General features: G+C 46.5%; 4 protein-coding genes, 2 long non-coding RNA genes and 3 other non-coding genes across 10 annotated transcripts; 6 read left to right on the forward strand and 3 right to left on the reverse strand.

The window, feature by feature from the left end:
- Window positions 1-15,841: 15,841 nt before the first annotated feature.
- LOC141999731 (uncharacterized) lies at window positions 15,842-24,478 on the reverse strand. Of its 2 annotated transcripts, none has more exons than XR_012642062.1 (4): window positions 24,424-24,478; window positions 22,807-22,962; window positions 16,961-17,026; window positions 15,842-16,030 (listed from the first exon to the last, which is right to left on the reverse strand). It is a non-coding gene; the product is annotated as an uncharacterized LOC141999731 (long non-coding RNA). The 2 variants fall into 2 exon arrangements; XR_012642063.1 differs by lacking the exon at window positions 24,424-24,478 and adding an exon at window positions 23,803-23,963.
- Window positions 24,479-25,659: 1,181 nt separating this feature from the next.
- Window positions 25,660-34,841, forward strand: PPP1R26 (protein phosphatase 1 regulatory subunit 26). The gene is made up of 2 exons (XM_074973454.1): window positions 25,660-25,797; window positions 28,756-34,841. Exon 2 carries the CDS (start codon window positions 28,796-28,798, stop codon window positions 32,606-32,608), a length of 3,813 nt encoding a protein of 1,270 aa, XP_074829555.1. The 5' UTR covers window positions 25,660-25,797; window positions 28,756-28,795; the 3' UTR covers window positions 32,609-34,841.
- Window positions 34,842-42,106: 7,265 nt separating this feature from the next.
- On the reverse strand, window positions 42,107-45,913 carry PIERCE1 (piercer of microtubule wall 1). The gene is made up of 3 exons (XM_074973486.1): window positions 45,616-45,913; window positions 44,928-45,006; window positions 42,107-43,389 (listed from the first exon to the last, which is right to left on the reverse strand). Exons 1-3 carry the CDS (start codon window positions 45,759-45,761, stop codon window positions 43,201-43,203), a joined length of 414 nt encoding a protein of 137 aa, XP_074829587.1. The 5' UTR covers window positions 45,762-45,913; the 3' UTR covers window positions 42,107-43,200.
- Window positions 45,914-46,845: 932 nt separating this feature from the next.
- MRPS2 (mitochondrial ribosomal protein S2) lies at window positions 46,846-50,751 on the forward strand. The gene is made up of 4 exons (XM_074974204.1): window positions 46,846-47,000; window positions 48,008-48,130; window positions 48,739-48,868; window positions 49,573-50,751. Exons 1-4 carry the CDS (start codon window positions 46,973-46,975, stop codon window positions 50,114-50,116), a joined length of 825 nt encoding a protein of 274 aa, XP_074830305.1. The 5' UTR covers window positions 46,846-46,972; the 3' UTR covers window positions 50,117-50,751.
- Window positions 50,752-54,247: 3,496 nt separating this feature from the next.
- LOC141999890 (uncharacterized) lies at window positions 54,248-64,581 on the forward strand. The gene is made up of 5 exons (XR_012642107.1): window positions 54,248-54,308; window positions 55,083-55,134; window positions 56,136-56,182; window positions 57,926-57,987; window positions 64,055-64,581. It is a non-coding gene; the product is annotated as an uncharacterized LOC141999890 (long non-coding RNA).
- LOC142000126 (small nucleolar RNA SNORA17) lies at window positions 55,163-55,295 on the forward strand. The gene has a single exon (XR_012642173.1). It is a non-coding gene; the product is annotated as a small nucleolar RNA SNORA17 (small nucleolar RNA).
- Window positions 56,884-57,018, forward strand: LOC142000127 (small nucleolar RNA SNORA17). Its single transcript, XR_012642174.1, has one exon. It is a non-coding gene; the product is annotated as a small nucleolar RNA SNORA17 (small nucleolar RNA).
- Window positions 58,961-59,091, forward strand: LOC142000128 (small nucleolar RNA SNORA17). Its single transcript, XR_012642175.1, has one exon. It is a non-coding gene; the product is annotated as a small nucleolar RNA SNORA17 (small nucleolar RNA).
- On the reverse strand, window positions 60,602-106,530 carry DIPK1B (divergent protein kinase domain 1B). Its single transcript, XM_074973740.1, has 5 exons — window positions 106,385-106,530; window positions 94,231-94,365; window positions 71,629-71,736; window positions 70,439-70,615; window positions 60,602-69,586 (listed from the first exon to the last, which is right to left on the reverse strand). The coding sequence occupies exons 1-5, from the start codon at window positions 106,445-106,447 to the stop codon at window positions 68,774-68,776; spliced, it is 1,296 nt and encodes a 431-aa protein (XP_074829841.1). The 5' UTR covers window positions 106,448-106,530; the 3' UTR covers window positions 60,602-68,773.
- Window positions 106,531-139,641: the final 33,111 nt, after the last annotated feature.

Here is a 139,641-nt window from a genome sequence, read left to right on the forward strand (position 1 = left end):
AAATCAAGTAAAAAAAATCAGTTGGAACAGACCCTTCCCTGCAGAAATTTTGGTTTCACTAGATCAGCATTTTCTGATAAAGAAAACATTGTTGCCAGATTCCCGACCAGCTGCTGTGATGAGGTTTTATTAATGAATATGTTGAATCCTGCATAACGGCCATCCTTATTGATTGAGCTTTTGTTTTAAGAGATCGTTCCTAAAAGCAGTAAGTACAGTTCTGCTCCATGATTATTAGATGACACCCTCTCTTTTAGTTTTGGTCAGTCCTGTGAATGGTTGCGTGGAGCAAGTTCTGCTCTAGCTACAGAGTCTTCGTGAAAGCTGCTGTCTACGTGAGTAGTATTTGTTGTCCAAGCTCATCCTTCTGCGGTGTCGCAAATTGCCTTCCCTCTTGTGGCACTGGGGAGCTTTCCATTATTCCACCAGATAGTCCAGTTTGGCTTCAGACCACCCTTTCCATATGACTCTGCTGGACTGAGTTACATTGGAAGTCAAATGAAACGCTCATCTACAATTATGAATTATTGGTATTACTGTAGTCAGGGCCTAGGAGTTCTGGTTATGGGCCAGGTCCCCATCATGCTAGGTCAGTGGTTCTCAAACTTTTGTCCTGGTGACCTCTTTCACATCGCAAGCCTCTGAGTGCGACCCCCCCTTATACATTAAAAACACTTTTTTATATATTTAACACCATTATAAATGCTGGAGGCAAAGTGGGGTTTGGGGTGGAGGCTGACAGCTTGCGACCCCCTCCCCATGTAATAACCTCCCAACCCCCAGTTTGAGAACCCCTGCGCTAGGTGCTGTACAAACTCAGAACACAAGGTTGGTGCCTTGCCCAGCTTACACTCTACATAAAAGATCATTGTGGTTCCTTCTTGCCTCAAAATCTAGGAAGATCTGCAGGGACTCCGTGCATTTCCTTGCCGGTGCCTGTTGCTGATTTTTGCAAACATGTGACTGTGAGCACTGTGACTCTGCCCTCGTTTGCTTGCGTTGAAAGCAGGTGCAAGATGTTTATTTGGTTGCATTGTCTTTATTAAGCCCAAGCAAAATAAAATGACTCTCACAAGAGAGGCCACCCTTGGTAGAGCCAAAGTCTTAACGCAAAGAAACCAGGGTGGGACAGCCATCTGCCTCTGGCTTCCAGGTGTGATCAGCAACGAGCAGCAGTAGATTGCCAAGGCAGATGTTATTTTTAAGATGCAGATTGGGATGTGGGGGGAGGGGAGGAATAAACTAACTCTGGAGATTCCCATCAAGGCATATTTGCATAATTAACACTAAAATTACTCCCCAGTCTGTCATAATAATTAGAATGGCTCATAAACTGAGCCTGATGACTCAGAATACTAAACTCTGAACTGAGCCCTGCTCTCAGCCCCGATAGCTGGTGGAGTGGGGCGGTGGGGAATAGTCCAGCCGTGCTCCTGTTTTTATCTTTCCTGGTTTCCTTTTGTTTTCCCAGTGAACCCAACAGCAGCAGATTGCGAGGGCTCAGATTCCCCTTTGGAAGGGCTGATGTCCTGCGTAAAGGGGGAAGGAAGGGGTCAGTCTGGAGATGAACAGACTTTATTAAGTATTGATCGAGACCAGAAGTGAAGAGGGACCCATAGCAGTGACATTTGTGCAGGTTAGGGGAACATTCCAACTCCACTCTTCCACTGGGGAGCCGCTGCCAGTCGGTCACAGACTGCCCCACATGTGTCATCCTTAAAGCAGGAACCAAGCTGGCTGCAATACAATTGACTGGAGAGGAAGAAAGGTCTAGGGGTGAGGGCGCTGGCCTGACACTTGGTTCAGCTCCCTTCTCTGCTACAGTCCTCTTGTGTGACCTTGGGTGAGTCACTTAGTCTCTCTGTGCCTGAGTCTGTACAATGGGGATAACATCACTGCCCTACCTCCCGCGAGTGTTGTGAGGATAAATACATAAAGGTTTGAGATGCTCAGAGGCTTCAGGGACCTGAGCCAGATAAGTATCTAAGTTAGACAGAGGCAAAGTGCTGGTTACTAATAAAGGCTGGATTGCTCTAGCACAGAGAAATTAGTGCCTTCCATGGATGAGGGGCTGAAATACTTGCATTCCCCAGACCCTAGCAGAAGCCCTTCTGTACCTCCTCTGTGAGGATGGGAAAAGGAGCATCTTCTGTCTCCCAAGTGAGTTAATGCAGACTCACTCTAATAAAGGCAAAGCCAAAAGCTGATATTCAGATAAGAAAGACCCAGACTGCAGATTCCTTTGTCTTAAGGAAAGGATTGATGGAGCCATGGCTTGGGGCTCTAGAAAGTCCAGGCTCCTTGCAATGTTAATATACATGCAGAATAAATAAATACATTACCAGAGCTGAAGAAGTGCTCTGTATATCTCGAAAGCTTGTCTGTTTCACCAACAGAAGTTGGTCCAATAAAAGATATTCCCTCCCCCACCTTGTCTCTCACATTAAAAGGGCATTGTTTAGGTTACAAAACCAAACATCAAAAGTTAGGAAATGCCTGTGCACCTGTAACTCTAGCCCTCTTCTCCCCGCAGCACCTATGCACTGAAAGAGGCAGAGGGTCTTTGGAAACTCTAGTAGGTGATCATGCAATTAAATACTGCAGGTAAAATTTTCAAAACACCTAAGTCACTAAGGACCCGAAGGCCCATTGACTTTCATTGGCCAAACTCCCAATGGAAGTCAATGGGACTGAGGCTACTTAGCCATTAAAAATGTTACCAGGTATCATAATGGCATACGCACAAGACAGCCTGCTTCAGGAATCTTGTGGGACCTAGTTAACACCTCTTTGTAGAGCATTTTAGTACTTTTCGACTGAAGAGCTCAAAGGACGGCAATTAGACTGTGAGGTTGTTTTTAGGGCCCAGAGTATTTTATTTTTTTTGTTCCGCATTTGTACAGCACCTTGCACAATGTGGTCATGGTCTCTGACCATGGCTTCTAGACGCTACCACAATACAACTAATAAATAATAATAAAAATAATATTAGTGTCTTTGAATTCATCTTTAAAATAGACTTAAATTCAAACCATGTCATAAAAGCACTGAAATCTGAGCAGCATTTGAACATAAAGTCATCATTTCTCTCCCAAAAAAACTCTGTGTTTTCTCATGTTGTTTTTTTTTTAAACTGTTCCTCCCACCCAGCAGCAACTGTGTTCAGAACAGCATCATTCTGTGGAGCAGCTAGTGTGCCAGAGCAAAAAAACAACACTCAAACCTGAGAAGATTAAACTCAGCGTCGGGATCCGGTGCACTTGGCAACACTTACTTTTTTTCCCCCACAACAAAATGTCAAAAATGTACTTAATGAGAACTTCTCCTCTTACAAATGAAGCAGTAATCTGTCAGAAGGGAAAATCTGCCTCACAGCTCATGCCTTGTCCCTTTGCCACCATGCATTAAAGTTCATTAGCTAGCTTCTCTTATCTCAGCTTCTCTGCAGGTTTTTACCATGAGGATGACAGTGGGGCAGGAGTGCCATCTATAGAGATCAGGTAGAATTAGTGAAGCGTGGTTATGCTCCAGAAAGTGTGTATACAGACAGGCACTTTCCCTTCCATCCTATTTGTTCCCTGTGCATCTTCGAGCCAGCTCTGCTGACTTTGTTGAGAAAGGGTGAGATTTTTCAAAAGGAAGGTCCTGGCTTGGAATTGGGCATCGAGAGCCCAGCCAAACATTGACTCCTGTTAGTTCTGCAGAACCAGTGCAGCTATGAGAGAGTGAATGATCTGGATTTTGTTCTGTTTCCTGCATCGTCATCCTCATTTTATTTGATTACGGCACCACCTTAAGGTACATCTATATTGCAGTAAAAGTTGGCCTGCATCGGCTGATTTGGGCTTGCAGGGCTCAGGCTGTGGGCCTATAAAATTGTATACATTCTGGCTCGGGCTGGAGCCTGGGCTCTGAGGCTCCATGAGCCAGAGACAGCTGACTCAGACTTTGAGATTCAGTGCAACGGGTTTTTTATTGCACGGGAGACATACCCTTAGAGGTCCCAACCAAGACTGGGGCTCCATATAGTAAGAGATATCACTGCCCTGACGACCTTACAGTCTAACTAGACACGACAAAGGGTGGGAAATATTGTCCTCTCCATTTTAGAGTTGGGGAAATGAGGCACAGAAAGACAGGCACACCAATCAATCTGCCAAGGCCCAACTGCACAACACAATAGATGACAAAGAGATATCATCGTCATCATAATCCCTAGCTCTTATAAAGCATTTTCCATCAGTAGATCTCAAAGCCCTTTACAAAGGAGGTCAGTGTCATTCTCCCCATTGTACAGATAGAAAAACTGAGGCCCAGAACAGGGATGGTGTCCCTCGCCTCTGTTTGCAGAAGCTGGGAACGGGCGATGGGATGGATCATTTGGTGATTACCTGTTCTGTTGATTCCCTCTGGAGCACCTGGCATTGGCCACTGTCAGAAGACAGGATACTGAGCTAGATGGACCTTTGCTCTGACCCAGTATGGCCGTTCTTATGATGAGATTTGCCAAGGTCACCCAACAAACCAATGCCAGAACCAGGAATTGGACCTAGGTCTCCTGAGTGTTCTCTATGAGGGATACGAATAAAATTATGCATGCAGGAAACTTTAACTACTGTTGGAGGGTTGATTCCTGTAGCGTAAATAACTTTCTATATCCTCCGTACAATGATTCTTTGTTTCTGATATAAATTTTGACCAGCTTTATGGAAGAGTCAGAAAGACTGGAAGTGTAGGTTCTATTCTATATTGATCCTTTGTAACACTGGGCAAATTACTTAGTCTCTCTGGCCCCATTTCCCCATCTGCACCATGGAGATAATTGCACTGCCCCACTTCCTGGGCTGTTGTGAGGATAAATATATTAAATATTGTGAGGGGCCCAGATATTATGGTAATTGGGGCCATATAAGTACCTAAGTTAGCTAGGAACACTGGAAGACTGACAGCTATAGCTTCATAAACTCTCATATTACAAGGGCTAAGATGACTAATTCTCTTCTCACTTACACCAGTGTGACTGTATTGACTTCAGTGGAGATCGCCTGATTTACACCAGAGAAGCAAGAGGTGCATCAGGCCTCTAATATCCAGAAAACTGCTGAACGAGTGCACATTAATAAGCTGCCCAACAAAAATGCTCTGACCCTTTAATAAGAATTCATTTGCATCTTGCAGTAAGCCAAACTTACAACAGAGACCTCGGCTTGAGTAAAAAATGAGAAGCAATCAACTCTTTGAGGCAGGGATGACGTCACTCACAGTGTATGTGTTAGTCCAGCAACTCGCACAATGGGGCTCTGATCTGGACTGAGGACTCTTGGGGCTAATACAATATAAGCAGCAATCAGTAAAAGAAAATCTACTCTGGATTCATTCTGCATCAGAACATGTGGTGCATTCTGAAATGTACCCATGACATTTATTGCAACTGCAAGTTCTAATATTTTCCAAGATATCGTAAAAGGAGGAAAAGCTTCCTTTTCACTGGAATTTCTCTGATTGTTCCACACAAATCATTACGCTTCTATATTGTTTTAATCTAAAAAAGAGGGACTGCAGTGAGAAAATTTCTTGGGAATTGGGTTTCGTCTTTTGTTTCCCCTCAATGGCTCCAGATCAAATTTGTTCAGTTCATGAGTCAATAAATGACTTTTCCTAACTGTCTGTGTGGCTCATTTTGCCTGGAATTGGAAAATCCAGCTGATTTCTTGCTACTCTTGATGGTGTCACCAGTAATAAAGTCTCTGCTAAGGAGGCATAAGGGACCGTGGAATCCAGGTCTCTGTCTCATAGCTGAACTGAATCTTCCAGGCTAACAGGATCAAGGACCCCTCTATTTTATACAGGTTCCTATACTGCCCTCATCACCATAGTATCTATGCACCTTGTACCCATCTCTCATGCTGCCTCCTGCCAATAAGCCACCATCCTACCCTGGAGGGACCAAATCTAGAATGGAAAGGGAAGCTCAGCCTCAGGCCTTCCGGCGAGGACGCCAGTTGATACCAGCGATGGCTGTATTTTGAATGATGTGGATGCTTATTCATTGGGAACTGGGCTGCGACTCACGTAACAAGCTTTCCCCCCTCCTTCCCACCCAAATTTGGCAGAGAGAAATCTCCTCTTAGGCCTGAGATGAGACGGTAGGTGGCAAGTGACTGGGGTTCCTCATGAAAAAGTGTGATAGAACCTTAACTCCTCCAACAACCCGTTTATACAACTGGCAAAGCAAAGCAGCCCCAAAGCTATTGGGCCAATCCTCAACTGGTGTCAACTTGTGTAGCTCCACTGACACCAGCTGAGGATCGGGCCCATTGACTGTTTCTTCAATTCAGTTCCATTTCTACTGCTAAACAGGTTGCCAGTGTCTCGCTTGGGCTCATACCGCCAGGACATGCTATGCTGAGGACAGATGTGCCAGAAATAGCATGAGAGACAGATTTTTGTCACATCAGTGCCACACAGTACAGTGCCTGCTGTTGGCTGAACATTGAGGATCTGTGGAGCAGAATCTTGAGCAACTGAGACAAGAGGGACTGTCTCATCCAGACAAGGCCGAAATGTGGTTATCTCCCTTTAAGAACTGATGCTAATGTAAGAACCTGTGAAGCTCTGAGCACTTCCCACAAGCTGGTGACCTTGTAGGACGTGCTCAATTTTGTACAGGATCAGGCCCATATTTAAAGGCATGGAAGGATGGTAAAGCACATGAGAAAACATCTGTTATAGACAAGTACAGTGTGATCCTCTGTATGTGAGGCACTTTCCAGGAAGAATGGGCTCTGTCCTAAGGAGCTCACGCTCCAAAGACAGGCAGCCAAGTAGACAGAGGTGAGGATGGGGAAAGGGCTATAAATAAGTCTATAAATAAGTCAATTTGATTTACTGTAAGCGACACACCAGAAGTGGGTCTTTATGAGGGACTGAGATGTGGACGGAGTTGGTCTTTTGTGGATGAGCCCAGAGAGGACGTGTCATGCGTAGGGGGCCAGGTGACAGAAGGCACAGAGGTGACGAACAGATGGACAAGGTTGAGAACATTGGAGAGGGGTAGGGCCATGCAAAGGCAAAGGAAGATAACTAGAGAAAGGCAGAATTAGGAGCTGTAGGATGCTGGCCTGTTCTCTCAGCCCAGGGCAGAATGACGCCTGGTTCAACCCTCTTCTCAGGGCTTCATCTTTGTTTCTTCAACATAAACCCAATGAAGCACATTGCTTGTCCCTTTCCCCTCAACTGAGGTTATCTATTCCTACAGGTTTCCACTCTACGGGCCACCTGCCTGACAGTCACACTCTGCTCCAGGGCCTGCCCCAGAAGCGAGCTTGCTTCCTGTAGCTCTCCGCTTAGGGAGCTCCTGGCAGCTCTCTCCCCAGCTGGGCTACTTGCTAGCTTTTATAGCCACCTGATTCCAAGCTGATCCGTCTCAGCTGGGGCAGGAGGAGAGGTAAGCTGATCCATCACAGGTGAGGCTAGGACAGGTGCACACTTACACACACACACACACACTTGTATACAAGCGCACATATGTGCACATACACACACACACACACACACACACACACACGGTCCTGCACACAGAGGCCACGACTGTGGGCAAGAGATTCCTTGCAAGTTTTGTTTTTATCTAAAAACTGTCAAAGCTGAACTAAACAAACGTGGAAAAATGAGAGCCTGCATAGTAATTTATTTTAGAAATGTAATGGCATGAGCTGTGTGTCCTGATGAAATCTCATTCATTACTGATATTCCTGCCTTCCAGAAGAGAAGTTAAATTAACTGAGAGTTCTGCTCCAGTCTTTTCAAATGAAGATGTTGCCTTTTTAACCAGCTTCTGAAGACTCCCTCAAAGCATCTGTTCTCCGGCATAAGGAGCAAGTTCCTGCTGGCTTCATTGTGGGGGAACCCGTGAGCTGTGTATCTGAGGGAAGGAATGGGCTCCTAAATAACGTTGGTTGTCCTGGCAACATCCTGAGGGACAAAAATCCCAAAACACACAAGAATGGACATAGACACAGACATATGAAGACGACATTCATGCAGTGATTTGTGGAGCTAAGTAATAAAGTGTATTTATCGTGCACCTTTGGCTGACTTGCCATGTGCTCGCTCAGGGTGAAATTCGCCCCAGTACAAAGAGCGAGGACGAGGCCTATGTGACACATAATTCCCCTTAAATCATATCTTGAGGACTAGCACCCCATAGCCTTGTGCTAACCCACTGCAAAGGAATGACATTCACCCTGACCCATCTTCCCCAGGCCTCATTCTATCATTCCAAAACTCTAAGAATGTTCCGGAGAGCTGCCACCCACAAAATATTTCCTTTTCTTCCTGTAAATGTGGAATTTTCTTCCCCGAAAATGTCACAGCCCCAGGCTTGGACCAGTGATAGGTTTGAGGTCAGAAACTTCATATCTTCTTAATGCCAGAAAGGAGAACTGTATACCAATGGAAAGAGTTGAGTCTCACATGGACACACACGGCTGGCTTCAAGTCTTGGCAGATCCAGAGGTATTAGCCTCTAAACTTATCTATATAGGTGTTTGTATGGACTCCATCACTACAGTATCTGAGTGCCTCACAATCGCTAAAAGACTCACGACACTGCTATGAGGTAGGGGATTCTTATTCCATTTTACACATGGGAAACTGAGGCACGATGTCGATTGGGTGACTTGCCCGAGGTCACACTGGAAGTCTGTGGCTGAGCTGTGAACCAAACCTAGGTCTCCTGAGTCCCATTCTCTGTCCCTTTCACTAGACTATCCTTCCTAGCCTAGGAACTCATGACATTTCTAGGAATAGAAAGGCTATTTTTGGCCATAGTTTGAGGCTTTTAGAAGACATTACTTATATGTATTTTTCCTTCCCTGTGACAACTTGGCTCCTGTGACCAAATTCTGTGCTAACTTACGCCTCTTGAGATACTTACAACTTCCCTGGGCTGTAAGCAAGTGCAGAATCTGGCCTATAGTAACTGAAGCACCTAGCTCTACAGGTGGCCAAGGAAGCAGGAATGGAATGTCTTTCATGAATATGCACCTGTCCAGTGTAGCCTTAGGCTAAAGTCCTGACTATTCTTTGTATGTCTGAGCAGCACAAACTCCACCCTGCTCTAAAGAATACGGTCAGGGGGAAAAGATGCATCTATTCTGCAGTGGAGCTGACCACACAGCCTCCTAAGCTTGAAATAAAACAGCCCTGAAAGCAATTTTATTACTCAGCTGGACTTGTATTACTTCTGTCTCTCAACAGCTGCGCCAATGACATTCCTATAAATTACCCTGGTGGAAATGTGAAGTGGTAATTAAAAAGAGACCTCCCTCCATCTAACAGCAGCCTCTCTTCTCTCCTCGTGCCCAGTGTCTCCTTCTGCAGGGCGATAAAGCCACTTCTGGAGCTTTAGGCACTGAACAAGTGTCAGGTTTCTGCTTCCTGCAAACTCTTCCCTGTCGCTGTAGCGAGGGGCGGCCAGGAACCAAACCAAACTGGCGCCACGTCGACAGGAAGGCAGAAAAAAAATAAGCGAAAAGACAGAAAGCAACACAAGGCCTGATCCACAGCTGGTATCAGTCAGCAAAGCACCTATATCTGCAACAAGCTACAACCCCACTCGCATCAACAAAACTGCACCAGATAGTGAATAAAGAAGGGTGCATCCGTTCCCCACCCATATGCTCCAGGGAGGGAGTAAGCTAGTCAGTAACTCTATTTACTCCTGTCTGTCTTGATGCAATGTCTAGGTGGTCGAGGCATGGGTGTAGAGGGCACTCTTACTCCCTTGAGCAGGCATGTAGTCAAGCAGAATCTAGCCCTCCTCATTATCTCTGCCACAAAGAAATGTTGGTGATACGCACAAAGCTAAAGCATCTCAGGTTTTAATTCTCCCTAGTTCGCTGCCACCCAGCTTCCTTCCTCTAGCTCCCCTGTGGTTTATCCAAGCTGCTCATGCCTTTCCTTCCCAAGCTCATCACAAGTTGCTCAGCTGACCTGAAGAAGAGTAACAGAAGGAACTGGGGCTGATTCCTCTCTTTGCCTTCCACACTGAGCTTATTCCTCTGCGGGTGATTCAAACTGCGTGATAACCAGGAAAGGAAAGGTGCCATTAAATATGGCCAAAGTTCTCAGCTGAATTTTCCTGTGGAACAGCTCTGCTCAGGGGGACCTTACAAAATGTGAAAGACACCAAGTAAATGGTAAGGAAACTTTTGTCTCTTTGATCCACATAGTCCAATCTGACCAATGCCACATAACTGAACAAAGCCGGGCCTTTTGTGACTAGCATTTAGAAGTGACTTTGTTATATGAACTAAATGTCATGCTTCCTCAGGCAAATAATTTCTGAAATGCATTGTCAATGGTAGACTGCTTAAACTGCCCACGTGGCTTAATAGACTGGCCTTTCATCTCCAGAAATCTGGCTTTTCTTACAAAGAGCACCAAACAATCATACTCTGCTCAGCTCAGCCACAGTCTCTGCCCAGGAGTGGAATAGGGAGGAACCACGAAGCTCAGAGATAAAATACATTGGCAGAGCTAGACTAGAGAAACTTCCATCATTCAGTGACTAGAACTAAATAAAACTATGGGCCTGACTCTCCCATGTCATGCTGGTGTAATTCCACTGAAGTCATGGAGTTAGATTGGTTAATGGAGTGGAGAATTAGGCCCATATATGTGACTCTGCCCCCAGAGTCCCTGTGTGACCTTAGGCAAGTCACGTAATCGCTTTCTGCCTCAGTTTCTCCATCTGTAAAGTGGGAATCATAATCTCCCACCTTTGTTCGTCTTTTCTATTTGAACTGTAGGCTCTTTGTGGGCAGGTATTGTCTCTCACTATGCCTTTGTACAGCACCTGGAGACACAACCTTGGTTGGGAGATTCTAGTTGCTACCGTTAATACAGTTAGTTAATAACAATAACCCCCACACACACCAAACTTCATTCAGCATTCACTCCTGTGACTGGTGCCTAGGCACCACAATGCAGGGGGCTATATAAATGCAGAAAATAGATGAGAGTAGATAATTAGCTAAAGGGTTTGTCTAGCAGTCAAGGAATCAAACCCTGAGTGGGGTGATAATTTCAGATGGGCTGAATGTTAAGCACCCAATGACCTCAGTTACAATGCCTGCCCAAAAGAAACATCTCTCTAAATATCAACTTGTTTTTCTTAATGTTTACAGGAAGGACAGGAATAGACTTGCTTTATGCTCCAGAAGGCTCCGATAAACCCTTCTCACATAACATATTTCTAGTGCCCTTTTACAATCAATATTTCTCCAGCCCTTGCCAGCTAATAAAAGGATGGGGTGATAAATCAGATATTGTCCTTGGTCAAAAATTGTCACCACTAGAGATACACCAGGGCCCTGACAGTAAAATGCAAGTGTATCCAAAATAAGGGATAAAAATAAAATTTCTCCTTCTAGAAGTTCAGCTGGGTACAGTAGCGTGCTCTTCTCTCTGAGTCAGCGCAGAATTGGTGCCCAGCATGGGGCTAGGAGATGCTGAGCCACTGCAGGGGCCATCTCTTAGATTAAATGAATTCTTGACTATTTGTGGTGGTTGTTGCAATTGGCTCTTTGTTTGTTAAATTAGGAATGTAAGCCTTTCAAGAAGACAAAGCTATGCCAGCATGGAATCGCTTGTAGCTGACACTAGATCTCACTGGAGCCGGAATGGTAACATTTCAGCCTGTCCCTGGGGGGGGGACCCTGGAGACCATTGGGCCTCCTGCAGTTGCAAGTTTGACAGTGTAGCTGGAACTGACTTTGAGTTGCCTTGGCGTAAAACTGAGATCAGAATCATGCCTGGCACTCTTTCGTATATCCTTTACCAACGCACCAACATTTTCAAATGCCCAACAAACTGTTGGTTCATAGTGGATATATTCAGCTATTAAAAGAAATTGTCACATGCATCAAGTTTTAACCCTTGGTTATCCAGGCATAATCTGGGATGTGGGGTCCTGTAGCAATTGCATATATTTGTCTATGGGTGGAACACCAATAAATGGAGTTTAATAACAGATCTCAGGAATGGTCAACTTTTTGTGGTGTGCTTCAGCTGTAAGCTTTGAAAATCTGCCAAGTAACCCTGTTATGAATTCAATGCAGAGAAGTCTCCGTTGTTTGCAGTCAAGAGAGTCTACGCATTCTAAAAATAGTAGAGTATCCCTGGAAGCTGTTCTGCAAAGCTTAAAAAATATAGAAAAATAACGATATTTTTTAAGAATACTAGTTCAAAATGCTAACTCAGGACCAGGTTCTGATCCAGTTTACACCCTGAATCAGGAGTAGCTCCAGGGAAATCCATGGCTTACACTTGTATAGAACCAGACATGAGATCAGAATTAAGCCCTCATTTATAGACCCTGCTTCTGGTGCCCTTGAAGTCACTGAATTCGATGAGAGCAAGAATGAGGTTTTACATACAAGTGGACTAAAGGGACCAGATCCTAAACTGGTGTAAATGGGCAGAGCTGCACAGCCCCGTTGACTTCCCCAGAGCGCTGCCCATTTACACTACTTGTGGATCTATCCCCAAAATGACAAATGACTATTTATTATTTGTATTGCAGTGGCACCGAAAGGCCACGATCGATGCCCAGTTGTGCAAGGTGCTGTGCACACATATAATAGTAGGGGAATCATTTCTCTCTGAGACAGCATTGAATCAATGTCCCAGTGGAGCAGTAAGGGTCAGCTCTCAGGTGAGATGTAAGATCAATGTGCTGACCCCAAGATGCTTTTCATAAGACACGGGGTATCTGTTAACAATGCATGTGCTGGCCAAATTCTCCCTCCCTGAAATTCTCTTGGAAGTTCAGTCTCCTTCTTCTCCTGCAGGGAGGCCCTGCACTGACATACAGCTGCTGAGTCCCATCTCATAGGTGGCTAGAGTGATTCTTGTGTCCATGAAGCATGTGGACAAGATAGGCACTCATAGATAGATAGATACTAAGGTCAGAAGGGACCATTATGATCATCTAGTCTGACCTCCTGCACAACGCAGGCCACGGAATTTCACCCACCCACTCCTGCGAAAAACCTCTCACCTATGTCTGAGCTATTGAAGTCCTCAAATCGTAGTTTAAAGACTTCAAGGAGCAGAGAATCCACTCAATATAGCTGAGACGTTATCATTGCAGCTAAAAAGCCGTTGGTCCAAAACTGTGTTGGGACTTGCCAGTAAAACAGTCAGAGAAACCGCAATGAGGAAAGGTTGGTAGTTTGAGGCTAGAATGCATTTTCTGTCCCCCCAGTTCCACTGAGACGCTTTCCGTGACCTAGTGAAAAGCCAAAGCAGAGCAATTGCCTTTTGAAACAAGTGGCACGAGGCAACAGCTCAGTTTCATTATGTTTTTCCTTCAGGTAGCGATAAAGGTGGATTTCCCACTGGGCTGCTTTGATCTCACCCTTTAAACAGTCCATTCTGAAGCACCCAGCCCTCTTATTAATCGACTTTCCCAACCATGGTTGTGGATCCTAATGCTCTGTGTTTATATTCCAGCTCGGGGCTGGCATCAAAGCATCACTGTGGGAAATTCTCCAGCAGGATGGGACGAATGATCCATAAAACAGATATGCTTTCAGAGGAGCATCACAGTCGTTCAACTGACACAACCCTGGCCTACAGTCTTTGGTGTTCTTTGTTTTGATTGGCTGGCCATTGTGAGTATTCAGCCTCTTCGATGAAAGTGGGGTGAGGGCCCAATAAAATTGTACAATACTGGAAAAGTCAGGACCCTACTATGTTGTTGTTTTGCATTTTTTTGTACAGCTGCCAGGCTGTGACAGGCGCTCTACAGAACCAATCAGAAGGCATGGTCCCTGCTTGACACGCTCATGTTAGAAGTGACACAACAAGTCAAAGTAAAAAACAAAAAGAGGGAGAGAAAGGACAGGGGTTGCAATAATAATTTCACACAGTTGCTTGGGTGCAGCATGCACCTGTCTTGATTCCATTCAAAGTAAAGCTTTTGTCTTTTTTACTGATCCTTTTTTTTACTAAATAACTTGCAGGTGGCGGATCACAGAGGCTACCAATGTATGATGAATGCAGCACTATAGTGCCGGCATTTCGCAGATCCAGCTCTCCAGCTATCCGAGTCATCCTTCCTGAAAGGGAGTTCCTCCTCCTTATGCCAGGTGTGTTTGGCCCAATGAGCTCAAAGTGCCGTGTCACCTGTACAGATGCCCAAAAATGTTTTCGATAACAAAACTCTGTAAATTGCCTTTTACAGATGATGTATTTTTGAAGAGGGATTTTTAAAGCTATGATCAGTGAGATGCGCCCTCTGAGCTAGCCGAGCTGTGTGCCGCACAGAAGAGAGAGTTGGAACAAAGGTGATTTGTGTCACTTTTGCAGCTTCCCAACCCTGGCGGGGCTGGTTGGGAGCCAGTTCGGACCCGAGAGTAACTCAGAGCAGTCTCTACAGTCTCACCCAGATCTCTAGGGCCCCAGCAGCCAGGAATGGCCAGAGTGCAATGGCACTGTGGCTATGCCCCCTTTACACCAGGCATAGAACTGATTCATCAGCTCTGCACAACCCAGAAATTCCCCTTACCCTGGAGAAATTCTCAGGATGCTAGTTAAGCTGCCTTTACAGTCCTTTTCTCCCTCCAAAGCAGTGCAAAGGTGCTGTAGTAAGCTTAAAGTTGTGGCCTGAGATGTAAAATATAAATGAATCATGTAAAGTACATGCAATAAAAGGGCAGAAATCTCTGCGCCACACTGCAGAGCCTCCACCTACTTCCCAATCTGTAAACCAAGGTCCCTGAAATGGAAGCTGTTCCAGGGCAGAGTCTGAGGTGGGCGTTAACAGGAGCAAATGGGGCCCATAAAGAAGGTGCCAGTGGCTGGCACAAGGTCATGGTCTGGTGGCTGATTAAGCACCATCACCTCTGGAGCTTCTTTTCAGCAGATGGAATCCAAATGTCCCGGTGTGGGGAAAAAATCCCTCTGTCCATTTAGAGTGTATCCTGTAATGTAGACATGTCATATTACTCTTGATATCCGCTCACATTGCTACTAATAGGACTGGAAGATGATCTCTTGAGATGACTTTTCATGCTGTCTGCGGCTCTATGGGAAATTTCAGAAACCAGATATTGTCTATGGTGATAAAAGTCTGACACCTAATGGTCACATCCGATAGTGTAACACGAATAGAAATTGGCCAGCTATTCAGTTATGGGGGGGGAAACATATAGCATTTATTAAGGATGAAACCAGGAGGAGTCCACCGAAATTTAGGAGATATCTGTGGAGATTACTCTTGTAATCTACAGAAAATTAGATACTTTCTATGTTTTTTAAACCTCCAACAGAATTTATAGCAGGATTATTTATATATGTGTGTATATGGAAGGAAAGAAAGAAAACCTTCTGATAGCTTTTTAACCTATTTATAGCATGTAATGGAGACTTATTCTCTTCTGATTTCTAGAGACAAGTCAAAATATAAGACTTATCTATAATGACAGAAACGGAAGAGGTTGCAACCAAATCTTTTGGCATTAAATTCTATTCCTAGGTTTTACTCTAATTCCAGGTGTGCAGGCTGCTAGCACCAATATAGGGAAGACTGAAAACAATACCTGATCCTGCCCCATACAAATTCTGGGCCCAATCTTGGGAGGTGTTGAATACTTTCAGCCCCCATTGGTGGTAATGAGAACAGAGGCTGTTCAGCACGTCATAGGATTGGATCCTGAAACACCAAAAGTAATAATTTTCCTTTGGATACACTTAGTAAGTACCATGTGCCTCTATTTTATTTTAAGTGGCATGTAAGGGCCATTTACATTGATTGATCCCTCTGTTGCAGTCGCAGTGAAGGTGCCAATGACGAACTGGGCCATGATGACTAAGAGTGGAAAGTCAGTGAAGCTATGCTGATTTCACCAGCTGAGGACCTGACCTCAATTCCCCTCCTCCCCCGACAGGTGGGCCTTCCAGGTCAGCAGTGAGGCACTCTGGGATAGAAGCTCACACTACCTCTGCTCCTGCTGTATCTCTCCTGCGAGTAAATGGAGATATTCAGTTTCCAAGGTTGTTCGCTGGCAGCTTTCACCAACGGTGAATTCACTCTTTAGAAAATTAGATCTGTCTCTTATAACCTCAAGGCCCCAGATGTGTCCCTTTAGCATTCATTAAATAACAACTTAACTTTACAATCAGTGATATTACTCCCTGACCTGATTGTTCTCCATCAGGCCTGCTGAGTATAACCGGGTGGAAGGGATTTAACAATGTTTCAAAATGAGAAGGTGCAAGTGGGCATTATTTGGGGGCCATTCCTTGTCATTCCAACCCACAAAATTACAGTGTTTATAACAATCCTGGAGAACTGATGCAGTTCTTTGTTTGTTGCCAGCTGATGTCCCCTGGTGTTCAGAGCAGTGGGCTGTGCTTCCCACATTAGTGGGAAGCAAGTTAGATCCACACACAAGTTTTGCAACAAAACCAGGGGGAACATCTCTTCTGGGTTTCGCCATAAAGCCAAAACGTGCACCAGTTTTACTGCAAAGTTTGCTGAGTCTCATGAACCTTGGTTGACAGCCATCCAAACCTATAGCCCCAAGTTCTGAGTAAACCCAGGGGTCAGTTATAGCTTCAACTTGGAACCATACAAAACCATATAATTTTATACCGTTTCCACCCCCAAACTCAATTACCTGGGCTGGATTTCACTTTTTAAAGGTTTGTTTGAACCTGAAATTCAAAGTGAAACTCTGCGAATGTAAACCTACCAGGAAAAATAGTTCACGCAAGCCCCACAGACTGAGATTGGCAAGTTTCACACTGCTCTCAACACAGCTATATGCTTGTGCATTGCACAGTATAGGAACCCTTAATGGTCTGAATGAAACAGGAGCCTGGTAGAAGTGTGTGGGTTTTAACAAGTGTCACTATGAGAAATATAATTGGACATGGAGCCACAGGTTACCTAACATCAGGAGAAACCGCCAGGTGATTCTTTTTTCATGTCTTTTCAGCCTTGTCCTTTTTCTGTCTGAAAAAAAGCCATTTTCAATGCTCCAGGCTCAACCCTGGATAATCCATATACAGAAGCAGCTTTAGTGTCTAATGCATCACCCCATATAAGCAGAGCCCCCTGCAATGAGCTGCAAATGAAATAGTCAGATCCTGTGGTCAGGAGAATGTTCCATTTTGAAAACACTGACATTTTCGTTCTAGTAATTTTAACAAGGGTGCCAATTAGTGCTAATCAGTTTTGTCATCTGTCCCTGAGGGAACTGGGCTGAGAGCACTGGCCTCATTTGCATATACATTATTGATCAGAAAGACAAATGACCCTTAAGGGGACCTCAGGAAGTGGCTTGGTTGATCTCTCAAGTCAAGGGATGTGCAATGTGGCAATTCACCCAGCAGAGTCGTAAAATCCTGCCACAGCTCTCTAGTGCTTGGTAACTGCAGAGTGCTGTCAGTCAACAAGCAATTTCTATGCAGCTCCCAGGGAAAGGTGTGTGTGCAAGAACAGTGCTGCAGTCATTTAGGTTTTTATCTTAAAAAGTGTATGTATGTGCAAATCGAACTGGCACATTTCCAACGGGGTGCACAAACATTGAGTCCTTCCTCCTTTCTCACATGGCTTTGGAGGGAAGGACGTGTCATGCAGAGAGCATACCTTAGGGCTTGGCTACACTTGTAAGTTAGAGTGCATTAAAGCAGCCCCAGGCACCATAACTCATGACCCATCCACACTAGCAGGGCACTTAGAGCGTCTGGACTCTGCAGCTGGAGCGCTCCTGGTAATCCACCTCCACGAGAAGCATAACGCTTGCTGTGCCTCGGCTGAAACGCCCCAGCGTCAGTGTGAGTGAGGTGTTGCATTACTGAGCTCTGATCGGCCTCCGGAAACATCCCATAATCCCCTTAAGTCAAGTGGTCACTCTTCTCACTGTTTTGGAATCGGCTGTAGGAATGCGGATATGCCCTTTCAAAGCTCTGTTTCTGACAGCCGGCTGCTTATCTGCTCTGGGACAGAGCAAACCATTACTGTGGAGTGTTGCTTGTTGTGAGTATGTGTGAGAGAGAGGTGGGGGGGGTGAGAGAGGTCTGCTGGTGTCTGAACTTACAAGACAGCATGCTGACATGCTCTCAGCCCCCCAAAAACCCACTCTCTCTCCCCCACATACACACAACACACTCCCTGTCACACTCCACCCCTGACCATTTGAAAAGCACGTTGCAGCCACTTGCATGCTGGGATAGCTACCACAATGCACTGCTCTCTGTGGCACTGCAAGAGCTGCTAATGTGGCCACGCCAGTGCGCTTGACTCTGACAGTGTGGTCACACTGCAGCGCTTTCCCTACTGCGCTCTCCGAGGGCTGGTTTAACTCACAGCACTCTACATCTGCAAATGTAGCCATGCCCTTAGTCACCACTGAGCTACAGGCTCGGCGGTTAGGGATGAGGGAAGCTTATTAGAAGCTTTGTCTGGGTGGGGTTTTGTAGAAGGTGCCTTTTAGAAAGCTTGTTCAGCCAAGCAATCTCTGAATTTAAAAACACATTATATATGCCAAAAGAAACACTGAACATTCAGTGAGTTTTATTTCCCCGGCTTCAGCTATCATAGGGTAGGAGGAAGTTAATATGGGAGGCTGTAACCATACATGCCAGCCTGAGTTGGCATCTCATCAGATTTTTCAAACAAATCAGGGTTGGGGCTGGTCATTAGTTAGATGGGAGACATCTAAAGAAACGTCAGGAAGTGGCATTAGTTTCCCAGGAAATGGCATGCTTCTCTCTGAAGTAATATTGAAATAATATCCCTGGTCTCTAGAAGTGCCCTCTTTTGGGTGAAATAGAGAACCAACATCTTGTCCACACAGGGGTTCCAGTTCTCATCTACCCACACCCAGTCCAGACATTTGCATGCTCCAAAGTGAGTGCAAAGGTGTGTGCTCATGCTACTAGATCACAACTGGAGCATGTCACACCAACATTTGCATGGTGCAAAGACTTAACAAGGTGCAGGGCAACAGCAAATTGGACGAGTGGTCATTAAAGTTCCAGTGGCACTTTTTGCAAGAGTAGGAATCTTCATCATTGGGGATTTTTAAAGAGCAGATTGGACAGACACCTGTCAGGGATGGTCTAGGCCTGCCTTGAGTGCAGGGGACTGGACTAGATGAACTCTCGAGGTCCCTTCCAGTTCTATGATTCTATGATACACAGTCCCACTCATCAACATACACGCATGACTCCCCCTGACTTTGTTCTCTCTCACACATTTTGTTTGCTTCCCTGCTCTCCCTCTCACTACATCACAGAGTGTCTTGCTCATTCTTGCCTTTGATGCCTGGGCTGCTCCACTGGCTCTTCACTCCCGGTGTCCCTCTCTAGCTGTTTGATAACGTTAGAATTGCAGACAAAGCCCTGAAGTTTCAGCTCTGTGCAGCTGCGCCAGCAAAGGCCCTTCAAAGCTTGTGGATTGGAGGGAGCAGAGCCGCACGCTTCCCTGGCATCTGGACGGCACAGAGGAGGGATTAGGACGGAAGAATCCAATGCACCGCTACAGACTAGGGACCGAATGGCTCGGCAGCAGTTCTGCAGAAAAGGACCTAGGGGTTACAGTGGATGAGAAGCTGGATATGAGTCAACAGTGTGCCCTTGTAGCCAAGAAGGCCAATGGCATTTTGGGATGTATAAGTAGGGGCATAGCGAGCAAATCGAGGGACGTGATCGTTCCCCTCTATTCGACATTGGTGAGGCCTCATCTGGAGTACTGTGTCCAGTTTTGGGCCCCACACTACAAGAAGGATGTGGAAAAATTGGAGAGAGTCCAGCGGAGGGCAACAAAAATGATTAGGGGACTGGAACACATGACTTACGAGGAGAAGCTGAGGGAACTGGGATTGTTTAGTCTACAGAAGAGAAGAATGAGGGGAGATTTGACAGCTGCTTTCAACTACCTGAAAGGGAGTTCCAAAGAGGATGGATCTAGACTATTCTCAGTGGTAGCGGATGACAGGACAAGGAGTGATGGTCTCAAGTTGCAGTGGGGGAGGTTTAGGTTGGATATTAGGAAAAACTTTTTCACTATGAGGGTGGTGAAGCACTGGAATGCGTTACCTAGGGAGCTGGTGGAATCTCCTTCCTTAGATATTTTTAAGGTCAGGCTTGACAAAGCCCTGGCTGGGATGATTTAATTGGGGATCGGTCCTGCTTTGAGGAGGGAGTTGGACTAGATGACCTCCTGAGGTCCCTTCCAACCCTGATATTCTATGATTCTATTCTATTCTATGAGGAGCCATAAGCCTTCATGTCCTGACCAAATTCTAGCTATCGTATTGTACCTAGCTAAACCTCCCCTCCAATTTCAGTTATACTTTCTATCCTAAACTCTATTGTGTCATTGCAATATGCTGTCAGGCAGCTGACAAGTTCCATCCAGAGGTGGCAGCATTTCAGTTGTGGTCATGCAATCTCTATCCAAAATGCACAGCATGCTTTGTAATCTTTGAATAAAAAAAGGTTAGAGAAAATGATTGTGTGATATGATTATTAAGAGGAGTAGGGTCTGATTCTGACCTCATTTACGTTAGTGTAAATCAACAGCAACTCTCCTGAAATTAATGGAGTAACACTGGTGTTAAAAAAGTGGAAGAGCGGAGAATCAGGGCCATTGTGTCAGGCTAGCATTGTGCAGCAGATTGATGGCACAGCCACTAGATGTCACTCCGTTTTAAGACTGTGATTGAAAATTTTAGATTTTTTCTCTTTTCTATTGACATGTATTTGAGGGGGGCTGAGGTATCTGTAAAATTTGCAGCATTTCCTGCATTCATGTTAGATCTTCACTGTGTGGTTTTGGTAACATGCATACCAAATACTGCATGTTTCATCAGATGAATTTGTAGTGAATGCTAATTGTTGTGAAGCATCATACAAATATTTATGCTCTGTGAAATTGAGTGTATTGGAAAATAAATCAAGGTGGCATGCTGGCCCTTTCATCTGTGGGAAACTAAAGAGAACTGACATACATTTGAAGATATTATTAACAGGAGTGTCATATGTGAGACACGGGAGATAACTGTCCTGCTCTACTCAACACTGGTGAGGCCTCAGCTGGACTATTGTGTCCAGTTTGGGAAAGATGTGGACAATTTAGAGAGAGTCCACTGGAGAGCAACCAAAATGATAAAATGTTTAGAAAACTTCACCTATGAGGAAAGGTTTAAAAAATGGGGCATGTTTAGTCTTGAGAAAAGAAGACTAAGGAGGAACCAGATAGTCCTCAAATATGTTAAGGAAGGTTATAAAGAGGATGGTGATCAATTGTTCTCCATGTCCACTGAACGTAGGACCAGAAGTAATGGGCTTAATCTGCAGCAAGGGAGATTTAGGTTAGATATAAGGCAATCTTTCTAACTGTAAGGATAATTAAGTACTGGAATAAGTCACCAAGGGAGGTTGTGGAACCCCAGTCCTGGGTGTCTTTAAGAACAAGTTAGGCAAACGCCCGTCAGTGATAGCCTAGGTATACTTGGTCCTGCCACTGCATTGAGCTCTCAAGGGGGAGCTCTCAAGTTCCCTTCCAACCTTACATTTCTATGATATACAAACTGAAGGCAACTTTAATATTCTTTACATGAACATTGAAATTGGCCCATCATAAAAGAGTTGCTGGGCTTTTTGATCATTAAGGCCCCAATGAAGCAAAGCTTTTAAGCATGTACATAACTTTAAGTACGTGAGTGGCTGCACTGAAGTCATGGGTTGAATCAGGGACTTAACGGAAGTTCTTGCTCTCTTCTGAAAGTGTTACATCAGCTGTTCCGTTGTACAGTATCTTAACAGCAACAAATGCTCTAGAATTGCCTGCTCATTAATCCTGATGATATGTCTCCCTGTTCCTTTGTTCATAGGTTTCTAGATGCAGTGATTAGAAACTGAAGCCAAATTCTTTGCTGAGCCAGCCCAGGGGGAAGCTTTAAGCCCCCTATGAACCCTCCAGATTCAAAGTTTCTCCAGTGGCAAAAACAGTTCCCAGAATACCTATGGCTTTCTCCTCCTCAGTGCTGCTTGTGGCACTAGTCAGAATCGCTGTAACGGTATGTGCTATGCCCGGTCTCCTCCTACTCCCTGGTTCCGCCCTCAATATACCCCCTAGACCAGGGCTTGCTGCAGACAGGAACAAGGGTAGGGAGCAGAATCTCTCTTTGAGTTTTGTGCTTGCTTGCTTGGGGGTTGTTTGGTTTTAAGGATTTTTTTCCCTTGGCCAAGGGGTTTATATTACACTCCCAAGGGTCCATTAGCGTGAATTATTTTTTATCTTTGTATGCGACATTTTTCCTGGTCTTGGTAATAGCATCCGTGTATAAATGCACTGCACTGTGTGGGCCCAATCTTGCAAATTTAACACAAGTGAGTAGTCCTGCTGAACTCAGTTGGACAACTCAGGTGAGTAAAATTATATATGTGCATCAATATTTGCAAGATTGGGACTTTAGGCCCTGATCTTGAGATGAGTTCCACATAGGTGATTCTAGGCCCCAATCATGTAAAGATTTATGTATGTGCTTATCTTTAAACATGGCAGTAGCCTGGGACTACTCACCTGTGTAAGTATTTGCAGGTAGGGGGAGTGTCTTTTTTTGTAATTTTATTGCAAAATATCCATTATATATAGTTTAAAGTATTTTTTGTTCTAAAGCATATTTTTTCTATCTCATTTTCATCTGGTGTTGAAAAACATTTTAGGTTTTAACTCTTTCCAGTCTTTAAAAATATTATGTACATTTACAAGGAAAACATTACCTATTTGTTCAAGGAATATTCCATTATTCCTCTCTCTCTCTCTCTCTCTCTCTCTCTGATGAAGAGTGCAAACTGTAGTTTAGCTTTTGTTGGTTCCTTTTACACCTCCAGCTCATATCTTCTTCAAGCTGATTGTCCCTCCGCCCTTTTTTAGGCCTGCATAACAATGCAGAACAGAAAATGAACAGAGTAAAAAAGACGATAAATATAATCCTGAAACAGCACTGTCACTGCAACAATAGGGTTCTTTCACGGCTAAGAAAAAGGAACCAATAGTCCTCTTTATGAGCTGTCTGTTACTAGAAGGAGTGGTATTTCTGTCAGGGTGTTTCAGTGAGTTAAATAGGAGATGGCAGATGGTGTGGAGAAGACCCAGAGATAGCCACAGAGCTAGATGAGAAGTATAGCTTGAGCTAAAGGTCTTTGTTAAGTGCAGGGAGAGATAGGATTGGCTGGGAAAAAGGAAGAACTTAGAACAAGCACCGTATGATGATTTGCCTACATAAAGACACTACTGGTGGGGTCACTTGCAAATTTTGAACATGCCATCTTTAGATCAAGTCTGAGTCTCTCACTGCTTGAGCTATACATATGTATGTAAAGACTGGTTTCAGAGTAACAGCCATGTTAGTCTGTATTCGCAAAAAGAAAAGGAGTACTTGTGGCACCTTAAGAGACTAACCAATTTATCTGAGCAAAGATTGACACTCATAAATTCACCAAGTCCCAATCTAATACCTATTGAAGTGTCAGTAGGAAGAGGCCTGCTGACTTCAATTGGGCTTTGGATCAGGCCCCAAATGCATTAACGAAGTTGACCTCATGTTAACTCTTAAAAAAAAGAAAAGTTTACTTTTCTGAGAGGCAACTTGTTTCTATGGACACGAGCAGCACGTAGGGGTCTGTGACTGTCCAGAGATTAACCCCACAACTGAGGTGCTGGTGTTAATACAGCAGGCTCAAAGGAGACCTGCTAACATCCCCCACATGGGACACCTGCAGTGATGGAGCCAGGTATCAGCAACGTGCAAGGAACCCCGGGGGGGGGCACTGCTCGGGGCCAGAAGCAGAGAATCCGGTTCGCCACAGACGAGACGCAAGAAGAGGACTTCTTGCAGCCCAGGGAGGTCTTCACTTCAGGCTCTTGGGCTCGGAGAGGGGATTTTTCAGAAGGGCTCACGCCACCCGCCGGAGGGGGGAGAGGCAGGTTTTCCAGCGGGCTCCCCTCCCGTCTCGGGACCCAAACGAAGGGGCCGGATTCTGGAAATCTTTGGGCAGCTAAACGGGAACTGAGCCTCTCTTGAAAATCGGCTCCCCGCAGCCCCGAACAAAGGATGCCGCAGTCGTTGCCGGGTTCAGGCACGGGGGGGGCTGGGAGGTTTAGGAACCGGTGACTAGGGAGGGGGGCAGAGATTAAAGAGACGGAGACTGTCCCCCCCCCCCCCCGACCCTTAGCCTCCTGTACCACAGGGACCCCCCAGCAATTCGCCATCTGCAACCCCGGCCCCAGCGCACCCTCGGCGGGGGCAGAGTGGGCAGGGCTGGGGCAATGCACCCGCCTGCCTGCGCCGCCCCCCGGCTGGGGGCCCGGGCCCGGGCCCCGGCCCCGGCCCCTACCCGCCGCTCCGGCCCGCCAGGCCGCCGCCTCCCCCGGCGGAGCCCTGCGGCGCATGCCCCCCGCTCCCCGGGGGCAGGGGAGGAAGCGCCGCCCGGCGCCCGCCCCTGCACCAGCTCGGCGGGCAGCGGCCGGAGCAGGCGGGAGCCGCGCCCCGCTCCCCCAGCGCCCCCAGCCCGGGGCCCCGCGGCAGGTGAGCGGCCAGCGCGGCGGGGAGGCGCCGCGGCAGCCGCCGAGGCCCCGGCCGGGCAGCGGAACAGCCAGGCCCCGGGCGGCGGGAGCCGCTGCCAGGCGGAGCCGAGGGGCCAGGCCCGGGGCCGGCGCGAGGCCAAGGGCGGTTGGGGGGCCGGGGTCTCGGGGACGGTTAAGGCCCGGGCTCCTGGGGGAGAGGCTGGGATCGCGGGCGCGGGGTCCTTGGGGGGGCTGGGATGCGGGGGGGGGCTCGCTGAGGGGGTGACAGGCTGCGACCCGGGGGGGGCTCTCTAGCGGTGACAAGGCGGGGTCCTGGGGTGTGCAGGGCTGGGATCCCGGGATCGGGGCCCTTGGGGGGGCTGGGATACGGGGGGGCCTCGCTAAGGGGGTGACAGGCTGCGACCCCGGGGGGGGGGCTCTCTAGCGGTGACAAGGCGGAGTCCTGGGGTGTGCAGGGCTGGGATCCCGGGATCGGGGTCCTTGGGGGTAGGGGGCTGGGATATGGGGGGACTGGGATACGGGGGGGGGCTCGCTAAGGGGGTGACAGGCTGCGACCCCGGAGGGGGGGCTCTCTAGCGGTGACAAGGAGGAGTCCTGGGATGTGCAGGGCTGGGATCCCGGGATCGGGGTCCTTGGGGGTAGGGGGCTGAGATATGGGGGTGCTGGGATCCGGGGGGCGAGCTCTCTGGCGGTGACATGCTAGGATCCCGGGGAGTGACAAGGCAGGGTCCCTGCGGTGTGCAGGGCTGGGGTCCTGGAGGTGGGATCCCTGGGGTGTGCAGGGCTGGGGTCGAGGGCTCTCTGGGGGTGATGGGCTGAGATCCCTGAGGCTGGGCCGGTGGGAGGGGTCCCTCGGGGTGGCAGCCTAGGGTGTCTCTGGAAAGGACTAGAGGTTGCGGCCCAGGAGGGTGGAGGTGGTGATGTTTGAGCAGAGAAGCCAAGGGCTGGTTTGGAGCGTTTCTGGGTTGGGGTCCCAGGGGGTGTGAAGGCAGAGGCCCGCGTGAGGTGGGGCTGAGGAAGACCAATGCTTTGATGTCTCCTGATAGGGGCATCTCCTTCAGGAAGGTGAAAGTCAATGTGCCTGGCCATTCTCGGGCACTGAAGGTACCGTGGCACTGTTCATGGGACATCTACTTTGCAGTGATCAGACTCTTCAGCTGCTGTTCTCAAATCCTTTTACCGAGGTGGGTTGCTATCACTGTGTCCATTTATAGCAAGTTGCTGAAGTTGCTTGTGTGGCAAGTCAGTGGCACAGCTCTGAAGAGAACTGTGTCCTCTTTAGGTCCACGCCCAACCAGCAAGAGTCAGGATGCTAACTTTAATGTCGTGGCTAAATTCCACTTGGATAACTTCATTCTACCTCCTAAAATCTCTGTGCTTGTATTTGGGTGCAGTCTTGCTGTCTTAAATTACTGTGGTACACTACTGTCTAGCGTTAAATAGCTGCTACGTACCTTTTTAGAAGTGGCTGCATTTCAAGAGTTAGTGAAGTGATAGCTGTGTATGTGCTCGGTAAAGTACTTTGGGATCCTTTGTCCATAAAGATGCTGAATGTGGTTATTATAGGTAGTCTATTGCTTTAATATAGTGGTGTGCAGTTAAGTTCCGTCAGCCTCTATTAAATGATTGGCAGTGGCCCACTGAAGTTATGGGTGGATAACATGACACAAAAGTTAAACCCAATCCCCTGTGGATAGCTGTGAATTTTCAGTACGCCAACAATCCCATGTTGTTCAGATAATGAAGACATCCACTATTCTGGAAAGAAAGAGGTTAATAGGGAAGAAATAGCAATGTGTACAGAGCCAAAAGCTTAAATGTATTGAATGCATTACTCAGGGGTAACTAGCCCAGTGTTCTGAGTCTCTCTCAATTGATTTCTCTCATAACATGATTGTTTAACTTACCACCAGTGCTTGAAAGCCTCTAGGTTTTTTATGAAGTATACTGTAAATTATATTACAGAAAACTTGGAAACTATTTAATCATCCACATTCTCTACCAGTGACCCTCACTGTAGTACACATTACAAGTAAAGTCTTCTAGGCTACTACTAAGTAATCACCACCTAGCTAGGTCACCAGTTTACCTGTGGTTCCTAATTGCTTGACACTTGAAAGGTCAAAGATACTTGTATTTTATTAGAACGTGCATACTAGGGGTAAATCCTTAACTTTTTTTTTTTTGCTTGACTATAGAAATAATTTATAATGGCATGTGTCAGATTGCTCTGGGCACCAACCAAATTGAAGAACATTCTTAATCAATACCCTTAAAAATTAAATTATACAACAAGAGCAATGCTCTAAAACTAATTATAAGAGGGGAAAAAATCAAGAATCAATATCTAGAGCCAAAGGCTTGCGTGAGAATGTTTTATGCCAGAACATTGTGGCAGGGAGCCAAAGGATGAAGGCGCAGCGAAGCATTAGCTCCGTTGGACTTTCCGGGATGGGAAATCACGTAAGGCAGATCAGGGGTGACTCTGCCTAGACTGGTTTTTGACCCAGGCTGCTTTTTAAATGGTGTTAAAGTTGACCCCTGCCTCTAGGTCAAAGAACAGGTTTGACAAAAATAACCATATGTAGCACATTTGTAATAAGAACAGGAGTACTTGTAATGCTTTTTTCATTCTTGGTGCTCCAAGTGCCTGATAAAAGTAAGCAAGCAAGCATCATTCCCCCCACATTTTTAATACCCACTTGTCTGTAACAAAACCATGAGAGAGGTAAGAAAAAGTTAATATGCTTTGTTTTAAAAATTCTAGAACTATAATAATTCTTAAAGAAAATATACTGCCACAAATTAAATTGTTGCAAAAAAAATCTTTCTGAATGCTCCGTCTAGAGAAAAGTTAGATTGGAAGGAATTCAAAGATAGAAGCTTGGTTTTATAGTTTCTATACAGTACAATGCCACGCAGTGGCTGAGACCCACCATGTTTGTGGGGGTGATTGCGTGTCAGAGTTGTGGAATGGCTCCCCTGCAGCAGTGTTTTGCCAGAACACGGGGGTTGATAGGAGTATGCGTTGAGCTAGCAAAATTCGGTCTTGATCCTGCAAACTGGTGCCTGCAGTCAGAATCCTGTGTCCTTGTGGAGTCCCATGGAAGATTGTAAGGTCTTTGGGGATGAAGTCTATTTTACACTGGGTGGCTGTACAATACTTACGAGAGTGGGCCCTACTGTAATATAAAGAATAATTCATAATCTTCTTTTCCTGGCTATTGAAGATTTGTATTTATAGAAGGGCCTTGATCCTGCAGTGAAGTCATATTGCTGAATGTGTAATGTTGCAGTCATTCAGTGGAAATATATTCATAAATGATTTTACCGCACAAACAAATAGTGAAATCTGGTTATGGATGGAGAAAATTACTTAAACACAATAATGATGACAAAGAAAATACAAACAGACGTTAGTAGAATATTTTGCAGTTTCCCCCCTAAGTCTGTTCCAATTTGAAAGTCCTTCTTAATTTTTTTTTTCTTTTTTGTCCCCAAACTCTTTATAGAATTAATAAAATGGTGGACCCCCATATAAACGCTCCTCTTTACTCATACCTAAAATGCAGCTACAGCCCACCTTGACAACTTTTTACAGCCCACAGCAATTAGAATTAGAGTAAAAGAATACTATGTTCAAAGTGCAGGAAGAGTTTTAGGTAGGCAGAGTATAATTACCTGGATTGGACTATAGCTAGAGCCAGAGTGCCAGGGGACCTTTAATGAGCTCAAATGGTCAGCAACTCAGTTTTATCTCCTCTTTAAATGGTACTAGTAATAGATTTCCCATTTAAATTATATTTAGGAGCAACTTCTGAGAATAGCTGATGTAACAAGACTACTGGACATTAGTAACGTATGAATTGTATCACATACAAATCTGTCTAAGTGGTATGTTTATATATTTTATTTTATGTACATTATATGAGTACTTGTGGCACCTTAGAGACTAACCAATTTATTTGAGCATAAGAGTATGCATCCGATGAAGTGAGCTGTAGCTCATGAAAGCTTATGCTCAAATAAATTGGTTAGTCTCTAAGGTGCCACAAGTACTCCTTTTCTTTTTGCGAATACAGACTAACACGGCTGTTACTCTGAAACCTGTCATTATATGAGTGTTCTTTCTTTTCCCTTAGGATGGACGAGAGACCAGCCTGAAAAACTGTTCTTTTGCGGATGTCTTCATTGCCTGCTAGAATGTTTCTTATGAATGCCTCTCCTTTGATAGCTCTGCAGACAAAATGGGAGTCCTTTGGACAGTCGAGGAGTTGTAGATACCCTGTTTGCTTCTCTGAATCTGAAGAGGATGTTACTAGAGCATCTGTAAGTGCAAAAGTTCAGATGATCATAAACAACCTGCAAAGTCAAGAGTCTTCCCTGGGTATGAACAATGATTATGATTGTATTACACAGAAAAAACGAAAGGGAGAAAAAAGGGGTAACAGACTTACATCTAGTACCCGGATGCTACAACAGCACACTAAATATTCCAAGCGTGGTTGCCCTGCTGATTCTGATGGCACAGAAGTGGAAGACAGTTCAGAGTTTGGGACCCTCCTGTTGGATTCTGATAGTGACGATTCTGTTGACCGAGACATAGAGGAAGCCATTCAAGAGTACTTGAAAAAGAAAAGCAAGAGTATCCAGCCATTGCCAAACAATGCAGAGTGTTCAGATAGAATAGATGGAGACAAGAGGGTCAAAAGGGAACTCTCACAGAATAAGGTGACTAATAACCTACTCCCTATGAAATTTAAAGCTGAAATGGTGACTGAAGGCTTCATTTCTGATCACTTGGGAATTTGTGAAAAGCTACGGTCTGCTTCACCTCTGAGCATCAGTAGTGATGACTCTTTTGAACAGAGCATACATGCTGAAATTGTACAGTTCTTGAATGAAAAGAAACAGCAAGAAACTAATAAGTGTGTAATTGTGGAGGATAAAAAACTAGAACAGGGAGAAACTCAAGTGAAATCTATGTTTAAATGTAACAAAGAATCAGCTAACAAAGCAAATCGCAGTACTTTAAAGCAAGGATCCAGAGCACTCCTCTTAAGGCACCAGCCCAAACTAAGGAGGACCAATGTACAATCTAAATGTTTGAAGTCTAAAATCAGTGAAGAGCCTAGTGATTTTAGTAAAACAAACCATGCACATTTTAAAATGACTGCTACTAGCCAACCCTGGGTTGTCGAGCACAGTAAAGAAGGTGAAGGCAAGAGAAATTTCTGCAAAACCAGAGGGGAACAAATAATTGAAAGCACACACTTCTCTGATTCAAGTAGCGATGATGGTATCGAAGAAGCCATTCAGCTTTATCAGCTGGAGAAAATCAAGAAAGAGGCGAATCCTACAACAGACTTGCAAAAAGGTGTGGCAGACATTTCTGCAAGCCTAACAATTAGTTCAACAAAATGTGCATTGACAGAAGACCCTAAAAAATCTTTAAGCCGCAAGAGGAGAGAGATTAGTACAAAATCTACACAATTAAAAGGCACTGGCAATGAATTTAACAAACTGTTTAAGCCATTGAAAAAAGGCAGAAGTTGTGCATCTCCAGTAAACAAAATTGCCAAATGCGAGCTCACGTTGCAGGCTTCTTGCAGGGCAGACACGTCCGCAGAACTGATGTGTGCGGAAGCCATCCTTGACATTTCCAAAACAATCATGCCACCCCAAATGGGAGGTGAGGACAAATCATTTGCAGCAAACCCTTTCTTCTATCCCCAAAGCATTCCTTCCTCCCACTGTGAAAGTGACAGCAGCCCTGTGGACAGCGATGATAGCATAGAGCAAGAAATCAGGGCTTTTTTGGCTCTCAAGGCACAGTCAGAAAGTCTTGTAACAAAACCTGATAATCTGTCCTACTCTGTCCAAAGGCCTTTGTCTTCTGAGCGTAACAGTGTAATTGGTGGCCTTGAACCTTCCCTCCCCAAAACTTTAAATCTATCGTTGAGTCGTAAAAGGAGACTTAAAGGAGAAAGCAAAGTAGCAAAACAGAGCATAGACAATAAAACAGAAGGGATGGAGATGGGGTGTACCCAAGCGGGTTATGGTAATAGCGCCAAAATGCCAGTTTTGCAAGATGGGAGTGGCCTGAGCAGTCATAGAAAAGCCTGTGAAGCTGGAAGGTCTGGTAACAAAGAAACAAGTCAGCAGCTGATCTCTACAGAATTAACTGGACTTATTGAGAAGCATGTAGCTTTAGACTTCGCAAACAGCTTGATGCAGGTTCAGAGTAACACAAGAGAACTGATAAAAAATACAGTCCAGGCTCAAGAGAGAGATGGTACAGATGACAAGAGCAGTTCTCTGGACAGCGATGAAGATCTTGATAGCGCTATCAAAGACCTCTTAAGGTCCAAGAGGAAACTAAAGAAAAAGTCCAAAGACCAAAAAATCCAATGCAAGAAGAAAGTCAGATTTGGTGACACAGAAACCCAGCTTTTGGATGAACTCAGTAGCCTCCAGCAAAAGGACTGGAAATGCAAAAGTCCTATTCTGCTAAAAAGCTGCCTCTCAAAATCACATAAAGATACTAAGGAAAATGCAGTTAGAAGCCCCCAGAACAATGTAAATGGCAGGCTGTCAAAGGGAAGATCAGAAAGTATAAAGGACTTACCGTTTGCATTGCAGTTTAAAAAAGAATGTAAACCTAAACCAGTTTGCAACCAGAATAACCTGGAGGCAGCTAAAAATAAAAGATGTTCTTTGACTGCTACTTCAGCAACAGATGACAGCAGCTCTGTGGATAGCGATGACAGCATCGAACAAGAAATTAGGAAATTTTTGGCAGAAAAGGCTAAAGACTCTGCAAGCAGTATGGAAATACGGAGGGTTAACTTAACTGCTGACTCATTGAGAGTTACCAAACCACGTGCAAATAAAGGAAAAGCAAAGCACCAGCTAATCAAAAATGAGACTAACATGTTATCAGGTCAGAGTAAAAAAACTAAAAAGGTATCTCAGCAAACAGATGAACTGAAAAGCTCTCTGAGAACTGTAGGAGAAAGTGCAATAATGCATGATAGTGGGGAAAGTGCATCCTACGCAGAGAATGTGTACCTCCATACTACTCTGGAGTTGAAGGCTGAGCAAGGGACAGTGTGGACTAAAGGTGTAGCTGCTGGTGCTTTATCTGTAAAAGGAAATTCATTAAGTAAAAAGGGTACTATAGAGCCTAAGCAGAAAAGCCTTCCATTGCCACACAGCAAAGGTGATGGGTGTAAATTGCAAAATTACTTTAATGCTAAGTCGAGTTCCAAAAGAAATAGCACCTTTCAGTTAAAAATTTCCAGCAAATTTATAGCTGGTCTAAAGTATGCTCGTGATAGAAAGAAATCTGTGCTTTTAAACAAAAGGCAAAATGTAGAACTTTCGCTTCCCCATAGCAGCACATTAAGGACTGAGATAACTCTCCCGAATGTTTGTGCACTTGAACAGAAAAGTGGAGCCTTGGTGCAAAATGGGAACCTTGGTGGAGAGGGAAAGACAGGAATAAAAGAAGCAAATTTTACTCAGAGCCTCATAGTAGAGGAGACAAGTCTCCATATAGCAGAAACCTGTGAAAAACTGGAGGCTGCTTCTTTGCATGTTAAAACTGAAGCAGATTACAGAAAGGATAACACTTTGGGAGACAAGCAGATGTATTGCAGCTCAGATTCAAATCCAGATCCCCCATTGCAGGAACCCATCATGGCAGCAGTAGATGAGGACCAAGTTAGTGTAGGAACATTTATTTTTGAGAGCCAAAACACGTACACTAAGGAAGAGGAAGGAGAGAGCCAGCAAGACAGCAGCAGGCAGGAAGAAATTAATGTACCCAACTCTACTTTGGAAGGGAAAATGTTAGCCCAGCAAAGTAGGGAAGCTGATTGTAAAGAGGACCATGTTCAGGAAGCTTTAGACAGAAGTTCTGCAGAATTTAGTGACATAGCTGTAGAGGAATGCACAAGTTCCCTGGTGAAAAGCGAGGTGTCAGATTTGTAAGTACTTTTTTTTTATAACAACGTTCAGTCTTTTTAGAAAATACCTATCATTGTAAATATCTTGATAAAACTTGAGAGTAAAAGAAAGAAGGTGGAAGATACTGATATATATCATGTGTACACTAATGTGAAAAATCCTATTTAACAGGTGTATCATGGATAAATGTTTAAATTTTTTTTGTAGAATTTTGTAAATTATTTAAAGTGCTTTAAGGAAATATTTTTATAATGATTTTTAGGGCATGCATTACTACAGGATGCTGTATTTGACATGTAATTGTCATAGATAAGAAGATAGCATGGCTAAATATGCTTTCAATTATATGGTGCATCGAAACATACATATATTGGAATTGAACCCATTTGTGTCCATAATGTATTGGCCAGTTGCTCAGAGATCTTAGAAAACAACAGCCGTTGATTAGGAATACTACAGATATTGAAGCACGTTCTCTGACATTTCATGGAATTGGAACTATTTTAGAACAGCCTCATATAGCCATTTTCCACTTGGGTCCCCATCTTGAAATTAGAACTGCTCTGCTGGACTACTATAACTAACACAGGCCCACTGAAGTCAGGAGTCTGTCCCTATAGATTCAGTTGCAAGTTCAGGAACATGGTGTGGAGCAGCCTTTTAAGGGCTTCCTGCTTCAACTCTGGGACTGCTGAGTCCTTTTTATCTTCTGAACGTCCTGGTAGCCTCCTGTAAGCAGGTGCTTCAAAGCACAATTGCAAAGCGGCTTTTTGCTTCTGTATGTTCATTCGAACAACATTTCTGCAGTGGATTGCTCTAGATCTACATGCTGCTGAAGTATCCGAGGCCAAAATAATTCCAGAGGCGTTCTTTAATCTCATTTTGATGCCCTACAATTACGTGATGCGTTTTGTTCTTCAAAATTAACTTTATGTTGCATTGGAGTGTCTTGTGTCTAGTATTTAACAATGGTTTCTATAAGATTCATCTCTGCAAAAATTTGATCCCTTTCTACTGTTTTGTGCAATAGAGCAAACTTAGGCTTGCTACAGTAAATACTTCCTTAAAATTTTTGGTGGGCAAATCTTTGTTTGAGTGAGATCCTAGGGTATTTTCAGTGTCTCTACTCCATTCACCCCTCCCACCCACATTCCATCCAGAGTAAAAATCAGGTTTTTTTTAAACGGGACACTGATGTTGGAATAAGAGCATCCCCATGCATAGACTTGCACTGAAATAACTAAAATATGTGAATTAAAACTAATTTAGTTATTTCAGTTTCAGTTTGTGTGTAGTGAACCCCTTCAAGTCAGTCTGTATCTTTTGTATCAGCAGTTTGATTTAGCATTTCTGTAATAATCTGGTCTTTTTAAACGGCTAACCTCTTCCATATATCTGTCTACCACCCATCTATTTCTTATTTCAACAGCCTGCCTGAGGCTGGCCTTAATTTCCCAGAATAGAGCAAAAGCAGTCAAGAATGCATCCAGTATTGCATTTCATCCCCCTATGTGCTCTGATCTTGCAGAGAATTGGCAGGCTGTAGCATAGAATAGTGTAGTACTAGTAATGTTGTTATAAAAAAGAAACAATGACCTTTATGTCTAGACATCTTTTGTGTGCTTTATACTGTTGTGCAGTTAAACTTAAAAATATTTCAGTCGTGGTCGTCTGGCATCTTATTGCCTGACCACATTTGATTTTTAGATTAAATATTTACATCAGGTCACTAAAAATTTTAATTTAGTAATAGTACACCTGGAAAAAAAGATTTATTCTAAGCCCCCAAACCTGCAATCAGTCTGCACAGGCATAAGGTTCTGCCTGCCTGAATCTGATTGCGGGCCTGGGGTCTTTAGTTTGAAATTGGGATGCAAGTTGGTATTTTAAAATAGCAGTTTTCCAAATATATTGCTTTAATAAGATTAAGCTGTAATTAATTTTAATGACAAAAGCACTATATACCCTCTCTATATTAACAAGGCTAAGTGTTTCCTTACTTAAAATTTCAGTAAACCAACGTTAAGATTTTAAAAGTGTCTCATGCCCCAATTGATGTGTGTGTGGTTGAAACCTTTCTTGATGTACTAATTCACTTTCAATTAAGATGCAGTTCCTTGTAACTTGTGCTTTATACTAATCTAATTTTTAAAGAGCACTTTTTTAAAAATTGAAGAACTTGATTTGTATATAAGAAATGGTGTGAATTCATAAGTTTATAACATTTAATAAATTGGGTTCTGATCATGAACCATGAAACCAGCAAGATTTCAAGTGGTTTGTATCAACATCCTGAGTAAAAAGACTGATTGAAAATGAAATCTTTCTTTCCCTGTCCATTTTTTAAATGCAAAGTTGTCAAGAACTGCTGCCAGCAGTTTTTGTGACTAGGTCAGCTGGATAAAAAAAAGACTTACTTCTGCTTCCCTTGAAGACCATGGCAAAACTCCCATTGACTTAACTGGGAGCAAGATCAGAGGCTCATCTACTCCTGCTGCTTATTGTCTCCTCCCACTTCTGTACACATCTTATCTGAAATCATAATTCTGTGGCTATGACAGAAGAAGGTTTCCAGTGGGAAGAAGCAGGAACAGATTTTAAAAGGTCTGGGTTTTATGCAGATATTCCTAGTAACAATAAAGAAAGCGAGAGGAGAACCTACAAAGCTTACAGGAGGAAGTGTGACAAGAATGTAGTTTGGAGAATTTCATGAGTGATGTGAAAAAAGGGGTCTGTAGATCTAGAAGTTCTAATATCTCCCAGTTGCACTCAGAGCTGGGTTGCCGGATGCTCCAGGGCTGCAAGAGAAGTAATAGTAGGCACCTTTCTTCCCCTAAGCTTGTGGACAAGGAGGGGGATCTTTCCTCAGCTTGCCGTAGCAGCTTCTGAAGACTGCTTTGCAGGAGCATTGTTTTTGCTCTCTTGGGAGGTAGGCAGAGGTCAGAAGGAGATAGTGGGATTGGAGGCAGAAAGCATTTGTAGAGACTTCACTGAGATACTTGGGCACCACCAACCCCTACCTTCCAGGATCAGCACTCACTCTTACCCAGCACCACTTCTCCAGTATCCAGGACCAGCGTACACTCCTTACAGCACCCAGGGCCAGTGCTGAGGATTGGAGGCAATGAGGGTGGTTGTCTGCCTGCACTGGGAGAGAAGGAAGTGAAAGTTTTCCTGCTTACACTGGGGTGTGGATGGCTGGGATTTGAGACTGTATTGGGAGGAGGGTGGTTGGGGATTAAAGATATTCTGCACTTCGCAGAAGCTTGTCTATTGTGGCCTGAGGTTGCATTTTGGTATGTGACTCAGCCAGTCTTCCCTGATGTTTCTGTCACAATGTGTGGCTTACGGATATCCCCCTAGATTGCTTTGATGCTTCTCCTGAATTTTTCAAACTTCTTCCCCTTAGAATTGCTCACTCGTCAGAGAAGCAAACTTTTCCACAGGGAACTTTATTCTAAACACTACACATCATCTTCAGTGTTGGCACCACAGCCATATGCAGGCTGTTGTCAGGCTTCTTCCTATGCTGTGTTTGCAACAGCATCATTCACTTAGTCAAGAAAATAAAACCTGAGTGCTTGGAACAATTAAAAAATCCATATTAAACTAACAGAATAAAGGCTGCCCAGTTAAGGAATAGTAGTTTTGCATTAACTGAGTCAGTGACTATATGAATTTATGTGGATTTAAGCTGCATCCAGAACCTGCTTTGGGATCACAAAGGAGATCAGCCTGACCCCTTTATACAAGGCAACGTCGTTTTAGGCACAATACCAAAATGGTTTAAGCTTCTGTTTTCTTTGTACTGAGGAATGCCTTATTGGCACTCATCAAAAAAGCCAATGATTGAAAAGGTATGGAGCTCGACTAACTCTCTTGACCCTACCTGTGACACCTCCCAGGTGATGGCTGAAGGTGCACTGGCATGCCCCTGCAGTGCCTGTCCTGTAGTTACAGTGACTCCAAACTTCCTCTAGAGGTTGGTGTTATCCTTTCACTGTTCCATATTTCCTCTGCAGTAGAGAAACTCAGATCTTGGCAGGTAGGTAAAGAAGAAAATGACTGACTTTAAAATCATCCACCGTCTTATTTTAAAATGTAGTTATTTGTGATTTTTAACTCTGTGCATAAATTCTGCTAATTTAGGTTTTAGGCAATTTAAAATATATATATTTTTCATGCCTAAAGCAGAAGTGATTATAATGCAGGTCTGTTTCACTTTGTCTACTGATGTATTTTGTTGTTGTTGTTGTTTTCCAGTTCTTTAAGAACCTCTATTGATCCTGGATTGACAATACAACCTTATATAACTTTATCTCCAACACAGCTATGTAAAAATCTTACTTTAAAAATCCCGAATGGAAGGAGAGAATTCCAGGTAGATTCTTAGCTGTGAAATTTCACCTTTTTCTTTGAGTGTTTCATTTTATCCAGTGTCCCAACGTTTAAAATGTTTAAACACATTGAGGGCCTATTCTTTGCAACGGATATTCTCTGGAGTTTACTAGATATACTTTATCTTATACATAGTTCTCCATATAAATTGATCCTATCAGGAATCATCTGTAGGGGCCTTTTTCTGGTTAGAATGGACCAGGGCCATGGTTGTAGAAAAGCCTCCTCTTTACCTTACTTAATGCACAACTTTAAGAGCAGACTACACTGAAGCATTTAGGCAGCATGCGGACGCAAGGAGAGATGACCATTGTTCATACACCTATCCTAAATGCACAGGTCCTGTGTTGGCCATGATATTCATTGTATGTGGACTGGATAATCTGGAGGATTTGTAATAAGGTAATGGAGGCTTTCACCTCTAGGTCAGCTGTGATTTTAAGTTGCTTGTATCTAACAACGGCCTGGTGACCTCTGTGCAATGAATTTGACAAGTCTCAGTCCCATTCCCAGTGTACAGATGTCCCCATTAATAAAGCCACCACTTCAAATGGCATTAATTAGCGCCTTTCTTGGCAGTCTCAGTAGAGAGGTCAAGAATTAGATGGGACCATAGAGGTTCCTCCAGGTCAGGAAGAAAGTACATGTGTATTCCTGCACTGTCTATTCTTTACCTGCTCTGCTACTAAACAGGGGATTACAGTCCCCAAAGCTGTCAATACAGCATTTTTCACCAGTACTCCATTCATCTAAAACTGGTAAAGGTTAAATGTTAGCTATATTTCAAACTCTGATACAACACTGATGGGCTCATGAAAAATAACTAGGCAGAGAGATTTGTAATATTTGTCTTGTGGGGGTGGAGAGGAAATGAAGGGTTGTCTTAAAATGTTTGGAACAAGTGTTTACAGAGACTGAAAAAATGTTATACTAGTAAATTCTGGATTAGTCACGCTTAGAGAAAATGTAAATTTACAACATCTGACGTCAACATTGTAGCTTAGTACTAAGCATATCAACAGCGTCCTTGTGATAAATACAGTGTAAAATTTTTAGACTAAAACCTGTGTAAATACCTAGGGAAAAAATCAGATGCCCTAACACTCTGTTTTCGTATGGGCAATTTTCTTCATAGCCCTACGAAAAGACTTTCCCCCCTAAATCATGTTGGTATGTTTAATCTAGGAATGGAAGGGGTTATTTGTTTTGTTTTATTTTTTGGTGCTTTCTGAAAGTATGCTGCATGTTTTTGAAGGCAAAAAAAACAAAGAAAGAAGACTGACTTGTTTCTCAGGGTTGAAAAGCAATGGAAATAACAAAATAACGTATGTATTGGACTTCACTATGACACCACCTGTAGTTTTAAAACCAGCTAGTAGGCTTTCTGCAGACAATTTTGTAGCTCATTTGCTGTTTAAAACAGCTAGTCAAGGCTTTTCCCACGATAGTTAGACATTTTACCAGGTAGCATGAATATTATCCAAATACCCTGGTCATGGTGATGTTTGATTCTAAAAATGAAGGGATAAGCACTTTGTTTCCTAAAAGGAGGGATGAGTTTAGTTGTGCAACTTGTATTATTTCATCTAAAAGGGGTGTCTGGGTGTGTTCCCGCTCTTTATAATGGTACACAACTACAATTCATTACTATATGATTTTATTTTGCATAGCATCTTTAATACAAACTGTATCCCCAAATGTGCTACAAAGTTAAATTATGCAAGGCAGCCTGTTGTGGAAGGTTATTACATATGGTTTATCTCACAAAGTGAAACATTCAGCTCAAATACCAAAACCAGGGAAGAGGCTTAGGCAAAAGAGAAAAGATTTTTTTTTTAGGTGAGATTTTAAAAATTGTGGAGAAAGTATGTGGTAGAGAGATATGGGCAGGTAAATGTGAGTAGTTTTTTAAAAAGAGGCAGTCCTCTCTGTAAACTAATCTCATCGGTAGAAAAAGTGGATGAAACAGTAAAAGTGTGTAAAATTGCCAGAACTGATTCTTATTTATTCTGCACTGTGTTGACTTTGTATTTCAGGCAAAAAATTGGAAACAATGGAGGCAATGAAGACATGCCCTGAAGTCCTAGAAGAGAAGTGGTAAATGAGAAAGCAGAGGGTTGATTTTTTTTTCTAAATTACTTCGGTTTTTCTTTGGAAGCCATGTGATAGATATTGAAAATATAAGTCCTTTGGGCGAATTTCAGCCCTTGCTTTATAATACTTGTTCAACTCCACTGACAGATTATAAATGAAGGCAGAATTTTGCCAGGTATTTCTGTATTTGAGATCACCAAATCTTGTGTGGTGTAATAGTGGAACTACACCATGGGCCTCCTCCAAAACTCTTTGAGGTGAATGGGAACTACAATAGGTTTTAGATCAGGCACCATATATTTGTATTTGTTTATTCTATGTTCATGCCTTTATTAGACTTACTATTCAGTTTCATATTTCAGGTGTTTCATTATTGATCTTGTTAACTAGTAACAAAGTAATCTTGCCTTGCTTGTATTTTTGAAAACTTAGCCCTGTCATGCTTGATTAATTTGGTTTTATAAGACAGTATAAAATGATCCAGAAAGTGGATCTTATCACTTAAGAAAGTGACGTTTTCTTAAGAAAATGTTATGAAAAATATAGGTTGCAGTATTACCTGTGCACATCTCATCTATTATACCAAATATTCTTTTTAGCCAGCTGCTGGAAATTTCTCCTAGCTTTTAGTTCTATATTACCAGTGTGTTGCACTGTTAAACTAGGATAGTGTCTCATCCACAAACAAAGTTCTTGAGAACTATAGGTAGAAATACATTGCGAAGTTAGCACTGCAATGGAGTGTGATTTATATATAAATGACGCAGTTTCATTGGTTGTATAACTGCATTTGTTGCAATAAAACTTTAGAAAATATTTCTCTAGGATTCATTCCCCTTGTTTGAATAATCCATCAAGAAATTATAGTCTTGAGACAGGAAGGAATAACAAATCAGTTAACAATACTATTTAAAGGGTTATTATCTTTGGGAAAACATGGATCTTGAGATATCCTGGTCAGATTCTAAACAATATAGAAACAAAGATTCAAAAATTCATTCATCCTTTAGTACCATGCAGTACATGAGCCAAGAGTTGAAAGGATCACTTGCGATTGAAGAAAAGGCTATTAAGCATATGTTTATCTTTGTTGTAAGCTATGTTAACTGAACTGCCACTTAATTATAAGTAACTATATGTTGACTAGAAGGGGTTCAGTAACCATTTCTACCTGAACACCCGAATATCATTTAACCATATTAAATGTGTGTTAATGGATGTCTTTTTTTCTAATAAAAGTTTATTCTTGAAATTCTATAGTGATTTTTTTCCAGTTCCATCGTGAAACATGTTTATGTTTCCTAGACAGAAGCTATTGAAACTGTTTACAATGAAATTTTTTTAAAATTTTTGTATCTCCAAACCTAAATTTGAGGGTTTAGCTCCTTGAGTCTCTCTCAAACAAATTTCCCCGATGATACCTTTTCTCAGGTTTATGAACACAATTCCACCTTAAACCTCTTAATTTTGTAGTTGCTTTGTCAAAACCTCATAGGAAATGTCCTGTTATCAAGCAAGGTAATTTTTTTTCCTTCAGTGGGAAAAACATAGTTTAACAGGACAAAATTTGACTTTTAAGGTTAATGTTGAAGCATTTTTGTTAATCTGGTACCTCTTACTGCACTGTAGGAATTATTTTATGGCCAATTTATGTACTTCTAAGCAGTATCAGCTCAAGTTATTGGTACCATTTAAACTACTCTGTTTCTTGCAGTAGACAAGTGTCCATGTCACAGAAGTCACCATTGTAACAGTTACGGATTGTGTTCAATAAACATGTCTGTTCCATATTTAGGAAAAAACAGATGATGAAATATTTCTACTCCAGCAGTAACTAAGTATGTTAAACAGCAGCTACTAAAGTTAGACATTTATAAATCAGTAGGTTCAGATGACTTGCATCCAAGAGTTTTGAAAGAGCTGGCCAAGGAGCACTGTGGCCCATTAATGTTGATTGTCAGTAAGTCTTGGAACACAGGGGAAGTTCCAGAAGAGTGGAAGAAAGCTAATGTTGTGCCTATATTTAAAAAGAATAAATGGTATCACCTAGTTAATTATAGGCCTGACATTGATCCCAGGAAACATAATAGAGGGGCTGATACAGGACTCGATTAATAATGACTTAAAGAAGGGAGTAATAAAAAATTAAAGTAGGGTAATATCAACGCCAATCAACCTGGATTTGTGGAAAATAGATCCTGACAAACTAATTTGATATTTGTTTTGTTGAGACTACAAGTTTTGTTGATAAAGGTAACAGTATTGATGTAATAAACCTAGATTTCTGTAAGGTGTTTGACTTGATAACGGATGGTATTTTGATTAAAAAAACAAGAATGATATAAAATTAACATGGAACACATTAAATGGATTAAAATCTGGCTAACAGATAAGTCTCAAAATGTAACTGTAAATGAGGAAATCATCACTGAACGGTGTGCATTTCTAGTAGGCCCTGGCAGGGATCAGTTCTTGCCCCATTGGGCTTAATATTTTTGCAGATGACCTGGAAAAAAAACATAAAACCATCACTCTCAAAGTTTGCAGATGATACAAAAATTGGGTGAGTGGTAAATAATGAAGAGGACAGGTCACTGATACAGAACGATCTGGATCACTTGGTAAACTGGGCACAAACAGAAGGCATCTGAATGCAGCTAAATGGAAATGTAGAGATCTGAGAACACAGGCCATATTTGGACGATGGGACACTCTATCCTCGAAAGTAGAGACTGAAAATGGTTGTGGTGATGGATAATCAGCTGAATGTGAACTTTCAGTGCAACACTGTGGCCAAAAGGGTTAATGTGATTCTTGGAGGCTTAAACAGGGGAACCTTGCGTGGGAGTAAAGAGGCAATTTTACCTCTGTATTAGGTATTGTTGCAACCACTGCTGAAGTACTGTGTCCAGTTCTGGTGTCCACAATTCAAGAAGGACGTTGATAAATTGGAGAGAGAAGAGCCATGAGAATGATTAAACAGTTAGAAAACACATATAGTGATAGACTGAAGAAGCTCAATTTATTTAGCTTAGCAGAGAGAGGATTACGGGGTGATGTGATCACAGTCTATAAGTACCTTCATGGGGAACAAATGTTTGATAATGGGCTCTTCAATATAGCAGAGAAAGATGGTTCACTGGAAGTTGAAACTAGATGAATTCAGACTGGAAATAAGGTGTAAATTTCTAACAGTGAAGGTAATTAACCATTGGAGCAATTTACCAAGGGCCTTGGTGGATTCAAATCAAGATTGGATGTTTTGCTAAAAGATCTGCTCTAGGAATTGTTTTGAGGAAGTTCTTTGGCCTGTGTTATACGGGAAGTCAGACTAATGATCACAACGGTCCCTTCTAACCCTGGAATCTATGAATAAGTGTAGCCTTACTTGGCAATCTTAGCAGAGAGCCAAGATAGGAATGGGCCATAGAACTTCTCTGACATACCCGACAGTGGGTTTGCTGGGCAATCCTGAGGCACACTGCCAGGGCAGCATGGCATGGGAAAGTGTGTGTGTGCTGGCTGCCTGTGCTGTAGTGTATAGTGGGGCCATCCATTTATGTTTAACCAGCATTAAATTCACTTATGTTCACAGGCATTTTAAGAAAACAACAAACACTTTTCCGGATTATTTTCTTTATTAACACACCTGCTCTAAAGCAACATTTTGCTCTTACTACTCTCTCAATGACAGAGCTTTCATCCTTGCTCATTTACCCATTTTATTCTGTTTTCATGACCTTTTCTACTACGTCATGCTAACATTGGATCTAGACTCTCCTTCAGCAGGGTAACCTGAAGTCAGACTTTAAAATAAAAGATTCCCATTGCAGCTTAATGATGCTTTAATGGCATGTAGCATTATTGTAACAGAAGCCTGTGTTTCTTGTGATGAATCATCCTGCAAGCTAATGTGGCAGACGGAAGTGTATTTAACATCACTCAGTGCAGGAGCATATTGTTTCCAGTCATGCTTTCAAAGTGAGTCTTAGGAGCTGATTTAGGAGAGAAGCAGAAATCCTAAGGAAATGTCAATGCTATTGTTTGCTTGTTGTTTTTTTTAACCAGGCAGTAGACAGTAAACTGAAGAACAGTGTCATACTGCAGACACCACAGCTGAAACATTATTCACAGTGGGATGGCCCACTGCCATTGTAACTGGGATGAAAGTTGAATCTGTCGTAGAAGGTGATAAAGTTATCTGTGCCAGTCACATCACTTTTGTCCATGTAGGTGTTGAGCCTGTTATTCCTATACATGCCACACTTTCCGAGATGTTTCGAAAATGCGTGTGAGGTAATGTTAAAGGAGGTCTGTGGGGGAGAAAAGCAAGAGGAAATATTTTAGATGCCCATATGAATAGCATCTCTGTGTTTTACAAGAGCTAGGGTATAATTATAAGGGCGCTGAATCTTCATGCTTCAGAGCATGAACCAAACACCAGCTATGGTCAGGAAAAAAAACCTACACATCCATCCGTTTGCGTATTTTTAATCAAGGGTCTTTGTACTCTTGGAAACTTGTCCTACATTTTGCTGCAAGGGTGCTGGTTTTTGCAGCACACCAATGGAGCAGACCAGAGATGTTGCACCAACTTCTGCTAAATTCAGAAACTGAAATTCTTACATAACGTATTAATTCCTCTATCATAGAAAGGTATACTATGTGTGAGTGGGGAGAAGAGCTCGGGCCACCGTCTGAAGCTTCAGGCACTGATCATCACACATTTCCCTGAGTGTGGTTTTGGTTATGGTTTATTTTTTCACTTTAGCAATCCCTGTGTTCCAACTTGGCTTTTCTGTTTGTTGTTGTTGTTGTTGTTTTACGTAGTAGTAGTGTAAGTGTTTGTGGGGGTGTTTGTGAATAAACACCCTTTTCTTTTGGCCTCGGACTTTAGCCACAAGTGGCCAGAGATTAACTCTCCTTGTTTATTTAGGAGGGGACTATATTGTGTCCAATTAAAAAAATCATTGATCTGCTCCAGTGTGTTTCCAAAGAGATTCTAGATCATTGTATCTGCCCCCTTTTAAACTACTGAGCCTTTTCTTTCTAACCTTCCTATGCTGTAAAATTCATGGCTTGGAGATACCGAAGCTTCTGGATGGGATTTTTCAAAAGCCCCTAAGTGACATAAGAGCACATGTCTCACGGAAAATAATTTAGAGGCTTCTGAAAATCCCACCTCCTGATTTCAAAGATCCCCTGAGACCTAGAATATTAAAATAGAACTATGGTCCCCCTCAGTTTTTCATGAATTATATTACTGTAATTTTCCTTCCTTTGTAAGTGGCTGGAGTGGCAACATGAAATGCAAATTTGAATAGCAATAGAAAAATTAGCCTCTTGGGACTTATACAGGAGACCTAAATTTGAACCACTGCTGGCCACCATCAAAAACCCTTAAATTTAACAAAAGGCATAAGGGTAAAATAAATTTTGAATATCAGAATTCCTCATGGCCAATTTCCCTTGACTATTTTTCAGTATTATTCTGTGCCTGTATTCTGGTTGGCTGTGCCACGCACCTACTGTTTCCCTACCCAGTTTGCTCATGCCAAGAGCAGGTGATATCTGGGCAGAGGAGGGTGAATCAACAGTGCCCGCAGGATAATATATGCATTTTAAAATACTGCAAGGGCTAGATACTCCTGTAAGGAAGGTAATGTATCATCGCAAAAAAGTGCATTGATCGTTTTTTAAAGGAAGGAACAAAGCAAAAAGCGTAGCTGAGTTTTTTTTAAAGTACTCCTACAGATAAAGCAAATAACTTATTCCTCAACAGGTACCTAGAGCTCACTTAAGAGGTAAGATTGATACACACTGTAATTAGCCTTGTGCTGCATATACTTACCGGCATTTCATGTACAGTAGGTGCTTTGCTTCCATAGATCTGGTTGGTGGTCCTGTACCTGGGATGGGGCTCATTCGTTCTACACAATAGAATGTAATTTTACTTGGTATGGTTTCTTTCATACAAACTGTATCCCACAGCACTGTACAGAGTTAAATAGTAGTTTATGGAGATAAATTACAGCAACAGATGGAGATTAAGAAGTGCAGACAAGGGAAAAGATGCTTTTGGGATGAGATAGGGAATGGATAAGGTGGGAAGAGATGAGAAGGCATTTCTAAGTGACATGGGCTGCTAAGCAGCTCACCAGCAGTGAGACTGATGGGGCAGAGAGGAAATGTCTGCTAAGGAAACAGCAAGACAAGGTTCCTGGAGGAATTTAAGAACAAGGACAATTCTGTGCATGCTTGGCTTTGGAGAGCTGGGGCTTGAATGAAGATGGAGCAAAGCATGCTTGGGACCTCTGGCCATGATGGCTAATCTGGCTGTAGGTAATGGGACACATCCCAGAGGTCCTTCAGGCCTTAAAATGGGTATCATTTTCACAACCATGCAGAGGTCATGATGACTTTACAGGATCTCAGGTCATTGTTGCAAAGTGTGGCAACCTTTGGGTGCATCGTGAACCCCTCCCTCTCTCTCAGCATGCTGCTTTTGCTCATCATGCAAGTTATATCAGCTTCCTCACCTGTAGCCCCGAAACCATCCTGGGTGGTTGAACCTGGCTGGCAAATTGTCATTAACTCTGTAGTAGTCACTGGTTCTCTGGGACCGACCCTCCTCTGCCTCTTTGTTGCAGGTGGTGAATGCTTCCGGCAGATGCCCCTGGGACATTTTGAGCTAAGACCTTTTTAGGACTCTGGTCCAGGCAGGACAAAGAGGCAGGAAATTGACCAAGCACACAAGAAACAGGGTGCTTAAGTAACAAACTGTATGTTGCTAGGAGACAGGCTGTAACTTGGCAACAAAGAGAGAGGCCCTTAAAGACACAGTACTGTTTCCTAGACAAGAGTCCAGCTTACAAACACTTTCCATGCACACCGCTGGGGGCTGTGAAAGTATTAGCTCCTCCTAAGCCCTGCAGTGGTTGCAGGATCAAGCCCTTAATTCTGTTACTTTCAGTCCCCCTAGTTCAGTAGTTTTCCCGAAAGTATTTTGCATGCCTCCTTTTTTATTTGTTCATGTAGGAGAGAGAGAACCCAGCTGAAGTGAAGCAATGAAGGTGCATTTGCTGACTTATATTGTCTCATTGTTTCCTTGCACTCCCCTGTTTGTCTGCACCTGTTGTTTTTTCTCCTCTGCATAGTTCCTGCTGCAAAGAATTAACATTCTATCTTTTCTGTGTTTGCACAGTGCCTTGCACAATGGGGTTCTTATCTGTCACTGGGGCTTTTAAGGGCTATCGCAGTCCAAATAATAAATACTGATAATTTCTAAAAAAAAAAAAGGGGGGGGGGGGCTTGATCTGAGGAACAGTCATTTGCTCACCCATAAACCCTGTTGTTTCCAGCAGTGCTGGAACCATTTTAACGGGGCGGGGGGGGGGGGGTGCTGAGAGCCATTGCACCAAACTGTAAACCCTGTACATAATGGAAAGTACTTCAAGCCAGGGGGTGCTGCAGCACCCCTAGTTCCAGCACCTGTGATTGTTTCTAGAGCTTCACACCTGTTCGGGTCCCTGTAGAAACGCAGTAGGTCCCGGCTGGGAATCCCAGCCAACACCTGCTCTGTGAGGGCAGGTTTTTGCAGGGTCTGCCTTTGCCCCGGGCGTTTGCAGACTCCCTGCGGGCGGGGGGTGTGATCAGAGCGGCCCCAGCACGGCAGAAGAGCCCGCGGCAGGGCGGGCAGCTCGGGCTCCCAGCTGGCGGCTGCCCCCGCCAGGCAGGGGCGGACCGGGGGCCTGTGCAGCTGCAGGCGGAGCTGCGCCGCGCCCGCCCCGGGGAAGGGGGCCCGGCTGTGGGTGGAGGAAGCGGAAAGGGCCGGTGCAGCAGCCTAAGCTGCCCTTCCGTGCCCGGGCCTGCTGCGGCTGCCGCTCCGCTCCGGAGATGGCCGCTGCCAGGCTGCTGCAGGCGGGTGAGGCAGGGAGACCGGGCTTGCTCTGCGTGCAAAGACTCCGGGTGCAGGGGGGCTGGAGTTGCGGGGAGCGGAGGGCAGGGGGTACAGGCGGGCGGGTCCGAGCCCAGGCGAGCTGGGCAAGGTGCCTCTCTCGGCCTTGGGCCTGGTGTGTCTCCGGCTGGGGGCTGGGGCAGTCCTGCCAAGATCAAGCATGTGAAAATCCCCAGTGGCTTAAAAATCCGGAGGTCTTTTTGTTTGTTTGTTTTTTTTAAAGCTCATTTTAAAAAATGGAGCCTGATCCTTTGCTCTCTGGTGTCTGAGCCTTGCGGGCGCACGTGGGTGACAGAAGCTAGACACTTGTCTTTCAGTGTGAGCTGAGCTTCTCCTGATTCCAGGAGCGGGGGCTTTAAGAAACCCCCCGGCGATCTGGAGACTTGCCTCTTGCGGGGTTATGCTGCTGGAGTCTAGCCCCCCAGGAAACAGCCCCCCCGGGTGTTACCGAAATCAAGCAACCAACTTCCCCAGCTTCTGGTTTTGTAGCAGCTTCCCCCTTCTTCTCCCCAGCAGAGCTTCTAAGCCTGAGCCCCCTGCTGCCTACCCCCTTCCATGGCAGGGTGTCTGCTCCTTGCTTTGCTAGAGGAAGGGGTGCTGCTTGACTTGTTATGAGGTCCCAGTATCCCTGATGCAGAGCCTGCCCCATGCTCCCTGCCATCTGGTGTGCACACTTCCTACTGCCCAAAGCCCAGCTGGAGGAGAGAAAGTTCTTAGATCTTTCTTAGGAAACTGGGCTCTTAACACTGAGAGGCCCAGAGCAAGCCACTTCTCCAGGCTGTGCCAGGTTTCTGCCTCTGGGAAGTGGGTCTAATATTAACCTATGTTTCAAGGACTTGGGAAGCCTTAGTGTTTGTGGAGTGCTTTGGGTTCTTCTGCAGATGGGTGTTGCAAAGTATTCTTATTGGTGTCTTTATTTTACTGCCCATCTGTTTAAGGCTTTCGTTTAATTTCTCTCTTCTCTCTGTTGTCAGTCGTACCAAGGTTCAGCTGCTTTCCGTCACTGGGGAAAGCTGCTCCCAGAACCTCACAGCTTAGCAGTCGACTTTATGGAACTCTTCTTGCCCCGGAAGCGAATCAGCAGGTGGACCCCAATGGTAAGAGTCCTTACCCCACCTACTTTAGGAGAGTGAAAGCAACCAGTTTATTTGGCTTATACTGTCCAAAGCAAGTTGAGTTAAGCCAACCATCCCTCTCTGATAGCCACCAGGTTTGCTTTAAGCCAGAAGATAATGTATTGCTAAGTTAATGAGCACCTCTTCTAAGCCCTGTTGGCTACTTTAGTTTTCAGATTGTCCTTTTCAGTACATTAGATTCCCCTCTAACCCATCTGAACACGCACCTAGGAGAGGAAGGAACACTTTGTGGCTAAGGTTTGGGATTGAGAGTCATGGCTCCTGGGTTTTATTTCTGGCTCTGCCACAGATTTCCAGACTCCCAGACCTTGGGCAAGTCACTTAACCTCTCTGTACCTCTGGTTCCCTGTATGTAATGAGAGAGAAATAATATGAGTCTTAAAGTGTAAAGCACTAAGATACTAGGCTGAAAGCAATTGTGTAAACACATTAACCACCATATACATGCCCAAATGTGGTGTTATTGGCAATCCAGGACTAAACAACGCTCTCCTTTTCACACCACAACCAAACCTTTGTGCTGCACAAACTGGGGGCAGAGCTCAAACTTCTTTTTGTCCTTCTTTCAGTTATTAATGACAAGCTTATAACCGAGCCCCTCAGACACCCGGACTTCTTCAACGTGAAAGAGCTCTTCTCCCTGAAAGATCTCTTTGATGCCAGAGTGCACTTGGGACATAAAAAAGGTTGTCGTCATAGGTAAGTTACACAACTTTGACGTGGAGCCTTGGGGTTGAGCCAATACCCATAGAGTCAATGGGTGTATTTCCCTCAGTTTGGGAATTTGGCCTTTAATAAAAAGAAGGGAAGGATTACTTTCCCTGTAAAGTGCTTGTAAGGTGGCTCCTTCCTAATGACTTTGACAATAAGTCTGTGTTTGACTGTCATAGCACAGGGAAGGTTATTTTATTTGGTGTCACACAGGCATGCAGCACTGGAAGCAAAAAGTTTTAGGCATCCAAAGATTTCTTCATATTGCATATATTCTGGGATTGCAGTGTAATGAGTTGAGTGGCCAGTCGGTTGGTTTAGAACCAAAATAAAACCAGATCCACCTGGTCAATCCCCTGTCTATCGGGGCATGGTGCAGGGATCTGATTGGTTGATCAGGGCCTTAACTGCCCTTTCCCTTAAATGGAACACAGGAATTTCCCGACAGGATCAAACCCAAGGTCCGTCTAGCCCAGTGGCCTGTCTCTGACAGTGGCTAGCAGCAGATCCTTCAGAAGAAGGCAATTATGGAATAACCTGCCCCCTGAGAAATTTTCTCCTTGACTCCCATTGTTTAGAAGCTGGCTGATGTCCTGATGTAGGAGAGTTTCTATGGGGCAGAGAGCGTTTGGAAATGTCAGTCAAAAAATAAAATTTTTCCGAGATCTTTATGTCTCATTCTCCTTCCCCAGGTTTATGGAGCCGTATATTTTCGGCTGCCGCCTTGATCAGGACATTATAGACTTGGATCAGACGATGAAACACCTCCAGCTGGCTCTCAACTTCACAGCCCACGTCGCCTACCGCCAAGGGATCATCCTCTTCGTCTGCCGCAACCGTCAGTTCGGCCACCTGGTGGAGGTCACGGCCAGGGACTGCGGGGAGTACGCCCACACCCGCTACTGGCAGGGTGGCCTGCTCACCAATGCCCACGTCCAGTACGGGACCGGGGTTCGCCTGCCCGACCTCCTCATCTTCATCAGTACCCTGAACAACGTCTTTGAGCCGCACGTGGCCGTTCGGGATGCCGCCAAGATGAACATCCCCACTGTGGGAGTGGTGGACACTAACTGCAACCCCTCCATCATCACGTACCCCATTCCTGGGAACGATGACAGCCCCCTGGCGGTGGAGCTCTATTGCAAGCTCTTTAAGATGACCATTACCCGGGCAAAGAACAAAAGGAAGCAGATGGAGGTTTTGTATGGACTGCAAAACAAAGCCGAAAGCAGTTAGATCAGCCTCGTGCTCCTACTAGCCCTAGTGCAAAATCTGCTAGCTCATCCGTACCACAATGGTGTTCAGCACTCAGCAGGTTACCTACCAGGCTTCTTTGACTTGCCAGCAACATGCATAGGGCTTGGGTGGGAGGGAGGAGGGGATGGGAATGCTCCCACCTTAGCTCTGTAAGGGTCTGATCCAGCTCCCATTGAAGGCAGTGGAAATATTAACATGAACTTCAATGAGAATTGGATTGGGTCCTAGGAGAGAGGTCCCTGGCCTACTCCTGAGGAGGAGATCCCATGGTGATGGCAGCCCCCGCTCTGCCGTTACACATCTGTGCTCATCTGTGATTCTTAACTTGCCGAACCAAAAAAAAAAGAGTGGATTTGTCAATCAATATCAGTCACCTGTGGGTGCCGCTTCCCCCCCTGCAAAAGGAACTTCATCCAGAGCACCTAAAACAATGCAAGGCTAAATAAGACAGGCATATCCAGTTTGGTTTGTTTGTATTTGCCTCTTCTTCGAGGAGGAATGTGTAAAGCATCTGTCTTGTGATTTCTCCCCCACACACAAAACTTACTGTGATCTGAATTTAACTGTGTTAAAGTTCCCATCCCCTCTCCTCCCACTTCTCTTCTCCCTATGAAAAAATAAAATATTCCTTTTTTTTTCACATGCAAGTGTGTTTTATTAAATGAAAGATGAGAAATCCCTTACAAAAATATAAACTGACTGAATGTCATTGGTTGGGGGAGAGAAAAGGTGTCTTATAGGCTAATCAGTGCCAAGTCTGAGTCAGGTGCTATGTCATAGGCTGAGTGTAAATTGTATAATATGATCCTAAAATATGGCTGGTAAAATCTCTACTCTTTAAAGTGTCCCTATCAGCTTGAAATCTGGTGAGTTTAAAAAATGAGTTAAATAGTTTTAGGTTCTACACCTGGCCCTGAGTGATCCAGGCCCATTTCTGTGGCTTGAAAATCATACGAACAGCCAGACGGGGTAAGACCAATGGTCCATCTAGCCCAGTATCCTGTTTCTGACAGTGGCCAGTGCCAGATGCTTCAGAGGGAGTGAACAGAACTGGGCAATTATTGAGTGATCCATCCTGTTGTTTAGTCCCAGCTTCTGGCAGTTGGAGGTTTAGGGACACACGGAGTCAGGGGTTACGGTCTTGACTATTTTGGCTAAGTGCCATTGATGAATCTATCTTCCATGAATTTATCTAATTCTTTTTTGAACCCACTTTTATTTTTGGCCTTCACAAAATCCCCTGGCAACGAGTTCCACAGGTCGACTGTGCGTTGTGTGAAGAAATACTTTGTTATGTTAGTTTTGAAGCTGCTGCCTATTAATTTCATTGGGTGACACCCCCCCCCCCCCCGGTTCTTGTGTTATGGGAAAGGATAAATACTTCCTTGTTCACTTTCTCCACACCATTCATGATTTTATAGACCTCTATCATTACCCTGCCCCCTACTCATATCACAGTCGTTTTGATCTCTCCTCACATGGAAGCTATTCCATTGCCCTAACAATTTTTGTTGCCCTTCTTTGCACTTTTTTCCAATTGTAATATAGAGTTTTTGAGATGAGGCGACCAGAACTGCAGGCAATATTCAAGGTATGGGCATACTATGCATTTATATAGTGGCATTATGATATTTACTATTCTATATTATCTATCCTTTTCCTAATCGTTCATAATGTTGTTAGCTTTACTGACTGCTGCTACACATTGAGCGATATTTTTAGGGAACTGTCCACAATGACTCTGAGATCTCTTTCTTGAGTGGTAACAGATCATTTAAACCCCATCACTTTGTATGTATAGTTGGGGTTATTTTTTCCATTTTGCATTACTTTGCACTTATCAACATTGAATTGTCATCTGCCATTTTATTGCCCAGTCACCCAGGTTACAGATATCATTTTACTCTTTGCAGTCAGGTTTGGACTTAACTTCTCTTGAGTAAAATGGTGTCCGTAGTCTCTGTTTGCCAGAAGCTGGAAATGAGTGACAGGGGATGGATCACTTGATGATTACCTGTTCATTCCCTATGGGGCACCTGGCACTGGCCACTGTTGGAAGACAGGAGACTGGGCTAGATGGACCCTTAGTCTGACCCAGTAGGGCCATTCTTATGTTCTTATGTAATTTTGTATTGACTGTAATTTTGCCACCTGTTCACCTATTTTTCCAGATCATTTATGAATATGTTGAATATCACAGATCCCAGTACAGATCCTTGGGGGACCCCACTATTTACCTCCCTCCATTGTAAAAAATTACCACTCGTTCCTACCGTTTCCTAATGTTTAGCCAGTTACTGATCCATGAGAGGACCTTCCCTCTTATCCTTGACTGCTTAGTTGTCAAAGGTTTTCTGAAAGTCCAAAAATACCATGTCAACTGGATCACCCATGTCCACATGCTCGTTGGCTCCCTCAGAGAATTCTAATAGATTGGTGAGGCCTGGTTTCAGCTTTGCAAAAACTGTATTGACTTTTCCCCATATCATGTTTATCTATGTCTGTTGCTGTCTGAACTTACAAGACAGCATGCTGACACGCTCTCAGTCCCCCCAAAACTCACTCTTTCTCCCCCCACATACACACAACACACTCCCTGTCACACTCCACCCCACCCCCTGCATTTGAAAAGCACATTGCAGCCACTTGCATGCTGGGATAGCTACCACAATGCACTGCTCTTTGTGGCGTTGCAAGAGCTGCTAATGTGGCCACGCCAGTGTGCTTCCAGCGGAGAGTGTAAACACTTGGCAGCGTTTTCCCTGCTGCGGTCTCCGAAGGCTGGTTTAACTCCCAGCGCTCTACAACTGCAAGTGTAGCCATGCCCTAAACTAACGGGAAATATTTTTTTCTCCAGTCTTTTCCCATCACAGTGATTGTAAGTGTTGCTTGTAACAACAATAACTAAAGCATTATTCAGACAACTGTGTGATATCTTTAAAGGTTAGAGCATTCTATTAGAAGTTATGATGTTTTATTTTTTATTTTATAACTCTATTGCTTTATGTGGAAGGAAAATATGGGTGCTGGAAGGCCCCAGTTCACCAAAGCTCTTAAGCTTGGGCTTAACTTTTTAGCTTACCGTTGATTTCCCATTGAAGGACTCACATGGTTAGGTGTTTTGTGAAGTGCAGCCTATATTATGAAAAGACTGGGTTCTCAGCTTAGCGTTTGAAACAATCCGTTTATTTTAACGCCAGTGGCAAGATCTGTGTTTGACTTGGACAAGCACAATTTGATCCGTGGTCTCTGTGTGCCATTGCTTTTTAAACCAGCCTCCCTGTTCATTTCAAGAGGAAGGAGTGTTTAGTAATCACTGTTACCTATATGGTCCTATGTATGCGCACACCTTGAATATGGAAACGATGCACAGGTCTTACTCAAGCTCACCAGACTAGCTTCCCGTTCGCTCTGAGTCTATTTGCCTCATTGCAGCGCTCTCCTCATATGCATGCACACTGAGATATTCCAGGGGTAAAATCACTTCCTGGACAGGAAGGGGTCTCTAATCCAGCCTTACCCCACTTCTCGTTCCTCCCCAAGGCTGATCTCCTCCCCATTACCCTTCCTTTCGTCCCCTGCCTTTACAGACCCCTTTCCAGTGTTGCCAGCTCTTGAGATATTTGGTGTTTCTCTTAAAGCTCCATCTTGTGGAGTCATGGGATTCATTGAGCCTCTCGCCATTGTAGTTATTTTTTTTAAAGGAAACCTGTGTGTCTAGCCTGCATGGCTGGGGAAGGAAGCTGGGAAATGTGAGCTGAATAGGCTCAGACACCAGAAGGAGCAATACAAACACACAGGCTATTTTGAATGTATTTAGCTGTTGAACAGAGCTAGGCTCATGCTTTTTGAATGCTGGAGGTTGACCATATTGGCCCCCTCTTTTCTTTTTGCCTTGCCTCCCTCCCCCTGCTAATTCTCCTCTTCTCTTCTCTGCTTCCTCCCCTCTTCCTCCTCCCATTCCCCTCCGCCCCCTCCCTGGGCCCCTGAAGCCGACTCGCTGCATTTCACACTCCTGTCCAGCAGGGGGAGTGTGTCTGCGGCCACGAGGCAGCTGCGGGCCAGAGAGGGCAGGGTTTTTGGTCCCTTTAGGGCTCCCGTCGAGCAGCTCTATATAAGCGGGAGGCGCGGGCCCGTTGGCCCCTTTTTCTCGGCGAGCCGCACGGGGGCGGTGAGTGAGGAGCGGCCGGGCCCTTCCCGCACCCCAGCGGGGCCGGGCCCTGCCTCGGACCCTCCCCTCTTGGAGACCCGGGGCCGTGCTCCGCTCAACGGTCACCCGCGGGGCTGGGCCTCCCCCCCCCCCCCGGGTCCGTGTTCGCGGCGCCTCCCTCCCCTTCCCGCCCCCCCCCCCGGTCCGTGTTCGCGGCGCCTATCCTCCCCGCCCCCCCCCCGGGTCCGTGTTCGCGGCGCCTCCCCCCCCTCCCCTCCCCTCCCCGCCCCCCGGGTCCGTGTTCGCGGCGCCTCCCCCCCTCCCCTCCCCTCCCCCCCCCCCCGGGTCCGTGTTCGCGGCGCCTCCCTCCCCTCCCCCCCCCCCCGGGTCCGTGTTCGCGGCGCCTCCCTCCCCTCCCCTCCCCGCCCCCTCCCCGGTCCGTGTTCGCGGCGCCTCCCTCCCCTCCCCGCCCTCCCCCCGGTCCGTGTTCGCGGCGCCTCCCTCCCCTCCCCGCCTCCCTCCCCTCCCCGGTCCGTGTTCGCGGCGCCTCCCTCCCCTCCCCGCCTCCCTCCCCTCCCCGGTCCGTGTTCGCGGCGCCCGCCCCCCCTCCCTCGGGCGACATGTTTTATTCTCATAAGAGAAACAAACGATTATATTCAGTTTGGCTGTAGTGTTTAGTCTTCCAAACTGCTCTCCGCCACACACTGATACCTAAATAGCGGGCCCCTGAAGCGCGTGTCCAAGTGAGTATAACAAATGCTCTATTTATTTTCTGTGTTTTTGCTGTTTTTACAGGGGGTGGAAATGTGAATACTGCACATGCAAGAGGTTTTCTCCTAGAGCTGAGGTGAGCATCATTTCATGCAGGTTCACTACATGCCCCTACAGGCGTTGCAGATATGGTTGCTGTGCCATGTTTGTGTCATCAGGTGGCAGAGAGGAAGAGGCTGTGTCTACGCTCAGCGCTCTGAAATCATGAGCGCTCAGAATGATTAGCAGCCTGACATTTTGTTTCTTTTCTTTACATTGTTCAATATAAATGTAGTAGTCAGTGAAAGGTGTTGGATTAAGAGCTGTGGAGATAGAAGTTCTCTATCAAGTGCAGGTATCACATGTCAGGAGCAGGGACAGTTTCTCTGCCCTGCCCCAATGTGTCCACCTCTGGGCAAGAAGGTAATTGGTCTCTCTACCCATTCCATTGGGGCAAATTGTGGTGATGCCTTTTGCAATGTGGACATTTGTCCTACGTTGGACTGACACCATCTAACCTATTGTGCATTACCAGCAGATAGCTGTTTAGTGGCGAACCAATTTTAGTTAAGTACTACCAGTTGTAGCTGAATTTGAATCAGCAGCCTAGAATTGATGAGTATTGTATTCCACCAGTATCAGTTCCCTTCGGTCATTTGGTATCCCCTGGTGATATTGGTTCTGAAGTAGTGTAAAGAGGATGAACAAGGTCTTTTGTGAAAATTCACTGTTTTGATCAGCAAGAGTGGGGAGCTCTAACTTTTGTTTAGGTACCATTGTGACCTGGTGTTTCCGTGAACTGCAATTTACTCAGTATTTGGCGATCTTTAAAATTATAGGAGGAGCTGCCCTGATATTTCACTCTGCAGACTGGGATTCTTTAATGGAAATAAACGCCCATCTAGCACATTATTCCCCTCCATTTTTTCAAGAACGTTATGTTTGCAGAGGTGAGCCTGAATCCAAACTCTGCTTCTCTGAAATAGCCTAGATCCAAACATCCCATCCTTTCCATCTCTCTTGAATTATAATTCCTTTTCATGTCAAATTTTAGAATGATTATAATTGCTGTACAGTGTGTTTTGTCTTTTTGGGCAGAACAATCAAGATACCATGGTCCAAGAAGTCTGCATCCTAGGAATGAGGTGAGCATGGAGACAGTGTACATTCTAAATAGTACTTCCATATACCAGAGACCATCAGCTAAACCCTTGTCTAGACTAGGAATTAGGATGTGTTTGTTAGCAATAAGAAAAGGAGTATTTGTGGCACCTTAGAGACTAACCAATTTATTTGAGCATAAGCTTTCGTGAGCTACAGCTCACAAAAGCTTATGCTCAAATAAATTGGTTAGTCTCTAAGGTGCCACAAGTACTCCTTTTCTTTTTGTGAATACAGACTAACACGGCTGCTACTCTGAAACTTTGCTAACAATGTTGACAGCCTGGAGTGTAGACAAGGCGGTGTGCCTTTAACACATGTTAAACTGACATGGGTTATACACACAGCCTTGTCTACACTAGCCTGTTAGTATGTGTTGTCTAGACCAGAATTTGGAAGTAGTTAGCGAAGTCCTTGATGTACAGCTCTACAATCAAATACAGATATAAGCTACAAAATGGCAGGTATTTGCATTGCTTTAGATTGCTGAGAGATGAGAGCTGTCTCAGAGGAGCTGCTTATGAAATTCTGCAGCTGTTTGTAAGTGGATAGGGGGTGATTATATATGTCCATTTCAGTATCGTGGTTGAGGTCCTACTTCGGATTTCTTTTTTGTTTGTTGCTGCTTTGCATTTATTGTGGAAGAATCGCTACTTCTCTTCAGCATCCTATATATTAATAGTCCCATGCCCCTAGAGGCATTACACTTGTGGCTGTCATGCCATGTGTGTGTCATTAGGTGGCAGAGAGGAAGAGGCTGCGTCTACGCTCAGTTGTTCTGAAACCTGTGAGCACTCAGAATGATTAGTAGCCTAACATTGTTTCCAAGTATACCTGCTTTCTCCAGAGAATTGGTGAAAGATGGCACAAATATCCTTTGAAAGGCAGTTAAAAGCACACTAATTTTAGCTGCGTCAGGAAAAGGCCCTACATCCTTGTATGCAAGGACAAGTAGAAGTGACTGTTCTATTCTCGGGAACGCCTCAGTCCCATGTTTGCCTTTGAAACTGTCTTCTGTGGCCTTGGGAAGATTGCTACTTGGTGTCTGTTCTGCTATCTGTAAATTGGGGTTAACATTTTAATACCCCTCCTGAGGTTTTTTGGGGGTTATACTTTTAAAGTACTTTAAAGACAAAAAACATCAAATAAATTCTAAGAATCTGGAATGAGAGAGTGACTTTCCGGTTTATCTAATGTCTCTTTGGCCGCAGTTTAAGCTATATGGAAAAGGACATTCTTATCCTGGAATAAGAATGCCACATGAGGCGTTCTCCCAGTATACCTATAGCAGTTTAATTATTCACCTATAGTTTTGCTGCTTAATTTCCCATGTAGACAAGCTGTAAGTAATGCTTCTATTCAAATGTTAATCCATTAGCTTCAGTTCTGGGTTTGTGAGACTTAGGCACACTTGTTAATGAAAGAGCAAAGAGATAAATTCTGGTTACTTATGAATTAAAGTAGAAATATTTGTGGCTACTTTGTTGGCATGCAGAGTGGTTGAATTATACAGGTTACAGAGTGTCCAATGAGAGGGGGGTAAGCAAATGATATATGAATTGTAGGAACATTACTGAGTTCATGTATTGCCTGCATGGAAATAAAAGAACAGTTCAGTGGGTTTTACATTTGAATGTATAATTTTAAAATAGGAAGAACTTCTGAGAAGTATTTTAAAATCACTGCCTTGCTTTACAAACGTTTGATATTCTGTCTCCTATTCACAGTTGCTTTGGAGGAGGACAGCACTAATTTCCTTTGAAATTGTGTAACATAAATGCTGTTGAAGGTACGTATTATGGCATCCTTAGCACCGGAATCTAATATTCCTGGCATGACATCAGTTACCACAACTGCTGGTGCCAGTGAGTTGGAGCATAAAAACTGATGTTTAAGGGACATCATGGTCAGGTTATTTAAAAAAAAAAAAATCATATTTATAAAAGAACATGTCCTTATCTATGTCACCAATAAACTGTTAGATTCTTGAAAAGGAAAGAAGGCTTAAAATGTAACTTACCTTCCACCATTTTTGCTGATTTCCCCCTCCCCTCTTTTACTGCCCCTAATTGATATTAGATTGGTAGTTTCACTTTTGTTGTAATCAGTTTCGCTTTCTGGTTCTCTGCAGCACTGTGCTCATGCATATGTTTAGGTTACTTAGTCTGAAGGGGATTTTTAAATTCAACTTTTAAACTATTTTCATGGATTTAAAAACTTTGAGTACATTTCTCTTTGTAGCTTATATTTCTACAACGTTCATTTTGGATCTAAGCTCCCAGACTATATACCGTTAATTTTGAGAAACACTCAGCAATTATTTTTTCCTACTTTGTGTCCATCTTTGCTTTTTAAGCCTTAAAGAAAAACCCAGTGATCGTGGAAGACAGTCCTATAATGCATTCATTATTTAATTTAGAACAATCATGGTTGTACATCATTGTCTACTGGGTTTGGGCTGGAACTTTTTTTCTGGCTAATGTAGGAAACTGATAGTCTGTTAGAGCTCTCATATTTTATGTTTTATATGTACATTATTTGTAAGCACTATAAAATTCATATGCACACAAGCAGAACTACATTACTTTCATCGTAATATTTCCTGATAACCCTCTGGCACAGGGCAGGTCCATCACTAGTGTGTCAGCATTGTGGAGACATATTAGCCTCTTAAGTTCAGATAGCTAAAGTAGATGTTTGCTACTTCAGTTGGCAAGGCTACGTTTTTAAATTTTCCGATTACCATTGCCTGCTAATGAGTTACTGCCCCGTGGAGACGTAAATACAACTGCAGTGTTGTCTTTATGCCAGAAGGAGGCAGACAGGAAGCATTGGCTGCTTTGAGTCTATATCCTTAAAGAATGGATGCAGACGTTTACCGCGGCTAAACAATTTATTAATTTGGGGAGGAAGAGTGAGGGGGCTGTCTGTTTTCTTTGCATCAGACTGTTCTGTAGAGATTGAATTTGTGTTAAGGTTTTTTAAATAACCATTTCAGCAAATGAAAATCACTTACATTTTAAAGTAATCAGCACATTTAAGGACTGTTGAGTTTCAAATTAAATTGGTCTTAATGCATTAATATAGCAATTAACTTGTAATACAAAGTTATTAAAGCACAGAATTTTTCTCAAATGTCTCAACAACAAAATTATGCTAAATCCAGTACACACATTTGCTAAAGAACTTCAACGCTGATTGTATGTTTCCACACGTCTGTTTGCAAAATCCTTTCAAACACTGCAAAAGCATTCATCATATGTCACAAGTACGTAATAAAACAAGTTAATTCAGACATGTTAAAGGAATAGATGAGATAAAAGAATACGCTTTCAATATCCAATCCAAACTCCATGCAGAAATTCAGTGAAGTCCTTTTATAAGAGAGGAATAAACTTTACAGTGCATCCAAAGGTGAAATGCTTTGATCTGATTAAAGAAAAGTTCTGTTATTTTTATTTTTTTTAAAGGTGCAACGTGGCTTGTAACTTTTCTACTGAGTTTTATATGTTAATGCATCTGCAAAGAAGCTTGACCTCCAAGCTAATGTTCTGTTAGGAAGCAAAGATATAAACGTGTTGTAATAATTGTCCAACCTATGCCATCTCTGGGAGTATAGTGCAGATAGTCTTCCACTGTATTGGTGGTGTAAGGTGACTGAAGAGGAATAGGCTATCGCCAGACTGAGTTTTCTAAAACTACTGAAGGCTTTGACTAATAGCCTGACAAAAACTGGAAGTGCTGAATGCTGGAAAATGTCCTCATTAAGTGGGCATTATAGGGGCCAAAGGTGCCATTAACCAAATGGGTAGCTGGTGGCTGCAAAAATGAGCCATTTAATTGGGAAAAGGCACTGCCCGATAGCAGTGGCTTCTTAAAAGAATGTCAATAAGGTTGTGGTGTATACGGCTGCAGTTCTGTGGAAAGATTCATGCATTAAGATGTGAATGTTTCATTTAAAATCCCTGATTTCTTTTATCCCCCTCAAATATATATTTGGTTTCTCATAAGTCTTTAATTAGATCAAGGGTTCCATCAGGGTAGTAAATGCTTAATGAGGCTATTTTAAAACTTCACCTTGTTAAGTATAACTTTTTTTTAAATCCTCAGAAAATGATGTTCAGTTGAATTATGCTGCTAGAAAATGTAAAAAATCTAAGACAAAAATTTGAGAAAATCAGAGAAAATAGAATTCTAGCATTTGATTAAAATACAAAGTGACTCAAGCAGATGCTTATCACTTTGGTTTGAACATGTCAATGAATCTGATGCCAAGTCTTAGGAGATGCAGTTACATTAGGTAAAACAAAAATGTCTCATTTAAAAATTGCCCAGTATTAAGATCACTTCTGTGCAGAAGGGTTACTCGCTCAGTGGATTTCCCAACATGTTAATAGTGCTAGTTAATAATTATCTTCCCAAAGCCGGACAGAAATCCTGATATGGACTATACCTTCCTGCGGGACTCATCTATGGTTCTGACTTTCAGCCAGTGAAAATACCAACATTTTAAAGTAAGACATGCTTTGAAAGAAAAACCTTTGGTCACACTGACTCATACCTCAGAATCTAGAGCCAGTCCATGCTGTGGCATAATCTCTAAAATAAGTCTTCACCACTGTATTGCATTTAAATCACAAATATCCAAGATGTAAATATTGTGAAAAAATAAAGTGCTTTTGAAACTTCCATCTGTCTAACTGTTCATACCCCACGTGAAGAGAGGTTGAGGGGGTGGGGTTATAGTATAGCACAGGGTGGGCAAACTTTTTGGGCCGAGGGCCACATCTGGGTGGGGGAATTGTATGCAGGGCAGGGGGTTGGGGTGCGGTGTGCAGGAGGGGGCTCAGGGCAGTGGGTTGGGGTGCAGGAGGGGTTCAGGCTCCGGCCTGGTGCCGCTTACCTAAAGCGGCTCAGGTCGCAGCAGTGCGCACCAGGGCAGGCTCCTTGCATGCATGCCCTGGCCCCACGCAGTGCCACTCCGGGAAGCAGCCGGAACCACGTCCCTGTGTGCGGGGGCCCAGGCTTCGTGGGCTGCCCTTGCCATGCCTCCAGGTACCTCCCCCAAAGCTCCCATTGGCCATGGTTCCCCATTCCTGGCCAATGGGAGCTGTGGGGGGCAGTGCCTGGAGGCAAGGGCAGTGCACAGAGCCCTCTTCCCCCAGGGCCCCAGGGATGTGGTGCCGACCGCTTCTGAGAGCGGTGCAGGGTCTGTGGCACCACAGGGGGCAATCCCGCGGGCCATAGTTTGCCCACCTCTGGTATAGCATATTGAAAGCTGTGCCAGAAAGAGGTCAGTAGTAAAATGATAGACAAATAAGAATCAAGATAATTAAGAGAGTGGGGGAAAAAAGAAATGATCTGCATAATTACAGTCCGAGATGTTGAGCAAAATTTAAGATAATGGTTTTTTGGACTAACTACACAATTAAGTAATGGTCTGATTTAAACCAAGGAATACAAAGAAATTAAGAAATTAGGCTAGTTTTCTAGTTACAGCTCACTGGCTAGATATTGCATATGATACCTTATGGAAGTCACTGTTCCAAGACCTGGGCACAGCTAAATGAGTTCAAGAGAAACTAAAAGCCTATGTTCCACTATGTGTTAATCCAGTGTGGAAAATACCAATCTTCCTAAGGATTAAACAGATGAGCATGGAAACCTCAGTTGAGTTTGTTACTTTACCAGGTGTTTATATGTAATTGGCATCTCTGAAAACATTTGAGACACTGCAAATAGAGGTAGTAGGTTGGGACTCCAACACATTTGATTTAAGCACTCCAGCAGTCTGACGGTTGCAGTTGTAAAATCGCAATAGCCATGTGGTGTCAGGCCTTTGAGGGTCTGAGTTTGAGAGAATGAAAGCTCCAGTCTTGACACACGTGTTAATATGGAACAAGCAATAATTTGTGGAACGGTCATATGATTTCATATTTCAAGTTTTGGTTTTTTTAATTCATGTACCCCACCAACATGTTGAACTCATGGAAATAGGAGTATGATGGAAAAGCTATAAGAGACAAACTTGGAGGATTTAAAAAAAAAACTTGGAAGAGTTGAAATATTACTGATATAGTGAGAAACTTAAACTGTCAAGAAGCACGTATCTTAAGAAAAGTTTAAAATGTGCATTGTTGCATATTATAAATTAAACATAAAACATGTCCTGAGACCCAGTTTAGCTTATGCTGCCTTTGCTTTTTCTTCTTGGGTTGTCTTAGAATTCATGCTTACTAAATATGGCAATAATCTCTTCATAAATATAGCTATAATTTGGTTTCTGCATCAGGTTTTCTTATCAGCTGCCATGGGCTTTTACCTGCAGCTTGTGCCAATGGTGTTATTATCTGAGATGAGTTCTTGTATCAAATCTTATTACTGAATATGCCCAGAAACTACTACAACTCGATCATATTAGTGAAATTAGTTGCCGAAAGGAGATGAAGCAATTTGCATAATATCAAAGTAATAAAACCTCAGTAAATAACTAAGGCTGGATCCAGTCTGTTGGAGTGCAGCTGAGAATGATAAATCCTTGATTGCAAATGGTTTTGGAAAAAATCCTCCCTTTGGTACAGCTCAGTGGCATCCTGGGTAATGCTCTCTGTTGCTATTGGAGACCCAGTTTGAATACCAAGAGCCAAAATCCAAGCTAGACTTCATAAGGGTGTCTAATAGCTGCATCTTCATACTGAGCAGCCATAGGAAGATGTAAGTTAAAGTAAGAGTTGGAGCAGGTGCAGGACTGCTTCATTTAGCCTCTGATGTCCTTCTGTTATTGATCCTCCCTGTATATCTCTCTTGCAGAATCTCATAGAAATTACACTAACATAGATTCTCAATCTCAAGCCTGCTTGCTGATGTAATCATACAATTTAGTTTTGGCTCTGATTGATACGGGCTTGGACCTGCTGTGAGGTTAGCACACACAACTTTTAGTTTTGAGGTGGGAGGCAGAGAGAGAACCTTGCATTGCTCACCAATAGCATCTACTCATTTTGAGATTTGCTGTTGATGCTTCGTTCCTCTTTGGTTGGAAGGAAGGTGGCTACAATTTGGCTTTACAGTGGTGATTAGGGGGGAAGGTGGGAACTGGCAGAGGACTCTGAGGGATGCGGAAGACCCTCATAAGCAAGAAAGGATTGGAAAAAAGACCCTATGGCTTGCTAAACTCTCAAATGATTAGATCTTTGACCTTTTTCTGGACTGACCCATATCCTGAAGCAACACTGAACCATCAGCCCAATAACCCTATGCAAAAATGGAATCCCTTGCTGTGGACAAGTCACGAGGTTGTGAATGGCTTCTTAACCCTGTATCCTCTTTGTTAAATGGGCCCTGAGTATTCTTTACTGGAACAAAATTCAGCTCAGTGGGTGCACAGAGCCGTATTCATGACTTAAATGCATTGTCAAAGGAATTAATTGGGGTTTACAGGTTGCATAAGGCCTCCTGCCAGGCCTTCAGTGCTGGGCTAAATTTTACCCACTGAATCCATATTGCTTTGTTTCTTAGTAATGTCCACCTACCACTGTTCCTGGGCACGGAATGGTTAAAATGTAAGCTCCTTTCGAATTCTTCATTTAGCCGTTGTAATGACTTTCCTGAAAACTCAGTTTCATTTTACAGAGCTGTTTTTCTTTGAGAAATGAAATTCTCTGAACAGTCCTTGAGTCATAACTGACTCGGTTCAACATCCTTGGTCCATTGGCTACAGGGACAAGATCATCTTGTTGCTAATCAGAACAGAGATGTATGTTCATGTTAAATGTGTAAGGTGCTCGGATGCTGTACCACAGTGATCAGCAAGGTCTTAAATGCAGGGACTGATCAGCTTCTCTCTTTCCCCTCAGAGCCACAATCAGAGGTGTCAAACCAGACGTGCTTGAGGAGCAGTATGATGTACCTTCCTGGGCTACAGAAGCAGGGCTGGCCTTACCATGAGGTGACCTGAGGTGGTGCCAGACTGTGGGGGGGGCACCACTAGAACCCAGAGCGGAGAAAATCGTGTCTGCTGCTGGTGCATATGTATTTTCTCTGATCTAGATGCACAGAGACGGTGGAGTTCTGTGCTAGAGGAAGGAGGGCACAAGAGACATAACAGGCAGGCAGGAGAAAAGGTGAGAGGGAATAACAGAAAGCAGCAGGAGCTGCAGGGAGAAGAGAGGAGGAGGAGCTTCTTATGTACCTCTCTGGCACCCCCCAGGAGCCTGGACTGATTAACACCAGCTTCTCAGGGAGATTCCTGTTTCTTGCTGCTTCCCTGAACCCACTTGAGGAGAACAGGCAGTCAACTGAAGTAGTAGGAGCCAGTTAGGCCCTTAAGACACTGATATCTTCCGTCACTCGCCCTGCTACCAGCCTGCTTATTTGTCCTCTTCAGCTGAGTGTTGAGAGCCACTATAGCTGGCACAGAACAGCAGTCATGAGTGAAAGAAGAAAAAGCCCCTCTGGGGCAGTATTCAGAAAAAGAAAGCAAAGGAAGCTTGTCTATCTAAGCAGGATGGAGCTCTCCTGAGATACACAGACACAAATGTTCACGGTGAGCCTTCTGGCCCCAGTGAGGATGTGAGTGGTGAGGAGATGCCTGATCTTCCAGTTAGTCAGAGTGCAGGTGACCTGGCAGCTACTGCAGCATCCATATCTCCATCTCAAATGGATGTAACCATGTACATTCCTGAAGAAAAGTGTAGGTCAGAGAAGAGTGTGGGAGAGGCACAAGAAACAGCTGCTGCTGAGTTTAGTTCCTTAAGTCTAGATGATCCAGGACTGTGGACCCACTTGAGCAGTAGCCTGAGGGGCTTCCTTGTACTGCATGAGCCACAGCAAGTGAAAAACTTCATGTTCCCCAAAGACAATGAAAATAGAAGTTTCCATCCAACACATAACTGGCGTGAAATCCCCAATGGTGACAAAGTGGAGAGGCCATGGCTTATGTACTCAAAAACCCAGAATGCTGCATACTGTGTTTGTTGCAAACTCTTTCAGTCTAATGTTCCAGCCACATTGGGTTCTACAGTAACAGAAGACTGGAAAAATCTGGCTAGAAATCTGGCATGCCATGAGAAGGCAGCAAATCACCAGACAGCATTCCATAGGTTGGAAAAAGCTTGAGATGAGACTAAGGTTAAAGGCCACCATAGATGATCAGCATCAAGTGAAGATTGCATCAGTCTCTTTATTGGCAAAATGTTCTGAAAAGGCACATTGCCATTGTGAGAATGCTTTGTACCCAAAATCTAGCACTGCATGGCACTTCAGATCAGCTGTATGTGCCAAACAGTGGAAACTTCCTTAAAATTGTGGAGCTGATGGCTGAGTTTGATGCTGTACTCCAGGAGCATCTAAGAAGAGTCACCACCCAAGAAATGGAGTACTAAGTGGCACCTTAGAGACTAACCAATTTATTTGAACATAAGCTTTTGTGAGCTACAGCATCTGATGAAGTGAGCTGTAGCTCACGAAAGCTTATGCTCAAATAAATTGGTTAGTCTCTAAGGTGCCACTAGTACTCCTTTTCTTTTTGTGAATACAGACGAACACGGCTGCTACTCTGACACCCAAGAAATGTACACACACCACTACTTGGAAAAACAATTCAAAATGAGATCATACAGTTACTGGCAACAAAAGTCAAACAGAAGATTGTGGCAGATCTGAAGTCAGCAAGATATTACTCTGTTATTCTGGACTGCACACCTGACATCAGCCATATGGAACAATTGACTTTAATGGTGCGTTTTGTAACAACAACAGAACCTAGTGAAAATGTCCCTGCAATGGTGACTGTCAGAGCATTTTCTAGTATTGACATTGATGATACTACAGGAGCTGGTATGACAAATGAGCTGCTTAAAAAGCTGGAAGATACGGGAATTGCGATAGCTGACATGAGAGGTTAGGGTTATTGGGGTAGGTAGCAGAGCAGTAACATGAGAGGAGTAGAACAGGAAGAAGGCAGAATGGAGACCTTTCAAAGGTTTGGCCCAAGTGAGGGGGAATGGGGGCGTCATTTGAGCTCCCCGCCTCAGGTGCCAAAATGTTGCGTGCCAGCCCTGTACTGAAGTATTGCAATGTCTAGCACTACATTTTGAGAAATGCATTTATTTAAAGTTCTTATTCTAATATGCTGGTGCACTTTGTTTGCAGATGATGCCTGTAGGTTTGTTTTCTAACAAACCTGACAGCAGAAAAAGAAACCATTTAGAATCTCTGCATTTGAAGTTTGCAAGATATAGCTTGATCCTCTGCCATGCACTTGCTCAAAGACGCTCCATGCACTACAGACCATGAATGTGAATATAATATATGGTGTGATGTTAATATATTTTTGCAACTGTAAGTGTTCTCTGTAACCTGTTTAGCCAAGGTGCAATAAAGAATAAAAAGCTATTCTGATCTTTACACTGCTTCTGTGTGTGTTCCTGATAAACTACATTAAATGCTATATTCATGTGTTTTCCAGGCATTTTCAGATTAGCAAATGGATTGTGAAACCATAAAGAGACTAAAGTTTAAACTGACTTTCTTCCTGGCTTGGGGTGTGAGCTTCATTTAAGTGTCAGTCTAAAGAGAAAAGGGGCCTACCCAATTAATCTAAAGTGAATTATATTGATGTATTCACAGTACCATAAGTAATATCCATTTGAACCATTCCAATTTTTTTTTATTTTATAAAAAATTGTTTAAATTCACTTCTGATTCAACTGGCAAAAAATGGGAAATCCGGCACTTAACTAGGCAGAATCCTTTAAAAACTCTTAAACCGAGTGCCCTTTTAATGCAATAGCATGCGTTAAGTTTGGATTGTTGGCCTTGCCTTTGCATTTCTAGGCTCCTTTTCTTTTCTTTTTTTCTACACACTTTAGTTTTATAGTATTTAAAAAGTCTGAGTAACTTTTATGGACATAACACTATGAATCTGAAACCCCAAACAACAAAAATACCCCCACAAAAGATGCTTAGTCTTCTGGTGTATGAATTACTGTAGTGCAAAGCTGGCCTGGCTCTGGGACAACAAGTTAAACTGGCTGCAAGCTAGATTTAAAGCATTGTTGCCACTAAAACATTTTCCCCATAAATAACAGTTGAGTGATAATGATGGTCTTATAGAACTAAAAGTAGGGACTGATATCTCCACTCCAAAGGGCTCATAACTTTACAGCTGTGACATTAAAGATTGCTTTCAGAGACCATATATCCTGTGGGACAGAATTTTTTTTTTCTAGTGATTGTACTTCAGATGTGTGCTTCACTTCACCAAGCTACCATCGGATCACCAGCATACAGTCTATCAGAATGGAAAAAATGGTGCAGGGACTGGAGAACCAACTAACAATAGTTTACATAAGCTAAACACCCCACTCCATCCATGTGTTCAGAGCACTTTTGAATGTTAAAGGATTATTATAAGTAAATACAAATGGAAACAAAGGGTCAGTACTTCAATAGCAGGTAGTGTTTAGACAGCCAAATGAGATTTGTTTTTGTTGTCTACTGAAAAATTGTTTGAAATTCCTTTCTTTTATTTTTATTTGGGGGCAGGGGAAGAGCAGTGGATTAATGCGGGATTAGTCTTTTACCTTTCCAATCAAATCCTGTCAATTTTAGAAGTGCCAATTAAACCAAGAGGCGGATTTGGACCTGAACTGGTGTTTGAGCACTGTTGTTCTCTTGATATGGGGAATACAGTATACTATATAGCATATATGCCACTCTTAATTTGGTTCGTGTCTTTGTCTGGGGACTTTCTGTATTTGTATAGGTCTGTTTTATCCTTATGTTATAGCCATCAGTGTTTTCCCTTAACTGTAATCATTTTAATACATTATTAAACAATGCAAATGGGTAATGGTGCGGTCAACCAGGCAATGCTCCTTCTCGCAAGCGTAGCAAAACCTAGAATTCCTAGAAAACCTAGAATTCGCCAGGACCTACCTACTATGTGGTCAGGCAGTTCAGGAAGGTGTGTAACAACCAGACTCAAAGCGTGTGTGGGTGAGCTTGTCTATCTGCTCCCAACACGGTGTCTGAATTTTACAGAATCAAATTCAGACGTTAAAATAAATTGTGCAGACTCCAGGGTGGGATAATCTACCCTTTTAAGAATCACCAGGATGCTGGTATTTAAAAGGCTGTTTGCCATTGACGTACCAGTGCTGCTCACATAAAAGCTATTTATTTACATCAGAAGTGTTCATCAAAATAAGATATGACAATTACAGCATGATGATTCATTCTCTTTCTGCACTTGTGATTGTTCCTTGATTAGCAGGAAAAAGGTGCAGCTCGACTCTGGTTCCTCTATCTTCTTCCCCCAAACCTATTCAGCCAGGCTGTTGGTATTTCTACTTTGCATCGTGTTCTTTACAGACCTAAAGCACGCTATTGATGATTTTGCTAAGTGGTACGGGTCACTGATGCTTTATTGGCGGGGGGTTTCATGAAGGAAAAAGGGCTGCAGCCATGTGAACTACCTGCTTCCGGTGCATTTCCTCTGGTGGAATGAGGAGGCATGACCTTCTATCCTTAACTGGATACCAACACTATATCCCACAGTCACGGCTGCCCTGTTAGGAATATTTGGTATTTGAAATCTTCTTCCAGAGCAAGGTCTTGAGATTGTTCAACACAAGTGAATGGTGCACTTCCATCTGGCTAGCCAGGCCGCTAAGGGTCATACAGGTTCGTAGCTGCTTCTGCAGCTCTTCTTTCAAATCAGATGGAGCTCCGTACAGCAAGTAATCCTGCAGCAGCCCACAGACTTTTGCCAGGTTGGGCTGGACCATGTCGCTCTTGCACTGCTTCATGAGTTTGTCACAAGTCGCCATGCAGTCCTTCCCGTAGGTGCAGTCCACGTTCTGCTCACAGTGACGTCCCTTGAGGAAACCTCTGATTGTCATCTCTGTTGCCACCTTCCTCAGGTTGACCATTTTGAAGTCATACCTGTCATTGTAGCCCACGTTCTTAAAGCTGGTTTCACAGATGTAGAAGTTCCCGTATGTCCCATGGAATATCTCCTCCACAAACTCCAAAAGGCCAATGGCGATTTTTGCTCTCCTGGGCCAGGCTGGGGCAAACCACTGGTGAATAATTCGGTGGATGGCTGAGGGCAGCAATGGCTGGAAGAAGTGAGGGACATTAGTACCATAGAGGGAGTTATGAGGGATCTTCTCCGTGACATACAGGTCCCCGCAGTGCCCCAGCAATTTGGAGGTGTGCTCTTTCTCGTGCAAGGAGAGCATGAGCAGGAATTCGTTCAGATGAAGTAGAGCCCAGATGGATTTGGCCTCTGCCAGAGACACTTTCCCATCTCTGTTCACATCTGCCATGGTGATGATTTGGTTCACCAAGGCTGCAAGTGATGTCTGATCTCCTAAGTTAGCCTGCAAACCAATAAGAAATTGCATCAGCTCTTTAAATTTTACCCATTGTGTACATTAATTCAGGGCAGAGTATTAGGGTGCTGCTCTCTGAGTGAGGTAAAAGTGCTAGAACAACCCTGAGACACGCACTCTGCTGCAGCCAGCTGCTTACAGCCCTTTAGTTTCTCAGAGTGATTTTGCTGCTGAAAGCTGCTCTAATGTGGGATAAGCCCTCAAGGGGATAGGCAGAGTGCAGCATTCTCTGGCTATGCTCTTGACGCACCTTTGTGCCTGTCCAACACCCTTGGAGTGTAGTGGTTCTAAACCAGTTGGAGCCAGCCTCAGGTTGCAGCCAATCTGGGATCAGAGCCACCAACTCCTTCGTAGGAAATCTATTACAGTCAAATCTATATTCTAATTACAAAAGAGTAAATACATCTCAAGTGAAAATAAGAAGATGTCCTCTTAAACACCCTGATTTAGGTTCAAACACTACTGCTAGACTGCACAGGAGTGGTAGAGACTCACACTAAAACAGAACAAAATGAGAATGAAATGTACCGTCGCACCTAACACAGTGATCTTGTTGGATGTATATCCTTATCTAGTGGTTCCTACAGTATTTGCTCTGGGGATTATCTTGAATATGACATATCACACGAAGCCTCACTCTACAACAAACAGTGGGGATCAGAGTCCTTCAGACAGGACTGGATCTTTTCAAAGATTACAGGGGATAGAAGAATGCATTTAGCTTAGGCTTCTCGCCACTGGCAAGCACTATTGCTGGTCCCAAGGACTTCCAAATGGAGGTGATAATACCCTGTCCAGAAAAACGCAATGCGAGAGCTTGGGAGCCTCAGCAACACTGACTTTTAGGAAGTTCAGGAGCATCTCTCTGAATTCGTCCATGGATGTCCCTCTTGTAGGCTTGTCAAAGAGAACCAGATCCCTCTTGGACACTGAATCGGGGTTGCTGTCAGCCTTTAAGGCATCTTCAATACCACATTTAATGATCACTTCTTTCTCCATCCAGCGGCCCCTGTAAACCTGGATCAAAGCAGAGGAAAGTGACCACGGGAAGATTGACTGGGTGAAAGCAAATGCAAATGATTAATTGGTGCGTTCTTCATGGGTTCCCAGGAGAGCCCAGTGGCTGTGGGGCCCATTGGATATCAGTAAGATTCATTCCACCAATTCCAGTGAGTTTTGTATTGGCAAACAGTAAGAGGGTGGGTTTGCAGCCATGCAGCCCTATATCTGCATAATAGGCACCGGATGGGCAGTGGTGGTGCAAGCTTTGCCTCCGCTGTGGAGCCAACATGGCCCAGGCAAGGAAGAGAAGGGTTCAGGGTGGCCCCCTTGGTCCTTGGCCTTTCCACTGAAGCAGCCATTGCGGAGGCACACGGGGATAACCACAGTGGAGGTGGTCTGGGGAGTGTGTTCACCCACCTATGAAGGGAGGGGTTGAAAAGAAGCTCCACAGAACTGCCATGGTAGCCCAGCATTGCACCAAGTCTTCTCCGTTTTATTTAACGGGGATCTTGGATGCCAACTCCAGAGAGTTCAGCTAAGCACTGCGTCCCCACTCTTCTAATGGCCCCCGTACAGCGATTATTTCTTGTCAATGCCACCAGAGGCTAGAAAAGCTGGTTGACCTGCCTCATCTCCAAGGGCCTGATCCAAAATCCATGGAAAGGCTCCCAGGAACTTTCATGGACTGTGGATCAGGCCCTAAATGTGTGTCCGTCCCCCCCCCCCCCCCCCCCGCTTTGACTGTAGGAGACTGGCCAGGGGATGGATGAGGTTACTTAGCAGCACAGGCTGCCTGCAGCTCCAGGAGAAGGAAGCAGCATCCACTGAGGTTTCTAAGGAGCTCAGCCTAGACCTCCCAAGCAAAAGACATTTGTGACAAAAATGGTGAAAACTAGGCTCTGAGGAGTAGGGGGTGTGCATGGCATACGTCTATCTTAAAGGGGCACCAGTAGCCTACCTCCCCCCTGCGGGAAGAGACTCATTTGTCCACCAAGCTAAGTTCCCAGAACTCAGACAGCCCCACCTACCTGCTGAGTGGGGGATGAGGAAAGACACTGCTGGAACACCAGGGTGTGCTCCTCACACAAGTCTTTGCATGTTGAGCCAGCAATGATCCCCTTCTTGTACTGATCGCACTGGGGAGAGGGAGAGAGATGTTAGCCAACTCATTTCCAGGTTCAGAGGCATAGTTTGACTTCTGTATGGGGGTGGGGGGGCAGCTCCTATCAGGCCAATGGGGCTGCATGGGGGGGCGGGGGGGCAAATTCTGTGCCTGCCCAAGGCTTCCAGTTTGGGGGGGGGCATTGCCCCATTCCCACACTCATGGGAGTTAATGTCCATGAGCAGGATCCATTTTCTGCTGCCACGGAGTTGTTCCCAAGCTGCAAGGAGTCATAGTTCATTTGAGCCCTGCTTCCAGAGCCTTGTGCCAATGAGTCTACGCACCACCTCCTGGGTCAGGGTCCCAGCACCCTGTCTGAATATGAGCATGGCAACACCTGGCTTCGGTATGACTGCCAAGGGCAATGAATGAAAGGAGGGTCGGACAGATTTAACCTTAATGCAGAATGTAAACAGCCAGTTCAAAGAAACTAATTGCCCCATCTGATTATGGCACTGTCTACTCGCTGTCCTGGTCCATGTAAATCTGTCCGCTGAGTCATGCAGGATGAAACCTGCAGCTGTCCAGCCTACCCACCACCATTTTCACAGGGTGTTAACTTCAGTGCTTGGTGCTAAGGCTTTTAAATACTGAGCTAGAACAGCCTGAGTTACTAAAAAAACCCAAACAAAAATTAATTATAAGAGGCAGCTAGGTTCAGTTCCGTTTCTGACTCTCTGACCCATGTGCAAATAAACACAGAAGAGCCTGTAGCAGCTCAATGCTTTAACTATACATTCTGAACTGCTGCCAGTCTTCTCTCTAGGTTAGCCTCTGTGATTGATGTAAAGTTCAGCCACTCTTGACTAAGAGCTCTGTGCTTCCCTCGGTGGGAGTTAAACACAGCCAGTCCAGGGACATTGAACTCTAAATGAATCAGCATGCTTAGAAAACCAACTGAATGATCAGCACAGTTTACTTCTTTCTGTATTCTAGCACCTCATTAGTTACGTTTTGAGATTTGCATTTTCCTCTGAGCACAGCTAGATGCTCTTCACGCATCTGGAATCCTATTTGCTCTCATAAAGAGTGCGTGGAACTTTAATGTTGTCCTCGGTATAGCTGTTGTAGCCTTTTAGCTTTCACAAGCCTGTTCCTATAGGGTAACCCCGGTAAAGGGCGAAGCCAAAGACCAAGAGCCCAAAGGGGGCAGCAGTGCCAAGTGCAAGGAGCACAGCACCACACGCTCATATTTTGAAAGCTGCACAGTCTCCTGGGAGCAGAGTGGCGGTTTGGTGTCTCCACGGCTGGAGCTTGCCCTTGGAAGAGTATCATGGCCTTTGTGGGGTGGAGAGGGGCTTTCTGTTTCCAGTTTTCCCCCCATGCCGCACTGGTAAACAAACATGTACTACTAATTTTAAAAAAATCATGGATTCAGGTGTAACTAGCTAACGGATATTGTACCTCATACATAGAACTGAAGTGATGTTAATTAACTACTGTTTTCTCCTGCTGATAATAGCTCATCTTAATAGCCTCTTACAGTTTGTATGGCAACTTCCACCTTCTCTGTATGTATGTGTATATATATATCTTCTTACTATATGTTCCATTCTATCCATCCGACAAAGGGGGCTGTAGCCCACGAAAGCTTATGCTCTAATAACTTTGTTAGTCTCTAAGGTGCCACAAGTACTCCTGTTCTTTTTGCGGATACAGACTAACATGGCTGCTACTCTGAAACCTACTATTTACTATAACCCTACAGTAAATGATTCAGGACTTAGACTAGCTAATGGTTCAGTAGCTATATGGACTAGTTTTATATTGTTAGATATGTTTTAAATATGTTTTATACCAGTGGTCCTCAAACTTTTGTACTGGTGACCCCTTTCACACAGCAAGCCTCTGAGTGTGACCCCCCCACACATTAAAAACACTTTTTTTTATATTTAACACTATTATAAATGCTGGAGGTGAAGTGGGGTTTGGGGTGGAGGCTGACAGCTCGTGACCCACCCCAAGTAATAACCTCACGACCGCCAGTTTGAGAACCCCTGTTTTGTACAGTCTGGTCATAGAATCATAGAATATCAGGGTTGGAAGGGACCTCAGGAGGTCATCTAGTCCAACCCCCTGCTCAAAGCAGGACCAATCCCCAATTATTGCCCCAGATCCCAAATGGCCCCCTCAAGGATTGAACTCACAACCCTAGGTTTAGCAGGCCAATGCTCAAACCACTGAGCTATCCCTCTCCCGTCAATTTTTTTTCTGTTGGTAGAAGTTGACCCGCTAAGATAACCATACATGCAGAGTAGAGAAAATATATATTTGCTCTGGTTTTCTGTCTGTTTACTTTGTGCATTCAACAGCATTTTGTTTATATTCAGTTTCATGGTTTCCTCTGCTCATGGGGGGTCTTTCAGCCAGTAACAGAGTCAGGAAAGAAAATCTTACAAACTAGGAAAGGGCGATGGTAAAAACACAAAACTTGTCAGGGGGATTCAGATACTTAGAGGTGCTCTGTGCCTCAGTTTCCCCACCTGTAACTTGGGGATAATGCAGTTGTTCAATATCATCTAGGTGGGTGAGGCTTAACTCATTCATGTTTGCAAAGAGCTGTGAAATCCCTGAAGAGCTACGTCAGTCAGAAGGGCCAACATTTTCAGACGTGGCTCGTGATTGTTGCATGCCCAAACTGAGCCAACTAGAAGGGCTGTGATTTTCAGAGGGCAAGTGCTCAGCCACTTTGAGGCTCAGGTTGGGTCCCCACAAATGGCGGTGCCCAAACTCACTAGACACTTCTAAAAATCTTGCCCAAGAATTTTTACCATAAACAGCTAAGGCCAAGGTAAAACTGGCTCCTGTCACTTCAACTGAGCTGGGCCTGAGTTTTCCACACTGGATCCATGTGCCAGCTACATTTGGCTTTATTGCAAAGCAGACCGTGCAGCTCAGCTGGAGCTGTTGCCTTTCCTGCCAGTTTGATCTGACCTGTTGCCTACAGCCCATGTCCAGCCCCGTGCTGGACACTATCAAACGGCCATCATCAGAAGCAGGACAACTGCTGCACCAGATAAGGGTGAGCCCAATGCTTGGGAATGTAGCAGATTCCCCTACCCAGCCAGGGACATGTGCTGCACAGCTGCCTACTCAAATGGCTGCATTAGTCACCCTAATTGCTCTCTGTTCTGAAAGTAACCCACCCCTTTAAGCCCAATCTATCCCTGGGCTCAGGCCTGCTGTAATGATCCAGCAGGCATCAATAAACAAATTAGTCCCCACAGGCAGGGAGTGGATCAATACTTGGTAATCACTCATTCTATCATGGTAGTCTCCATCTGACAGATGAGTGGTGCCTTAATTAGGATGGACTGGCAGGCAGCTCAGCACTAAATGACTTGCTGCTCTCACAGTGGGGAGATGGGCTGTGTCGTCATCGCATTGCTTCCCTCACTTGGGTTGTTTCACGCCACTCTGCCCAGCTCTTTCGATAAGCGCAAACAGGATGCTCTGGCTCAGTCTGGAGATGGTGCTTTCCAGCCAGGGCGCTACTCTCGAGATGGGGATTAGTTGCAAACTGGATCGGGATCCAAACTCTCCCAGCGTTCCAGGATGCTGGGATTCCCGTTTGGCCCGTTATGGCACTAAATACCAGCCACAAAGGCCAAGGAGCTCAGCTGTGCTGTGAAATGGTCAGGGCTAACTGGAGCTGGGGGGAGTTGTTCTGAGCCCCTCTCCAGGTGAAAGTGGTACTAAGGCATGTCCCAGCCTATGGTAATGGGAGCATCTGTCACTAGAGATTCCTCCCCTCTTTAGCACAGGATCACACACTTCCTCCAGTCAGCACCACTGCAACCTCAAGTCTCAGATACAATGTCAAGGGCTAGGGGAGGGGAAACAGGCCACCTTTGCTTTTAGTGAATTGCAATTTGAGATGGTCACATTGACCCTGCCCTAGGGCTTCATTCTGCCAGGGGTAGAGGGCCCTTTCATCCCACTGATGTCAGCAAGTTGAGGGCACTTGGCATCTCACAGGAGTGCTCAGCACCTTACAGGATTGAGCCACCATCATTCCGTTTATAAGAAAGGGGGTGCCTCTGCTTGCTATGGTGGTGATAGTCTGGGTCAAACAGAGGCAGCACAGGAGAACCAGATGGGGAAGAACCTCAACTCCCCACTCATGTAGCTAAACAGGGGTGGGGTGGGGAAAAGCACCCCACTTCCCAAGGAGACAGCCAGCTAGCTAGAGAGTTTGGGGGAAGGTGCCAGGCCCTGGAGCAGAGCTGAGATTCCCTGCCCTGCAAAACTAGGGAGGGTCAGTAAACAAGCAACACTATAAAGCCAAGCCTGGGAAGTGGTCACAAGCAGGGGCTTGTGAGTCTGAGGGGCTGTTTACATGTGGAGTTATTCCTGATTGACCTGCTAGGTTAAGCTAAACTGGAACAAGGCACCCTTATTCCAGAATCAGGGTGGCCACTCGTGGAGTAAATCAGGAACCGTTAATCAGACACAACTCTGTGTAGACAAGTTCTGAGTGGGAGATGGGCTACACCTGCCATCACTGAGGCTGGCTAATAGGGAGAGCTGATTGGAGAGCACAAAGGGAAGGTGTCCAAGCCTTTGAAAGGGCCTGTCTGAGGGCTGGGCTGCCCTTAGTTAGGTAGCAAGTCTCCTAGTTGCTGCAGTGCTAGGGCCCTTGTTGGGGGATTTCTTGATAGGCGGGAATTGTTTTTTAAAAAGTCTCCTTTACTCAAGCTGTTGTGTAGCTAGTAGTGGAGGGAGAGAGTCTAGGCAGGGAGGCCTGGGGGTGTGGTAATGCAAGCCATGCCAGGTTGCTGAGTTGATGATCCATCTTTGAGGTTTGATGGAGGGGGATAACTACTGGGGATAGGGGCTAACCTGAATCGGGGAGAAGAAGGGGTCTTGCAGCGTGTATTCGTTCTGTGTTTGCTAGGATGGCTGGTAAAGCTGCTGGATACAAATCAATGGTGACTAAGAGCCACATATAAACTGAAAAGGCATTTTATGGGCAGGGTGTCCTCCCTGGCCAAATGAACCACTGTCCCAAACTTGCAAGATAAGGCTGCCTTCCCTCCTAAATCCATTTGTCCTGTCCTCAAAGGACCCAGTTCCTGCCCCTCCCCAGCAGGGCTGTGCGCCTGCCCATGCAGCCTAGGTACCATCTGATCCACAAGCTGATTGATGCTTTCATACAAATGAGTAAATTCAAGGAGCTGCTCAGTTCTCCTCTCCTGAGGCAATTTAGACACTGCCTGACTGACCAAGCATCCCCTGTGATCTTGCCACTGAAGTCCATGCAGAGGCTGGATTCATAGCAGCTGTTGCCAGTTAAGAAGCTTGGGCCCTGCAGTGACTTGGACTTTGAGTTAGGAAAATAAACGGATTTTCCCAGTGTTCCCAGATGACATTGACTCTCCCTCCATCCCCAGCTCCACCAACAGCTCTTCCCCCATGGAGGGACCGTTCTGAGCTTGCACCTGTGCAGTCTGGCAGCAAGGGATTGTGCTGTGAAGGCTTGTGCAGTCTTCAGCACTGTGCTCGCCCTGGCTGTTTGGCCTTCCCCAGGGGCATGCAGCCGGATGCACCTGCAACTCCCATCAATTCCCACACTGAGCTCTCAGTGCCTTGGGGATTCAGGCCTGGGAATAAGCCTCTGAAAAAGGAAGTTAAGGGAAAGCAAAGAGCCAGGCGAGCTGCTGTCTCAGCCAGGCAGGGAGGATGCTCCCAGCAGCACATGGCCTGTGTACCCCAGTCCGACACTTCCCCAATGGGGCTGGCCCAGGCCCCACAGCTGACAAATGAACCCTCAACTCAGGAGGGTTGGGTGCCTGCAGCAGTGAGTTCAGCATGGCCAGATGGCAGACTCCTGCAACAGCTTACAAATCCTGTCTGCTCCCACCCACAATCTGCCCCAGCAGAATCTGTTAGAGCCAACAAGGAAACCCAAGGGAGCAGACAGAGCCTGGAGTCTGGGCTGCTCGTGAGATATAGATGGGGTCAAGTAGAGTCAGTAGAAACCCAGCCCAGCCATTGCCCGCTGCCAGCTCAGCACACGGCAGGGAAGGGCACTCTTACCAAGGCTGGCAGGCTGTGCTCAAGGGCACAATGAAAGCCTAGGGACTGCAATCCACCCACTTGCACCCTTCTCCCCCATAATCCTAACACATACACACACACATTTTAGTGGGAAATTTATGCCAGAGCAGCAATGAGGTTGGCCGGCCGTGCGGGTCGACTCTCAAATGGTGCCGGTGACAGGACAGCAGCAGACCCATGGAGCACCAACCATTTAATCACCCCGTAGCTATTCCATGTAATGATAAGTGCATTTCCGAGGCCAGCCCTATCTATCCTGGCAGCAATTTCCAGCAATACCGTCGTCATATGTTCTCTCATCAAGCGGGCTCGTTAGGAGCGGGGTTGATTCAGCGACGTCTCACCAAGTAGAATCAATTAATGTGTCAAAACAAGGCAGGCGCGGCAGTGCTGAAATCTGAAGTGAGCACAGTGTGCCTGCAAATGAAAAGGCTCCCTACCAAGGGAGCCGTTATTAGCGATGGAGCTGAGAGGGAAGAGATCTTAGCACAAATGGGGTGGGATCGCGGCTTTACCGACTGCTGCCACTTTGGGGGTGAGCAGAGGAGCTTGGCACGAGTACTGGTTCCTGGACGCAAGCTGCCTGCACAGACGAGTGCAAGGCATAGAGAACAGGTATCAGCATGTACCCCAGCAGCAACCTCTCTGACCTCTAAATGGGCATAGCATGCCCTTTCCGCCTGCCAGCCAATGAGAAAGGGCCTGTCTTCTCACGCTGGCACCCTAGAAAATCCTAGCAAAAAGGAAGTACTGGGAACAAACAGGAGAATTTACATGCCAAGAGGAAAAACCCATTAAAATAATGAATCTGCCAGGCACTTGGTCTGAGGGCTTCAGTCAGCTAAGCCTCACAGCAACAGGGAGGAATAAGTATTTTTAAATCCATTTATACTGAGCAACAGCAAGGCGAAGTGATGACTCAGTGGATGGGAACCCAGGAGTCCTGACTCTCAGTCAGCAGCCTTAAGTACAGGCCTGCAGTCTCCTTCCAAAGCTGAGAAAAGAACCCAGGAGTCCTGACTCTCAGCCAGCTGCTTTAACAACAGGCCAAAACTCCCTTCCAAAGCTAGGAACGGCATCCAGGAGTCTTGACTCCTGAGCCCAGGTTCTAACTTCTAGACAATGTTCTTTATGTTGGAAAAAAAAAATGACCCAAGTAGGAAGAGGCCATAAGAAAGGAACTGACTGTGAGTTAGGGACACCCGGAGCATGGGATTGCGTCCCTGACCATCCTGGCTAACAGCCATTGATGGACCTATCCTCTATGAACCTATCTAATTCTTGTTTGAACCCAGTTATACTTTTTGCCTTCACAACATCCCCTGGCAATGAGTTCCACAGGTTGGTGGTGCGTTATACAAAGAAATACTTCCTTGTGTTTGTTTTAAACCTGCGGCCTATTATTTTCACTGGGGGACCCCTGGTTCTTGTGTTATGGGAAGGGGTAAATGACACTTCCTTATTCACTTTCTCCACACCAGTCATGGTTTTATAGACCTCTATCATATCTCCCCTCAGGTGTCTCTTTTCTAAACTGAACAGCCCCAGTCTTTTTAATCACTCCTCGTATGGAAGCTGTTCCCTACCCCTGATCATTTTTGTTGCCCTTCTCTCTTGCACTTCTTAATAAGGGCCTGTGTATGCTTCCAGGTCCCTCTCACAGGCAATGTGTGCTTGGGGGACATAACAGGGACTCTTCCACGATAATGCATCCTTAATGGCCTAGTGCTTCTGACCTCCTGATCTTCCCTTCCCTTTATTACTGCAAGATTAGTGATCGAGCGCCCACTGCCTGACACAATTAACTCAGTAGTTACGCACTGAGGACGATCAAGAGCTGCTGTTAAAATCTCATTAAGGGCAGTTGTAGAGACAGCAAAGCTGTCTGCTAATGGCTAGGAATCTCCTTGCCAGAGAAGTGGAGCCATGACATAAAGGAGAAAGGGATAACCCAGTCTCTGGGAATGCTTCCTTGGAACCCAGGTCGGGGAGAAGGGAAATGCAGTCTGGTTGTGTGGATAGATAACTATAGTGTAACCAGGAGCTTCTTCGTTAACGCCTCAGCCCAGCCATGTTGGACTAGCCCCAGCAATGCACCCGACCCTCTTGCAGATGGGCCTGCAAGGCGTGCCCTTGCCAGAGATATGCTGATGTGCTCAGGATCTCCCCAGAGCAGCCACACAAGCTGCATTTGTTCCTCTGGAAGAGCAGATTGTGTGCTACAAAGCCTAGGCACAACCAGGTTGAGCTCCAGCTGGCAGCCTTTCTGGGGCACTTCATTGCTGCTCTCGACTCATCGATTTTAAGGCCAGCAAGGCCCTTTGTGATCCTGCAGCCTGACCCCCTGCCTAACACAGGCTACTCAGCAATTCAGGTCAATTAGGTAATGTTACATTAACACAACTTCTCTGTGTTTCACTGCTTTTGTTTGGGCCTCTGTACCGCTGTTCCAGAAGCCACGGCTTTCCGCACTCCTCTTCAATGTGCAGCTCACACTGAGAAGTCCTGGTTTCCAACAGCAGGCGTGGACTGAAATCATTTTGCTGCCATTCTGCTAGTGCACCGTGATCTCCCCTGACACAGGAATCGCTTTGTCATTGCCTTGACATTGTAACTTCATTTCCATGGCCTGACTTTGACATTAATTTGCCGCTGTCTGCCTGGCCTAGCCTCCTCTCTGCTGACACCTAATTAAATTGCTTTGCCATCCTCCAGCCAGGACAAGCTCAACTCGTGACCTCCCCCTGTGACAATGCCAAGTCCTAGGCTGTTAACACGGAGGGGAATTAGGAGTTACAAGGCGTTATTGGGGCCCAGCTTTCAAACCTGAATATTTTAATATCTCAGCTCCCCTTTGCCAGGATGCAAAACGTTTGCGATCAATTACGCAGCTGGTATGCTCAGACCACAGCCTATCATGCTGACCAGTACCGTCTTATTGATTCCTTGTGCTCCCCAGGGGATCTGCCTGTATCCATCTATTGCCTCTTGCCTCATACTTACAGAGTGTCAGCAATTTGGAGTAGGGATTGTCTTCTCATTCTGTGTTTGTACAGCCTCTACCACAATGAGGGCCTGGGCCGTGACTGGAACTCCTATGTGCTACTGCATTATTAACAATGAACAATATTAAATCAACCGATGTAACAAGCTAAGAGCCCAGGCTGTGAACTCCCTCCCCTCTCCGGGACAACGTACGTGTGTAGCTACTCACCAATGGGAGTAAGGGGTTCACAGTCTGGCCCTACATAGCTGAAATCCACATTTCAGGCTAGCTGGCTTGGGGAGTTGGACTCAAACTCAAGCATTATAAGATTGTGCATAGGAAAGCCTGAGAGAGTCATCTCTTTGTAAGGTGTTCAGATGCCACAGTGATGGAGGTGGCATTATAATTCTAGATGGGTGGATAGAGGGACTAGACAGGCAGATAAAAACACCAACGGACAAACTAGGTGCGAATGAAGCACCGCAGTAGCAGGGAGCTGATTTGTGTTAATCGAACAGCCCTGGTCCCATTTAGCCATGGCCCGAACCCAGAGGGTGAAGCTGGCTTCCCATTCTCCATCCTCGTTGGACGAGAACAGGGGGAGGTTTTATGGCACGCTCTTGGCGCTGAGCAAAGGGCTCCAACTGCCCCCTTTAGCACAGGCTCAATTCACTGCTGAGAGCTGCAAACCTCTTCAACATCCCTGCTCTTGAGATCTGCCTGCCACTGCTATAGCCTCCGGCAACCCTTTCCTCCCACCTCCCGCTAGCTGCTCGGTATCCGCCACGCATGTCACCGTGCATATAAACCCATCACTCTAATAGGCTTTGATGGTGCTACAATGCTCCCGGGACTACGGCTATGGTCTCCCTGCTCTGATCTTGCTGCTCGTGCTATTAATTTACATCTAAGATGGGGCAAGTCTCAAGCGAAAGCATTCCCTAGCTTCCGACTGCAGCATGACCCGGACCAGTACACAAGCCTTCGCCCCGGCTGTTGTGGATCGCCAGAGAAAACACCAGTGACAGCCTACAACTCGGGTGCTGTAATATTAATGCAGCTGTAATGAGACAGAGGGAGAAGCCAGGAGCAAGGGTATAGACACGTAGGCTTGCTGATGTGTCACAGAGAGATTACTAGAGCTGGCAGCTGGAGACAGGTAGGCAGAGCGCGAGGGGAGATGGAAAGATAAATTCAGGGAGCTGATCTGCTGCTTTTCCAGGCACCTGAGATGCTTTCCCAGAAGGAGCTGCCTCTTCACGTCTGCATCATGCCTCCCTCTGCTCGAAGCCTATTCTCTAGCGCCTTTCAGCAGAGGGTCTGCCGTCGGGTTCAGGCACTGGCCTGAGACTCCAGAGACCTGGGTTCAGTTCTCAGTACTGCCACAGATGCCGTGTGTGACCTAGGGCAAGCCACTTCCTTTCTCTAGGCTGCAGTTCCCCCTCTGTAACATGGGGGTAATAATCCTGCGTTGTCTGTTTAGGCTATAAGCTCTTCGGGGCAGGGACTCTCTCACTACATGTTCATGCAGCACCTAGCACAATGGGGTCCATTGGGCTCTCTCTATCAGAACAAGTTCTAATAATAATATGGCCCCATAGGCTGAGCGGAACACCATAATCCAGGGCCTTGCAGGGTTGTTCTGCCCGGGTGAGAAATGGTTGATATGAGTCGGGTATATTCTGGGTGCAGTCTTTTTATTCACAGAAATAGACACACGGTCATGTATCTCTGACCAGCAGTAGGGAGACACAGCACGCAGGCTTTTGCTGAGATCCCCAGCAGAGCTGGCTGGAGAACGACAATCCCATTTCATGCCAACTTTCGAGGTTCAATATTGGTTTTCGTTCTGCATTGGAACGAGACCAAAAACCTTCGGAACATTTTCACCAATTGCACTGTGCCAAAATGAGCATTTTGATCCCAAAATGTCTAGGTTTTTGATTCGGGTGTCTCTCACTCTCTCTCTGATCAGAGGTGACCATAGAGCCCTGGACCACAGAAACCATCACCAGGAAAACTTTGTCGAAATTGACACATCTCCACAAAACATTTCAGCTTTGTCCAAGCACCATACTGCGATGACATTTAATTTTGTTAAAAATGCTCCAGCCAGCTCTCCTCCCAAACCGGACATGCCAGCCCTGGTCCCAAGAAGCTGCTGTCTCTCAGCCTCTGTCACCTTCCTGGGTCACTCTACACCTCTGATTATTGCTCACTGCTGCTCCTCTGCACACAGTGCAGTAGAGCGCCCAGCCCTTCTGTTGGCTACTTGGAAAACCCTCTTTCCCCTCACTGGCTTGCTTTTCCAGGTGCCTTTGAGGCATTCACCGCACCCTTTGTCTGCAGCTGGTTTTACTGCAAGAGTCCCAATTGCTGCTCCTCTTAGACACAAAGGGGAAAGGTTAAGTGTACCCACTCACCTCAAGCTCTGTGATTGGTCTGCATCCAAGACCCCATTACCACCTTTCACCAAAACAATAGCATCCACGAGCACTTTGCAAACACGGATTCGTTAACCCTCATAACTCCGTTTCACAGATGGGAAACTGAGACACCGAGTGATATGAGTGACTCACTGGGGGATCTTGGGAGAGTGGCAGAGGTGCTGATGGACCCCAGGAAGCCTGACTCCCAGTCTCCTCCTCTGAACACTGGACCCAAGTGACCGGTGCTGGTGCCAGGAGAGCTGGGAGTTACTGAAATAAACCCTTTGTGTAACCCCCAGTGAGATTTGACTCCAGATCTGGGGTGTGGAGAGAGAAAGTGAGGTGAGCAAGTCCAGGGTGTGTGTGGCAGGCAGGGAGGGGGTGCAGACAGTGGGTTCACAGGAGTGCGTCACGACAAAACCCAGGCTGCACACAGGGAAATGCTCAGAAACCCATTAACTGGCAGCTGTCAGGGAGCACCGTCTGCTTTGTAATCCTCTGCCTGTCAGCAGTTCAGAGAGGGAGGCAGGGATCTCCTTGGAGACCAAGCCAGCCAGCATAAGACTAGGATCAAGGAGGAGGAAGTAGGGTCTGCCATGGCAGGGGAAGCAGGAAAGAAAACGGAGCTGAAGCTAGGGAAGCTGGCACATTGACCCATGTCCCTGCCACCAGATCTCAACAGCCAGCAGTGCCTGGGCAGAGCTAAGGGCAGAGGGAGTGAGGGCTCTGCTGTCCTTTCATAAAGCTCCCACTCCATAGACACACACACCCCCGCCCCTTACCTTGGTCACCGCCTGTCCAGTCAATAAGCTGTAATCACCAGTCCATAGTCTACAGCAAGATACCAGCCGTCGCACTGAAGTCACTCATCCCAGCCTCACAGTCTCTGGCTAATCAGTGGGTGTCTGGTTACATGTCCCCACCAGATACACCCAGCTTCTCAGGTGCCCTTGCCAAGTGTGTGCTGGGTTCAGAACCACCCTCGTGTAGCCACGGACATTGCACCTGCTGCTGTCTTATCAGCCCCCCGGCCCTTTCTGCCAGTGCCTGGGACACCTGCCTGGGGAGAGGAGCTGAAGCACCTATCGATCTGGGCATGTTTGCTCTTGAGAAAAGAAGACAGAGTGAGGACCTGAGAACAGTCTTCAAATATGTTATAAAGAGGAGAGCGATCGATTGTTCTCCGTGTCCACTGGAGAGGTAGGTAGGACAGGGAGGTAGGACAGGGAGCAATGGGCTTAATCTGCAGCAAGGGAGATTTAGGTTAGATATTTGGGAAAGCTTTGTAACAGCAAGGGCAGTTACGCTCGGGAACTGGCTTCCAAGGGAGGTTGTGGAATCCCCATCATAAGAGACTTTTAGGAACAGGTTGGACAAACCCTTGTCAGGGATGGTGACTTGGCCCTTCCTCAGCGCAGGGGACTGGACTCGATGACCTCTCAAGGTCCCTTCCAGCCCAGCATTTCTGTGATCCTATGACCTGAACCTGTGTCCCAAACTGGGCCCTGCCTTCACCGTTGGAAGCCATGTAGCTTTTCCCCACTTTGTCTCCCCCCGTAGCTCCCTCGGCACTGCTGCAGAGGAAACACCAAACATCTCCACAAGCAAGCCAGCACTCTCTGGATTCCCAGCCACCTGGCGGCCCAAACTCTGTCCTTGTGAGCCTTGCAGCCAAACCCTGCACACTCCACAGGAAGAGAAGGTTCAAAGAAGCATCAGGGTCCTAAGTCCTCATCCCAGGTGCTGATCACAGTCCCCAGCCGAGAACCCACTGTCCCTTCCTCACTGTGGACTGACTTATAAGCCTCTGTGCGACTAAACTGCCACTCATCACGTCTCGGCACCTCTCCTCGCCTCTATTCAGTGCTGCAATCGGTTACAGCCTCTTCTGAGACCATCAAATTGGTTCCAGTCTCTCCAGTTCACTGCACGGTTCTCGGCGCCATTGCCCAACGATCAGCAGTGTATGAAGGATTTTCAATTCATGAAAGTTTTAGAGATTTTTTACTTTTTGTCCCAATTTGAGACAGGAAAATTTTTTCAAAAATTCTCAAGGGACAAGAAAATCCACAAAGCTCTAAGAATCATCCAGCCTTCCTCCCACCCTGTCTATTTAGGGTCTAAGCTCTTTGGGGCAGGGACTGTCTCCCCCTTGGGCGTTTGCACGATGTTTGACACAATGGGCCACAATGGACGTTACCCTAATACAAACCATTAATACATCATAATAAAGAGACGTTCAGCTCCGATCACCCATCGCTCCACACCACCACCCCGCAGATCACCACTTTTTGGACTATGTCAGGACAGAAAAGCAAACAAGCCCTGGGCGCTCCTTGCTCTTGGTACCCTTGCCAATCTCTACATCCCCAGCCACCTGGCTGCTGCATGCTTTCCAGTGCCCTCCCTCCTCCTGTCACCCAGCCCCTCACTGTGCAATTACCCCCTTTGCTGCACACAGAGTAACTACTCAATCAGATGGAGGCAGATCACTCCTCGTTTAACAGCCATTAAATCGGGGCCTTAAGAACTCTTCAGTAGAGGCCGCTCCCATCCCCAGCTCTCGATGGTAAATTCTGGCCCCTGACGCGCTAAAAGCTTTGAATTTATCTATCTCCCTCTCACTCACTCCCATCCCCAATCCATTACCAAAACATAGCACGTCCTTTCAATAACCAGGGCTGATTAAAAAGCCTGTCTCAGTAAGTGGGGAGAGAGAGAGAGAGACTGCTCTCTCGAGACCTTCCTTCCATTTTGCAAGGGCCTTACCCATCCCCTGGCTGGATGAATTCCTGGCCAGGCGTGGAGAGTTGCCATGGAAGGCAGTGGAGGTATGTATGTATGCAGCATGGGCCAGCTGCGCACACAAGCTGGGGGGCAACATGCAGGTATCTGCAGCCCATGTTGAGCGGAGGCCCCACCCACCTACTCACTACCTGTTGTGTGAAGCCTTCAGCGTGAAACCAGCCTCCGTCACCCAGTGTGTGGATGACTCAGTCCCCTTGGTCAAGGCTTCCAGCTCAATGAGGGGTCATGGAGGGATTCACCTCTGGGCAGAGGGTCAGCACAAGGCCTGTGCACCAGTTAATAACAGTACAGAAGGAATGGTTCAGATTGTGACCTCAGTAACAACCCTATAAATCACGAGTAACTCCACTGAAATCATAAGGCCTAATGGGCAGAGCACTGGACTGGGACTCAGAGGAGACTTGGGTTCTAGTCCTGGCTCTGTCATGGGCCTGTTGGGTGACCCTAGGCAAATCACTGCCCCACCGTGTGCCTCAGTTTCCCCAGGTGTAAAATGGGGATGATGATACTTCTCTCCTTTTGTAAAGTGCTTTGAGACTGACTGATGAAAAGTGCTATATGAGGGCTAGATATAATTATTCATAAGGGATTACCCCATATAGAATGAAATCTGTTCCAAACCGATGCTATCATTGCCCCTTGTCTTTTATTAATTAGATCACAACACAGATTTCATTCATCAGGGCTGCTGTCAGATCTGACTCCAGCAGCATTGACAGTGAAACCTCTCCTCCCCACTTCATTCCAATTACAAGAATTAATCGCCGCTGAAGGCAGATCTGATGTGAACACTAGATTGGACAGTCAGCCGGGGTGACCCCTGGAATAAGTAACAATAGGCCAAAATGCTATCGAGCTCTTGTTCAGGCAAAACTCCCATTGACAAGAATGGAGGCTTTGTCTAAGTAAGGACTGAGTATTGGCCCAATACAAATATCTTGCATTTCATCTCAAAGTGAATAGGTAAACTATATGAGGAGTCACTTCATCCCCCACTGAAATGCGGCCACTTCTGGGTTGGAGTATGGCAGCTGTTTAGCAGCACACAACAGCACTACACCACAGTCTAGAAGGGATGCTGTTGCGGAATCTTATATCCAACTGAAAGCGCAGGGTGAAGACAGGCAGACGGGGAGTAGTTACCAAAACTGAACTCATCAACTCTGACAGAAAACAGGACCTGCTTTCCGGTCAGGTGGGGTCTTCTCACCTCCCCCCATGTGTCTATGGCCCCAACAGCTTTTGTTACAGGGCCCTAGTGTATAGTCACAGTACATGCTTGACTTGCCTGATATGCCTGCAAAGAAAATGGTAGGTAGCCAGGTTGATCCTGATGTTGTCTCCCAGAGTTATGGATTCACTGTATATTTAGAATAACTGATTCACAAGGCAAATCCTTGGCGTTAGTATGGATGGCACATGAACATACCTGTTTAGAAGTTCCACCTTATTCTGCATCAGAGAAATGTCCATGGAAATGAAGCTGCTGTTAACTCTAAACACCCCCCTTCACACACACAAACATACACAAAGGGCCAGATCCCCAGCTCGTGCGAATCAGTGGAGCAACTTTGACGTCAAAGGAGCTACACAAGTTTACACCAGCTGAGGAGCGTGAAAGTTAAGGAGAGTATTAATGATTGTCAGCAAACAAATATGCTGCAGCTAAGCTAAGAAAAAGAGAGAGGTTTGAAGTTGCCTGACCCCAAATCTGATCTACTTTCATCTTTTTCTCTCTGTTTTCAAAATCTGTGTAATTCTTTGTATAGTTCTTTCCCCACAGTAGAAGCTGAAATGTTCTTTTCTTCTGTAAGTGTGATCCACACTGGCCGCTATTTACAAGACACTGCAAAAACAAGTCAGTACATTCTCATGCTTCAGGGTATAGGCAGACCACTAATTGGTTGGGGTCAGGAAGAAACTGTCTCTATGGGAAATGTCCAGCACCTTCCTCTGAAGCATCCTCTCACTGGCCACTCTTCGAGTCATGATACCAGTCTAGGTGGACCAAGGGTCTGCTCTGGTCAGGCAATTCCTATGTTTCCAGGATACTCAGCTCCAGGACTCATGAGCCACCCAAAAAACAAACATACATGCTCAACCTAGGACCCATGCACAACCCTCCAATAACAAACTCATGTGAGCAACCCTACAATAACAAAGGGAACGTGCAGTCTGAAGAAGAAAGAGAGTTAAGGCCTAGGCAGAACTATGAAAGTTGCATCTCAGGTTTCCGAGACCAGCCAGGTGTGGGGCAGGGCACAGGTATCAGATGTGAGCGGGCAGCTGTGGGGTGTGCTTCCCGTGCCACTTCCCATGGCTGGTCCAGTGACAGCTGTTTCCCCTGCGTCCATCCACTTTAATGCCTGCTTGTCCCTGCAGAGCTGCCAAGCAGAGCGGAGCTGCTCACACACAATGTCAGGCCGTGTACCGCGCCACACTAACCTTTCATCCGAGCCAGGGAGGAGGGGCTCCCTGTGACCGCAGGGCTGGCAGCACGGAGCCAGCCCTGGCATGGGCCCGGAGGGGCAGGGAGCATACCTGGCACATGGGTGGGCTCACACAAGGGCCGATTCTCTCATTATGTTACAAGGGAGAGGTTTTGGGTTCAGGGAAAGGCGAACGAGTCCAAAGGAGCCGAGATGGGGCCGGATATCCAGCGAGCGATGATTGCCCTGAACAAAGGACCTCATGTGAGCACCCAGAGGACCTGGGTCAGTTCACAAGGCATCAAGTTTCCACAGACGTCCGTTACTATGCGCAGGGCTGTTCCTCGTGGATGCCCCCCCAGTCCCTCTCTCCCCTCTGAGTTCTACACAGGAGCTACCAGACACTTCCCCCTTCACCCGTTCCTAGCTGCAGGGTCAGGATCAACAGCAGGAGATTAAGACAGGCTCAAATGTGTCAACTGGAGCAGGCTTCAGCTGCCCACCTCCTCTCTGTGCTCCAAAGGAAACTCAGGCCTGGAAATGCACGAGTCTCTCCAGTCCCCAGTGGGACAGCAGTAGAGGGACAGACCTGGACACACATGCACCTGTTTATTGGCTACTGAGCCCCGTGTTTGCTTATCACTGCGGTACCTGAGTCCCAGACCCACAGATGGGGTGAACTGATCTGACTTCAGAGCTCTGACGATGATCTGGTGCCTCATTGTTCCAACCCCCTTCCAGATCAACGCCCTTCTCAGAGAAGCTCTGGTGATCGCTACATTTCCCGGCCCCAGCCCCATGGGCAGTTCTGAAGCTCTGGGGCAGAGATTCCTCCAGATGTGCCCCAGCCCTGGAATGCTCACGGCACCACTGAAGGTAGAAGAGATGCCTGCCTCCTCCTCCCCTGTGGGCCCATGTGGCTCATCTCTCTGTGGGTGACAGGACCAGGCTGGGGCCCTGGATCGTTCCCTTCATGGTCTGCAGTGGAAAAGACCCTTCATCGCTTTAAAATAAAAATTAAAAAAGGAGATGAACGTGCCGCTATTTCATTCTAATCTTGACAGCAGGATTTACATCCTTAACGAATAACTCGTTAGTAGCGATTTAGAACCCCAAAGGGAGATGACAGAGAGTTAACGATAAAATTGATGGACAGCGTTACATCGTTTACTCAATATTGTCTTTCTCATAGCTCCCCCGATCCACCATCCCTTTGGGTTTGAATAGCTTCCCAGCGCTGGCTGGCTCAATTAGACAGCTCAGCCTGCATGGCAAATAAAGCATTTTTCAATCCCACTAACATCCTCCCTCCCCCACCCCCCATCACTGCTTTCTTCCTTCCTACTATCCGATTAGAACGTAACAATGTTACCATGGCCATTTGCAGGAGTTGGTTAGTGGGAGTGGGGTTGGGGACTTGGGGGGAGATTTAATCTGTCTCAATGAAATCCACAGCTCCAGCCAGGAAATACATTTCTGGGAATTTAAATGGAGTAAACATACACACACACACACTCACATGTGCACAAGGCTGCACAGACACAACCATGCTCACGCAAACAGGCCTATGCACTCAAACGCGTGTGCGCAGATGTTCACAAGCATGCACATACACACACAAGCATGTGCACGCCTATATATGCAAGCATCCATGCCTGTTGACACACACTAGCTCTTTTTATTATTGTGCAAAATACCATTAATCTCGCAGCAAAGAGATCTGCCCTGCAGGGTCTGAGCCGGAGAGATACTGAGAGCATTGCATCGGGGGAGTTGAGGGTGCTCAGTGGATGCTCAGGATCAGGCCCAGAATGATTTTCTTTGCCAGACGAGGATTTGCATTGGGTGGGTATAACAGGAAGACACTGGACTCCATCCTATGATCCTGAACAATGGCTACCTGTCCATCTCTGCGTGCATTTTGCATTGGCACAGGACATCCCTGCATTTTGGGGGCATGACCCCCCCCCCCCAACAAATCCCTCTCCCACCCATTTGGTGTTCTAGTCCTCTTGTCAGTTCGGGAGGTTTGCATGGCAGCACAAACAACAGGCCGCAGTGGAACCCCCAGGATGTTTCTGTAAGACATCCCCATGGCTTCATGCAATCCAGCACTCAAAGCACGTGGATGTTGTGTCCCAGTGTCAACACGTGGCACAGGAGTCTCAAGGTAGGGTCACTTGCTCGGCCCCCCACAAATAGCCATCCAGGCAGCTGTGATCCTTGCTCGTCGGATGTGTATTCACCCCAAACCAAATCAGCATGAGGCTGGAAAATTCAGCTTCCCAAGCATACATGTTGGTATAATACACCGGCTCAAGGCATTCAGCAATGGCTCTCCCTCTAGTCTCTGCCCCCATCCTCTGTTAGCCTTCTACTTACTCCCAGATGAAAGACTTAGGACAGGATTTTCCAAAGCGACTCGTTATCTTGGTTGGTGCGGGCCCATCCTGAGTCACTTTGAAGCAGTCTGACCTGCAGAGGAGGGGTGTTCAGCTCCTCTGAATATTATGCCGCTTTGAGGCATCTGAGGTTGATTACTGAGGCACCCAAAGTCACCAGTTGCTTTTGCAAATCTTGGCCATATTCCTGCAGCTCAGTAGTAGATGCTTGTGCATTCTGTACCCAGATCCCACCCTCCAGACGATGGTACTGTCTGGACATGCTAGCACAGCTCTACATGCTGGCTGTCCCATCTACCCTGCTGGTTCTCCCGTGTCTGGCCATCTGCTCACGTCCTCTAGTGTCAGAGGGTTCTTCTCCCGCAAGAGAGGGGACAGTGTCCTAGCACAGAGAGGAGGGAAAATGTTGTAGAGGGGAGGAAGCTGCTACCTTCCCCGGGGTCAACAGCACCTCCACACCCTGGATGATGCTTCAACAGGTGGATCTCCAGGAAATAGATGGGCTGGAGATCAGGAGGCTGTCTTGGCGAGAGGCCACACTGGGTTTTAGGGAGGGGGCTTCGGAGGAGGGAGTCGGGGGAGAGAGCAACTGTGGAGTGATGCCACTTCTCAAGGCGGCAACATTTGCAACTTCCTTTCAATGCTTGAGGCCGTCGCCTTATCACATATTGTGCCTGCTCTTCCCCACATGCGAGGGGGCCAGGGTGCTGCTGCTCTTGTGGACACCCTTGCTGAATGCAGGGGAAATGGGGCTGCTTTTGTCTCGTTCCTGCTATACGAAGCCAGGGGCATGGTCTCAAGCCCCAATGACCAGCTTTGTGAGCTGGAGCAGGGTCAGGGCCTTGGGAATACCTATTCTGGCAACAGTACCATGAGAACGGGTAGACATTGACTCATTTTTTAAAGGAAATCTGAACTGAAGGGGCCCTGCCCAGTTCTGGGGCTCCGTGGGCCCCCACTAAAGCTCACTCTGGGGCCGGTGTTACTTCCATTGCGGAAGTTTGGGTGAGAGCAGAGGTGAGCTGAGACGAAGCAGAACCCAACAAGTGTTAATGGGGTTAGGAAGGCAGTAAGAAATGAGCCAGAGAAGCAGAAAATTCTCCGGCATCTACGCCTCATTACACTGCTGAAAACTCTTGTGTATGTTAACTGTGGCATATAAGATCTTTGATTCCCCACTAATTACAGCTATTGGGTGAATACTAAGTGGGCTTCTTTGCAGGTCGGACACTTGTGGCACTGGGAGGTCACAGAAGGGAAGCACTGGGTGAGTGTCTGGGACAACCAAAGGGGTGTTCGTTCTAATTAGACGTCTATTAATAAAGCCCAAGGAACCTCGTAAGAAGGCCCGTGATGGTCTGAAGCAGCTTTCCAGCCATCACCCTGTGGAGTCATGTAACAGCACTTTGCAGCGCTGCTTGCTCAGCACATCCGGAGGCTGCCGGGGCCGGGAAGGGCTGCCCAGGACGTGTTGAGGGCCCTGGGCGTATTGGCGCAAGGTGAGAAGGAGTGAGCAGGGGCGAGTGCACTGCAGAGCAAGGACCCTGCCTCATCAGTTCATGTTCTTAGTTATTTGTGTTACCAGTGAGCCCCCAATCGGAGCTCCATAAACACAGAGTTTGAGACAGTCCCCAAAAAGAGATTAACCCCATGTTAACGAGGGGGAACCGGCACCAAGACGAGGTGACAGGCCCAAGGTCTCACAGAGGGAGTCTGGGGAAAGCTGCGATTTGAACCCAGATGTCCTGCCTTGAGTGCAGGGGACTGGACAAGACGATTTACTGAGGTCCCTTCCAATCCTACGCGTCTGTGATTCTATGTCTTGAGTCCCAGCCCAGGGCATTCATTGCAAGGACATCTTTCCTCTCCAGGCTACTCCAGCTGAGTACCAGGAGCGAGGCCTGAGAGGGGAGACCCTGGCTACATGTCTGCTTAGCATGATGAGGCTGGCAGCCAAGCCCAGGTCAGCTCCTCAGACACATCCACTCCTGGCCCTACTTTACCCTGCCCCCGGGGGCATGCAAGGGGTTGAGACACCACACGCCCCGTGTGAGACTGAACTTATTCTGAGAACCCCTGCTGCACACATGGCCCTTGCCACACATTCACGCCATGCGTTTGTCAAGAAACGTTTTCCACATTGTTCGCCTCGCTCCATCTCTGCCCACACGGACGCGTTCCATTCTCAGATCTCCCTGCAGCCGGCTCATTCAGTAGAAGGTACTCAGATATTAAGGGATAAAGGCCATAGAGCTCCCTAGATATGTGACCAAGTACAGCAGATCATCTGCCCACGAAGGGAAGGAGCCACGTCCATGCCAAAAAGCCCTCCAGCATCATTTGGCTACAGTCATCCCCTCTCTTCCATCCGGGAGAAAACAGAAACCTCCCCCAACTCCTGGCCCCTTATAAGAACTCAAACCAAACCTCGTCTCATTCCTGAAATGCTAAGATCAGAGATAAGGCCAAGCTACAAAGCTTGGGTTGCAGTTGCGTCCACATTTCTCCAAAGCTTGGGGATGGTTGGGAATTTTTTGATGAAACTTTTTTTTTGCTGGAAAATGCCAATTTGTCAGAACTGAAACCTGTCACGGAAGCTGCTTGGGTTTGATGTTAATGTTTCTCAGACCGGGGGGTCAAGTCCCTGCTCTGCCTGGGACTCTTTCTCTCTGGTTTTTCACAAAAATACTCTCCGACACAGAATGAAAACAAATGACTAAAGCTCTAAATGTTTTGTGAAAGGGAATTCTTGTTTTCTGGCCAGCCCTAATGTTGTTCAGTCCCTAGGGGGCAGGATCAACTCATTGTGGGAACTGAGACCAGTGCAAACAATGGGAAGGGATTCCAACATCCGTGAATTTGGTGGGCTTCTTGTCCAGGGACTTGGTTCAGTCCATTATAGAAGCACACACCAGCTATGAAGTGTACATCAGGCTCTGAGCCTCTCCACAGTATGTGAGTGCCTGGATCTTTAGCTGGGGTGTTTCTTCATTTTTGAAATGTGAAAACATCATGGAACAGGCTGTTTCCCCTCCATTGACTGGAAGCCAAAGCGCGAGAAATCTCACAGGAAAGCATCTCCCCTATGAGATTCTCAGCCCACTCCTCTCTTAGTTTTATATATGGCCCCTTTCATCCTCAAGAACCCCCAAAATGTGTTAAAAGTGACATCCAAACAATCACAGCGATCGCTTCCCTCGGTGAAACATAGCCAGGACTTCTGAGTCCGGTCCCCTGCTCTGATGACACTACCTCCCAATGTCCCAAGTACCCCGCTCCCCTTCCTGAGGGCTTTGAAAAACACACAGATCTGAAGCAAAGCAGCAGGATCAAGTGAAAGTGGCCGGCACTCACGATTATCATCTGGCAGACGTGACCTCTGCACAGTTCGGAATAGGATGAGTAATGCATGTACACCACCCAGCTGCCCACGAAGATGCCCAGCCAGGCAAGGAAAAGATATTTCACTTTGATGCCAGGGAGACGACTCTGGAAAAAACAACAGGAAAATGCCGGCATTACATACAAGGAATATAAAAGTTAACGCTTGAAAAGGGGTGGGCAGTGGGTATACTGTGACTTATTACACTCCAAGTGGTCATTTCACTGTTACCTTGTCCGTCCCCCTAGCCCCGGCTGTTGTATTCACCTGTTGCCTCGCTGAGCTTTGAGTGTGAACTCTCTGGGGCAGGGACCGTCCTCTGTCATTTTTGTTCTTTGCACTGTAGTCGTGTATGGATGGATGTTTGTACAGCAACAATCACAATGGGGGCCGTGATCCCGGATCGGGGCCTCTGGGCACTACTACAATGCAAAAAACAAAAAGGAGGCAAGTACAGAGAAGGGGGTTTGGGCCCCATGGGAGGAGCATTGATCTCCTTCCTCTAAGGATCAGGTAAAATAAGCAGGTGGCCCCGGGTGAGTCTCTGCAGGGAGCAGCAGTATTAAGATTTTGGCGGCGGTCCCCATAGGGGACCTATCAATTTGTTTAGACATAGCACAGTGAGAGCCAGGATCCCCCATAGGCCAATTGGTTCAGACCCGTGGCTGGTGGAACTTGGCCACTGAAGTCAGTGGAGCACTGCTGATTAACACACATTTACCCCAGCTGGGGATCTGGCCCCAGTGGCCTCTGGGCGTGGAGGGAAGGAGCATGAGGAAAGTGCAGGAGTCACTCCCCATCCCCGCTCCTGCAGTCGTCCTGAGTTTAAAGCACACTGGGCGGAGCAGATAGGCGCATTTATAACTGGGCTGTTTTTCACTCCCAGAATTACTGGCAGGTACAAAGCAAATCACACCAGAGTCACACACAGTAAGTTCTGCACCTGCAGAGTCCTTCCTAGGGGAAGAAACAATTACCCCCCTCTCAATCCCATTGTGTATGTCTACACTGCACCGTAAACCCAGGCACAGCCTCAGGGTTGAGACCAACCCCGCCCTTCTGTCCACACACAAATCAGGCTGACTCGAGTCAGCTACTCAGGACCCAGGTCCCAGGACCCACCTGGCAAGTATAGCCATGCCCTGAGACTTGAGTCCAAGCTCTATCATTCTGCAGTGCAGATGCAGCTCAAGCCGCAGATCCAAGTCAGAAGGTCTGCGTAGGGCAGCGTGGACCCATTAGCCCAGGTGAGAGACCGCAGGTCCTGCAATTGTAAACCCAGGTTTACAATGCAGGGTGGATGCTCAAGCATGGGCTTGGAAACACTGAGTCCAGATTTACAATGCAGTGTAGACACTGCCCTGCTGCACAAAAGCCCAGCTTGAGGGAGTGTCAAAAGCCTCAGGCTGAGATCAGAGGAGTCTAGCTGGTTTCTGCCCAAATCTGGTCATTTTTTCCCACAGATTATAGCCCAATTAAACTGAAATGGGGCTTTTGTCAGCCCCTACGGAGCGGAATTGCCGTCGAAAAAGCTTATTACATGTGGAGGCAAGAGGAGAAGGTCACCGAACAGACTGTAGACATGCATTGACTATGAGGGGAAATATCCCAATGGCAGACAGATGTGATTTGTGTGTGTATGTGGCCATGGGCATATGTATTCACGTGTGTATCTGGGTACATACCTATTGGGGGAATGAGTGGCTGTGTATGAGAGTGTGCGAGTGTGTCTGTGTTGGAAGAGATTGTGTCTGTGTATATGACCCTGTGCGTGCGTAAGGGAGTGACTGCGACCCAGATCCTCACTGGGAGTTAGACAGCTAAACACTGTTGAGGATCTGGACCTGGGAGATCTGAACGCTGTGTCTGCGTGTGTTGGGGGAGACGTACTCACATGATTACATTTCCACATGGAACAGTTTGACCATCAGCAGAAACTTCAAACTTTCTGTTCTCGGTAACCCTTTCTAACCTTTATTTTGATTTATCCGTACACCCCAATCTCTCATGAAACTATGGCTGCGAGTAGGTCATTTGCAAATTAAATAAAAGGAAGATTATGTTGTGAGGATCTGAGAAGTTGGCCAGACTCTTCAGTACGATGGAGATGGGTAACCACATGTCCTGGAACCTGTGAGGCAAAACCACATGCAAGCTGACTCCTAGGTTTGGGGTGATGTCACTGTGCCCCAAGGTGATTCGGCTGTGTCATTGCAATGCAAGAAACATCAGCCCTTTCCAAAGCAAATATTTTCTGTTATGTGAGAAATGAGGGGCAGAGCTCTACTCTAGGTCTACAGAGCCCTTTCCCTTGCAACGGGCTGCCTTTGAGTCCCTAACATCACGCTGCTGTTTTGGTTCAATGCCAGCTCAGAGTGGGGGAAATCGCCCCCTGGGATCATGTCCAGCACCTGGGGTTCCCTTTGAGCTCTCATCTCCCCTGTACAGAGCCACTCCAGTGCTGCCTTGCTTGCAAGAGCTCACAGTGCAAGCGCCTCTCTCATGGCACATGTTGGGCTCAGTTGATGTATACCAGTGTAGTGCCATTGACTGGGTTGGTTTGCAACAGCAGAGGCTCTAACCCTCTTATGAAACTGTTCCAAGGGCCTGTTCAGAAAACTCCAATTCATAGATACAATATAATCCAAGGGCAGGGATTCCAGGCATCCATAAACTCTCTAACACTGCCATTGTCCCCTTGGTAAGGGGCACTGGGATAAAATGGTTCTGTGCTGACATATACAGCTGGAGGCATCGCCTGTTGCTCCTTCAGAACACCTCGTGTACATGGAACAAAACCATCAAGCACTGCCAGGTTCTGTCCTCTGGTGTCCGTGCCTTGTCGTGGTGGGACCGCTTGCACGCTCTAACGATCCCCAGAGTCTGTGTCGCCAGTGGCTTTTTGCTCCTGGCAGGTTCAACCATGCCGAATTGGTCTGTGGAGGAGGGGCCAGACAAAACAGACATCCTGGCCTTCCAGGTTGGGGGTTAGGCACAGGGCTAGCAATCCTGTCCCATAAAAAACAAAATATGTTATGGAAACAGCAGTGGAGAAGTCGACCATTACTGTGTGTGATGGCCTGCAGGTGTCAACGACCCGTAGGACTGCCAGCAGTGAAAGCCGAGAAGAAGCCACTGGCATGAAGACTGAAGTGCTCACCACCAAGACAAAAACCAGACTTGGTTTTTGGAACACACAGACATCTCAGCAGAGATGAGACGCTTCAGCTTACGCATCCTGGGTGGCAGCGAGAGCAGATGGACGGGATCAGGAAGATTAACAACAGCCTCGGGCCATGTACTTCGGATGGAAACTGATTCTATCACCAGAATAGCAATAAGATGGACGTCTGAAGGCAAGCAAAAATGAGGCTGCCTGAAAATAACATGGCGATGAGCTGTGGTAGCCGAGCTGAAAAACCTGGGGCACAGCTGGGAACCACTGGAAGACAGGAGTGGAGGAGCTTCATCGCTGCCCTAAATGCCAGAGACGTAATGGGAACATGATGATGATGATGACGGTCAGGTTCTTACCTCTGGGTTTTCATTCTGGAGAGTCCACAGGAACAATGAATAATGAATGGTCTGTCAAAGGCATCAACAATATTCCATGCAAACGATGCCGAGGTTCAGAGACTGATTTGTTCCTGGCATTAAGATGGTAATTTCTCCCCCTCTGCCCCGGGGCCAGCAAGCGCAATGTTCTCGCTATCCGATATCATCTGGCTTCCCTACAATGAGGATCTTTGCCTGACTTTTGTAATGGGATCCAGGAGTCCTGGTGGCTCTCCAGTGCCTCTTAAGCAGTAAAGCAGACGCAGCAGCAAACCACTTCATTTCATCTGCATGTGATGAGGAGGTTACAACCTTTCCTGGGGCAGGGGAGGGACCTTGCCCCAGTGAGCCAGTCCTTGGTTGGTTCTAGACTGGATTCCTGCATTGCAAACTTCAACTAGTGCAGAATAGCAGCTGCAAACTTAGGACCTGAGCCAATGACCATGGAAGTCTTTCCATGGGCTTCAATGGACTTTGGATGAGTCCCTTACTTGGCAGAGCTCTTCACAGGAGACTCTGTTTCTAGATGCAATTCCTGGCATTGGTTTTGACCTATAAAGCATTTTATGGTGTGGATCATGGCTACCACAGAAACACCCTCTCTCCTCGTGTTCTGTCTCAACAGCTGTGATCAGTCAAGTCACTCAAACTGAGAGTTCCCATTTTTAGGACCAGATCCAAAGGCCATTGAAGTCAATAGGTATCTTTCTATTGATTTGGATCAAACACCCGGGGCTGGAAGTAGGGTATCTTCACTTAGAGGTCTCCAGCTGTGGACTCACGCCCCATACTGGTCTGAGAAGCCAAATTTATTGACTGTCAATGTGTGTTTCAATGCCTCCCTATTTCTGCTGGCTTTTCCTGGAGGGGATGGGCCGGAGGGGCCTGCATGGCTTTAGCAAGTGGTGCAGAAATATCAGTGAGAACTTCCACTGACTCTGGCGGTCACTTTGTTAATTGTTCACTTCGTTATTTCATTGTTTCCAGCTGACCCTTCTAGAGTTTGGCAACCACGTTTTATCAACCAATCAATGTTGCTCTTATTGGTTTATCTGTGCCCACTCAGTGATGTTGTATTTGGGTCTCCAGCAAAGATTATAAACACACTGATCCAATTCATCAGAGAGTCACATCGGGGTGAATCTGACCCACAGTTTCCAGTGAAATAACTCACCAAAATCGGCAATTGTTTCCATTCATGAAAGGCCAGATCTGAATGGAGCCAATGGATTTACACCAGTCCACACCAGCTGAAGATTTGGCCCATTATGGTTTCCAAAGCCACTTAGGGATTCTAAATACTGGGCCTATAGCACCTCCTTGATCTAGCTGCATGAACACCTTGCGGTGTTCTGACCTGCTGTCAAAAAACAAGGGCAACAAACACTCCCGTTCTTGCATTTCAACTTGATGGGCTTTCGTTAGCTACATTATTTCAGTTCAATCTGAATAACTGTTTCTGAACTAATTTGCAGATAAGTGTGAAAGCGTCTAGGTTTGAGCAGACATCTTGACACACTGTGTGCTAATTGCAAGTACTGTAGCAAGGTGTGAATCAGCCCACAAAGCCCTAGGTTAGCCTGCCTTATTTCACCATCAAAAAAATTCACCACAAATTAATGTCTGTAAGAAGGGGGACTCTAATTACCGGAAGCAGTTGTCATATACAAGAGATTTATGGCTATTCCTATTTGACTATGTTGCATTTAACATCTAAAAACAGCTGTACTCAATAAAGGCACACACACATCATCAGCAAATGGGGCTCTCTCGTGGCAGTTTAATACTACCACCTAGGCTGCTTCTGTTGGATCTAGAGGGGGCCTGATATGGGGCTGTAGCCCTGTCAAGTGAGACTGGATGTTTAGTCTTGAAGTCAGGTCAGTGAGCAAGGTACTCCTATTCTTTTCTATTCCAGTTCTTGGTATCTGAATGTAATGATGCCCTGCTTGGGTCACCTACAGCACTGAATCCAGGACATCTCAAGCTACAAGCATGACCTGGGTCTGCAAGCTTGACATCAGTAACAGAGTCATACTCCTTTTACATGATTCAGCCTCCCGAGGGGGACAAAAACACACTGGGCCAATGCATTTCATGAGCAGGAGGCTTCAATAGGAATTTTGCTCAATTAAGGGCAGCATGCTTAGGCCCAAACATTTGTAAAGCCACATGCTATTTGAGTCCTTTGGAATGCCTGAACATTTATACTGTCCAAGTTAGTCTGGTTATTTGTCTGACTGTAGGTGTCAGTGTCTTTGGATTATCTCTGATGGTCACAAAGCTTCACCACGTGCCTTCACCGTTGATAGCTTAGAAGGAACAAGGCAAAAATATATATTTTTTTTTAAGAAAAAAGGGAGGAAATGAAAAGGAAGAGTCAGGGAGGTCAGGGGGAACGCTGAAGAGAGTGGAGTTTGCCTGACAGAAATTAAGGGTTCAATACTCCACTCCTTGCGCTCTTCAAACTCCTACTCACATCCTTTACTGGAAAAATTAATGGACCCCATGGGTGTTAAAACAGGAACGGGCCCTAAATTATCCATAAAAAGGGTGGTCTCATGGGATCTAGTGAGACATAAAGGGTCGACAAGAGTGCACAGGAAAAGGCAGCCCTCTTTCTGCAAAGTGGCTCTACTGCATTGGCCCAAGCAGCAAGGCTAGAAATTCCTGTGTGGCCAAGAAGAGAAAGCCAGTTCAGCAGGTAGAAGCTAGCTCCAACAATATGGACAACCCCAAGTGCTCACAAATCATGAGTCAGCCGCCACCCCACCACAAAAAAATCAAGAGATTTAAAAAAATAATATTTGCCTTCTGGTGTTTAAGCCTTGATTCTGATGTATTCACATGATTCCAGCAGCTGGGACTTTAAGAAAAAAATACCAAATGTCCTGAGACTCGCAATAAAATTGCCAGAGTTTGCCACACAACTACAGGGTCAACATTCCCACTGAGGTGCTTGGGAGCCTCACCTGCACAAGAACTACAGGACAGGTCCCTAAAATGTTAGTGTTCTTTATTTTAAACCTGGTCTCCATCTGTGGAGCAAGCCAGCCAATCATTCCAGAAGATGACACCAGTGGTTTTTCCCCTTTGTTGAATTTTATCTAAATACCAATTGCCTTTGGCCCATTTGGACATTTTTTTTAAAAAAAAAAAAAACCCAGCTCCTTAGCTAAGCCTGTCAAAGAGGTTTGCTGGGCAAGCTGCCATGGCTGGGATCCAGCCTCCAGAGAGTCAGCAATGGATGGGCCTGGGCAGCAACATTTTGGATCTAGATTCTGAACACCCCAAACCCTGAAGGTGTTTGGATCTGGCAGTTCAGATGAGGCCCTGGTTTAATGTCAGCACATCATACACATAGGTTCATAAATTAGTGCAAGCCAGTTATAGGAGAATACTACATGTTATATTGGGGCAAGTGATTGGATAGATAGATAATAACTGAAGAGATGAGAGGCTGCACTCATGTTATCCTATCTCCATTTTCAAGCGAAGTTACATATCCTAACAGCTCAGCCATCAGCCCAATGATGGTCCATTCAGCTATGTGCTCTCCCAAGGAGGGTATTGGAAATGCCATTTCTTAAGACATGTAAAACTTGCCTAGACAACGTATTCCAAAGCACACAGTAGGGATGGACTAGATAATCGAATGGGCCTTTTTCCATCTTAAGCTGCTGTAAGTGGCATAGTCCAACCTTCATCCGCTGAATTGAATAACTGACCATGACACTGACCATGTGTAAGCATCACTCTTGCCCTGAGGGATGCAGAGTGCCGGTGCGTTTCTGTAGTGGTGTTCCACATGCAATGAAGGGGAATTAGACCCCTGACCTCCCGAGCATGGTCCTAGAAGACAGACATCTCTACTGCAACTCCCAGTGCCATGGTCTCCTGCTTCTTTTATTTCACTTTTTTGCCTTCCCAGTGAATTGCAAGAGGAAATCGTCCTCCAAATGGTGCATGTCACAGCTGAGACAATTGGTATTAGAGTTTCCAAAGTCACGGCTACTTCTGCTCTCAGTTAAACCAGTGGAATCCAGAATAAATCCACTGAGCTAAAAATCTCGGCATTACTCTGGATTTACCCCAGAGCCATTTGTACGGCATCTAGCACAATGTGACTGGCCCCTCTCTCTAAATAATAACAGGACCCATTTGTCTTGATTTATTTAGAGCTGGATCTTCACTTTGAATAAATCAGCATAACTCCACTGAAGTCAGTGGAATTCTGTCAGTTTACACCAGCTGAGCATCTGGCCCTTCAGGTTTAATTTTTTCTGGTTTTATGACTAACTCCACCAAGCTAAAAACCCTGAGTGACTCTAGGTTCATATGGTGTAAATGAGAACAGAATTTGGCCCCAGTAGGGATCTGTTTGTTTATTTGTATGTATTTAGTTTTTGGCAAAATATGGGCCACTTTCTGGGAAATCAGAGGGAATTTGTATCGGTGTTTAAAAGATAGCTTTCCTTGACTAATTATTATTTCTATTGTGGGTAACCCCTAAAGGCAGGGATCAGGGCCCCCTACCAACTAACACAAAGACACGTCCCTGCCCCAGAGAGCTCACAGTCAAGGAGCTAAGCAGTGTGCCACAGGTGAATGAACAGACAAAAGGGAAGGACAAGAGAACTGCAGACAAGTGTGTTCCAATTCCATCTGAAACCCTGAGAATGTGTGACAGATCTTCAGCTCCCACTGGCTCCCTCCGCAGAGTTTTCATCCCCGCGAGGACGGATACATTCTGGGTATTTTTAATGTATATTTCACCAAAACCTATTCGCAGTCTCGGGCGGGGTTTTACTGTTAAACCGGACCCTCTCATTAAGATAAACTGCATCTCATTAGCAGCTAGAGTCTGCTCTTGCTTTGGCCAGCGTACAGTGGGCAGACTGAATAACAAGCTGTCAGCTGGCCAGCAGGAGCCTTTAGTGCCTCCTGTTTGAAGTGCTACAGATACTTGGCTGGAGTTAGCTTCAAAGGCGAAACTGACAGAGTCCTCAAAGGCTGCTCTATCTCCTTTCTTCTGCAGCAGCTCTCCATGACCTGCCAGCCATTCTCATGCTTACCTAGCTGCCCCTCTGATGATGCTCTTTCAGGATAGATGTGGGACTAGGGCAAAAATGTGCAACATCCATTCTCTTCTCTGCTGGGCTTTACTCGTGGATTGACTGTTATTTCACTACAGAGAGCACCAGTGCATTTCAAACCCCCGCATCCTTCCAGAGTAATGTCGGTTTCGTCAACCACATCGTTTTGGCTCTTTTCAAAACAATTTGCCCCATGGCCTGTATATTTGTACTGGTTTCAGAGTAGCAGCCGTGTTAGTCTGTATTCGCAAAAAGAAAAGGAGGACTTGTGGCACCTTAGAGACTAACAAATTTATTTGAGCATAAGCTTTCGTGAGCTACAGCTCACTTCATCGGATGCATTCAGTGGGAAAAAAATATTTGTACTGTTTCTTTAAATCTGTTGCAGGAATCTAGATAAGATTGGCCTTGGGTTCTCAGCAAAAGCTTTCCATTGAAGCCTGGAGACACAGAGAGTAGCTTTAAGGATAATGCTGGTTTTTCCCTTATTCTGATGGAGTTCAGTGTTGGAGGAAAAAGGCTCTTTCTTGATTCTTTACCACTGCCAAGCCTTGCTAACAGAGAGAGAAACTCAGGGCTTGTCAATAAGATTTCCCATGACTCTTACATTAAAGGCATAAACTGTATAACAGGCAAATTTTTAAAAAAAAAAAGCAAAATACAGCTTCTCAAACAATACTGGTTCAGGACTATTATCAGTGCACACCAGGCTCTCACCGACAGAGGTTCTCTACCCAATGAATATCAAGTTCCTTTCTGTCAGCATCGCATTTCTGATTTTGCAGATCAAAATCAAACATGCACACATCAGCTGCCAAATGCACTGATTTCACACAGACACCTAGAGGCAGATTCTCCGCTGCCTTGCACCTTACAGCAGCATGTGCACCTGGGCAAAGGGAGCATGAAATGCCAAATCAGAATCCAGCACTCACGCTGGTGCTGGCATTTACTCCCCACTTTGCCCATCCTGGGCCAGATCCTCAGCTGCTGCAAATCAGCACAGCTGCGGTTTACATTTACAGGGCTTGATAGACAGAGGGCTGTGTAGATAGATAGATAGATAGATGGGGGATATTTGGGGATAGAGCTGAGGACCTAGCCCACTTTGCCCAAGTATAAATGATGACACAAGGTGCAGGGCCCAGAGAATCAAGCCATTATGGCTTCAGTGAGACCTCTTGTGCGAAGAAGTCGAGCTGGATTTGGCCTTTACACAGTTCGGCTGGTCTCTTGACCTTGCCTTGCAGGGTTAACACAGTGAGTACTGGAAAAATAACTACGGCACTAATCCTAACGCAAGTGCAAAAGGTTGCTAAGTATTGCCAGAGCTGCACAGTTGGCTTAAGAGGAGCAGGGCGCAGTAAAGAGATGCCAAAATGGATGGCTAACAGGCTCGACTGTTTCTGCTCCGCAGCGGTGGTGGCTTGCTATTTGACACTCCATTTTCCATGCCAGGGACTGATTTCAAGTCCTGCGTGTAAAGCCCACACTGCTCCTCATGTACAGCATCACCCCAATGCCCATTTCAATGCCATGATTTAGCATTATAAGGAAAGCAGAGCGCTTGGGGAGCTCAGAGGCCCTTCACCTCTGAGATCAGGACTAAACGGAGCCAGCAGAATGCTTTCAGCTCAGCTCCTTCCTGGGCAGCAATCCCCATCTCATTGTGACTGTCCCACATGCTTTGGCACAGGGCCGAGCTAGCATTGCAGATTAGATCTATGCTGCCAGGACTGTGATCATTCCAGTCAGAGAGGGGTTGAGAGGGCAGAATGGAATACATCATTCTGCAGGAACAGATCTGCCATACAGGAGAACTTTGCTCTTTAACTGCTCCCTCAACTTTCTGGGGTTTGCTGGATTTCTCTCTCTTTTTCCCCCCGCTTGCCATTCCTCTCACTTTCTCTGCCATTCTTTCCATTTCTCCCCCAGCCCTGGCCCTAATGGATAACAGGAAATCTCCTCCCCACATATAGCCCATTTTCCATCTAATCAAACATGTAAGAGCAGCTGAGATTGTTCCTTCAGCTCTAATGGCCACCTGAAAAGACAAGCATCATTGCTGGCTTCAATGTGACTTTTGCTGGTAGAACATTCATGGATGAGGAACTTCTGCTCTCCAGAGTCAGATCTCCTCCCCCCCCAAAAAAAAATCAGTGAGCCCCAAATCCTGCTCATTGTCCTTGAAATTCCCTGGGAGTTTTGCCTTGAGTAAAAGCCTCAGGTTCTGTTGCTAGGTTCTATTCCCTGCCACTCCAAAGACCTCTTGGAAGATAATCGTTCCTAGTCCTTCTTTATAAACCAGACTTTCAATCCAGTTAGGTCGGCATGCCAAAGAAAAAAATAATTGTTCTAGACTGGTACATTGCTGCATTGGCTTATTCCATTATTTACGTAAGGACTGATTGATTAACTGGCTCTTTCATTCTATGTAGATGCAATGTGGATTCTTTCCAACATGAGGCTCACAGTTAAACTTCATGTTATGCAATTGGTGTGCCATGCTGGTCCATATTTACCCCATGCAGAATAATCCAGGATCACTTTTCAAAAACAAGCCAGAGAGTGGGGGGGAAGCATTAGCGGTTAAAATATCTCACTGCAAACCAGTGGATTAAGGGCTTGATCCAATGCCCCTTGGAGTCAGTGGAAAGACTCCTGCAGATTTCAATGAGCTTTGGATCAAGTCCTAAATACAGTGGCGCTGAAAGCTGAATATTCATCTATTTGCTTTTTTCATTACATGCACACCTGAGATTTCATTCATAGCATGGTCAGAAACAGATTTCCAAGTGCAGCATCCATACCGACCCTCTCCAGTAACTACAGAGAACCAGGCACTCTGATCAAATTAAAATAAACAAAATAAATAAAAAATCCTCAGGGGAAATGGAAAAAGAAGCCACCACAGTGACTCACAGCTCCCAGGGCTGGAGGGTTTTCGAGTGTTTGGTGTAGGAAACCAGCACGCTGCAGGAGAAGAACATGAGTTGGGTACCAGGGAATGGTTTCATCAGACTCTTCCCATCCATCCATCTGTCCTATGCGCACAAAGCTAAACAGCCACAATTTTCATCTCTCTCTGTGTGTCCAGCACCCTGACCTACAAGGTCCAGTACAAGGGAAAAGCAAAGGTGCAGTGAAATTAACCATGTGTAAGTTTCCCCCTCAGGCAAATCCCCTTGGGAGTGACGGGGGGGGGGGTTAAATCCACCCCTGCCCTTTTTAAAAAAAATAAAAAATAAAAATTCCCTTCTCCAAATGGTACTAGGTTGTTCAGGATCAATCTGAAGGACCGGACATGGGCTTAACTTTGTAGGTATTTATGTATTTCTAACTTGGGATCAAAGGCAGCCCCCCCCCACACACACACACACACACACTCCCCCGACCTCCAGCCTCCGAAGACGCAGGATGTCCCCCCCCACGCCAGGGCAGCTGCGTCGCCAGCCTCCCCCGCCTCCATCCTCACCTGCAAGCCCGTGGAAAGCGGGCAGAAAAGCACCAGACGCACCAGCCTCCGGAGCCTCCTCATGCTGCGGGCTCCCCCGCCGCCCCAGCCGGGGCTGGCCGATCCGCAGGGAAAATCACGGCGCGCTCCCCGCCCTGCTCTTCAGCGCCGGGCTGGGGGGCGGAGGGGGGGGTCCAGCTGCAGCCCGTGGGGGGGGGGGGTGCAAGGGGAGGAAGCCCCCCCCCCGGCCCCTCCCCGGGCGCGCCGCTCAGCCCCCGCCGCCAAGCCTCGGGCGAGGCGGGGTCCGCGGCTCTCCGCCCCCCCCGGGGGCGGGCGGGCTAGCGAGCCCGGCGGCTCGGCGGCTGCATCGGGCGCGGGCAGCGGTGGGCGAGGGCGGCCGCTCCCCCCGCGGCTGGCGCATCCCCCGGCCCGGGAGCTGGGCTGGGGGGTGGGGGGGAGGCTGCGCGGGATCAAGCCCGGCTCGCTCCGGCCCCGCGCGCCCCCAAGCCCGGCCGGGGCCCGGGGACCCCGCAGGCGCCGGCCCCGGGCCGCTGCATGGGGACCCCGGCGCCGGGCGGACGCCGCCTCCCGCGGCTGCGGAGCGAGCTCGGGGGGATCTGCAGCAGCGATGCCGGCTGGCTCCTCGCGCTGCGCCGCGCCGGAATTAAAGGGGAAGGCGAAGGGAGGTTTCTGACGGCCGATGGGGGCTGGGCGGGGGTGGGGGGGCTGCTTTCCACTCCTCCCTACGCCCCCCCCCGCTCCCAGCTGCGCTGAGCGGGGGGGTCCCCGTGCCCCGCAGGCTGGGTCTTGAGTCAGGGTCCGGCTGGGGCTGCTTGGGGGGAGCATGTGGGGGAGATGAACCCTGGTGAGTTCTGGGGGGGGGGGCGTCGTGTGCCGCAGGCAGGGGGATAGAGAGACAGGTCCCCGGTTTCTTTTCATGGCAGCAGCCCTCTTGAGGGTTTCCAGACCCCATTAAAGGCTCTCAGGGAACAAGGCTGCTCTGGCCCCTAGATAGAGGCACTGGTTGCTGGATGAGCTCGCCCCGCTCCCCCCCCCCCATTTCAGTGAAGGGGATCGTTTATTTGCAGAGTGCCCCCCAAGTTGGCCTGGCTGTTTGCTGCCACATCAAAAGCAAGGACTCTGGCCCATGAAATCACCACCCCGGGCTCTCAGCTTACAACTACATCTGCTAGTCCTGGCCCACGCGGAGCCCACACGAGCAGGTCCCATTGCAAGATTGTGGGGACGGGGGGGGGGGGGGGGGGAGACAAAAACCTTGTTGCATACCTGTCCCTTCTAATAAACCTAGGGCTGGCTATCTAATCTATCTATCTATCTATCGTAGGTACCTATATGGCCCGTATCATTATAATGTCTGAGTACCTCATCTGAAGTCTCATTCAACTTCAGAGAGTTATATAGTCTGACCATATAGTCTGACCTGCACATCAGGCCACAGGACCTTGCCCACCCCCTCCTGTAATAGGCCCATAGCCTCTGGCTGAGTAACTGAAGTCATAGAATATCAGGGTTGGAAGGGACCTCAGGAAGTCATCTAGTCCAACCCTCTGCTCAAAGCAGGACCAATCCCCAATTTTTGCCCCAGATCCCTAAATGGCCCCCTCAAGGATTGAGCTCACAACCCTGGGTTTAGCAGGCTAATGCTCAAACCAATGAGCTATCCCTAAGCTAAAGACTGTGAGTTGCAGAGGATCCAGCATTTACACTAGTTCAAATCTGCAAGTGACCTGTGCTCCATGCTGTAGAAGAAGCAAAAAAAATAAAAATAAAAAAATACCCACCCTAGGGTCTTTGCCAATCTGACCTAGGAGAAAATTTCTTCCCAGTCCTGAGAAAACAAGCTCCAAGTTTCTTTCTTTCATCTTATTAATTTAACAGTACACCGATAACAATATTAAGTATTGTTATTTGTATTACATCAAGGCCCCATTGTGCTAGGCATGGTACAAACTGGTAGAAAAAGACAGTTCCTGCCCCCAGTGCGTTTGCAATAGAAATAGACAAGGAAGAAAAACAGCAGCACAGAGAGGGGAAATGATATGGGTAAGGTCACACATAAAAGTTAAAATCATATTTTTGAAATAATTGCTTGCCTGTGTTACTAATAGCACTTCAGATTATTAAACCTGCACAGGTAGTTTTGTCATTGGTTTGTTTTGTCATTGGTTTGTTTTGTTTTGACTCTACTTTCCTTTTCACTGCGTAAGCTATTTGTTTACTTGCACTTCACTCAAAGTGGACTTTGAAACCAGAATGTGATCACTTTCACTTATGAGCTTATGCTCAAATAAATTGATTAGTCTCTAAGGTGCCACAAGTACTCCTTTACTTTCACTTTAGTTTCCCATTGGTTTCTATTCAGTTTTTCTTTCTGGTTCTCATATATTAGCACAAAGATGCTATTGTTTAAGTTCATAACCCTATAGGGATCTGCTTAAATTAACAAATAAATAAAACACCCCATTTATTTAATTTTGCTTTTAATATAAAAAAATCATTTTATCCATATGAAAACCCCTAGAAAGATTTTATTACATCTGCACTTGGAGTTTTAAACTTCTAGTTAACAGCATCCCTTTCATAATAAGCCTGGATTAACAGCCAGCTCTAATTTACTCCGTTTCCTATGGTCTGATGAAGTTGGTGTGATTCTTGCCCATCTTATTTTTAGTTTGAATTGGCCCAGGAAAACAGACAAGTCCCTTGAACTTTCTTTTAAGAAACCACTTTCATGGAAAACATAGATAGCAAAACGCAGGTTGTGAGGGACATGTACAGAAACCCCTAGTACAAGTAGGGCAAGTGTCGAATGTCCCAGGCAGCAGGTGTTCCTCTTAACACAAAAAGAGATCAGATGAGAGACCTCTGGCACAGACCACACCAGTGGGGTGTAAACATATCCCACTGGGCCAGTAGAATTGTTTATCCAAAGTCACCCCTGTGAGTGGAAGCACGTTTGAAAAGCACGTTGCCAGTGTCACTTTCAGTGTGGGAAAATAGGACCTCATACCGGATCAGTTCGTGCACTCATTATGCCCAGTGATCTGCCTCCAGCCCTGGGCAGTATGTCATGTTTCAGAGGAAACCAGCACTCCACCATTCTCCCCCACCCCAAAAAGCACATCTGCCAATCAGATTATTATATCCTTAAGCACAAGACTTTCCCACCCCTATTTTAGGACCTGATCCTGGAGGTATTGAGCTAGAAGAGGTCAGACTAGATGATCGTAATGGGCCTTCCAGTCTTAAAATCTGTTATTCACCTATTGACTGCAGTGAGGTTTGAGAGTGCTCAGCCTCACTCAGGAGGTACTCAGCACCTTGCAGGATCAGTCCCTTTGCCTGCATCACTATAAATGCTGCTATAGTCCATAAGTCCAAGCCTGGATCCAGATTTCGAAAAGTGAGCTGTAGCTCACGAAAGCTTATGCTCAGATACATCTGTTAGTCTCTAAGGTGCCACAAGTCCTCTTTTTCTTTTTGCGAATACAGACTAACACGGCTGCTACTCTGAAACCTGTCAACTCAACATTCATGGGAGTTCAGCTCCGGGTTTTCAGTTCAAATCATTATAAAGATAGGGAGGCAACTGCAAAAAGGGGATTGGCGCCTGGATTCAGAGTTCAGACAATCCCATATTTCAGGGATGTTTGGATTCAGGGTTTTGAGCCAACATCCCTGGCAACATCCCATCATGATCCCTCTTCAGGACTTTGGAATCACCATCAGAGAATCCATCCCAGATTTTACTGCAAGTTCATGGAGGACAGGACTTTTAAGAGTTTAGTCAGTGCAGAGTGGATGCCCAGGCTCTGTAGTTCACTACCCTCACTGCTGAGACTCAAGTGTTTTGCTTCAAGAGGCCCTCAGGAACCTGGACCACAGCTGGGCCTATGCCTAGCTTAATGGGATCCATGCATTTGCCAGAGCAATTAAAACAGGTGCTTGACATCTGATCTGGACCAGATGCTCCTGGAGCAGCGGAGTATAGAAAGATGACCAGACAGGTCAATTCCACAGTGCAGTGTTGGACAGCAGCTGGGCACCTACTTGCACAGGTTTAGTTAAATCGGAAATGGGATGCATTCCAGCTGCTACTAAACCAGTTTAACCCCCACTAGTACAGGGTTGCTTCGGTTGCAAGCCGGATTAATTTGTGTCGATGGAAGTCCAGAAAACTCCCCCAGGAGGACGTGTGTGCATGGACACACAGCAGTTGCTACTGGTATAAGGAAAATTATATAGATCCAGGTTTGGTGTACAGACAAGGTCCTCCGAGTGAAATAGAATGAAGATCCCAAATGGGCCCAGTGCATTGCAATTGCCATTTTAGTTGTAGGGAAACATCTGTTTGGAATAAGAGGGATCCATGGTGTGTTCGCTCACTCAACATGCGCGCACACGCGCGCGCACACACATACACACACTCTATCCTCTCATCCACCTAGCATTTCATTTCATAACAGAATATGGTTCTCCCGCTCCCGCTCATCACACACTCTCCCTCATCATAGACTAGGGTCATAAAGGCAGGAACCGGCCGTGTTACTAAGCAAAAATTCATTATTTTGCTTTAAATCTTAGGATCATTATTTTCACACTTGCTAATGCTCACTGGCTTGGGGATCCATGAAGCAGTCTCCATGCCATTATATATATATATGTGTGTGTGTGTGTAGAAATAGATATATATGTTCTCATGAGGCTTTTGTGTCACAAATGGCAAGCACAATATTCTTCTTCCCCACTCCCCTCTCCCCCTGCCTCTCCCACCTCCACCCTGGCTCCCTACAGCCAGAGTCCTTCTAATAGGATTATGCAGTAATCCTTGTTTTGTATTTTATTGACAGGTGACCTATTTGACCTACTTGCAAAAAACCACCACCCTGGCCACTCTGTGCATGGGGCCCATGCTACCTAATAAAACCACCCAGCATTAGTACATAGCTCTGCCTTTGACTCCAGCAGCATCCTGCTTTCGCTGACAGAGCCCTGGCAGATGTACGGCTCTTGATCTTTTGCTCCTACGCCCTGTGTTTGCTATTCATTGTCATTCTTCTGCTGGAGATTTATGCATTTTAAAAGCCCAAGAGCTGGGGCAGAGCTCTGTTCAGATAGGCACAATCGTACCATGTGTGGAGGCCTGGCGGAATAAGGAGCAAGATGAGAAATGACACATTTGTGAGAAGGGCTCAGAGGGGTTTGAAATGCCAGAGATTCCCATAGAGGCTGTGTAATATTCAGGGGTGGACTGCCCAGAGTACCTAATTAGGAGTGAGCAGACCTTCTACAGCAGCATCCTGCCAAGTAATTAAGTGATTAGTATTGATTGTTGAAATGCTTAAAGATCAATTATCACTGAATGATTAATTAATCCAATAATGAGAGTAATAAAAATTCTGCAGGTGTGATTATATCATCTACCCACTGAGCATGAGTAGAGGAATCTCTCTGCATCTCTGTCTGATTCTGGGATCTATCTATCCATGTGCATACAGTATCTGACACTGAACACTGGTGTAAATCAGGAGTGCCGATCCTGTTCTAAGGATCTGATCCTGCACCACTGAAATTAAGGGAGTAAGATCAGATCCTTACACCAGTGTAAATCTGGAGTAACTCCACTGAAGTAATTGGAGTTACACCAGTGTAAAACTGGAGTGAGATCAAAATCAGGCCCTATGGCTCTCTTGTTCAGATCAACCTACACAAAAAGGCCTTGTTGCCCAAACTGCATTGCTGTGACTCTCTGCCTTCACATCAGGTGTGTGAGGATTTTTTAGATTATCCTTTTGTTCCAGGAAGAGCTGAAATCCACCAAAGGATTAGTGGCTGGTTGGGAAATAATATAGTTTCCCATGGAAAATTTGAACAAAAATAACTTTGTTGTTTTTGTCAAAAATATTCATCAATTTTTTTTAGGCTTTGGCACTTTTTTTTATAAGATACCCAAATTTTTCAACAAAAATGGACATTTTTCATGAAACGTCAAAAAAGCCATTTCCCATCCAAGAGTTTCAATGGGAAGTTTTTGACCAGCTTTACAAAGAGCTCGTTAAAACACCTCATGTCTGTTAGACAGACAGACCCAGAGAGGCAAGGCAAACGAAGGAGAGAAGGGGTAGGATGGGGTGGGGTGGCAGGAAATCTGGCTAAAAAAATAACTCATTCATTAAAGGCCTTAGGTGCCATCCAGGCTCTGTTGAGATCAATGGGAATTGTGCTGTGGACTTCAAATGGAGCCAGGATTTTTGCCCCTTTTTTCCAATGGAGAAACTTTTCTCTGTGCCATATGGCCCACGCTGCACTGGCCTCACAGGACCTCTGTTGTGCAGGTGTGACTGGACTGGGGACCAGGGCTATGGAAGCAAAGTTTCCCATTCACAGCTGGTATCTCCTGGGAAGAATCAAACCACTTAATCTCCTTCCTCTCCACTGATGACAACAGCTTGTGGGGCGGTGGGGGTGGGTGGGGGGACTGTCCTGAGAGGCATCCCTTTCAAATTCCTACCCTGGGTCCTGGAATCTCCAGAGAGGTGATTCCTACCCAGAGATTCCATCCCACGTTTGCCCTAAGCCCAGCGCCCTGGGATATGACTTTAGAAAGTTTGTCTGGGCTGTGGATGCTCTTGCACTGCAGACATGACCAATAAAGGTCAGGGTCCTTGCTGTCAAGTTTCAGTGCCTGGACATAAGGAGCTCCCAGGAACCCTAAACTCACCCAACAAAATCAGCCAGACCAAATTCCTGCAGTTTTGTTCCATTCCCTGCACCAGCAGGAACTATTGGCTTTACCCTCCTGTTAGCAGGTTGCAATCTGAAGCCTGTTCCAGGCTCACCTGTGAGTTGGCTCTAAGCAGTGTTGTTGTAGCTATCGTGCGCAGGATGTTAGAGAGAACAAGGTGAGGGAGGTAATATCTTTGGTTGGACCAACTTCTGTTGGTGAGAGAGACAAGCTTTCGAGCTTACACAGAGCTCTTCTTTTAGAAAAATCCTGAGCAGTAGGAACCCTGAGACAGATTCAACCGTGATGCGAACCCATGTGTGTAAACGGCAGTACGATGGCCAGGTATAATAATAATGCCTACCTCTTACAGAGCACCTTCAATGGGTCTCAAAGCACTTTATAAAGGAGGTCAGTATCATTATCCTTATTCTGCAGATAGGAAACTGAGGCAGAGAGTGGGAAAGTGACTTGCCCAAGGTCACCCAGCAGGCCATGGGCATATCTGGGGACAGAACCCAGGACTCCTGATTCTTAATCCAATGCCGGAGCCAGAGTCAGCCCAGAGGCCAATATCTGAAAGCCATCTATCAAAGGCTGGGCTGAATGCCCCCAAACTTTGCAGATATGAGAAGGGTTCAGCATCCCGGGCCTTTCTTTGAAGGGCCAGACCAAAACACAGGGTCTGAACGACTTTGTGGGGAGGTTGAAATCTGGGAGCAGGTTTATGCCTCAGGACCCCCTCTATCACAAATAGGGCCGTAGCAGGAGAAAAATAGGAGCACGCCCAGTTTTGGAGAAGGCTGGTTGCTCTTCAGGTCAAGATTTCTGCTTTGATCCAGCTCGATTCTTGCTCTTGTTCCAGGCTATAATCCACCCCTCTGTGCTGAGAGTAAAAGAGCCTGCTCAGATATGCGATCAAAAAAGATCATAACACAGCCTCAGCACCGTGACCTTTAACTGCATGAGAAGCCTGCCACCAAGCCCATAGCTCAGGAGGAAGAATATCCATTTCTTCTTCAGACTTTCTCTTCCCCTTGCTAAAGGCACAAGGCCCTTGACCACTTAAACCCTAGCCCTGGGAGTTAACTGGGGTGTGGATCTTGAGGTGGTCCCCTGCACCAGGGAGAATCCCACCAAACTGAACATTCTTTCCACAGTACAACCCTGGAAACCCACCCACACATCTGCCAGCCTCAGCGTATGAGGCTGATGGAACAGCTGTTTGAAACTACATAGGAAGGGATACAACATCGGGTGCTTCAGAAGTGGAGGAGCTAAACAGTTTGCCCGCAAAGTGGCTGCATCCTTGAGAGCCCCCTAAGCAGCTATGTTGATCTTTGTGGGAATCTACCACTAAAGCCCTTTGATTTACTTGTTTCAGCTTCTCTCCAGTAATTTAGACCACAAAAGCCCTGATAATCTCCAATAAATCGGCTTCCTAGAGAGCCACAATCCTGTGATCACTTCTCAACCATGTCTTTGGAAACGGTGTCACTCTTACTGTCTGTGTCCTTTCATTGAATCAATACATTCTCTTCAAAAAACACCCAAAGTGTCCTCTCAGTAAATGGAGACCCACGGGAACGTTTCTGTGTATAATCAGAGTAGGGTAGGAATATGTTATTTTGTTTTGAAGTGCTGTTGAGAGCTCATGCATTCCAGTTACATCTCCAGAAGTTCTCAAGTGGCAGCGCTCGGATATCTGTCTCTTTCTGACACATACATGCAAATAGTATAATATATAACCCTTATAATAGTGTAATAAGCATCCCTGAATAATAAATAGCCCTTATTTATGAATGACACTTCCAACCCCTCCATCATTTGGCAAAACATTTACCAGTGTGCCAGGCGATTTCCCTTCCAAACAGATGTGGTAGACACAATTGTGATAACACATCAGACCAATGTCTCGTTGGGTCTGATTTCCTGTCTCTGACAATGTCCAGGACCAGATGCTTCAGAGGAAGGTGCACTAGGTCATCTAGACCCAGGATATGGGGGTGGCATCTTTACAAGTAGTGGTGGGCAAAAGAGGAATGAACAAATCCTGAACATCAGGAAGCAATTCCTGTCTGCAAGCTTTATTAGACTGGGTACAGTTCATGGCCTCCATTAGGCAGGTCAGGCTGGGTGGATGTGGCCTTACAGCCTATGACTCTAGACTGTGGTGGAGTCTCTGAAGGGAAGTGATGGCTCTGTCCCTGGGTCATTTAGGAGAAAAGTGCAAGGAGCAATCCTGTATGGAGTGAGAGGACCGACAGCAACACCCTCGTTGCCCTTTTGTGCCTCTGGCTCCTGGGATGGATGGATAGACAATGGGGCACGTGCTCGATTTTCCCCAGTGATGCCCCAGCAAATGTGGATAGCGATGCCTGTCCCCAGGGGGTACCAAACCCTGCCCAAGTGCCAGTCACCCCTACTGTTTGTATTACAGTAGCACCTAGAGGCCCTCATGGACATTAGGGCTCCATTGTGCTCGGCGCTGTATAAACACAGAGTAAGAGACAGTCCCTGTCCCCGAAGAGCTTAAAGGAGGGAGAAAGGGGGTATTATTATCCCCAGAAGGGAAACTGAGGCACTGAGTGGTTGGGTGACTTGCCCAAGGTCACACAGAGTCTGTGTGAGAGCTGGGAATTGACTCCCCAGAGTCACTCCAGCCCCTTCATAACAAGGCCTCCTTCCCTCTCCTCTTTGCATCTGTAATTCTGAGCAAAATCTCTCCAAGTGCTGAGTGCCTAGATCGTGTCTCCCAACAGCCTTTGTGTGTGGGCCCTGCCCCCCAGCACACTGCTGCCATGACAGCCTACCTATCAGGGTGATTACACTCGGGCCATGTCGTCCTACCTCAAGACTGATGCCGCCCTCTCCGGTAGCTGCTTGGTGTAGGGAACAGGCACATCTCCGGAGACCATTCTGCCTTTCCATCCCGCACTCGCTCACCACCCAGCATCATTTCAGATTACGGCCTCCAGGATTTTATCCGCACAGAGTGGATGTGGGTGTCTCTAGGGTGCTGGTGGCACCAGGTTCTCCAGGGAGGAAAGCCTCCAGGGTGGAAGGATGGCAGCTCTCCCTTCCAGACACAGCAAAGGGAAAGGAATCAGATACAGAGAGTCTAGTAGAATTAAATGGGATTGTTTGACTTCTCCCGAGTGGGACTGATTATGCTGCTAGCGTTACAGGAAACACGGGGAGTCAGATTCTGCTTTGAGTTGCGCTGGTGTAAATTAACATCACTGGGGTGAGTCTTGTGGAAATAAAAGCAGAATCCGGACCCTAGCCTCTCCTATCATCCCCATGGAAACCATTCATACAAAAATGGAGAGCAGAACAGCAGCCTCCCTGCTTTGTCAGGTCCCATCCTACAGGATCTTGCCTTCATGAGGTCGGGGCAGGTGCTCAGCACCTCTCAGGATCAGGCCTGCAATCTGTTACAGGAAAGATTAGGGACCCAATCCTGCAAGGTGCTGATTGCCTCCTGCACATGCGGAGATGAGTTTAGGGAACTTGAGGGTGCTCGATCCATTACAGGATCAGCCCCTGGGAGTGCGGGGAAAGAACAGCTCTCCTTGCTCTAGGGATCCACTCACACAACAGCCAGGCCACGGGAGTGGCTAGCGAAGCAGGGGACGGGGACTTCCAAAGGACATGCACACTGTTATGAACACACAGACACACACTGCCACACGTAGACACAGACACTCTCGCAGAGTAACTCACAGCCACACGCGTGTAAACTCTCATGCACACTAATAAAGATCTGAGCTCCCCATGAGGCGTGTGCCCCTCTTGCACGCTGCATTGAGAGCGACTCAGTCACATTGCAGAATAGATGCGTTCGCTCCCTAGGGCTCCCAGCTGCCATCTCTTGGGAGCTGTTCTGCAAATGACAGAGGCGAGGCAGGATCCTGACGAGGAAACGTTAGATCATTGCTGTGCAATATCAGGGCAGGTTGGATCCCCCGGGATTGGCAATTGACTGACTCCTTGTGCAGAGATTTGCCCTAATCCCATTTAGCTCTTGCTACCAATTTGAACTTGTCAAAGGAATGGGACCCAGTCAGCTGGGCTCAGTGGGGGATGACAAGGCTCTTTCTGCTTGATTTGTAAAGACGATGTTTTGCTTTCCCAGCCCCACTCACCATCTCGCTGAAAAATCCCCCTGAGCTGCCCCAGTCTTCACGGCTCATCAGACCATCCTAGAAGGCAGGAAGTTGGATGTTGGCGTTGCGTGAGAGCAAACAGTTCCCATTGGTGACAGCCCAGTCATTCGGACTGGAAATCGATGACGTGTCACTGAGCACTTGTCTGCTCTTAAGAGGCATCCAGATTAAACCAGGATCTGGTCTCTGAGGCAGTGTGGTCTAGTGGATAGGGCACAGGACTAAAATTTAGGAGAGTTTGGGTTCTATTCCTGACTGCCACTGGGTAACCTTGGGTATTCCACTTCCTCTGTCTGAGTTTGTCTACAAAATGGGGGCAGAGGATGCTTCCTTCTTTTGCAAGTGCACTGAGATCTACAGATAAAGGCTCTGTATAAGGGTTGGATGTTCTTATTCTGAAACCCAGTGTTATTGCCTCCTATCAAATGCCAGAGGTTTCTGACTGTGGACCTTCTTCTTAGCAAGGTGTTTCTCTAAACTAATTTCCTAACAGGACAGGTGTCCCTGTCACAAAACCCATCAGGGCCAGCTGGCAGCCTCAGTAAAGAGCCCTAGGACTGAGTGGCCCATGGAGACAGAAATCCCAGAAGCAAGGATATTCTGCCAAGTAAACTCACTTCACTGGGTTTGCCAGTGAGCTAGTCTGGTATGTCAGTTCTTATTCCCTTCCACACGGGATCTCAATCTCTCTCTCACAGACACACATTTAAAAAGAGATTTAAATACACTGAAATCCACACTAAGCTACTGCAAAGAGTCTGAGATGAGCCAGCGCCAGGAAATGTAGAGCTGAAAATGAGATTCTTTCTCTTCCACCCACCCACTCTCTCCGGCTGTTATTCCTGGGGAGGAGAGGGAGCATGCACTGTGCTTACCATATGTGGTTGAACAGTGTAAGGACTCCAGCTGCCTGGAGCCCTCAGGTCAAGGTTTCCAGGCTGGGTCAAGCTAATCCAGTGCCCCCTTCCAAGCCCCTTAGCTGCCCCCTTTGTCGTAAAGCCCAAGATTTAGAAGCCTTCTCCCCATCTGCCCCGACCCGTTCTACCAGGAGGCTGGTGGATCACTTGAGCTCAGGAGTTCTGGGCTGTGCCAGGTGGGCGTCTGCACTAAGTTCAGCATCCGGACAGCGGTCCCCAGGGAGTTTGGAGCCACCATTTGTCACACTGCGCCCTGGGGTGGGTTATCATCAGCAGGGATTGAAGCTTGGACATCTGGTTCTAAATAAATTCTGCAGCCTCAGCTAAAAGAGCCTGCCCCATTACCCACGGATGTAGCAGGCTTATGGATTATAAAACCAGAAGGGACCACTGCAACCATCCTGTCTGACACCCTGTACAGCACAGGCCATAGGACTCCCTTGAATTCCCATGTGAGCTCATGTGTTTCTTGTAGAAAAACATCCACTCTTGATTTCAAAATTTCCAAAGATGGAGAATCCATCACAGCCCTTGGTGAATTATTCCAACGGTTAACTACCCTCCCTGTTAAAAACGCCTGAATCTGTCTAGCTTCTTCCAACCGTTGGATCTTGTTATACCTCGGTTGGCTAGATTGAAGAGTCATTTCTTACCAAATTTCTGTTCCCTGTGTAGGTTACAGACTGTGAGCAAACCAACCCTGAACCTTCTCTTTGTTAAGCTAAATAGATTGAGCTCCTTGAGTCTATCACAATAAAACACATTTTCCAACCCTTTAATCTTTCTCATGCCTCATCTCTGAACCCGCTCCAATTTCTCAACATCCATTGTGATTTGTGGATCAGGCGCTGGACACAATATTCCAGTAGCAGTCGCACCAGTGCCAGATACAAAGTATAACCCCCCCGACTCCTCTTCAGTATTCCCCTGTTCATACATCTAAGGATCATATTAACCCTTTACACCGCAGCATTGCACTGGAATCTCAGATTCAGCTGATTATCCACCAAGCCCCCCAAGGTTTTTCAGAGTCACTGCTTCCCAGGTAGAGTCCCCCATCCTCTAAGATTGGCTGACATCCTTTGTTCCTAGATGTATACATTTACATTTGGCCTTATAAAAAGGCATATTTTTGCTTGCAACCCAGCTTACCAAGCTCTGTATCAGTGACCGGTTCTCTTCATTATTAACCCCTCCTCCAATCTTTGTGTCATCTGCAAATTTTATCAGTGATGATTTCATGTTTACTTCCAGGTCATTGATACGCATGTTAAGTAGCACAGGGCCAAGGAAGAACCAATCCTGTGGGACCCAGCTAGAAACATATTCACTTCATGGAGATTCCCCAGTTACAATTACATTCTGAGACCTATCAGTTAGACATTTTCCAATCCATTTAGTGTGTGTCCTGTGGCTTTTGTATCGTTATAGTTTCTTCATCAAAATGGTGTGTGTTACCAAGTCAAATGCCGCATAGAAGTCTATTACATGTATGCTGTTACCTTTATCAACCAAGAGGGGGGCTTTTTGTGATTAACTCCAGGCAGGGCTTTGAAAAAATGGGATAACACCCTGAACCCCCAAGAGCTCAATCAGCGTGAAGCAGCTCGCACTGCACCCTGTTAGCCTTAAAAAGGAAACGTCACATTAAGGAATTCCCCTTCTGCCTGGTGAGGTGGGAGCTGGGGGCCCCACATGGCCGCAGGCTTGGGCCCATCGCCCAACCTGGGATTCCCAGCTTCCCCAGCTTTGCTCAGTAGATGACAGACGCCTATTGTAATGTTATTTTCTGTGCATCCTTGAAGTGTTTGAGGCAGATCATCCATACTTCCTGCATCGAACTCCCAGCTGGCCGTACACAATGCCATCGGCTGTCTCTGACTGCTCGACAGGGCTGATGTTGCTGTGTGCAGCAGTTATAATTAGAAATGCTAATTGGCTCTTTTTTTTTCTGGCTTGGCAGCCCACCCACCTCCAACACAATATTCTCTCTCTGTGTGTCCTCCACCCCTTCTCTGAGTTCCCCATTAGTTATGATTAAACCTCTGCTGAAATCAGTGAGTCTCCAATTTGGGAATTTGGGGTCTGTTCAGATCTGCACAGGTGGGGGAGAAGAAAAGCAACATTTGTATTACCTGCCAGGACTTCTTGGTCGTGCAAAATTGGGCCGGCAACCTCGAGAGCTCAAGGAGATTCCCAGCACTTCCACCTCCGGCCTCAGCCTGACACAGGGCACCCAGACATGGACCAGGCTGTTTCAGAACCTGAACAAAAAGGCCGGCGAAGATTCAGGGAGCGGGAGGAGAGGCGGGCTCTGTCTTTAATTTCTTCCTCACACCATGGGACCTCAGGATTCAATTCCCTCAGCTGAGACTCTTAGCATTCCCTTTCCTATCCCCATCCCCTCTTTCTCTTCCCCAGAGGACCCCTGGGTTCTATTCCTGGCTCTTCTGCTGTCTCCCTTGTATGAGTCACACACAGCCACAGTGCTGGGACCCAGCCTGGGACTTCTCCAGGGCTCAGGGATGCTCAGATTGAGGGCTTGGGGCATGCCCCTTCCCTGTGCCTCAGTTCCGCATCTGTAACATGGAGATGATACCAGCCAGGTGTAAGAATAAAGACACTGAGCCCCTACGTACTGCTGGACATTTCTCAAAGCACAGGGTAAATATGAACAAAGTCCTGTTAATGATACCATTACCCAGGGGATAGTAATCCTTCCCTGCCCCTGAGCAGGGCCTTGTGAGGCTTATTCCATTCACGACTGTAAAGTGCTTTGAGATCCTCGGGTGCCAGGGGCTGGAGAAGGGCAAAGGATTCTGGGTTCAGTTGGATCCTTGAGATAGTCTGTGGAGATTAGATGGACTCTCAGGGGCTGAGTCATCTTTCCCTGCTTTTACCCCAGTGTAACTCCACTGACTTCAGTGACGTTGCTCCTGATTTACACCGGTGCACACTGGAGGAGAACTTGCTTTTGCCTTGGCTGTGTCCTGCCCCAGAGAGCCCCTTTGCACACCAGATTTAGCAGAGCAGGAGCGAGAGCCAAGCCCCGCGGTCTCCCCTCAACCTCTCAGATGGCGGCAGAACTAATTGCCTGTTGACTTTGTAACTGTTTCTGGTCTCCGGCAAAACATACATTGTGATCATTGTCCCCGTATCGCCTACCCTGCTGGTTCAATCAATTCCCCACGCCAAAAACACTGCTGCAGCTCAGGCTCTGTGTCACGGCAGCCTTTCTTTCCAAAGCCCAAACTTACCCCAGGCCCGCTCGCCTCATCTCCCAACAAACCAACATTTCTGGGGAAGGTGAAATCCTCTCAGGCCGCGTGGCGAAGCAGTGCAGAACAGCTGCACTTGGCTTGTGTCTGCAGAGCTGTGGGGTGGGTTTGCCTAGCTCTGCCCTGATGAGATCTGGCAAAGGGGCGGGAGGATGGACCAAGGGACAGCAGGAATCCTGCTTGGGCCACAAAATTCCCATAAAATAGGAAGCGATCTGAATTTTGATCTCGATTTTTGCCCAAGGCGCAAACTGACCCCAAACTCTTTGTCTGCAGTGGTGTGGTAGCAGTGTTGGTCCCAGGACATTAGAGAGACAAGGTGTGTGAGGTAATATCTGTTATTGGACCAGCTTTGCAGCTGAGAGAGACACGCTTTCAAGCTCACACAGAGCTCTTCTTCAGGGCTGGGAAAGGTCCTCAGAGTGCCCCAGCTCAATATAAGGTGGACCGGATTGTTAAGCATAAGGAGTTAACACATGTTGCAAGAGACCGGTCAAGGTGAAGTGGGCAGTTAACATCTCTGCAGACATAGGAAACCGGAGGATTAGTGGGTTACAGATGGTTGTAATGAGCCATAAATCCAGGGTCTTTATCATCATTTCTGGTGTCTAGCAAAGTTAGGAATTTAAGCTCCCAGGCTCGTCTTTTGAAGGGGTTGTGCAGGTTTCTTTGGGGATGAGGACGAGGGAGTCTCCTCTAAGAGGACCTGGAGTGATCGCATTCAGAAAAGTGTTTGCCCGGGGATCGGGTGTTTTTGTCTTTTATCGCTTTTGGGTGCAAGTTCATTCAAGAGCCTAGTGATTGTCTCATTTTATGCGCACAGTTGTTATTGGGACACTTAGTGACAGGGCCTAGTGTGCAATGTGAACATACCCACAGGGTCCGGAGACTCTAGATCAGCACCTGAATCTAAACACTTGGCCTGCAGAGGTTTCCCATCACGAGAGGAAATCTTCCTGGGCAGCTAAAGTGGAACTCAAAGGCCCAGGCCTGGAGGCCCTGGGCTTGTTCTTGTGCCAGGATTGTCACAGAAGAGACAGGGATGGACCTACGTACGCTTGTCTCTGGCTGTTAGCACTGGCTCAGCTGATGAGTTTCGAAGCTCACTTTTCTCCGGGAATTCACTTGTGCCCAGCCCCAGAACAAGGGGGAGGCACTGCCCTTTGCTCAGCTTTCATGACTTTAATAACCGCAGTGCATCTCTGGTCCATGGTGTTCAAGGTCCCCACCTACCATTCACCCAGCAACAGTGCCGTTCCCCATCTTATCTGGGCCACTAGGGTGCAGAGGCAACAAGCTGACGTACAGTGTGGGATGGGGGAAGGAAGAGGGCTGGTCTGTTCTGCACTGCTCCTTTCCTCGATTTCCTCTGTCCTTTGATTTTTTTTTTCCAGGAGAGACACTTCCCCAGTTAGCAGGCTGGTGGGAGTGTGTGCGTGTGTGTGCGCACAAATCCGTATTTGCATATGAGCCCAAGTGCATGTACCTGTCTGAACGAATGGGTGTGGTTCCCAGGGGGGTTGATCAGCAAGGCTTCCTTCTGCACTCCCATGCACCTGCAAAGTCCAGCAGCCAGGCTGTGGTGGGTAGGGACAGAGAGGGGAGAGGCTAGGCCATGCACTCCCTCTGCTAGCCACCCTGTACTGCTGCCAGCCCTGTCGTCATGTCTGTTCATCACCCAACACACTGAGGATCTCCCTGCAGCTTAGCTCTCCCTGGGGAGATCCCAGCTGGGCCAGAGCCCTGATATCATCCGGGTGCAGCACCCAGCCTCCACCCGAGCCCAAGGTGAGCTGAGTGAAGCTTACGACACAGGTGACGATCCCTAGCAATGCATAAGTCAGTGAATTGTTTTCCCTCTTTGCTGTTCACCACCAGGAGATTCCAAGCTCAATTAATTGGGCTCTGCCCGAGCTGCTTGCTTGGCAGCCCAATTTATCAGCTTGCCGGGGCTCAGATGCTGGAGTTAAAGGCAAAAAGGTGGAGCCAGGGGGAGTGGGAGGAGGCTGCCATTCAGAACAGCCAGCCAGTCGGCTCTGAAAGGGTAGCTGCTTTCATTAGGATTTCTGTCATGTGCCAACTACAGGCTCTTCCCAGCTGAGAATCCAAGAGCAGAAGGAAGGCAGGGGGCTGCTGAAGGAGCCTGAGACAATGTGGGAAGAGAAAGTAGCTCATGCCAGTTAGCTAGTCAGTCTTCACTGTTTGTGCTGGAAGATTCAGGCTGCAGGGACGAAAGCTTATGCTCAAATAAATTTGTTAGTCTCTAAGATGCCACAAGTCCTCCTTTTCTTTTTGCGAACCCTTGGGAAGTGTCCTTTCCTTCTCCCCCATCTCTAACCCCTCCCCCCACCACAAGGCATCATCCCACCATTAGCTCTTAAAACAAAGAAGCCTGGGTCTTCTCCAGAGAAAGAGTCCATGGGCTAAAGCCATCTTGTTCTCCCTGCAAGAGTTACTGACATGCGGACAATGAGATCAGTTCCTTGGAAACAAGGGCAATGGACATTGGATGCAAAGTTTTACTCACAATAATGCTGTCCACACAGAACCGCTGTACACCCCCCACCCCCACCCCCAGCTGACACCACTGAGCTACTGCACAGACACATCCAGAGAGCAACACACACAGAACTGCTGTACACACACACTGCTACACCAAACCACTGTACACACGCACAGTTACACACACAGAGCTATGGCACACCCAACTGTTGCATACGCAACTACAGTAAATACCCACAGACAGCGATATACGTAGATGCCGTACTCATATACACACACAGCTATTGTACACACTCACCCTTATGCAAACACAGAACTATACACATCAGCTAATCAGTTCCTGTTTTGGCCCATCTCTACTGTGCACGGGTATATTTACTGTGTATTTGTCCCATAGATATGACGCGTGTGTGCCTGGGACTACCCTCTGGCAGGTGTGTAGACAAGCCATAGCCAGAGGCCTCCGGCTGATCCGTCACTAATACTGGGCATGTGATTAAAAATGCTTGAGAACACTGAGCTCCCCCGGCTGGTACATGGGTTGGGCGAACTGAGCTCTCCAGGGCAGCCCCAGACAGTGCAGTGAAGAGTTACAACATCATTACAATAAAGCTTCCGAGGCAGGGAGGCAGGAAATGAAATTTTATTCTGAGCTACACTTCTGAGAGCGTCTGCAGAAGCCCTGAAATATCACAGCTCCTTTAAGTGGTGTTCTGCTGGAAAAGAAATAGACAGCTCTCGGGTTTATTAAAGTCAGTCTTCATCTCCCAAGTGCGTCTAATCTATTGACATAATGTGTCAGTAGGAAAAAGCTGGACTCGGAGGGACGAGCATGCAAAAGGGCAGGATTTGCAATAACACCCGGAATGGCCAGAGGCCCAGAGCAGATTAGAGTTACTCAGGTTCGCCTGTCTCAGACAGCGGCGGGCACCAGCTGACTCAGAGCAAGGTGCAAGGATTTCCATAATGGACAAGTATTATTATCTATTATTTGTATTACCATAGTGTCCAGGGGCCCTAATCGGAGACCAGGACCCCACTGTGCCAGGTGCTGTACAAATGCAGAACAATGAAATAACCTGCCCCCCAGGTTAATGCCCCTTTCTTCCACAAGCTACACCCCAAGCACGTAATTCTTCTTTCAGATACTCCTGGATAAACCCCCACTGAAGTGGGAACTGAGGGTACAGCATAGGATCAGCCTCTTGGGCTCTGATCCTGCAATGGGATATGTGTGGATGGACCTAGGCGACCAGATGTCCTGATTTTATAGGGACAAGTCCCTATTTTTGAGTCTTTTTCTTATATAGGCTCATATTACTCCCCCCCACCCCTTGTCCCGATTTTTCACATTTGCTGTCTGGTCATGCTAGATGGACCCCTGGATCCCTGCAGAACCCAATGGGGCTTATGTGGACCTGAATGCAGGATTGGGGCCTTGTAAGCCCCTTGGGGCAGGCACCTGTGAAACTGATTTGTCTACAAAGCACCACGGGTGCTGCAGAAACTGGAATGCAATCTTTGGGAGAAGCCCTGTTGTTTAACAGGTGAGCTCAGGGCTCTGAAGGTGCTGCTGATTGCAACACGAGGGATCTCAGAGAATGGGGCAGGTGTTATAAGATACGGCAGATGTCCCACAAACCTACCACCAAGTCCCTGCAGCTGTGGACCCCTTTCCTGTACAGGCTGATACAGGCTGCACGGTCTCACTTCCCCACAAGGCCTGGAACAAGCTGTCAGACTCAACAAGGTGACACTGAATGTAGCGCTTACCTGCGCCGGGCCTACAGTTCTCTAGCAACCCCCCTCACTCCCCATGTCCCACAGAAAAGCTACCACTAGCGCTAGGCAGGGAAGGGAAAGGGGACAAATAGCGGGGTGGGGTTTACAAGAAGGAAAAGCTTTGTTCTGCCTTTCTTTGCCTGAGTCAAGAGTGTGTTACTGAGAGTCACACAGAGCGGCAGGTAGCGCCCCAGGGTCAAGTCCTGCCGGAGGAGGCTGGGTTTGACTGGTGCTGCTGGAATGTGGTGTGACGCCCTGAAGAATGATTTAGTGGGACACAGCTGTGCGTTGTCGAAGCTGGTCACGCACACGCGCGTATCCTTGTGTGCACACAGGCGATGGGGGCACATTGTACCTCAGAGCACCCGTTTCCCACAGCCTATGGGAAACAGATGCCCCAGCCAAGATCGTCTGGGCCTAGGGTGGTTTTTCTTCTTTCATATTCTGACTACAGTTCTGGTGTGGGGGGATTAATTCATTGGCCTTGCACCTCAGGAGACCTGGGTTCAGACCCTGGTTCAGGTGAAGATGGGTGTTGGGTGGTCTCACCCCAGCCTGTTTGTGCCTGACACACACTTTAGCACAAGGGGAGCACTAGCCTCTCCCAGTCCTGGACAACGACAACGACAACGTGTAGGCAGCGGAGGTCCATAGCGCCGAGCGTCCATGACCACACTGTACGGCTTTATTCCAGGTGTCTTGGAGCGCCGCAGGGTTATTACTGACCTGAGGCAGCCAGAGGAATGGCAGGGGATGGAGTAACTGCCGCCAGTCCTTGACAGGGCAGCATCCCCTCCTGAATTCAAGGCCCAGTCCCGGAGCCTTCCCCAAATTGTTCTGTCAGGGCAGAGGTTCAGCTGCTCAATGGAGCCTCCCCCCAAGATTGGCCCACATCTCGGGGAGCCGCTGGATACCTAGAGTCACCCCCATGGAAGCTCGGTGCCAGTGGTTCTCAACCTTTCTGGGCTCCCGACCCATTTGTAAACCTTGATGGCCTGTCACAACCTGGGAAATACCTTTAGTGCAAAAAAAGTCTGGCTTGCTAAATATTTCTTACCCACGATATAGAACATACACATTAACATAAGAACATAACATCATCACGTGCACCTTAGCCGCAGCCCCGTCCCACAGTGCTGGCTGGGCTCGGCTCCCTGCTCTGTGCAGCACGACCTGGGTGTCAGAGCCGCTCAGGTTTGGCCCAGCAGCTGTGCCACTCACTCAAATATGGCCTGGCTCGATCCCTGTCATCATGATGGAGGGGCAGCTGGGCCAAACCTGGAGTGGGGAGCCAGCTCCAGTCAGCCCTGTGGGACCAGAACCACAGGAGCTGCTGCGGCAAGGTGAGTGCGGGGCGACCTCTGCAAATCTCCCAGGGGCTTCGACCCTCCTCACCCGGCCCCCTCCTTGGTTCCTTTGTGAGCCCGCAGGCGCCCTTTTCGTTTCCCTGTGACGCAGTGCCAGTCGTTGGTCCTAGCACGATGGCTTAATACAGAATACATTCAAGAGCTGGGTTAAGGCGTGATTCAGCTTCCCGCTAAAAGTCTCCCAAAGACCCTGTCATCCCTGAGAGATGCAGCACCGGCATCTTCACACCCATCGGCTTCAATGAGGTTTTAACGCAGCTGATAACACTGTTTTTGATACCATGTAATTTTTAGTCACGCTCAGTTTTGTAACTCCTCTTACTTAAAAAAGAAATCTAAATTTTGGCCTCAACCTGCTGCAGCTGAAAATAATCTACCTCCCAGGATGGGTGGCTATCTTTGTATCAATGTTCATCTGCAACTATCGTGTTAGACAAAGTTAGGGCCCAGTTCTGCTCTCCATCACACCAATGTGAATTCCAGTGAAATCAGTAGATTTAATCCAGATTCTCCTCAGTGTCACGGAGCAGAATGTAGCTCCAAACCATCTCAGCTACCCAGGGCCTGGGCTGTGTGTGTGATGGCCCCTTAACCAAATAAAGGGCTTACACAATGAAGGGCGCTGCAGGAATCGTGGATGAACAGGAGCCAAAGCACGTGTTTGCAGCAGCTCTTTGGCATTTGGGAAAGAGCAAACAGCCTTCCCTTCCCCTTGCCTGGTTGTCAAAATGTTGCATTTTTCAGAGGAGGGAAATAGAAGAAACAAGGCTGTGTAGCAAACAAGACGATTGGTCACAGTCTTTGCAATCAAAGCTCCTTCCAGAGAGTCTCGAGCAGCTTGAAGTTGTATTTATTTGCTGGACTCCAGTTCATACAGGTTTCAGAGTAGCAGCCGTGTCAGACTGTATCCGCAAAAAGAAAAGGAGTACTTGTGGCACCTTAGAGACTAACCAATTTAATTTACTCAGATAAATTTGTTAGTCTCTAAGGTGCCACAAGTACTCCTAGTTTGTACAGTGTTCAGAAACTGGGGAGGGATAGCTCAGTGGTTTGAGCATTGGCCTGCTAAACCCAGGCTTGTGAGTTCAATCCTTGAGGGGTCCATTTAGGGATCTGGGACAAACACTGGGGATTGGTCCTGCCCTGAGCAGGGGGTTGGACTAGGTGACCTCCTGAGGTCCCTTCCAACCCTGATATTCTATGATTCTATGAACTCTCAGCTTGATGGCTCAGGAAACCTGACTGTGTAGGTGTTTAATGAGCATCAGCTCACTTCCTTGATGCTGTGAGGGGGCGTGGTCCCCCCTAAGGGACCAGTAAGGGTATGCTGGCCCTTTAGGACCTTGTTCTCATCGAATCATAGAACTGGAAGGGACCTTGAGAGGTTGTCTAATCCAGTCCCCTGCACTCAAGGCAGGACTAAGTATTATCTAGACCATCCCTGAGAGGTGTTTGTCCAAACTGCTCTGAAAAATTTCCAATGATGGAGATTCCACCACCTCCCTAGGCAATTTATGCCAGTGCTTAACCACCCTGACAGTTAGGAAGTTTTTCCTAATGTCCAACCAAAACTGCCCTTGCTGCAATTTAAGCCCACTGCTTCTTGTCCTATTCTCAGAGGTTAAAGAGAACAATTTTTCTCCCTCCTCCTTGTGACCACCTTTTATGTACTTGAAAACTGTTCTCAGGTCTCCTCTCAATCTTCTCCAGACTAAACAAACCAAATTTTTTTCAATCTTCCCTCATAGGTCATGTTTTCTAGACCTTTACTCATTTTTGTTGCTCTTCTCTGGACTTTCTCCAACTTGTCCACATCTTTCCTGAAATGTGGTATCCAGAACTGGACACAATACTCCAGCTGAGGCCTAATCAGCGTGGAGTAGAGCGGAAGAATTACTTCTCGTGTCTTGCTTACAACACTCCTGCTAATACATCCCAGAATGATGTTTGTTTGTTTTGCAACAGTGTTACACGACTCATATTTAGCTCGTGATCCACAATGACCCCGAGATGCCTTTCCGCAGTACTCCTTCCTAGGCAGTCATTTCCCATGTCGTATGTGTGCAACTGATTGTTCCTTCCTAAATGGCGTACTTTGCATTTGTCCTTATTGAATTTCATCCTATTGACTTCAGACCATTTACCTTCAGCTTATTTACTTCTCCTGGTTTTCCAGCCTATGCTGGCTACCCTTTAACTCCTTGCATTAATCTTTCTAAGGGCCTGACTGACAACATGAGTCTCAGAAAGTCAAGTCCTTTCTCCCACCTTGCGGGGTGGAGTGGGAGAAATGCACTTAGCTGTTCCCTTCCCACCTATCTCACCCCACTCCCTGTGGGGCTGCTGGGTCTGTGCCTTGGCAGGTTTTTGCCAGCCACGGCCTGGAAGCTGCCCCCTTGGGCCTCAGGGACAGCCTGTTATCCCAGCTGTTGCTAGTCAGGTAATTAGCTGCAGGTGAGGAGGTAACTGCTTTGTCCATTAACCCTTCTGTGGGCATTGCTGAGCAGAGTTTATACACTCCATCAAAATGGACCTGGTCCAAAGGCCTCTGGGCAACTTAAGAATGATAACTAATAATGATCCTTAGCAGCGTAGCTCTCCAATGGCTTTCCAAAGGAAGGCAAATATCATTAGCCCTGCTTCCCAGATGGGAAAAGAGAGGCACAAAGAGGTGAGGTGACATAGCCAAGGCCATGCATCAGCTCAGTGGCAGAGCCAGGAAGTTGTCTCGTTCTCCAAACAGTCATGTGAGCAAAAACCCATTTGCACCAATGTTCACCCAGAGCTCAATACAAAGAGCACAGATGTGGCTGGAACAACCTGTTCCCAGAGAGGACTTTTGAAGAGACCCCCCTACCCAGGAGATCTTTCCTCTGTGTCTCTTGCTAAACAACCAGCCGCTGGGGATCTGAGCGAGTGTCCACAAACTCTCCTTTCCCAGTATTCACCTGCCCATCTCACTTATAGCCCCTGTGGCTGTGTTGGGCTGAAGATGCTGATCTAATGAGATTTGCCAAAAGTTTAAATTCTTCCTCTGCCAGTTGCAGACAGACCCTTGTTGTAATTATGACTCCCAGCTGGGAAGAGGAGATGGACCTCTAACCCCAGGACTTTGTGCCTCAGTCAGCCCGGGTATCCCTGCAGAGCAAAGTGAAGCTTCTCCTCCCTGCTGCACAAACTGACTCTGACATCAGTGAGAAGGGGCTTTGCATCAGGGTCGGAACACCACCTCCCCAGACGAAGTTAGGCGATGTCTACATTGAAAATGCTTTAGCGGCACGGCTGTGGCTGCACCACGGTAGCCCGTCAGTGTTGACGCTCATTACAGCGACGGGAGAGGGTTTCCCAGTGCCGTAGTTAATCTGCCTCTCTGAGAGGCGGTAGCTAGTTGGATGGAAGAATTCTTGAGTCAACGTAGCGTTGTCTACACCGGGGCATAGGTTGGCATAGCTATATCTCTCTGGGGTGTGGATTTTTCAGTGTAGAGTAGCCCTCCTATGTCAGTCAGGGGTGTGGTTTTTTCACACCTTGCACCGACATAGCTATATTGACCTAGCTTTTAAGAATAGACCAAACCTGGCTTTGCAGAGTTTTATTCTGTGTCTTCCCCTCCCGTCCTATTTATTTTTACTGGGGACAGTCCCCAGTAACCAAAAATCTGGGTCTGAATTTTGGGAGAGTTCAGACCCAGGATCCAAATATCACGACCTGTATGAGGGGCGGAACCACATCTCAACACTCTTAGTGTCTCGGTAAGTTTGGATCTGCATCCAAACTTTGAGGGTGGCCAGTAGCTCTCCACAGGACTGAATCAAAATTTTGAATACAAACACCCCTGGTCAAAATCTGCACCTGTGGCCTACAGTAACCGGTGAGGAAAGAAAACTGACTCTGACATCAGTGAAAAGGTCTACGCAGTGCTGCCAGCTGACTGGGAAGTCTCTGGGGATGAGTAGTTAAAATTTGCCGTCACTAACTGAATTTCTCCAGTGTTGCAGCTCAGGTTCCACAATCCATAGGAGACAGGTTCCAAGCTTTCAGAAACTAATGAGAGTTTGACCCTCTCTGTGCAGCCATTGGGGCTTTTCCAATACAGTCGCTTGGCTTAAAAGGTCTCCTGTTTGTTTACATATCAGATCAATTGGGATAGTTATAATCTAGTCTCTGTGAAAGACTTGAGGACCTTCTTTGTTACCAAGCTCGCTCAGGGGAGGAGGGGAGAGAGAGGTCATGATGAAATATCGATTGGGCACATTGTGGTTTTGCTCCCAGAGAGGACTTCTGAAGAGACCCCCCCCCCCAGGAGATCTTTCCTCTGTGTCTCTTGCTAATGCCCCTCCATTGATCTCCCCTGGCAGGCTGCAGCTACAAGATTTTTAAGCTGGAGTCATTCAAAGGAATCAATCAATAAGAGGTAAATGCGCATGCACCTGCAGGGGGGACAGGGAGAGGGGAAGAGGGAGAGAAACATTTTCTCCGCAGGAGTTTTAACACTTCTGGGTTTGTTGTTTTTCAGCAGAGAGTGAGGCCTGCCAAAATAGTCCGTTGCCCTCAGCTTTGGCAGCTGGGGCACTGTCTCCTGACCCAGTCAGGCCCACCTCTTGAACTCAGCCCGGGCAGTGCGATAGAAAGGGGCATAAGTAGGTTTAGTTTATAGTAATATAAACTTCAGTTTAGACACACGGAGGGCCAGGCTCCCCCGTGCTCAGCATTCCCAATTGGAGCCACGTCTGCAAAAGAGTGAGGCCCCTATCCAGACACCTAAACCAGGGACAGCTTTTCCAAACAGCTCAGCCCCCAGCTGCTCCCATTGTGAGACTTGTGGTCAGATTTTCCAGAGAGCACATGATACTGAGTGTGTTTAGAAAAGCTGGCTCTTGAATTTGGTGCCTAAATGAGAGCTGCGCTCCTTGGAGAATTCTGGCCCCCTGGTGGCTGAATTCTAGTCTCATTTACACCTGTGTAAATCCAGAGTCACTCCATTGAAATCAATGACATGACTCTAGATTTGGACCCGTGCACATGAGGTCATAAACCAGCCCCAGACACTCCCTTGCACCCAGATTCACATCTTGTGGGGTTCCTTTGTCCTTTTCCCTGCTGATGGAAATCAAGTGAGATCCCCCGGATGGAGAGTGAATGCGTCTGTGAGAGAAACATGGTTTGTGTGTGAAATGCCAGAGACGGCTCTAAATCTCCCCTTCCTCCCTCTCAAAAGTCATCTTGGGAGTTACGCAACTAAATACCTTTGGGGATCTGAGCCATTATATCTAGTCCCCATTAGCATTACTCAGATGTGGGATTATTCCTGGCACTTGCCTTTGATTCTGCAGTGTTTGCAATGCAAGTCTCTTTCATGGTGAAGTGCTAGAGGGCAGTGTGGCTTAGCCCGGCCCAGGGCTGCCCTCTCTAAAGATTTGCTGAGCAGCTCCTGAATCCCAGCTCCCTGAGGATAAATAACCTGTCAGGGGTCGCTAGACTCCTTCCTTCTTCAGTTATAGGAGGCTGAAGAAGGGGAAGCTTCGGGCTGGGGCGGGGGGGGGGGAGTGAAATGCGGTTTGGAGACACAGTTTCAAAAGAAACAGCGGGAGGACAGGGTAACTTTTGAGGCTGTGATGCAACTACGGGGGTCATTTTAAAGACCACCTGAGGCTCTCCCTGCCCTGCTCACCAGCAGTGGCAGGATCCTGAGCATCTTTGCAAAAGACAGTCCCAGGCAGAGAGGTAGGTGCTGCATGCAGGATAGCTTTGAGTACCTCATGCCTTGCAGAATAGCATTTGTTTTGCAGGAGATCCCAGTTCAGGCCAGATCCTGCGTAGTGCAGGTGCAGGGAGCTGCACATGCAAGCAATGAGCTGGTCCGAATGGGCAGGGAACCTCATCTTCCTTTAATGACAGTGCTACTGGGCAGACGCCACCTTCTTCCTGTCTGGCTGCCGATCATTAGCACCATGGACTCCAGACACCGTTCTCCACCCAAGCCCTACCCTTCTGCTATGCCCTGCGCTTTTACAGGGAAGCAGGATTCAGGGCCGCGCCACTCTGTGCAGAGGGCTGTGCCAAGCATGTAACCCAGTATCGCCGATCCCAAGTGTTCAAAAAACATGGGTCAGGTCCCCAAACCTTGAGATTGGCTTAAAAGTCATGAGTTTTTTAAAACAATGGGTTCTCTTTCTTTCTCTTCTGGTTTCTGAGTCTTTGCTTTATATCTCCAAGCTTTTCTCATCAATCACAAGGGCTGGAGATGAACTTTATGTCAATGCAAATAGAGATTCTCGTATAATCTCTTGATTCCAGCAGCTGGAGCATTAAGAAAAAAACACAAATATCATGAGACTCACAATGAAATCTCAAAAGCTGGTTATACTGCTAACCTTACTTGCTCCCTTGCGTGGCCTCTGCTCGCTCCTGAGTTGGATTGAAATGAGTTCACACTCCATGCCAGCACTAGAGATGGGCGGGAAATGATTATCCCATCCTATGAACATTTTTGAGATATAAAAAAAAAAAAAATCCATCCTGAAGCGGGACAGCGTCAAAATCTCGAAATGTTTACAAGCTGAAAACCAGTGGTTCGTGTCCATTGAAACGTCAGATTCTTTTATTTTGTTTTATTCTAATTAGCTCTAATTGCTAAACCAAAAGTTGTTCTGAGTCAGAAACCAGAATTTTCTGTTTTGAAAACGTCAAACCAGAATGTTTCAACAATTTCAAAACTTTTTTAGTCAAAACTATGTGTTGAATCCAGCCCTTCCCCGGGACGTTTCAGTTATGACAAATGGGCATTTTTCTATGACAAACCATTTTGTCAGAAAATTCCCAGCCAGTTCTACTGAGGAAGTTCAGGGTTAAAAGTTGAATGGGATACTTATTATTGCGACATCACCTGGGTGAATGGTGGGCCTGAATCTCTTCTCACACTGCGGTAATTCAAGGAGAAACTCTTTGAAGTTAGTGGGCTGGATTCACCATTACCCTTCACCGAATACAGTCATCTATCCTATACCTTGTTTTGTTCAGAACAGTGTGAGTGGCAATCATAAACGATATTGTCTGCAGGACACAGCAGGGGAGAAATAGTGTTTAGCGCAGGACTCCTGGGTTCTATTTCTCGTTCTGCCACAGACTCACTGTGTCGCTTTCGGCACGTCACGTGCCCCATGTCATTTTCAAATATGCCCCTGATTTTGGGTGTCCCGATTTTTGGGAAGCCTAACTTGAGATACCTTTTATTTGGGAGGCAAAATATGCATTCAGGAGCCTCACTTTAGGCAGACAGGTATGAAAATATTGGCCTTAACCTTTGTGAGCCTCTGCTTAAAGAGGTATAAAAGACTTCCCTGCCGCCAAGGCTGTTGTGAGCGATAGTTAATTAATGTTTGCAGTGCACACCTCTGAAGGAGTGCTGGTTTTGTAAGGACTAAAGAAGAACTCAGGAGTCTTACAGAGAAATTAGAAGTGACTGTAATGTGCATGGATCTATTGACCTGATTCTTATCACAGATGGGTGTCAGAGCTCAGTCCTGTAAGGTGCTGAGCGCTCTGGCCCTGATTTCTCAAAGCAATTGAGCACATGCTTAATGTTAAGCCTGCACTTAAGTCCCATCTATTTTACAGTTACGTGCTGGATGAATTGGCGGTCTTAAGTACATGCGTAACTTTAAGCCCGTGCTGAAGTCCCATTGATTTCTAAAGTTAAACATGGCCTTAAATGCTTTCCTGAACTGGAGCCAAGGTGCTGAGCCCTCAAGAAGGAATAACTCCCCCAACTCAGCGGAGTCACTCGCCAGTAAAGCAAGAGGTGAATCAGGCCCTTATTTTCATTAAAAACATAGGTGCCCCACCCACCAATGGACAGCATGAATGATTCTTGTAATATTACAGTAATAATGGTATTTAGTGCAGTATTATTATTCACAGATCTTTGGTCGTCTGCCCATCGATCTGAGATACCATTCAGAACCCATGTGGGATTGCTAGGGATACATGTTACATGCCCAATGCCCAACAGAAACAAAGGATCAGAGCAGGAAAGTGGGGGTGTTTGGATGACAGAGCAGGCAGCGTGATCCTGACGGAGCTGTTTTGTTCCCCTTGTTATCTGAATCACACCTCTCACTTAAATCTCCCAAACCCCAAATCATCCGCAGCTCCGGCTCACACAGCCCATTGCTCTGTGGTAATTACAGCAGCTGTCTTGGGAAACCTGTTCTTTGGCTTCCACATAATTACAGCGGCAGGTCCGCAGTGAAAAGATCAAGGGGGAGCGGGGGAAGCGTTAATTATAAACTTGTGACCGCGAACAGTTGGTGCATGTTGTAAGAGCTCTGTGCTCTCACACAAATGAGTTTACAAGCATGCACGCCCAGACTCCTCCAGGCGCACCAGTGCAATCAGACTTATAAATGCACAACTGGGCATCCACACACACAAATGCACAGCAGTTCACTCTTTGTATTCTTCCCCGCCCCGCCCCCCAGGGGTCGGCAACGTGCCTGTACACGGACACAAGTGTCCGTCGTAAAAACGTCGAGGTCCGTGGCGTGGGGGGCGCTCACCTTGGATGGCTCGGCTCCCCCCGCAAGAGCTCCCCATCCCTTCTGTTGCTGGCAGAGGGGAGGCTGGGCCAGGCACTCTGCAGGCACGCTGCCTCCGTCTGCTGCAGGTGCCACCCCCGCAGCTCCCATTGGCTGCGGTTCCCGGACCCGGCCAATGGGCTGGGAGCTGCGGAGTCAGCTCTCAGGGGAGTGGGACAGCGGCAGCATGCAGCCTGGCCGCACCTCGCCTCCGCCAGCATCGGCAGGGACGGGGAGCCGCCCGAGGTGCTAGAAGAAGGTGAAGAAGAAAGAGGTACTTTCTAGCTGTTGGCACAGCAGGTCTCTGGAATGAAATGGGTCGCTACACAATTATCTACTTTTACCCACTGTCCCATGTTGGCAGGCTGTGTAGAACAGGGCCATCTCAGCGGGAGCACCAGGAGCCACTGAACCTGATGGGAGCCTATTCCCAGACACACAGGGTTAGAACCCCCATGGCCCCATCCCTTCAGGGTAGTAACCATGCTGCTCATCTCCTGCATCTGATCAGTGGGCAGGCCAGGACCCTGCTTCCTCCTCAGCCCCTTGTGTGCCCAAGGAGGCCCAGTGAGGCCCAGCAAGGCCCCGCTGTCAGCAGAGCATGGGGTGTGGGAAAGTGGAGCAGGAACTGCATCGTGGGTCGGATGGTCTTGGTGAAGGTGCTTGGTGGTCCCTGAGAGACCAGGTTTCTGTTCTTGGCTCTGCCTCTGCCACTGATTTCCTGTGTGACCTTGGGCAAGGCCTCAGTTTCCCAGCTGTCCCACAGGGGTAATAATAACCCATTCTGCAGGAATGAGGGCCATAAAGAAATATTTGGAAAGAGAAGGAAAGTCTGATGCTGAAAAGAGATTCGAAAGGTGAGGAAGGAGAATTTCTAGTACCCTCCTCCCCCGACCCACCGCTGATCATCCATGCAGGGCCCAGGTGCAGTCTGGCCCATAGTTTTTATTAGTGAACTGCTACTGGTGTACAGATTACAGAACTTTGGTTTTCTGTAGATCTGTAAAAAGTAGTGATTTTTAACAAGTATTCGGAATTCAAAAGCATTTCCTCCATATTTAATCAGTGCGTAAACAGCTTCTAATAAGTGCAAGCCCAACAAAATGCACCTAGGGTACCTTTTATTTTGTATGATGCTTTGGTACCAACCAAACCCATTGCACAGCTAGAGCAGGCCTTACTCTATCGATCTACCTCCCTACCTATCCACACACACGTGGGATCCAGTTCTGAGTGCCAGCAACTTCAGTTAAAGTTAGTTAGCCCAGTCCTGAAAGGTCCTGAGTATCTTGAACTCACACGGCAGTCACTGGCTCTTGAGGGCCCTCAGAAGCTCATAGCAGCTGCACAGGACCTTGCAGTATCAGGGCTTCCTTCTCTTTCCAAACTTTTCCCTTGGTACTTCTATGGAACTCAGTAACAGCGTTTGAGTGCAACATAAACAATTAATTTAGCCTCATGCAACCTTTGTGAGGTCTCCCAATGTCTGCCTATGCTAGCTGTGGTGGCGAGGTACATTTAAAACACTAAAGTGAGTTGAATTTATTATTATTCTTGTTATTGTTATTCTTCTTGTTATTAGCGAGCTAGCTAGGTTACTTTTAGTGTGAAAAATTATGTGCACTATTTTACAGATTGAATGACTGAATGACACAACCCCCTGCCAATGTCTGTCTCTAAGTCCAGTAATTTTGTCACGTGTCCGTCGCACAACATGGTGGTGCTGACCCCTGCCTCCCTCCTCCCAGAGGGGTTTTTCTGCCCCTCTGATGGTGTGCTCAGAAAGGGGGATGTCTGTTACAGAGCTTGCCTGGGACTGCATATCCCCTCGCAGTAGGGGGCTGCTTGTTTCTCTTCTGTCTGCCCCTGTGTAGATATGGAAGGAGATAGTTTTGCGGGGGACTGGATGGTGGCTACTCATTTGAACTTGGCCCAGGTAGGTAGCACATGAGAGTTTTTACCATCTGGAGCTAGGAGGGGTTGCAAGCACTTGGAGGACACGATTAAAATTCAAAACACCCTTGACAAATTAGAGAATTGGTCTGAAATCAACAAGATGAAATTCAACAAAGACAAGTGCAAACTATTACACTTAGGAAGGAAAAATCAAATGCACAACTACAAACTGGGGAATAACTAGGCTAGGTGATAGTACGGCTTGAAAGGATCTAGGCGTTCTAGTGGACCACAAACTGAATATGAGTCGTCACTGTGATGCAATTGTGAAAAAGGCTAATATCATTCTGGGGTGTAATAACAGGAGTGGTGTATGAAAGACACAGGAGGTAACTGTCCCACTCTACTCAGCACTGTTGAGGCCTCAGCTGAAGTATTGTGTCATTTCTGATGACCCGCACTTTAGGAAAGATGTGGATAAATTGCAGAGTCCAGAGGAAAGCAACAAAAATGACAAGAGGTTTAGAAAACCTGACCTATGAGGAGAGGTTAAAAAACAAGGTCATGTTTAGTCTTGAGAAAAGAAGAGTGAGGGGGGGTCGTGATAACAGCCGTCAAATATGTTAAGGGCTGTTATGAAAAGAATAGTGATCAATTGTTCTCTGTGTTCCCTGAAAGTAGAACAAGAAGCAATGGGCTTAATCTGCAGCAAGGGACATTTAGGTTAAATGTTAGGAAAAACTTTCTACCTACAAGGGCAGTTAAGCTCTGGAACAGGCTTCCGAGGAAGGTGGTGGAATCCCTGTCACTGGAGGTTTTTAAGAACAGGTTGGACAAACCCCCTGTCAGGGCTGGTCTTGGTTTACATGGTTCTGCCTCAGCGCAGAGCGGGGAAATTGATGACCTCGCTAGGTCCCTTCCTGTCCTACATTTCTTTGAAAGTGTTATAATTAATATATTGTTGGACAAGAGATATGCCTTCTTTATACAGGGTTATCTATGGCATGGACTAGTGGTACATAAAAGGAAAATTCTAGGATACACAATATACCAGTGCAATAGTTTTCTCTCCTTTTCACTGATGACCAGAGCTAAATCTTCTCATGTGCTCTGTCTCTTCCTTGAGTGCTGATAGGTGCACTTCTGGAAAACCATATACAGGTGTGAATTCAAAGCCATTTAGCAACAAATGGCCTCTCTTTTGCAATGTCTCTCTGAAACCTGGTAGCTAATTACATATGATGGTAAATATGTCAGGACCGAGACAGTTACAGACTGACCTAGTGGTCAGAGCAGTAGTGGTCAGGCCTAGTGGTCAGAGCCAGAGTTCACGCCAGGAATCAGAGTCCAAGAACGAGGGATCAAGCAAGAGTCAGGTCAGCTGCAGCAGCCCCTCAAGAAGTCACTCAATTGCCCAGACAACTTCCCGTGCGTCCTTCTGGCTTACATAGTATGGTCAGTCCAATCGGTGCAGCTGGTCATCACCCCCATCAGGATCCTCGTGGGAGGTGCCTCTGGGCAGGGTCACACTTCTGCTAACCCTTGAGCTGCCCAGTAGCAGCCAACATGGAGGGCTGAGAACCCCCGGACTTGGGATTGGGGGCCCCTACGCCCTTACAAAAAGCAGTTCACATATTTAAGGTGCCAGCTCCTTTCTAGAGTGTTGATTCTGTTGTCATGAGAGCAGGATTGTGTTGTTGTTGAAAGCTGTTGAGAAAGAAAGCAGCTAAAAAGGGCATCTGATTTCTGGACCCCATAAACCAATGTAGCATCATATATCAGCTCAAAGCCCTATCACCTCCCTTTGTCTCAGCATCTCTAGATTTCTATGGCAACAACACTAAAAAAAATATAGGATGGAAATACCATATGTGGTCCCAACGATTTCTGTTGTTGGTAATGGCATCATATCACTTGTTGCTTATACATGGGCTTGGCAGAATTCAGTCTTTATTTTTTAATAATTTTGATGCATAATATTGATGTTTATTTTTAAGCATTTTTTTTTTACTTTTTATGGATTTAAATGTTTGCATTTGTGCAACA

The sequence above is a fragment of the Natator depressus genome, chromosome 16 (genome assembly GCF_965152275.1).
Source record: "Natator depressus isolate rNatDep1 chromosome 16, rNatDep2.hap1, whole genome shotgun sequence".
Taxonomy (NCBI): Eukaryota; Metazoa; Chordata; order Testudines; family Cheloniidae; genus Natator; species Natator depressus.

Excerpts from the sequence above, each read along its gene's own strand:
- PPP1R26 (XM_074973454.1), top strand. The coding sequence starts at position 28,796 with ATGTCTTCATTGCCTGCTAGAATGTTTCTTATGAATGCCTCTCCTTTG.
- PIERCE1 (XM_074973486.1), bottom strand. The coding sequence starts at position 45,761 with ATGTCCCAGGGGCATCTGCCGGAAGCATTCACCACCTGCAACAAAGAG. Across the intron at positions 45,007-45,615 it reads GGATGGTTTCGGGGCTACAG|AACGAATGAGCCCCATCCCA; the intron begins GTGAGGAAGCTG and ends TCTATTGTGTAG. Across the intron at positions 43,390-44,927 it reads CTACTGTACATGAAATGCCG|ACCTCCTTTAACATTACCTC; the intron begins GTAAGTATATGC and ends TCTCCCCCACAG.
- MRPS2 (XM_074974204.1), top strand. The coding sequence starts at position 46,973 with ATGGCCGCTGCCAGGCTGCTGCAGGCGG. Across the intron at positions 48,131-48,738 it reads TCAGCAGGTGGACCCCAATG|TTATTAATGACAAGCTTATA; the intron begins GTAAGAGTCCTT and ends TCCTTCTTTCAG. Across the intron at positions 48,869-49,572 it reads AAAAAAGGTTGTCGTCATAG|GTTTATGGAGCCGTATATTT; the intron begins GTAAGTTACACA and ends CTCCTTCCCCAG.
- DIPK1B (XM_074973740.1), bottom strand. The coding sequence starts at position 106,447 with ATGAGGAGGCTCCGGAGGCTGGTGCGTCTGGTGCTTTTCTGCCCGCTT. Across the intron at positions 94,366-106,384 it reads CGCTTTCCACGGGCTTGCAG|AGTCGTCTCCCTGGCATCAA; the intron begins GTGAGGATGGAG and ends TGTTTTTTCCAG. Across the intron at positions 70,616-71,628 it reads CCTCATCCCCCACTCAGCAG|GTTTACAGGGGCCGCTGGAT; the intron begins GTAGGTGGGGCT and ends GCTTTGATCCAG.